The 144179-nt window shown below is 41.0% G+C and overlaps 4 protein-coding genes and 2 long non-coding RNA genes across 9 annotated transcripts; 5 read left to right on the top strand and 1 right to left on the bottom strand.

Annotated features, from left to right (window-relative positions):
• The first annotated feature begins 33176 nt into the window (after positions 1 to 33176).
• On the top strand, positions 33177 to 40410 carry LOC116038090. Its single transcript, XR_004102013.2, has 3 exons — positions 33177 to 33359; positions 37942 to 37947; positions 40399 to 40410. It is a non-coding gene; the product is annotated as an uncharacterized LOC116038090 (long non-coding RNA).
• Positions 40411 to 47641: 7231 nt separating this feature from the next.
• Positions 47642 to 74520, bottom strand: tut4 (terminal uridylyl transferase 4). Of its 4 annotated transcripts, XM_031282342.2 has the most exons (31): positions 74367 to 74520; positions 71947 to 72489; positions 71708 to 71850; positions 69705 to 69821; positions 69056 to 69233; positions 67030 to 67118; positions 66877 to 66928; positions 65639 to 65708; positions 64937 to 65063; positions 64459 to 64578; positions 62519 to 62701; positions 62197 to 62371; positions 61686 to 62101; positions 61530 to 61646; positions 60787 to 60937; positions 58443 to 58529; positions 57328 to 57431; positions 57097 to 57154; positions 56887 to 56990; positions 56695 to 56784; positions 54982 to 55095; positions 54779 to 54856; positions 54420 to 54597; positions 54272 to 54319; positions 53988 to 54070; positions 53755 to 53870; positions 52012 to 52166; positions 51741 to 51838; positions 49950 to 50499; positions 48281 to 48451; positions 47642 to 48175 (listed from the first exon to the last, which is right to left on the bottom strand). In XM_031282342.2, the coding sequence occupies exons 2-31, from the start codon at positions 72416 to 72418 to the stop codon at positions 48087 to 48089; spliced, it is 4533 nt and encodes a 1510-aa protein (XP_031138202.1). In that variant the 5' UTR covers positions 72419 to 72489; positions 74367 to 74520; the 3' UTR covers positions 47642 to 48086. The 4 variants fall into 4 exon arrangements, with proteins under 4 accessions (XP_031138202.1, XP_031138200.2, XP_035863191.1 ...); XM_031282340.2 differs by having other exon boundaries at positions 61530 to 62101; XM_036007298.1 differs by having other exon boundaries at positions 48281 to 48457; positions 50334 to 50499; positions 61530 to 62101.
• Positions 74521 to 75904: 1384 nt separating this feature from the next.
• gpx7 (glutathione peroxidase 7) lies at positions 75905 to 81445 on the top strand. Its single transcript, XM_031282482.2, has 3 exons — positions 75905 to 76119; positions 79009 to 79270; positions 80926 to 81445. Exons 1-3 carry the CDS (start codon positions 75988 to 75990, stop codon positions 81087 to 81089), a joined length of 558 nt encoding a protein of 185 aa, XP_031138342.1. The 5' UTR covers positions 75905 to 75987; the 3' UTR covers positions 81090 to 81445.
• An 8343-nt stretch (positions 81446 to 89788) lies between these two features.
• On the top strand, positions 89789 to 92568 carry LOC118496260. Its single transcript, XR_004898803.1, has 2 exons — positions 89789 to 89904; positions 92212 to 92568. It is a non-coding gene; the product is annotated as an uncharacterized LOC118496260 (long non-coding RNA).
• Positions 92569 to 106589: 14021 nt separating this feature from the next.
• LOC116038222 (mucin-2-like) lies at positions 106590 to 110886 on the top strand. The gene is made up of 7 exons (XM_036007414.1): positions 106590 to 106783; positions 107320 to 107421; positions 107525 to 107692; positions 108425 to 108541; positions 109049 to 109205; positions 109857 to 110395; positions 110438 to 110886. The coding sequence occupies exons 1-7, from the start codon at positions 106735 to 106737 to the stop codon at positions 110884 to 110886; spliced, it is 1581 nt and encodes a 526-aa protein (XP_035863307.1). The 5' UTR covers positions 106590 to 106734.
• A 19130-nt stretch (positions 110887 to 130016) lies between these two features.
• LOC116042239 (phospholipase A2 inhibitor and Ly6/PLAUR domain-containing protein-like) lies at positions 130017 to 133647 on the top strand. Its single transcript, XM_031288342.2, has 5 exons — positions 130017 to 130090; positions 132522 to 132620; positions 132742 to 132906; positions 133128 to 133250; positions 133374 to 133647. The coding sequence occupies exons 1-5, from the start codon at positions 130042 to 130044 to the stop codon at positions 133601 to 133603; spliced, it is 666 nt and encodes a 221-aa protein (XP_031144202.2). The 5' UTR covers positions 130017 to 130041; the 3' UTR covers positions 133604 to 133647.
• Positions 133648 to 144179: the final 10532 nt, after the last annotated feature.

The following is a 144179-nucleotide window of genomic DNA, read 5'->3' as shown; positions in this document are numbered from 1 at the left end:
CAGCACCCGATTGGAAAATGCGTCACGTGGGTCTGGCTACTCCCGGATTTCAAAACAGACCATAATGGCGGCTCGTTTGGAATACAATCTCTTATTTTACGAAAATAGTTAACTGGAACATGTTTCTGAAAACATTTGTAGCGATAAATAGGCTACGCAGTTGCTGAATATGTCTTTTACATTACATGTAATTTAGCTGACGCTTTTATCCAAAGCGACTTCCAATTAAGTGCTTTCAACCTTGAAGTTGCAGACAAAGTAGTAAGTGCAAGTACATTAGCTTTAAATAAGCAAAACTACAAAGAGCCATATGAAAGTGCACTCCGCGCATGACACATGCTGCATTTTGTAACTGCAGCCTAACTTTTGTACACATTTGTTACTTTTATATAGCCTATATATATATTTATAATATTTGTGATTATGGCATAGCTTTCTCCCCACCCAAATAGGATAATAAGGTAATGGATAAAAAAATGTGGGAGGATGTGGCGGAAAATAACGGCCCGAGCCCGACCCGAGGTCCGGTCGAGCTTGGGTCGGGCTCGGGCCGAGAATCTAAACTCTAAGGGCCACTGAGCAAGCGTCAGTATTGACAAGTTGGGTATGAGAACGGGTTGGATTGGTCGAGGCATGATAGACTTCTTCATGTTAAACCCTGACTAATCATAGCTAATGATCTTTCATGACCTAAAGTAATCAGGGAGGAGTGGGCAGAGACCAACCAACCATTCATAGATGTGGTAAAACTTTAGGCAAGAGAGTTGAAAATAATCTGATACGCTTGTCTTTCTTTTGTCTTTCACTATAAAACACTACTGCACATGCGTTAAAATGACAAAGTGCCATGTTGGTGCTGAAGCTTTGTAGTCTGACCCCTGTCTTAATAGCGTAGCAAAGTGGGAAGTATTTCATCTCAGTGACAGAATTAGAAGATCTCTGATAGGATGTTTCTTACTGCAGTGCTCTTGTACAAATATCAATGAAAAATACAAAAGGGTCCCAATCATATACGTTTTATGTTTCAGAGCTTCATTTGACACATTGTTCTGTCAACAACATAATAAGCAGAAGCAATTGCTCATAAGTTAACTCCTTTGTCCTTGAAACCATAAAATGGACTCTGCTTTCTTATCAGAGCATTTACTTACAAGATCTTTGCTGCGGAAGGTATTTTAGTGTGAAAATCCACTGGGAATATGACATGAATGTAAGTCCCCTGAAAAGTTTGTTAATTTGTCCCCGGGGCTTTGTGTATGTCTCAGGAAAGACACTACAGATATTTTTATAGAAGAAAGAGGAGCCTGTGTCTAACAGATCTGTATTAGGTATGTACAAAGGTGCACACGGTATATTTGAGGGACAATCCATGACAAGGTTGTAGTGGATTATCGCACTAATACCATCATTCACTCAAACCAGGGCTGTCGTCAGGACGCAGACTCCGTGACGAACCAAAGCCCAAGCAGGTTCAAGATGAAGTCAAGACAGTCTTTTTGGATTTAAAAGATGAAATATTCCTGCACAATCTTACAAGCTGACTATGAAAGAATACATTTCCACAAATCTGTGCATAAAACTACATTTCTGAAATACTGTGTCATAGGGGTGGGGGAAAAAATTGATACAGCATAGTATGCCGATATTTTCCGTGGCAATACTGTATCGATACACAGATGCCAAGTATCGATCTATTTTTATACATCTGTTGGTCAGTTTGTCTGCTTGACAATCCCATTTTGCAGCAATAAAATTGAAGTGAGATGAATAAACAGAGAAATGTTCTTTTTAGAAAAAACAAAACTTTTCGGGACATAATTTGAAATTGGGAAAAATTTAAAGTTGAAAAAAAGTTAATACATTGCAATATATCGCAGAATATTGCTATATGTTTAAAATCGCAATAATATCGTATCGTGACATAAGTATCGTGATGATAACGTATTGTGAGTCCTCTTGTGATTCCCAGCCCTCCTGTGTTATAACATAGCAGAGACACCTGCACACAGTAATGTCAGTTAAACAACAAGTAGATCCGACCAGACAATCTGATTGGTCAACTAGACATTTTGAACGTGCTCAAATCAGCATGACAGCACACCCAGAGCCATTTGAGCACACCTGGCGCATCACTTCAAATTAGGGTGACCAGACGTCCCCGGTTTCCGGGGACAGTCCCCGGTTTCGGTGACCTGTCCCCGGAAATGTCCCCGGTTTTCACTGTGACTGACAGACCCGAAATTGGAATGAAAGAAAGAAAACATTGACCAAACGTATAGTTGTGCACCCTACACACGCAGGCTCAGCCAGAGCAAGCACTGCTCAGAGCTCAGAGATGTTCTAGAATGCCAATATTTTACAATGCTAAAATTACTGTTTATTTACATGGTAGTACTGGTGGGTTTAGCAAACGCAATTTCGCTGACTTTTTATGTTTAAAAAAAGGATCTTACGCTTTAACAGAAAGGTCGACCTCCTTAGAAATCCTTTCCATAATGTTGTCAGACACTTAGAATATTAATCTGAGCCTGTCAGTGGCAAAATGAGCACTTTTATGAAGGTGAATACAAGCTGGACAATTGTCCTATTAAGTTACTGTACATTGTAGCTTGTTTCGCCATTGCCGACTGCTGCGATCTTGTTTAATACTGGACCAATGTCAAAGGAAAATATTTCCTCAATAGTTTTAATTGTATCCGATACTCAATGAGCTGTTGCAGAAACAAGCCCAGCCTGAAGCAATAAAGCAAAAGCTGTCAGATTAATGTTGTGCAGTAAACATTACAACATTTCCCTCTGAGGTGTAGTGGAGTACAAGTATGAAGTAGCAGCAGGGGCGATTCTAGGATCAGACCTTTAGGGGGGCTCAGCCCCTAATGAGAATGTGACACGGATATAGTGCATGCAAAAGTGTTAACCCCCTTGCTGTGACAAATGGTATGCGAGAAAATTAACATTGAACTTACAAGGAAATGTTATCATATTTGCATTCTGCATAAATCTCTGCACACCTATTACTCTCTGTGAAATATCTCACAAACTCTTCACTCAACACATGCATCGGTACAACAAGCGGTTTTGAAATTGCAACAAAATTTCTACATGGTCTCCAACTTTGGGCACAAATTATAATGTATTCTCATGTAAACTATTTATGTCAGCACAGACATTTTTGTAAATTGCTTAGCCAGTGTATCCCACCATAATGGTTATTATATTGCCAGATTCCAGACAATCCCACTTACTTATATATATCCCACTTACAAATATGAATATATATTTCTACTGGTATGCTTACCAGTGACATTAATGCAAAAATATGAAGAAAAAACTGTTCCACCTGTGTGTGCATGGTTAAAATTCTGAAGTGCAAAATAGTTCAGGCTACAGCACAAATATTTCCATCCATAGATAAGAATGATCAAGTCTAACCTCTGAATTTCTATCCCTAACCCAAGTGCACCAGATTGATGCATTTAAACGGTAAAATAGACAAAATATTCTTACAGGGGAGCATGCCCATGGACCCCCCTAGGGAGGCTTGTGCCCCAGTGCAGCTATAGGTCTAGTGAGGGGCAGTGTCCCCGTTTTAAGTTTTACAAAGATAAAAACATTACCTATTTACGCTTCTGAGCTGAAAATGTCCCCGGATTTTGTCTCAGAAATCTGGTCACCTTACTTCAAATATCACTCCGCCATTTCTCTGTCAACATTACAGAGTTGAATTAAAAAACTGTTTAAAAACATTTGTATTCATGTAAGTAATGCAGGAACCACAGTGGAACACACAAAAGCTCTCCAACTAGTATATAAAGTGATTCATCAGATAAAACGACTAATTTGTTATAACGCTCTGAAGTTAACTTTCACTGGATATGTTTAGATCAGTTGTGCCGGTGACGGCGCTATCTAGAAAATAGCTGTTAAATGTGATTTTTGCGGACATACACAGACAGACATTAAAAAAAAAAAACGTCTCGAAACCAGACTCAAACAGTCATTTGTGACCTTTCATTTACTTTTAAATTGTAGGAAAGAAGTAATTTGATAGTCTGATAATCAGGTTGAACTGCCATTCCATTATACTTCATTATTCAGTCTGACAGTGTGCTAGCTGTTATATACCTCTGATATATTTTAGTAGCCTAGAGGCTGACATAGCTGTCTGGCTGACGTCTTTTTCAACTGACCTAGAAGAAGCAGTTAACTTAACATTTCTGACGTCAATCAAATGAATACGTTGATTCAAAGTTACTCTGTGGAGTTTTGTTTAGATTCAGCTTTACTCACCGAAACGCATTGTGTGTATGCCTGAAGCTTAAATGTGTTATATGAATTTCCTTCCTCATAATTTTATGTTTTGCAAAGCTGATTTCTTGCTGATTATTTGCTAACTTCAATTGTTTACATTTATGTTTTTTTGTAGCTTGCAGTCTGCTTGCTGTTTTTGGCCGTGACCACCACTAATTGTCGATCAGTGGAATCAGCAGGGATGCCTTTCCTGTCGTCCAAGTACTTCTACGCATGAACATGTACAAAATACATACAACAGAGGAACCCACACAGAAAAACATCATATATAGCCTTAATAGTGGTCAAAAACTCCACAGAAAACTTTCTGTACAGTAGTTTTTATACAACAACCTGTGCATGTGTGTCCATCTTATCTATGCTTCTCCTTCATTTTAAATACAATTTTTCTATCACTATATTATTGGCTCTGGCAAAGCAATGCTTTCATTCTTATACCACCTACAAAGCAGGGATTGGTTAATTGTTTCTAAAACCAGCCAAGCAAAACATTGGACCTGCCTCACCCCAAAAAATGGTGAAAGGGATCCAGAGTTTTGGGACTTTCCTCACATACAGAATATTAATTTGAGATAGAGAATTGAGTAATTCAAGGCTACAAATAGTCTTAATCCACGACGTTCCACTTCCGGGATTGCTCTAGTGCCACCAGAAATTCCGCTGGATATCACTCTTTTTGGCCGGATGACCATTACCTTCCGCTTTCTTTGTGTTGGAATTTTAAACTCCGGTGGATTTGTGAGGACTATGGTTAACTGCTCCTCAGATCTCTGCAGGGTAAATCCAGACAGCTAGCTAGACTATCTGTTCAAATCTGTTTTGTTGCACGTCTAAAACAACTTTCGAACGTACATGTTCCACCAAAACAAGTTCCTTCCCAAGGCTATTTTGCAGAGGCACTGTGACTCTGTCCGGCGCTTAGCGTCGCCCGTGACGATTGTGATTGGTTTAAAGAAATGCCAATAAACCAGAGCACGTTTTTCTCCCATCCAGGAATGCTGTGTGGACCAGCCAGACCCTCCTCCGCAGCGCTGTGGAGGAAGGTCTGGCAAAGCGAGACTACAAATGACTAAATTGAGAGAAAAAATAGCTACATTGAGCATACAAATGAATTTAAGGGAATTCATCTTAGTTTGAGGGAACGATTTATAAAAAAAAAAAATGTCCCCCCCTGACTCCTACCAGACTCTGTGTAATAAAGAGAGACACAAGGGAGACTGAAAAGTATAGGGGGGGGTAGAAAAGAGGTAGAAAGAGAAACTGGAGCAGAGCATCCTCTCTATTCCTGTGTTAATCAGCAAGGATTGTAACGGCAGCGGAGGACACACGCCTGTGATCGAGTCCTGCTGAATAACAAAGAATCTGTGTCCGTGCCGCTCCGGCTTATCTGGCTGCCTGATGAAAATTACCCCTCATACTGGACTCATATACTTTAATCAGATATGACCCGAGCCAGACAAATGCTCAATTTCACCCCTTCGCTCATCCATTCTCTGTATCCTCTGAGCTTCTCCCTCCCTCCCTCCATCCTGCAGGCTGAATTAAGCTCTCTTGTGTCAGTCGGAGGCCCTCATCCTCGCAGCCAGCGTGGATGAAAAGTCATTTCCTCTCTCTAAAACGATCAAGGTGACACACTCCCTCTCTCATGTCAGATCCTGATCCTCAGACACCCTTTAGCGGAGTTTCAGGAAGTGGATTCACTTTTCAGTACACACCCTCCATGATCCCTATCCTCAACCCTGTGCCCTTTTCCACGACATTTGAAATGAAATTAATGTCTTAGATCCCAGTGGCTCTGCTGTTTTGTACATTTTTCTCACTAGTTGCACTGGTTTTATGGAAAACAGATAATGCATTTAATTTACACCTTGACATGGTATGAAAAAAAAAAAACCTGAGTAGGCCTTGATGTAGAATAGCTCATCCTTAAATAGTGGCTTTTTTTAAATGATGTGTCCATCTTGGAGATGTGTGACAGCGCATGTCGGATCTGAACAGTTACAGGTGACACAAAATCTGGATTTAGCTTCCATGATCTTAATCCTCTGACATAATGAGCAGCGACCGTTTCCATGGCATTACATCACATGGAAGAGATCCCCTTTTAAAAAGGAGAGATTAATCTAAAAAATGGACATCATTGTTTGTATTACGGTCTCAATATTTCAAATGGAAAAAGAAAGGTGAGCATGAATTTAGGAAGTGAGTTTTATTTTTTTTGGATGAAAACTCTCTTTAGTGCATTGTTTTCAATCTGTCGGAGCGACGTCACGCTGCCTTTCTGTGTTTTCATTTAGTTTGCAGCAGTATTATTGCAGCAGTATTATTTTAGTCGAGGTATTTCAGTGTCCTGCTTCTTTACTGCCAGGTGGTCTTTTTATGTGGAGAAGGTTAACTCCCTGTTCACCTTTTGTATCGCTGCGAACACCTTCGACCTCGTGCCAGCTGAGCGGCTGAACACTGAGGGAACAGATACAATGACCAAACTGAAAAAGCATAACTGAGCCTGACAAACATTTCATATTCCAGTTATTAAACGTTTGCTGTCTGTGATGTGGTATGTGATACATTAAACAATGATTAAATTCAATACACGTCTAAATAATCAAGATAATTCACTGAGCATGCTTAAATCTTCTGAGCCAGGACGTGGATAACCCTTGTGTTGTCTTTACCGTCAACCATGAAAAAAACACTAGCTTTTTTCAGTTTTCTTTTAATTACGTTTGTCTTTTGTTTTCAACGTTTTTCACTTTTTTAGTCACGTTTTTCCGGCGTGTCACTTTTACAATTTTTCGGGCGCTGTTTTTGACGTTTTTGGTGCCTTTTTCATAGTTTTTTATGTTTTCTTCCAGTGTTTTTGACATTAATTTTCATCGTTTTTCCCAACGTTTTGTCATTTATTTATTTATAACATTTTCGGCGCTTATTTCGACGTCCCATTTTGTCTGAGATAAAAAAAACTTTGAAAACGGGTCAAATTTGACATGAGGGTTAACGCAATATAAAATGTGAGAATTTATTTCAATTTACTTTTGGGCAAAAATCTTAACAGAAAAATTACTTTTTATGGACTGGCTTATTTGCATGTTCTCCTTTTTTACATTAACCTTTCATTACATTAAGCCTTTTCAGAGCTGTCCTAACTGCACTGAGACGGTTATTTTGAACAGCAGTGGTTAGCTCCTCTTTAAAAACAGGGAGAAAAATCAGCATGAAAATCTGTTCTTTCTGGTTTCTTGGATCTTTCACTGGAAATCTGTAACAACCAAAAAAAATAATAGCTTAAAGGCTAAGTGGCAAAGTAGATTTTTCATGTGTCTTTAAGAAATAGATGGTGCAGGTCAGTCACTAATGGGACTGTAAGTTAACACAGTTTGTAAAACGGGTAGCTTAAATCAAGCAATCTGATTGGTTCATAACTGTGAAATAATAACCACACTGTTTTTTTGTTTTTTTTTTAAGATAATTTTTTGGGCATTTTAGGCCTTTGTTTTTATAGGACAGCTGAAAACATTAAAGGGGAGAGAGAGTGGGAATGACATGCAGCAAAGGGCCGCTGCGTCAAGGAGTAAACCTCTGATATGGGTGCACGCTCTACCAGGTAAGCTACACAGGTTCCCATAAAAAAGGTTTTTGATTTTTTTATCAACAATACATGTTATTTCATGTTATGTTAACAAAAAACATTTTCAAATTATTGACGGGTAGAGTATCATTTTGTATGAACTTGTTTCAGTTTTCTGATCTATTAGAACCTAATTATGCTAGATAAATATACTGGATGGACAGCAGCTTAAGATTGGTACATGAACAATTTATTTAATTAACCTGATACCCAACCTATACCCAACTTGCGAATGTTTCACAATGCCAACCACGTGTTTAAAACTGTGACTGTGTTGGTGAGCAAAAACTTAGTAGTATTTGTTACTAGCCCCCCAAACATGTAAAAGTAACCTACATATGTATCTTAGTATCTTAGTATTAAATCCTTACATATTCAACTTTTTTTTGCCATTGACTGCAGACAGTTCAGGAACTGCTGTTGTATTGTATGCTGGTGCTGCCTTCAGCTCGTACGTGACACCAGGCAGAAACAGCTTTATACCTGAACATTAATGGGGATTCACCCTTTTTTTCTTAAATGAGCTCCCAGAGGGTTTTCCAGGATGGCAGAGCTAATTACTCTCAGTGATGTGCAATAAAGAGATGGTGTCAGCATGTGAGTTAATGTTGGGATGTGTCTGTCCCACAGCTGAACCAGAGGCCCAGCACATCTGGCACAGGGAGTCCCCGTCAGCACGCCTAATGATCCAAACCCCTTCTGTTTAATAACTGATCTGTAGCACCAACAGTTTGTGTTTCCTGCGGTGGATGAGTGATTGTAGTTTCACAAGGCTCAAAGAAGCGCACATGATGAGCCTTTATGTCTTCATGTCTATGACTCAGACTTACCTAAACCTAACCAAGTAGTTGTGTGGCCTAAAGATGTTCTGCACTGCCGGAGCTTGCACAGGCGCACAGGCGCACTGATCGCTCGTGTTACTTGACATTCGTAGTAGTTACATTTAGTCTCAAATAGCATGTCTGCTTATCAATCTGTCATCCCTAAACATACAATATGTTCTACATTAGCCCATCATGTATCCAACCTTCCAAGACCACATTCAGCATTAAGAGCTGGAAAGACCGCCCAAACTGGCAACTCCGCAGTGAGTCAGTGTTATGGATGAAGGGCTGAGCAAGTTTAAATGTCTTTTCTAGTGTATATTTCCATCTTGTAGTCCAGCCTTTACTTCCGTGACGAACATGCGTCACTTTGTAACACACGTTATAATGCTCGCCTAGCTGCTAGCATGGCACGCCCTCATACTCTGCTTCTGACTGGCTAGTAATCCTTACCTAGGTACTGTCAGGGCACGCTCTCATACTCTGCTTCTGACTGGCTAGTAGTCCTTACCTAGGTACTGCACATGTGCGAGTCCCAACAAAGATGGAACAGAAGTGTGATGCCTCACTCTGTAGCTAAAACAGAGAGCTCAACACACAGGGTGAAAAGAGGAGCTGCAGCAATGTGCAGTACAACAAAAATATGGTGTTTTTTGAAAATTAAACCATGTAAACCAATTCTGTTATAACCTCTAAATACAATTATGAACCTGAAAATGAGCATAATATGAGCGCTTTAAATATAAATAGTTGCATAAATTTGTAAAAGAGCAGACTTAGGATTCTGTTATAACCTTACTTGTTTGTAATGTTTTTTATGAAATCTGTATTGACTGAATAGATCATATATTATTTACTGCCATGTGAGCCATAAATAGTGCAGCAGATTAATGGCATATTTCAAGAGAATCATTCAAATTGATATACAAGCATGAAATTTGGCACAGATACTCTCTAAGGGTCACTTTTTGGGAAAAAGGCGTTGGCCACCCAAAAATTCAACATGGCGGCCATTTTTTCAAGATGGCCGCTATTTCTGTCAAATGCTCATTATGTCAATCGTTCAAACAGTGATGTAGGCATAACATTTTGTGAAAATACTCTCTTAAGAATGTTTTTTTTGGAAAACTGTCCCTCAAAAATTCAAGATGGCAACCATTTTTCAAGATGGCCACCATTTCGCTTGAATCCTTACATCAATTTTTCAAATGGTGATGCTATCATCAAATTTGGTACAAATATTCTTCAAGGAACATTCTGTTATTGGGCTGGTTAAAACCAAAGGCATTCTATTCTTTAAAGATTATTTTTTAGGCCTTTATTTTCACAGGACAGATGAAGACATGAAAGGGGGGAATGACATGCAGCAAAGGGCCGCAGGTCAGAGTCGAACCCGCGGCCACTGCGTCGAGGAGTAAACCTCTATATGTGTGCGCTTGCTCTACCAACTGAGCTAACTCGGCCACAGGCATTCTATTCTTTCACGCCTTTACAGGTTGTGATGCTGTATCAGCCTTTCGCAAAAACAAAGGCAAAAAGACTGCCTGGCAAACCTGGGACATTTTCCCTGAGGCCTCTCTCATCTTCAGCAAACTAAGTCAATACCCTCCTGTTCTGACTGATAGTGACCTGGAGATCTTTGAGAAGTTTGTGGTCCTGCTGCATGATCAATCAAGCACAGCTGTTAGTGGAGATGAGGCTAGACTTGACGTTTGCCCGAAAACAGAGGCCATATGAAGCCATTCCTCCAACAAAAGCAGCTCTGCTTCAACACACTAAACATGCTGCATATCAGGCAGGTTGCATATGGGGTCAAGCAACCCCAGCCAGAAGCAGAGAGTCCTGCTGACTGGGGATGGAAAAAGCTTGGTGAACAATGGGGGGTCTTCTGGACAGCAAATGCACCAGTTGCACACAAGTTGTGAACAACTAGCCAAGTGTGGCTGCAAATCAGAGTGCTGTGGAAGATGCAAATGTTTTAGATTGGGTTTCACACTGCAAATGTGAATAAAAAAGTAAGTAGCCTTGCGGTGGGTCGAGAGCCAATTTCCTGATTCTGGACCGTGATGTATATGTACACCTTCCTGGATATGTTGCCCCCAATACAACACTTGCTGACTGCCAAGCAGGGAGGCATTGGCTACCTTTTTTAACAATTCAACAAACAATCTTTATTATGACTCGGCAGGGCACAACCTCTCAGTCTCAGGTTGGACACTCTAACCACAAGGCCTTTGAGTTGGTAAAAATGTGAATAGAACTTAAGTTTTTTTTTTCAATCCTTCCTTTTAACTCAGTCCCAACAGAGTACACTATTAAAGCAACAGCCACCTTGAAAAATGAATCTTGAATTTTTGCAATTGCCTTTTTCTAAAAGTGTGGCCGTTAGAGTATTTTTTGCTAACATGCATGTGTACATACTACCGAAATGACGGCCATCTTGGAAAAGGTCTTGAATTTTTTAATGGCCATCCAATTTTTCCAAAAAGTGGCCTTAACAGAGTATTTGTGGCATATTCTCTGTATCACTAGTTGGAAACAGTGGCAATGAACATAGGAAAGGAATGGCAGCCATCTTGAAAAATGGTTTCCATCCTGAATTTTTACTGGCCACTTCCTTTTTCTAACAGTGGCCCTTTCTCTCTGTGGACTGCACCTTGCCGTGGTGGAGAGGCTTGTGTACTCCAATGAACCTGAGAGCTATGCCGGCGGGGCTTTTATATCCCTGGCAAGTTGAACTAAGCCGGACAGGTCAAAGGAGAGGAGGCAGACAAAGCAGACATTATGACTATTTGACAGAAATGGTGGCCATCTTGAAAATGGTCGCCATACTGAATTTTTGAGTGGCACATACCTTTTTCCAAAAGAGTGTTCCTTGAAGAGTATTTCTGCCTAATTGTATGCTTGCATCACCATTTGAACAATTGAAATAATTAATATTCAACAGGAACGGTGGCCATCTTTAAAAATGGCGGCCACTTTGAATATTTGAGGGACAAGCATCTTTTTCCATAAACATGTCCTTTAGAGAGTATTTGTATCAAATGTTATGCTTGGATCACTGTTTGAATAATTGATATAATAAGCATTGAATAGCAATGGCGGCCATCTTGAAAAATGGCCACCATATTGAATTTTTGAGTGGCCAACGACTTTTTCCAAAATAGTGGCCCTTAGAGAGTATCTGTGCCAAATTTCATGCTTGGATACCAAAGTGAACAATTTTTTTTACTAATCTGCTGCACTAAACTTAAAGCTTGGCGAGCCACAGGAGTCTCGCGAGCCCCTCAATGAGTAACACTGATTCTCGCCTGATCTCGTGATATCGCGAGAATCTGGCTGCCTATGTAAGGTAAACCAGGACTCCCTGGCAGAGGAGATATAGTATCTCAACAGGACCTTTTTGGTTAAATAAATGAATAATATAGAAAACAAAACGCACACCAGGGGTTGTAGTGAGGTGCTGATCATTGGAGGTAGACCTGAAAATATGAAAAAAGAGTTGCACACTCTGGCTCCATATGCATATACAATCAGGGATTGTTGATTTGAAGAAGGCCTGAGGGCCGACGCTTGGTCAGCATAAATAGACATTTGAACATGGAGCCAGACTGTGCAACACTTTTTTCTTAGTTTTAAATAAATGATAAACAATTCTTTTTTTTAAATTCTGCTCATAATTGAAATTGTTCGCAGAAATTGTTATGTGGATATTTTTACGCCCATTCTCACTCTCTCTCTCTCTCAATTTCCAATTTCAATTAGCTTTATTGGCATGACAACATCAATACATCTGTGTTGCCAAAGCATAAGAACAAACATACATACATACAAACAAACAACAACAAGGACACATCTGATATATTAATACGAGTAAACACAATAATTATGATATAATTCCATATAATAAACAAATTCAGTGCATGTCCCTCAAAAGGTATGTTGAAACAATAATATATATATATATATATATATATATATATATATATATATATATATATATATATAAACACAAAGAAAGACTAATAATGATAATATATTCTTCTTCTATATTCTTCCCCTAATAAAAAAGGAAGCTTTTTGTCCTCAGTGTAGGCAGTGAAGCCTGGTATGCGTTCTTCAAATATTTGGAAATATTTGGTTCTTAAGTTTTCACATTTGGGACATGTACATAAGAAATGTAATTCTGTTTGGATGTCTTGGTGGCAGAGTGTACAGACACGTTCCCCCCTCGGTCTCCACAATTTGAAATGGCGACCTCTTTCAATTTTCAACTCATGGTCACGCACTCTGTATTTTGTTAACATTTGTTTTTCTTTTGGATTTTGTGTTTTGAGATATCAGGCCAATTGGATATCTCTGTTCAGGGATTGATAACAGAGGAGTCTGTGTTGTATTTTCTTTTCATTTCGCCATTCACTCTCTCTCTCTCTCTCTGTTGGAAAGGTGGACACACAAGGTAAAGTTCGAGTGAGTGACTGCGACCTTTCTGTCTGTCTCACTGATAGGAATGTCATACTGATCAATACCGCCTTAATGCATTCCCCTTGTGGTCTCTCTCCTTCCAGTGGACTCCAAGGGTGCCCGTCTCAGCCCATTCAGCAAAGTCATTCTGGTTCTTTAGTCACCTCCGTCACGAATCATTAAACAGTCGATCTGTCATCTGCTGCTGCATCCGAAACATGTCGGGGGGGAGTTCCCTGTCATCATCAGAGACCGGGTCGATTCAGTCTAAAACTGATTATGTGTTAGAGATTTTCTTTTAAAATCAGTTTGACATGATAACTTCATTTCTCTAAAGTGTTGAATTGAGACTTTGCAGTTTCTGCTTAATGTCAACAGGTAACAAATCCAATTTAGACTTTAGAGGTTACGATCTGAGAATAAGAAAAATGTCAACGGAGAAAACATAGGCTACATAACAAAAGAAAAAAAAGCATATAAACTCTAATTAAAAACAGTAAATTTTATGAAACTAAACATTGGTGACCAAGGGAAAAGACTTTCCTATTAAAAGTCAACATTTTTTTGCAGAATATCTTTATTGCTTCGTGCAATTTTGCTTCAGAAGATTGCATTTATTTTGTTTTCGTCCCTCCCCTCCCAGTGTCCTCCACCACAGACTTGATAATGGAAACCTCTGGCAAATGGAATTGTTTTAAATAGCTTTTCCAGGCTGTCTTTTTCCTGATGAAACACATTTGTTTCTGCTGTTTCCCTCCTCAGACTACCTCACGGAGAAAATGGGTCTTTTCACAGCTTCCCCTCAATGTGTCAGAAAGATCAAATCTGCTCTGCGGAAAATTTAATTATCACAAATGGTGAGCCGGAGGAGCCGGGGCTTGCACAGACAGGGCCGCCCTGTTTACTTACAGAGGGAGATTCCACCATCATCGTATTGAACTCCCTTTAGTACTTTTAGACTAAGGTTTTCTAACCAGCAGAGCGAGTGAATCCCACAGACGAGCACGTCTATAGACTATATCCTATAGAACTCAGTGTTGTACGTTATCACATGCTTGGATTGGTGCAAATCATTTAATCTGGTATGAGGGTGAAATAAGAGCCCTCTTTTACTGACCCAGAATCTCACACTGAAAGAAAATTTGCATCTTAGCAAGTCAATTTATTTACCATTAAGTCCTAAAATCTTAAAAGTAAAAAAAAAAAAAAATCAAATAAAAGAAATCTGCCCACTTTTTAAAGATAAGTTCAAAGTAGGGATGCACCGAATCCAGATTTTTGGGGTTTGGCCGAATACCGAATCCACCGGTTAAGATTCTGCCGAATCCAAAATCGAATACCGAATCCTCCTCCCAGCAAAGCTGGTAATGGTCGTCTGGTTAACACAAGTTTTTAGCTGTGACTGTCATTCCTTTGCCGTACCTGAAGTTGTTGCATTTTGGCTGCTGTCTGTAGATTCCTTCATGCACAACTCATATTCTTTTGGATGTTTCATACCAAATGTTCTAACAGTGGCGATGTTGTGTAGTGTTTAGGGTCCTTGCCACCACGAGACAAATCAGCATTGCAAATTGAACATGTAGCTGGACTTGAATGGCCTTCTTTTGACTGAAAGTACTGCCAAACTACACTTTTTCTGCTCACCAGTTCCATTTTCACTTTCTCACAGCCTACTGCATTGAACGGTCCACCTACGTGAACACCTTCCCTTCCTGTAGTGCAAGCGTAGGGTTCGGTTCGGTGGAAAAAACAATTCTGCAAAAACCGAACCCCGTCAAAAAGCCCAATATTCAGCCGAAGCCGAATCCTGGATTCGGTGCATCCCTAGTTCAAAGTAGCTTTGTCATTATATTGAGGGGTCAGATAATATATCACTCAGATAATATATCACTATTTCCTGAGTCATAAAAACATAAAGAACACAAACAAAAAAGTGCAATATAATGTGCAAACACAACGAGCAGCAGCAGTACTGTCAAAAAAAACTCAGTTCACCTTTTTTTCTGAAAGAAATCCTGAAGGTTAAAGAAGCAAGCTTGTGACCGGGAGGTCGTCGGTTCAATCCCCAAAATAAATTAAAAAAAAACCTGGAACAGCACATCACAAACACTGACACAACCTATTTTGTTGTTCAGGTATGAGGACTTGTTGGCGTCCAACCAAACATCCCCACGTATGAAATAAACAACCCAGTCTCACGCCAGGTCGTGAAATAGTCACGTTATTTAGATTTATTGATACGTTTACAGGTCACGATTTTGACGTTTATTTCGTGTACACGTCACGAATTTTTAACGTGTACAGGTCGCGATTTTCGAACCTGCTCTGGGGGACGCAACAACGGGGAAATGAGGTGCCACACGACAGCCCCAACAACAGGACGGACTGCCACATGTGGGACGCGATCCCCGGGCGCATCCCCAGGCGCAGGAGCACACAACAACGGGGAAATGAAACACCACACGCCGGCCACAACAACAGGACGGGCCGCCACTCGTGGGACACGATCCCCGGGCGCAGTGGCAGGTTAGGAAAAGAAGAACAGGGAAAGGAACCGTCACACGTGGGACACGCCTACAACAGAGGACGGTTGTGGTTAGGAAGAGAATAACGAGGAAAGGAACTGCAACACGTGGGATGCGATCCCCTGTCTCCGGGGTGAAAGTCCTGTGTTGTTTGACCCATCCACCAACACGACCAACCTCCCTGCGCGGAATTTCGCCTTATCAATACTACTCGCTACCGTCATCGTTCTGTGATCACGAAATATGCTTCCCATTGAAATACATTGCTTTAAAATTCATAATCACCACACGAAAAAAACGACATTATCGTGTCCTGTCCACGAATCAATAGATCCAATAACGTTACCATATCAATAAACTGCCATGAGACTGGGCTGAAATAAACTGTAAAGTACACGTTTAGTCTTGAGGAGAGCAGCGAGCTGCAGGAGGGAGCAGGCAATACATTTTTTAATTAATCACAAGATAAGGAATTTGTTGTTGTTTGTAATGTGACACAAACTCGTCCTCCATAATGATGCCGTTGATCATCATCTGCAGGATGAGGCCTGTTTTTGTTGGCTGTGTAGCTGTTACGTAACCGTGGCAGTTTAATCTCAAAGTAGTTGAGATTTATTTGGATGTTCTAACCTTCCCACGGTCGTCATAGCCACCGCGTGTCATTCAGTGCGGGTTCCCTCGAGGTGAACTACCGAGCTCTTCTTCGTCTCCTGCCATTAACAGTCCAATCTCTGCAGAGTGGTGCAGGACAACGACGGGAGGGACTGAAACATCGAGTGCACACACGGAACAGGATGTCAGGACGGTTCAAAATTATGTTCGGTAATGTGGATTTACTCTCAGCAATCACATTGGTTTAATGTTATTACAGTGAAACTGATGGAAATAGCTGCCAGCCTGCATGAAAATGTCACTGACCTCGCAAACAGGAGTATAACTAAAATTGGATCTCTCGCTCTGTGTTGGAGCCAGAGCCATAAACGGCAATGGTCTACCCAACACTAATCAACATCTTAATTTGATGCACATGGTGTTGAGTCGCTACAGTGTGTGCGTCATTGTGTACATCAGTGTTGCTGTGAGCTATGCACCAAAATGAGCTAATTATCCCTGTTAGCTGAGTGAAATGATGCCATGCAATGAGATTTTGTAAAAATATAAAAAGCTGAGAGTGGCAGCAGTAGCTAATCATTTTTTTACACACGGTATTTTCTTATCTTGAGGTAATAAACTTTTTTTTCCATTACAACTGACTGTTGTTAAGCAGGGTGAAAGAAAATAGTGCTCGGCAAGTGCAGGAGGAAATGCCATTGTTGTTGTTTGTGCGTTATTCCCTACATCACAACTTAATGTTCAAACACAAATGGTGTTCATAACATTATGTGTAGATCTGCTTTTACTTTCTGTGAAGACAGAGAGGGATGATTTCATGATGAAGACTTGGACAGACCATGAAGAACAAAATAATTTTGTTTCAAATTTATTAGGATAAACCCCTTGAGATGTATCATCTCGTTTTCGAGGGGGTCCCAACATATAACACAATAATTACATAACAACAGAGAAGTGAAAAATCTAAACAAAACAAAAAACAAACAAAACAAAAACAAACAATAACAACAACAACACCTGCATATGCTCATCAATACATTACAACCACCAAAAGGCCAAGATGGCCAATGGTAAGTAAATAAGTAAACAGTAGAGTATGAGTGAATTTCTAACTACAGTCAAATATAAACATTAGGTATGGAAAGTAGATATAAAAATAGCATGCATCTTTAATAACAGAGGCAGTTTATCTTAAGGTGAGCAGACAGGGCATGTCTAAACAAACCAAGTAAAGAAATTGATCTTATTTCCACAGATAGATTATTCCAATCTGCTGGAGCTTTAAACTTAAAAGCTCTTTTGCCAATTGTTTTTTTAACTTGCGGGACAGAGAAGTAGAGTTGAATAGAGTGCCGAACGTCATAGGTTGATGTATAAGGTACAAGATACTGTTTTAAATAAGGAGGATAATTGAAATAAATACATTTAAATATAAGTTGAAGCCAGTGAGTGTGTCTTCTACTACTTAGAGATGGCCAATTAAGTGGATTATACAGTGATGATTGAGATAAGGACATCCAAGGACAAATCTGCAAAGTCTATTATATACTGTGTTAAGTGGAACAAGGTCTGAGTTAAATGCATTTTGATATACAACATCACAATAGTCAATAATTGGAAGTATAAGTTGAGAGGCAAGTTTTATACGAACACTGCGTGTAAAGCAATTCCGAGCTCGATATAAAACGTTGATTCCAAAGTTCACTTTACATAACACTTGCTCAATGTTTAATTTGAATGAGAGTTCAGTATCAAGCCATACACCCAGATATTTAATCTTGTCAACTTTATGCAGAGAAGAGCCATCATAACAGGTTATTACACAGGAACCAGGTTTTGATTTGAGTTTTTGTCTGGTAAGATAATATAATAGGACTTTGTTTTGTTAAGCAGTAATTTATTATGTAAAAGCCAATCTTGAAGAATAATGAAGTCAGACTGAAGAGAAGCTTGAATTAGTGGTAGATTATGTTTATATATATATGACAGTGCCATTGGCATAAAGTTGGCATAAAGTTGAACAGAACAGTTATTAAAAATTGATGGTAAATCATTTATATAAATAGAAAAAATAAGAAGTGGTCCCAATGTTGAGCCCTGAGGCACTCCTCTGTCTTGAATCAAACAATCTGATTTACTTCCCTGTAGGACTACACATTGTTTTCTATTATGCAAGTATGAATTAAACCACAAAACTGCATTTTCAGAGAGGCCGATATCATGGAGCTTATCTAAAAGGAGATAATGATCAACAAAATCAAAAGCTTTAGTTAAATCAATAAAGATGGCACCCGTGAGTTCACCATTATCTGAAGCACAAAACACATCATTGGTGAATTTAAGTAGGGCAGTAGTTGTGGAGTGATTAGACCTGAAGCCGGATTGAAATTGTGATAGGATATTATTGGTAGTGAGATTGACAGCGAAAGTTGATTATAAATTAATTTTTCAAAGACTTTAGCAATAGAACATATAATGGATATAGGTCTATAATTGTTTGGGTCAAGTACATCTCCAGTTTTATGGAGTGGTGTGATGCGTGCACATTTCCAGATAGCTGGTAACTCACATGTCGACAAAGACATGTTGAATAAATCAGCAAGTGGATTCATAAGAATATGGGAAGCTAGTTTAATAAACCTGTTTTCTATTCCATCAAGACCAGCACCACTGTTAACATTTAGATCATTAATGGCATTCTGAACTTCAGTTGGTAACATTTTTATAAAAGAAAAAGAACTGCAGCGGGGTGATGTATTACCAAAGGAACTTGTAGTCCAATGAGAGATAGGTAATAAGTTAGAACAGACCAAGGAGAAATGCTGATTGAATGCTTGGGCAATAGATAAAGAATCATGAAGTATTGTATCAGCCACTCTTATTCGATTAATACAGTGTTTATCTGATGTATTAATAATGGTTTTGATTTTTTCCCAAAATTGCTTAGGATTCTTAAAATCACTAATGAGACATTCTCTATAGTAGTTTGATTTAGCATTACGAGTTTTTTGATACCTTAAAGCTGTGGTCGCAAAACCATTTAAATTATATCGTCATCTGTGAACAAAAGGCCTAAAACATGAGTATCACTGCTTGTTATGAGATAATACACAAAGTTCAGATCGGGTTATGACCAAGATAATTGGCCTTAAAAACTGCAAATGTCTGCAGAATGTTACCCCCAATTTCCACCAACTGCGGAACGGCTACGGATCCGCTCCGGAAGGGCAGTGGAGTCAATAGGTTTCCATTAAAGTCAATGTGTGTATTTTCACTGTGGAACAGCTGCGGTCCGACTCCGTCCCAGCTCCGGCGTAGCCCTCCGGAGCAGATACGCAGAGCTTCTATTTTTGCCGGACGCCGGAGAGCTCCACAGCAATTCTGCACAGGGCAGATAGTGCAGGACAGGAAGTCAAGCACAGAAACAAAATAAAAATCTGGTTAATTTTTTAAAATAAAATAAACCATGCTCACGGCGGATTAGATTTCCCTGCACTACACCTTGAAAATGTAATAATGGGTGGAGATAGGCCTGAATTCCGAATGGAAACAAACTGTTGTTGGTTTTGTGGTTCTGTTTATAGAAACTACATCCTGATATATCGCGCGATCATACGTGAATTCGCGAGATCTCGTGGGTAATGGCCGCAGCCGTTCCGCAACAAATACGGACCTGGTGGATTTTGAAGGATGGCGGAGCAGGGAGCCGACACGCAGCGGAGCCTATCTGCAGCCATTCCGCAGTTGGTGGAAAATGGATGTTCAGACTGAATATCAAAGCTATTTTTTTGCCTCAACATATTTGCATGAATCTCCAGATTTTTGGATCAGTGCACATTTTTTCTCTCAAGTTGAAACATTTTCAAATTTTGCTTCATTACATGCCCTCCTGAGTGAACGCATTTCTACTTGAATCATTCCTGAACAATTTACTTTACGTTCAGTTGGAGAAAAAGGAGAGCAAAGTCCGTATATCTCTGACCAGAAGTTCCCCTGCAATCTGTTCCCCACATCTCCTTTTGTTTTAAAGGGGAGGCTGCGGGGAGTGAGGGGGAGGATATTGAGAGTGATGGAGTCAGCCGTCAGGGTTTGGCAGGGCCAGGGAGCCCTATCTCACTCTGACAAGGCCTTAAATGTCTGCTTGTCTAGAGGTTGTGGTTTCAATTTTCCTCCTCTCCAATCCTACAGGGGACAAAGTACAGCCGCCATAACCAACACCGCCACAGATTCCAATCTAAACGCTAATGAACTGAGGGACTCTTGCTCGTGTGTGTGTGTGTGTGTGTGTGTGTGTGTGTGTGTGTGTGTGTGTGTGTGTGTGTGGTATGGAACTGGAAAAGGCTATACTTTACCGCTGGAAAAAGCTCCGTTAAGTAAAGATTTACTGTAGAACTATTGCTCGTTTAGTTTATAAAATATATTTTTAAAAGAAGTCCATTATACCTCGTTCCTAGAGCCAAAAATGATGTCTTCAAGTGTAACCCCCCCAAAAAAATGTAATTTACAATTATGTAAAACAGCAAATTAACAGAATTTAAAAGCAAAGCACATAGAGGATTTAAATTAAGGATGCACTGATTTAACTTTTTTTCTCCTGATACCTCAACTCAGGTATATCTATTACCCCTTGTGCCTCAAATGGGACATGTTGGGCTTTTTCATTTTTCAATCATTTTGTTAAAGGGGTGATAGAATGCAAAACCGATTTTACCTTGTCATAGTTGAATAACGACAGTTCGGTGGGTAAATAGGACATACATAGAAGCTCAAAATCCCATTGATACTATCCTCTGCAAATCTCACATTTTGAAACTGCCGCTGAAAACGGGCGAATCTCAACAAAGCTGGAAGCTGACGTCAGGATCCCAAATCCATCAATCAAATAGTCTTTGTCACGCCCCAACATTTGCATAGGCTACACCACTGACCTGAGGTCAGCTTAGTCTTCTGAATCTAGCTAGGTCATGCAGATCTCCAGAGGTCCGCTATTTAATTACTAAATTCACTTCTGAGACTTTTTTATGTGAGAAATCAACTATGTAACGAAAATTGATGGCTAATTGCAAATTTTGTCCGACTGTGTGTCGCAGTTCAGCAGGAGCTCAGCAGGCTACGTGACAGCGGCCGGTGCTGCCTTGCCGCCCGGCGTGTCCTACTTCATAGACTCTGGCTCGCTGTGAGCTAGCTGGATCTCCGTCACGAAGGGAAGCCAGCGGCGCTCCATACCCGCACAAAGTCACCGGTTCTGGGTTACCGGACTACAAAATGCCGAGGCCCTGATGGAGCTCCAGGCCCTGCAGCTAGCCACGATTCATAGGATTAAATGGGACACATAGCCTAGCTTGCAGCTCCGGAGCTCCGCGGAGCCCCGAGCCCCGGTCGTCCAGTAACCGAGAACCGGTGACTTTAACTGGGTATGGAGGTTGCCGGGTTCTCATCAGACTGTGTGGAGCTCCTAAAGTCCTACTAAAGTCTTAAGTCTTAAAGTCGTAAGTCTTACTAAATTTGCAAATAGCCATCAATTTTCGTAAAACGGCCCATATTTGAGCTTTAGTTGATTTCTCGCTTAAAAAAGTCTCAGAAGTGAATTTAATAACAAAATAACAGACAAACAACGTATAACTTTGCAGTGTCTGAAATATGAGACCTGCTGTCTCGTCTCCAGTGTGTTTCTATGTGGTTCGCTCAAACCAATCAGCGCGCAGCTCATCTAAATATTCATGAGCATACCATATTTGGAAGAAAACCTCTTGTTCTAAATAGAGCCATATTCACAGGGTAGTTAAGGGCCTAATAAAATAGCATTCTGGCAATTTTCAGCCAACCAATGTTACATACCCTATTAGGAGACCTTAAGGAACAGTGTAAAATACCCTATATAATCATTCTATCACCCCTTTAAGGGTGTGTTTTTTTTCCAAATTCCTGAAGTTCAACATTAGCAGCTATAATATGTCTATAAACATTCAGACCCTTAAGGACAAAAGTGTCCCATTGAAACCACAATTTTCTTTACTCCACTGCCATTACAGCATAATATCATGCATTCTTTTATATCAGGCTTTCAATCTCGAGCCCTGGCTTTAAATGTTTAAGTTTTTACTATTTTCCACCAGATTGAGCCATTTTCTCATGTTCGCTATGTTGTATAATAAATGATATTTTACTAGTTTCCAGTCGGTGCATTGCTGCTGTATTGTGGAGCATTGCAGTGTTTGATGCAATGCATCAAAATCAATGTTGTTGCTAATCATTGACATATCCCCAACTGTGAACAAAAACAACCAAAAAAAACACCTTAGCATTTAGTATACAGAAAATATAATTTGTGGCATTATGTAAACAAATTGCCATTTTAAGTGTTAAAATTCTGAAAATGAATGAACATTTGGTAGTAACGATGACTGAAGTTAGTTAAAAGATTTAACTCAGTGACAGTGGAAAATAGAATTAATATGTAATTGTATTAAACGGCAGTTTTTGAGGCAGACTTTCAATCTTTTTTAAAGTGAGGCGCAGGAGTTAATGCAGTTTGGGCACATTGTGGCCTACAAAACCAAAAGGGCAGGACAGGCAGATAATAATCTCCAAAAGGTCAGGTCACAAAAAGGCAGAAAGCTGTGAATGCTTGCAGCCATGTAAGGCTGTATTTAAGCACAGCGGTGCTTTGAGCTAAATGCTAACATTGGCGTACTAACATGCTGATGATTGGTTGATTTAAAGTGTACCCTGGCTACAATCGAGCTAAAGAACCCGTTCGCACTCCCAACTCATCAAATACTGAAGCTTGTTCAGTGGCTGTCAGCGTCGGATACCGTCAGCAGCTTGACCGTGGCACTGTAAGATGACGTAGTATTAAGAGCGACAACGGTAGCGAGTAGTATGAAAGACCGAAAATCTGCGTAAGAAGGTTGGTTGGGGTGGTGGATGGGTCAAACAACACAGGACTTTCATCTAGGAGACGGGGGTTCATGTCCCGTTCTTGTCCCGGGTGGCACTGAAACGTACATTTTATAACGCCATCCACAATCTTTTCCTAGACCTAACTGTCCCGTTCTTGTGCCGCATGTCATTGAAGCGTACGTCCCGACCCAGAGCGTCAAAAAGTGACGCCAAGAGTCCCGACCAAGCGTGTCTAAATATGACACCAAAGGACAAAACGTGAGTCCCGAGAGCATCAAATAGTGATGCCAAGGGTCCTGACCCAGAGCGTCAAAAAGTGACACCAAGAGTCCCGACCAAGAGCATCTAAATATGACGCTAAAGGAGACTTTTTGCATCAATAACAAAATCCAAAGGCACCTGACCAAGTGTCACTTTATGACACGATGGGAGTGAGAATGTGTTGAGATGATGGCACAAGATGAAAAGTGAGGGAATTACTATGATTCATTTTGAGAACTCGAATTTCTGAACCAAAGTTCATGCCAATCCATCCAATTAATGTAGAAACATGCCACCCATAGAGCCTACACCAAACCCCAAAATGGATCCAGCAAGATATATGCACTTAAAAAAAAGTAGTGTCACAATCCAACACATTAAGGTTGGCCAAAAAAAACTTTTTCTTTTATTTGTGGAAATGTTGAGAGTGCAGATATCAGAGGGGAAGCACCAGATAAAAAGTGCTCCTGATGGTTATCAGTGTTGTGATACTGACAGTGTTGAAGGAGAAATGGAGGCTCACAGCTCTGGAGAGCAGTAAAAGAGAGTTATGATGTTATTGAGGACCTCCACTCATGTGCTTCACTGACTCTCACCTCCAACGCAGTCGTAAAAGTCACTTCCGCTGAGGTAAATCACTAAGTGCTGAGGTGCAGAAGTGAACAAAGGGCTGTAAATTAATGCCTCTTTGACGTGATTACACAGCCACAGAACATCAGTACGTCGACTTCAGGAAATTGGTTTGGAAACAGTCATTAAACAAGATGTCAAAGCACAAACAAGCATCTACACAAAGCATAAACAATAACCTGTAAACCAACATAAATATCAGTAAACAGGAACGGGAACACCCAAAGTCCCAAAAAGATTTGTTAACCCATTAGAATAAAATGTGAACTTATGAGAACATAATCGGTTTATATACAAGTTGAAAATACAGATCTTGTTCTATCAAGATAACTTGTTCCCACAATATATGATTCCTCTAGCCTAGAAATCTAGACGCACCCTAGCGGCAGAAAACGTAATTTGCAGCCAGGGTCAGTCTAGCAACTCTCCGTTGGCTTGTGAGCTGGAAAAAAACTAATTCTGGTAAGGTCAATCACATTGTGTATAGAGTCGGGCGGGCTTAACATAAGGACGGCAGAATTGCGACGGTTCTGCGTGAATTCCCTGGTACTTGAAAACAAAGAAGATGGCTGCTGCTGCTGCTACTGGCAAACAGCGGTCGTAACTCTGGAAGACTTAGAGTTAAAGCAGAATTCCGGTCAATTTCAACACATAGCTCTGTTGTTTGGAAATTTGGAGTGCTGGAAGTAGCAAAAAAAACGAAAACAATCGGTGCTGCCTACACTGTGTTATCCCCCTGCTAGCATTATCACCCAACAGGCTTAAACAGGGCAAGTTTTAAACGTGTTTTAAGCCTCTAAACATGCTTGAAATGTCATTACAAGTGCCTACCCATGTGCAGTGATTCCTTCCAAGGGAACACAGCGAATCTGACTGCAGTAGATGTGACAGAAAGGTATAAAAGTTGTGTTAATCCAGCCAGTGCACATACCTCTGTTAATTTCCTGTTTTCCGGTCAAGTCCACACTAGTCGATTGTCAAACTCATACAATCCAATATTCCAGTCAAATTTGCTGCGTTCCCGTCTCAGAGTTTTTGTGTCTAAGTGACAGATGGGAACAACATTTATTGAAATTAGTCCAGTATTGAGCAATGCCACTGCAGTTGGCAGCCGCAATACAGCTGCATTGTCAATTTCAGACCACTGAGGGCATTTTCACAGTTTGTTTGCTTTGGTCCAAATCAGTTGATGAGTTCGTAAACATGGAGCGATTACCCCTTGGTTTGGTTTGGTTTCACACCTGGAAAAATCCAAGCATTCCAAAATGCGTTATTACAAATCACGCAAGAATGCAAAAGTGCTCCTCTTATTGGTCAGATGTGTTTGGGGGCGGGAGCAAGAAAGAAAATACAGGAAGAAGGTCCTGCGTTCTGGTCTAGTGCCTATATCTTGCATCTCCATGGTAAAACCAGCTCATTTCATTTCAATAATCAGATATTGTTTTGCGAGCGACGTTACCACGCCTGCTCTGCTCACAGAGACTTTGCTCTGCTCTACCTGTGTCTGTCTCCAACTTTAGCGGCGGCTGATTTGATCACGGAGATGCGAGCTTGACTGCTGTCTATTTCTCTGAGAGAAATGCTGCAAGCTGCTCTGCCGCATCGCAGATTGCAAAGCACACCTGACTAGAGGAGACAATAGCTCAGACTTGCAGAGTATATATATATATATATATAGATGGTGCGGTTCGGTCGGATCACATTTTCACCGCAAACAAACAGCTCCAGAGTTCGATTGAAAGCGTACCGAGACCACCTCATGAATCAGGTCTCAATATGCTTGTTTGGTTCGCTTTGGTGCGCACCCGAGTGCGATTACCACATTCACACCTGCCCAAACAAACCGCACAAGCGGGGCAAACAAACTAGCGATTCAACCAAACTAAATGAGGCAGGTGTGAAAGCGCCCTGAAAGTGCTGTTTTTTGCCACTGACAGCCTGAGATTTTTATTGAAAGTGTCTGGCAACATTATGGAAAGGATCGCTACAGGGCTAGACCTTTTTGTTAAAGAGTAAGATCTAACCTAAGATCTAACCAGAAACAGCCCCAAATTCGCCATTGCCAAACTCCCCAGACTCCATATACTGTAAATAAATATTTATATTTACATTTTCACATGTAAATGGGTGAATTAAGGGTTTATTTCAACCAAACCAGAGTGGTGATTGTTGAAACAGTGGAAAGACGAACCAAGACAGCTTTATTTTGTTTCTTAGTAAAGCTCCCTTTACGATGATAGAATTACACACATTATGCACATGCCTGAATAATTGTGTTAAATCAAACCATGGAATGATTATCCATATTGCTGTGTTACAGAGACCGTCCCAGGTATAGTAAAGAATACATTTTCTGTGTATGCATTTTGATTACGAGTGTTTTCTTTAACTCTGGTTGCACCATTATCTTCTTCGTTTTCATTCATGGTTTCAGTCTTGTTTTAAATAAAAGGAGGGTGAAAATGTTCCCTGATAGGTTCTCTTTTTTTTCTTCCTTTAACAATTGTTATAAAAGATAGTCAGTACAAATTTTGACTAAGAAAAGGTTAGGGTAAGATTTGCGGTTAGGCGCGGAATAGACAATGTAAGGGTGTAGCCTCCAAATAATTAATATGGGTCAATAGTGTCCTCACAAGTATACTAATGATGTAGGGTACACACTGTCCTCACTCTACACATGATGCAGCCCCCAATTTGATAATGTAGATCAGACCTGTGTGTTATTAATCCATTTTCAAACTCACTGGTCCAATTAAAAAATACATGGCATCAGATCGCTGGAGTGATGAGCTGACTGACACCCGCTGCACTGATAACTGACAAAAGACAAGAGTATATGTGGGATAGATGAGGACACAGCATCTGGCCCTTTCACGCCTCATTGAGTTGATGGAATACTAATAAAAGCCATATGACAACAGCATACTAAGTGTGCAATTAATATTCTAAAATATTCCTGCACTGCATGTGGCAGAGACCCGTTCGAGGCTTCCTCGCAGGCAAAGTGACGGTGCTGTCTCTCCGGTACAAAGGCGCTGACCTTATTAACCTTTTTTCCTGAGCTGTGCCTTCGACAGACCAGGCAGGCTCGGCTGGACGCACCGAGTACACACTGACGGCCGTTTGTTGTCCCGTCGCCTGATAACCGTCCTGACAGCAGATAAATAATCTCTTCTGGAGCCTTTTTCTCCTCTGAGCTGAACGGCCAGAAGGAGCGAATCGATTTGATTTGAAGATGAATCAAAGAGTGGTGAAGTGTCGTTCCACAGCTAAACGAAAATTCCCTTTTTTTGTCACAGCCTGGGCAAAGAAGGTGAAGATGTGTTCTTTCAGATCAAGGTCAGACCATGCATAGATACAATGAAGAAGCCAAGTTTGATACACTTTTTTCGAGCGGCGTTCGTGAAGGTGGAGTGACAAGCTGGCCAAAAATGGAAGCAGCATGATCTTGTCTCCACACAGGAGTGTTGTTTCTTTTGTCTATGATGTTGATCCTTCCTGAAACACGTTTACTAGCCTGGGAAAACCCTGACGAACTTCCGGCAAATTTGAGATTTGCTCTGCAAGTCAGTCTGGCCAAGAGCCCATTCAAGCCCATTTCTAATTTTTCCAAATCGAGGCACCAATCACAACCGATGCAGGTTTTACACCAATCACAACCGCTGAGGTGGGCTTTACACGATGACGATAGCGCAGCGTTGGCAAGCAGCTTTTTGTTTACATTGAACATGACGGCCACCGAAGCGCAGCAACCCGTTGATGCCGCTGTCGCTGCTACGTCACCTGGATCGTTGGTCTGATTGGTTGAAGGTCTATCCAATTGCGCCAAGAGGCATCTGAGCGGCATCCGTTGGTGACGCCCCTTTGGAAATGAGCTGTGAATGAACCTTCCCCCGACCCACTCTCCGTTACAACTGAGAAGGGTTGGTGTCAACCAGGGTAGTTGTTTTAACAGTAGCTCCCTAAACTTAACTCAACATGGAATGTAATTTTCTGCCACTAAGAATCTCTAAATCAAAAATAACAAAAGACCCAATTTGGTGAGGTTGTGAATTAGAGTAGTATCATGGAAGTTGTCTATTCTGTCGAATTGTCCGCAGTTGTCCCCTCCTCTCCAAAACAAACGGACCCAGTGATTAACAGTTAAAAAATGCAATGGATAAAGCAGTTTCACTTCATGTTGCACCAACTTTACTGTCAAGATCAAGATGCAGAATGAACGGGACAATCGTGCAACCAGGTTCGCTCTTTAACATTTGGTTTCGAAACAAAGTATTTGGAAAGGGAATTAAAGGTGAACATTTTGGTCTTAAAAAACATTTTACAGAGAGAAACGCTAGCAAAGCATCAGGGACTGAATGATTAGCAATGCATGAGCAGAAGAGCACAATCAGGACTGTGGGCACGTTTTTGAATTTCACTGTATTCTGGTTTTCCTGTCATCATTCCTCTTTTACAACTCTTTTCTGCAACATCTGAGGATAGAATATAGAAATAGACTTGGGACGGACACACACACACACACACAAATATGTCTGTCTCCTGAAGACAGATAAAAGGCAGCAGAAAAAGCCCAGAAAGCCCTCTGCTGTAGATGATTGTCAGCTCCAGAAATTCAGAGCAGATTTATGTTAGACGGCAGCCTTCCTCTGGGCTCACCCTACTAACATGTTGTGTTAGTTTAATATTTCATTGTGCAAGCTACTCCGTATCCATCTAAAGAAGGTGGCTTTATAAGTGCAGCTACTGGTGGAGAAATCAGATCTACAGTCGGATCCTGTACTATATTACGTAATGCCTGGTAAGCTCTTAACAACGTGGAATCTGGAGCCGTTTTTGCAATTTTACTTTGTTAAAATGGGAACATAGCATCAATAATTATACCATAAGAAATGAATGTGCTTGTTGTGCATGTGCAAGTTTTAACAACTTAATTTAAGATTTATTTAAAGTGCCTGTAGCCCAGTCTTGCAAGTTAAGAGAGTCCAATCATTGCATTCATAATTTAAAGTAATAGTTAGACAGTTTGATTGTTAGATGAGGAGATTGATACCACTCTCAGTGCAATAAATATGAAGCTAAAGCCGGCAGCGGGTTAACTTAGCTTAGCATAAAGAGTGGAAACGGCGGGAACAGTTTACCTGGCTTTCTTTAAAGATTAATAAATCCACCTGTAATGAAGGTCCTCTTCATCGCTAATATTTTGCAGCATTAGTACACTGTAGCTCATTATGTTACGGGTAAATAAAATGAGGCACAAAAGTTTTTAATGTTTATTGGAAAATAATCTGTTTGGTGAAGGTTGCAGCTGGTGTTGATTGGAGGCCAGCCCTGTCAAGAGAAACATGTGCTCAGTTTACTAGTTTGGTTACCTAAACATGTGTAGTACGGTATAGTCTTTGCCTAAATAATTGAATGCAGGTTAACAGTTGCTGCTTGTGTAATAGTAAAGTTTGTGTTCAAGTAACTCACCTCTGTTGCGTCTCCTCTCCAGAGTGTTCAGGCTAAAAGAGTCCCCAGCCTATCGAGCCCCATTTTAAAGGTTCCGGGAGATACCACGTTTCATGGAGAGAAGGGGTGTTTGAGTACTTTAATTGACTGTACTTGCTAAACTAAAGATGTTTGATTGTATTGGGTAACATAATGCAAGTAAATTGAGATAACAGTAGAGAAGTAGAAATGTATTTGATGTGGTTGTTGTATTTTGTATAATTGTTAAATTGAGTACATTTCAGATTTATCCTCATATTATGGTAGGGTCGAGATAAGGTCAGTGGCAGGCTATAAAAGGCTGCCAGTTTCCATCTAGCGCGGCTGCTGTCTGGACCACATGCTGCCTGTGGTGCTCAGTTTGTTGGTTGCCATCATGGCGTCCATGTTTTGTTAATTGTTGGGGAAATAAACACCTGTTGATCTGCACCGTACCTCTGCCTCAAGTCTCCTGCTGTAATTATCCAGCTGCTATGCAGCCATCCTAACACCACCTATCAGCATCTCTAAAGCTCACAAATTAACATATCTTATTTGTTTAATCTGTACAAAAACCGTACGGCAAAAACGACAGTTTTTCGTTTTACGAACTATTTCTTGGCTCTGAACAGTTTTTAGGGGAAATAGTTTGGCACGTAACCTTCGTCCAAACTGCAACTTGGCGCTTGCAGTTTTTATATGGATTGAGTAAACGAGATATAATGTTTATCAATGAGCTTTAGCGGTGATGGTAGATGGATTTTGTTGCCTACGGGTTGTCCTCAACTTAGGTAATCGCTGTATCTTCATATTTACCGAGTTGTATCAATCTGAACATTTAACTATCAGCAAGTAAGCTAAAAAGTTTATTTCCCAAAATGTTGAACTTTCCCTTTAAGGAAGCCCTAGTGTTTTCTCTGCCATTGGTGGATTTGGATAACTAAGAAAAGCCGAGCGCCGCAGGGCCTCTCAGCAGGTCAACAAGACTCCAACTCCTCCATACAGGCATGGATTGGCCATCGGGCGCACCGGGAGATTTCCCGGTGGGCCGGTCTATTTGCGTGGGCTGAATGGGCTGCACTCTGGTCGAAAACTTTACATTTTTTTTGATGGCCCATAGAAAGAAGAGAGGTCACATGATTGGCCCACTTGTGTGTCTTTCATGTGAACACTGGTCATTCACATCCTTGGTCTTTGACTGACTGGCACACAGAGAGGAGAGAGATCACATGATTGGCCGATAACTGATTGGCCGATGACTGGTTTGTCTGTCATCTGAACTTTGGCCAATCACATCCTACTATGGCCCACTTCCATCCCACCATAGAGAGAGCGCATTTAGGCCCCGCCCACACCGGCGGCGAAAATAACTCCACAAAGTGCCGGTAGCTAGCTAAAAACACGAGATTTAACCACGTCAAACGATTATTTTAGCACCCTTGTCTACCAGAGAACAAGTTAGCTGTTAGTAAGCTAATATTAGTTATGTATTAGCAAGCTAAAGCACTTGCAAACATAGTACTATAGCTTTCTGATTTATCAACATTTCACAATAACACAAGTGTTACATACTGTGTACAAAATGCAGCTTTAGCTTAATTTACAGACTTATCACTTGTTAACTAATGTTGTACAAGACATCTTGATGACAGCTATGCTCCACCCTCAACCTTTAGCCATCTTGCCATCAAGAGCCAGGCACCCTTTTTGACTCAGTGAGTACATTATCATACTCTCTTACTTTAGCCTACCACTCAGCTAAGTAAGAGTATTAGGGGCTGGTATGCAGAGTTCAACATTAACTTTTTGTCCACCAGCTAAATGGTTAGTGAATGTTAGCATTTTATAGCCTGGATGCCAGCCAAACTTAGCCCTGCCCACAACATTTGAGGTTGAGAAGTTCGGTCTGGACTTGATCCGTTGTGGAGCAACTATGCTCGAACCAGAGCTGTTCGGACCAATCAAATTGTCAGGGCGGGCTTTATACGATGATAGACAGATGATCAACACTAACTGAAAATGCCACCTCTGCCTTTGCTCTGTCGAAGCCTGCCTTTGACTTGCAGCTTCTGTGACGTCTGGCTCCGTTGCTCTGATTGGTTGGAGGTCTATCTGTTGCTCTGATTGGTTGTAGGTCTATCCAATTGAGTGCAGAGGCATTTTCTTTCCAGGTTCGGTTGAAACACGCCACATAATCACAGCCCAATGGAGCAGCATCAGACTCAGATTCTGACTAGAATCTGAGTCTGATGACATCAGGCTAAATATATTACCTTTTTGTCAAGCTGGTGAGTCAAGCAAATCTACCAGCCACTTACATATTTTACCAGCATTTGTAGATGGTGCTAATTTTGAACCCTGCTCGTATCTTCATGTGTTGAAGGGGACTGCAAGGTTGGTGTCCGTCCAATTGTGGTGGGCTGGTCTGGGTCTCAAAAGTCCAGGGCTGATTTTTTACCCCAGTCCAGCCCTGCCTCCATATTAAAAGCTTTAAATACCTGCTTTTAATACCTGCTTCCCGTTCACATCTTGTTTCCAGGTCTTTGATTATAAAAATCTTTAAAAGAGGGAAAGAATGAGTAAAGATAAAAGATAATAATGAAAACAAAGTAACTTTTGAACATCCATCCATCCATTAACTATACACACTTATCTTTGAGGATCGAGGGGGGGCTGGAGCCAATCCCGTCTGACAGGTCGTCAGTCAATCACAGGGCTGACACACCAACCCAGTCTCACGGCAGTTCGTGAAATGGTCACGTTATTTAATCTATTGATTCGTGTTCACGGGGAGGTTTTTCTCGTTTTTTTCGTGGTGGCCAGCACGAAAATGTAAAGTAATGCATTTCAATGAGAAGCATATTTCGTGATCACAACATGACTACGGTAGGGAGTAGTATGAAAAGCCGAAGAATCTGCGTAGGGAGGTTGGCCAGGGTGGCGGATGGGTCAAACAATGCAGGACTTTCACCCGGGAGACCGAGGATCGCGTCCTGCATGTGGCGTTTTGTTTCCCCGTTGTTTTCCTAATCACAACCGTCCCGGTATTGTCGCGCGTCCCACGCGGCCGTCTCCCGGCGTGTGAGGCGTCCTTTCCCCGTTGTTTTTTTCCTAAACCCAACCTCCGCCGTCCCGTTGTTGTCGCGTGTGACGTTTGCTTTCCCCGTTAATCTTTTTGTGCTGGCCACCACGGAAAAAACGAGATAAACGTGTTGTTGTACACAAATTAATAGATTAAAAATAACGTGACAATTACACGAACTGCCGTGAGACCGTGTTGCACACACAGACAGCCATCCATGCTCTTCATAGCAGCTTAAATCTTAAAGACTAGTCTCACATTGCCAGACCTATCTCCACAGCGCTGTGGAGTAAGGATCTGGCTACACCACAGATAAATTCTGGGATGGAAAAAAAAAACACTGGGTTGTTTACATTTCTTTAAAGCAATCACAATCGTCTTGGGCGGTGCTAAGCTCCGGATGCAGCGATGGTGGCTCTGCAAAATAGTCTCGGGAAGGAACTTGTTTTAGTGCAACATTTGCACCCCGCAAAAGAAAACGCCACACACAATATTAAATGAAGTTAACTGTTGACACAATACAGTAACTTGAGCTATTTAAATTAGCTGGATACATGGTTAAACGTAATTTGCTCTTACCAGTGTATCGCCGTGTGTATTTCGTCTACAGCAAATCCCACCAGCCTGTCCCAAAACGTCCCAGTTAGAGAGTAATTGCCGTAAACAGATTCTTTGTAAATCTTTACAATCATTCCCTGAAAGAACCAAGCAAGCCTGCCTTGTTGCATGATCCAAATTTTCACTCCCAACTCGTAAAATACCAACCCTTGGTCAGTGGCTCTCAGAAAAGTCACCCTTTAGCGTCTGTGTGGAACGCACCGGGCAGAGCAGCAGCTCGACCTCGGCGCTCTAAGATGACGTAGTATTCAGAGCGACAACGATGGCGAGTAGTATGAAAGACCGAAAATCTGCGTTAGGAGGGTGGATGCGTTGGTGGATGGGTCAAACAACACAGGACCTTCACCCAGGAAACCGGGGTTTGTGTCCTGTCTTGTTCCGTGTGTCACTGAAACGTACATTTTGTAACCCCACCCACCAACTTTTCCTAAACCTAACTGTCCCGACCTACAGCGTCAAAAAGTGACGCCAAGAGTCCCGACCAAGCACGTCTAAATATGACGCCAAAGGGCTAGACGCGAGTCCCGAGAGCGTCAAATAGTAACGCCAAGGGTCCCGACCCAGAGCGTCAAAAATGACGCCGAAGGAGACTTTTTGCGTCAATAACCAAACGCCAAAGGCACCCGAACAAGGGTCGCTTTTTGCCGCGATGGGAGTGAGAATGTGTTGTTGTTTCCTGCAGCGAAGGGAGTTTGAGAACGGCAACACACAGAGAGCGGAAGGTGATGGGGCAAAGCCTGACACTCGCCAGATGTGTGAAATGTACTTCCGTTGATCCAGCCTACATGTAGAGTGACTGCTCATTTTAAATGTGAGCCACACCAGTGAAGCAGCAGGTAGAAGACCAGATCCCTGCAGCTGACACCTGAATGAAATACAGCCATGATTAATAAAATCAGTTACACCTGTGTGTGACAAGTCGGAACGTCCAGTGTGAGAAATAAGATATTAAAACCTCTGATCTCAAATGTAAGCACAGTAACATTTATAGCTTTAAGGATCAAATTCTATCCGTTAAAGGTACCGACTATTTTCTGTTTCCATCCCATTTATTACACCTTAAATTACAAACGTCACCGCAAAGGGTTAAAGATATGCTGCAGGGACTGTATTTTGGTGTTTTTGTCTGGTTTTCCAGCTGCTCTGTTGCCATGGACGATATTATCTGCAAAGCCGTCTCGCCCTGTCAGCGCTTGCTGCATCATATTGTGCGGCCTTTTGAAGCAAAAAAGCAGGTCACTTTGAAAGCTACAGGCCCCCCCTGTCCACTGCAGAGGGGTCAGGAAAAAGCAATTTGCATTTTAACACGGGGAACAGTGTGAGTGGAGTGTCGCTGCTGCTCGAGCTCCCTGAAGGGCGGAGCAGAGCCCTCCTATCACGTTTGACACCTCTTTAATAGAGAGGCATGGCCGCGCTGCAGCCTGCCAAGGAAACACTAGATTAATAATCCTGTACTGATACATGCATTTGATTTGTTACATTTCATTGTTTTTCTGTTTATTTGTCCGGACAAGTCCCGACATAATTTTATCTTTTACACTTTGAACCTAGTTTTGACCAAAACACATCACCGAATGAATACTTGAGGGATTTATTTCCACTTTGCGCTCCAGCGACCTCTGCAGCTTCCCTGAAGGCTCATTTCCTGCTGCATCAGATGATTTCTGTCCAGGTCAGGACCGAGATTGTAAATGGATGATAGCTGCCGCTTGTGAAGGATACACAAAATGTTCTTTGAATAAATTATGTTGATGCTCAACCATGAATGCCTCCATTCGTTTAGCATGTGATAGCAATGAAAGATTGTATTGTGTAGAGGGTATGAATAAACGATCGTATGGTTTGGAGGACTTATTTAATGACTTGTTGGCGTGTTAAAGCAGTTACACACCGGGCCGATAATCGGCCGTTGGACAGTCTGGCGAGGTCAGTGACTCGAGTCTGTTCGGTGTGTTCCGTGCCATTGTCCGTTGGAGGAGCTGTCTGCCTTCATTTTGGCCGACCTGACATGCTCAGTCGGAGACAGGGCAGTCAGGACTCACCTGGAAATGGCAAGCAGGATGACCGTGACTAAGCCTCTCAAAATCTGACGGAAATCTTTTAAACTGACCTTTGTCGATCTGACGTCCCTGCTGGAGCGTCAGCTACTTTAGCGATGTTTAACGTTAGCTACAGAATGTTACAGGTCGAGGGGTGTGGCAATGACATCATCGATACGCACGTATGCGGCTTCGCCGTCCAAACGAAGCCAAAAGGGAGCCGTTTTCGAATTTTTTCACCCTGGGACCAGGTTTCAAAAAAGTGCGTTTTCAGGCAGTGCGTTTACAGGATTCGTTTGGACGATCGCCTCAAACGATGCAAAACGTGCGTTTGCATCAAAAAGCCTCTCCGTGTGGATGGCCCCTAAAGCTCAGTATGCTAACATTCAGTAGTTAACTTGTATGCTAACACGCAGGGTGCGATTTGTGAAAAAACATGCACAACAAAACATGCAAGAATTAAATCCCCCTTCAACACCATGGATATAGAGCCACTCGGCTAGTCATGCCAAAACACTTTAATATTCAATGGAAAATCATCTTTAAATGAAATAGCACAGCATGGTGTCAACATAAAACACAGTGCTTTTAAGCCGGAGAGCAGAGCTCACTTGGTGGTGAAAAAAAAATACTTTCACACAGAAAGCGGTCATTCGTTCCTTGGGAATGTTTTAATCCAAACCACAATCTTTTTCTAGTGGTTTTGGTGCCTAAACTTAACTGTCATCCCCGCATGACGCTCACTTTTTCTGGCTAAACTCCACTACCACGGCCCCTGAAAGGAAGGTCATCTGGCGGTGCCTGTAGCTGGCTCACAGTCACCTATTGGCGGTTAAACAACTGCCGCTGGTAGCCGGCGTCCCGGAGCTCTGTAGCAGCTAAATACAACCACCAACTGCCGCTCTGATTTTATCGTTCTATGGCACTGTGTTCAGGTTACAGCACTTTAGTTTACTTCTATTTTAGGAATATAACGGTCTATTGGTAAAGTAGCATTGATCACTTTGAGGGGATACATTATGTGCCCCCCCCCCCCTTAAATCAGCATTCAGCTCAAAAGTTCATGTTCTACTGATGAAAGTTGAGCCTGACCAAGTCTGAGATGTCCGAAAAATATCCACTGTACAGAAGATAAATGCTTTGATTTAGGTAACAACATGACCTATACGCTGTCTCAGGACAAACTTTACATTTCCTCCTTCTAGTTGTAATGATTTAAAAACAACAAAGACGTCTATGCATTTTTCATCTATCCAACAAATGTGTTTTTTGAGGCGAAACGAGCAGCCTCACAAGTTTGCACGCGTGGCTACAGATGTTCAGTGTCCTTTGGCATCTCAAACGTGTCCACTGGACTGTTGAAGGACATTATAATGTCACATATTTCCTGGGCAGGTATGTCGAGCAGAGGGCATTTATAAAAATGTTAAACGACACTGCCATCTGAGCCAGAGGAGGGACCGGTGATGGATGGCTCGGAGCGCAGCAGGAGTGTTGGAGATCCTGGACGTGACGCTTTGATCAATGTGTCTCTCCACATGGCCAGTCAGGAGATGTAGTGCCTGCCATGTTCCGACCCCATTGTTTAATCCAACACATCATTTGCACGTAGGCGAAGGTTAACGAGACAGAGATAACCCATTAAATGATCAATTTATCATTCAGAATTCTGTCTCAAATGTGTTTTGCTAACATACGCTCCTACACAGACAAACCTGGATGGGACTTCGCTTATAAGCACGAACGCTCCAAAACCTCTGATCAAATGAGACTGTCCTCCCCCAAAAAACGCTCCCAGAAGTCGTTTGTACAATAGAGCGCGGATCGGGCCGCATTTTTCTGTCCGAGCACGGCCCGCGTCCGACAGAGCAGTAACCGAACTCGACAGGCATTAAGATATTTATGTCCGAGCCCGACCCGAGCCTGACACAGTAAAACTCTCATTTTTTTCTCATACTAATGACAAACTCTAATGTACAAACTCTATCCATGGCATGGACGCTGCATGGCAGAATTCCCAGTCCTCTTGCAGTCATATTTCATGAGAACTCCGCAACCCCTACATTGAACATAACCAACAGGTTCATCACTATCGGCCTTATAAACTATGTAGAAATACTTCCACACAGTAGACTTTCCTTCATTTTTGGTGGTTTTAAAATCTCCTGAGGCCAACTTCTTTTTAACGTCTTCCATCGTTGCACTGCCACATGTAGCCACATATGCACGTGTTTCGTTGTCACAGCTACATAAACAAATTCCCACACACAGGAAGACAGATGTTAGGGTAATATTTTTAATTTACACAAAAACGAACCTTTGCATCAAGTGAAACAGGCCCATTGGCTACCTACATAATAAGCAGTTTTAAATTTTAAATATTTAATGCCTTATCGCGCTGATGTGACCGAGCCCGACCTGAACATCATTCCTAAATATCTGTCCAAACCCGGCCCGGCCCGTCGGGTCCCGTCGGGTATCCATCCTCTATTGTACAAGCAATAATTACAACCAATATTTAGGTTTCTAGTGGCAGCGCCCTCTAGTGGCCGTAGTAATTATGACAGGAGCAAAGCAGGAAGTAAGGTGGATGGGTCAAACAAACACAGGACTTGCACCTGGGAGAGCGGGGTTCGAGTCCCATTTGTAATTTAAAAATATTTTTAAGTTAACGAACGTCATGTGTGTAACCTTTTAGAAGTCAAGTAACCTCTGATTTTAACCCAAACCACAATCTTTTTCTAAACATAACAAAGTTTTGGTACCTAAACATAACCAAACTGAGACAGTGGTGAGTTTATTTTTATTTTGTAACTTTCCGAACGTCACGTTCAGCGTCAAGTAACATCTAATTTGAACCTAAACCAAAATCTTCTTTAACATTATTTTTTGGCCATTTTAGGCCTTTATTTATACAGGGCAGCTGAAGACATCAAAGGGGAGTGAGAGAGAGGGGGGGGGACGACATGCAGCCAAGGGCAGCAGGGCTGCGTCAAGGAGTAAACCTCTGTACTGTATATGGGCGCCCGCTCTACCAAGTGTACTACCCAGTTCGCTGGTTTAGATATTAGGTTGTATTTCTGCCACCACTAGGGGCGCTATTTTATAAAATGCTCCTGTGGGTCGTATTAGAGCAGGGGTCGCCAACGTTTTTTAGGCCACGGACCCCTCAGCTAAAAAAAAAAGACAGAACAGGGACCCCCTACTACATACGGTATATTGTATAAAATTGAGTTACATATTAAACTGGGCCTACTGTAACGTGTATGGCGGCCTAAAGTCTTTACACATACCTTTTTATGATTCGTACAATGCTTTTCAAATAAAAATTGTTGGCATATTCATCATCATAACATTAAAACATCATGTTTTAATGTTAAAATGTGGCACAGTAAATCCTTAAGCTTAACTTACATTATGGCTACCTTAGCTGTAGGCCATGAAGCCTATCGTCAACGTTGTGTAGCCTACATTAAAAACAATACTATTAATATGTTGGATTCATGTTAATGTATATTTTCAGACATTTAATGACAATGGATGGATGGATGGATTTATTTTATTTTTTTAATCCATCCAACAATAATTTGCCGGCCCCCCTGCATTGACTCCGAGGACCCCCTAGGGGTCCCGGACCCCCTGCTGAGGATCTCTGTATTAGAGGGTATAGGAACAAACGACCCATATCGTCGTATGGTTTGGAGGACTTGGTAGATAAAACCCTTCAGGAGTTGCTCTGTTTTTTTTATTCCTTGTACTTTCCTCCTTGTGTCATTTGTCTGCTTTATCTCAGCTGAGGGATTGAGCTGGCTTTTGGGTGCATGTTTAGATAGCCGGGACATCCATTATCAGTCCGAGGCAAACCCGATTTAGAACCTTGGTAAAAGAATTACTCAGGGCGAGAGGGGAGCGCCGTGATTCTGTCACCTTCTCTTCCAGCCTCGGCCCCCATCGCTGCTCTTTAATTGGGCTGCTAATCAATTAAGGCCTGTGTGCGAAAAAATCGTCTCAGCCAAGTGCATTAATGAGGCTGACAGTCAGAGCTGTGACACACACGGAGGTGACTAAACAGAACACACTTTGCCTCAGTGTTTCATATTCTGCTGGTCATAACTTCACTAAACCAACATGCACAGAAATCACTCTTCTCTAAACGACTGCAGCTGTTTATCCAAACCCGTCTCCTAAGAAATTTGTACGCACCCATACAACTAAACGGCATTCTCAATTACATTTCATAATGTGGTCAATGTTGGGAACTGAAACTAAAATATTTGGTTACATTGAGGCTCCTGTAGTCCCACATTGACCATGAGAGCCATGAGAGTGAACCAAAACAGTATAGAGAGCCGAAGTCACGCCCTTCTACTTCCTGTCCATGGGACCTATCTTTCGAAAAAATATGAACGGGAGTGAATGGGGAAAGACAAATTATTTTTTGATCCCGTTTGAATTGAGCCATGAATTACACATATGATGTTCATCAGTTTAATAGATAATTCAGCAAGTCGAGAGAGTCTCAGTTTATTGTTAAACTGTTGAAGTATAAGACTGTGAAAATACGTAATTAGAAAGACTACACACTTCAAAGTTGCATGGATGATGTCTCGCTGAAGCTACGATGTCTGTGTGTATCGTACCGGGGATCTAACGTTACTCAAATGAGCAGAGGATCTTGCCTGTTAACACTTCACTGGATAAAACACATCAGGTAAGATAACGTTACATGTGTTGTGGAACAGAGCTAAGCTAGCTAGCTAGCAAGAGACGAGAGTTGTAGTTCACTGAGCGGTTTCACACAAAGTTAACTGAGACTTTCTTCGGTTGAAAAATTATCTTTTAAATTGACAAACATCATATTTGTAATCCATGGCTCAATTCAAACGGGATCAAAAAATAATTTGCCTCTCCCCGTTCACTACCGTTAATATTTTTTCCGAATTAAGGTCCCATGAGGTCCACCGGAAGGGGCGGGACTTCGCCTCTCTATTTGATACTGTTATTATAAAAACATCAATTAAAAGCTTATGAGACGCCATAAACAACACATAACAATGGTTTATAATACTTACAGACAGGTTTTTACGACTGGAGAATGATCACGGCGGCAACCATTTCTTTTGTCCTACCGATAGTGAAGTAACCAGTAGAAACGAGGTGTTCAGTTACAAACTAATCTATGAGAGGTAAAACTGCAAAAGATGAATCGATTAGTTGTCAACTATTAAATTCATCGCCAACTATTTTGATAATTGATTGGTTTGAGTCATTTTTTAAGGAAAAAAGTAAAACTTCTCTGATTGCAGCTTGTTAAATGTGAATATGTTCTCTGTGACAGTAAACTGAATATCTTTGAGTTTTGGACAAAACAAGACATTTGAGGATGTCGGGTCCGTTTCAGAAAGCAGGTTTAGTGAAAACTCTGAGTTTCTTAACCCTGAGATGAGGGAAACTCTGGGTTTTCTGTTTCAGAAAGAGAGGTTATTTAAACCTGAGAGAGAGGGGTTACTCCAGCCCGTTTCAGAAAGAGAGGTAACTTAACCTCAGAGTCAGTTACTATGGTAACTAAGCCTGTGAACCTAACCTGGTCTGGAGCAGGTTTTCTTCAATAAACCTTGAGTTTCTCTCAGTCTCCTCCCTCTGACACAGCGCTCTTTCATTTCCTCATTCATTCATTCAGTCTGTATTTTCTATATTTTAGCGCAGTTTGTCATCAGCATGAATAAAAAAACAGGGTTGGTTTATTAACTGCAGCAGCCTTGTTGCATTTTTTACGAAATGTTCAAACTCGCTCTATGTGCGCATAAGTATTTCCACTTCCAGAGGGGTAAAGTATGCCAGCCGATTTTTTTTGTGGTTGTTGCCGTGGTGAATCTTAGTATCATGACTCCATTCATGCTGCCTTTTTATAGTGGTGGTGCACGTGTTTACCTCTGAGTCAACCTACTCTGAGTTGATTGAACCAACTCAAATCAGCTGTTCTGGAAGCAAAAACTCAGAGTTTCCCATCTCAGGGTAAATTAACTCAGAGATCAGGGTTAGATTCAGAGTTTGTTGAACCTCCTTCCTAAAACGGGCCCCTGGGCTATGAATTCAAACATAGTCTCGCTATGCCAGACCTTCCTCCACAGCGCTGCAGAGGAGGGTCTGGCTAGTCCACAGAGCATTCCGGGATGGGAGAAAAACGTGCTCTGGTTTATTGGCATTTCTTTAAACCAATCACAATCGTCTTGGGCGGCGTCAAGCGCCGGATGGAGCAACGGTGCCTCTGCAAAATAGCCTCGGGAAGGAACTTGTTTTGGTGGAACGTGTACGTTCAAAAGTTGTTTTAGTCGTGCAACAGAAAACTCAGATTGGACAGATAGTCTAGCTAGCTGTCTGGATTTACCCTGCAGAGATCTGAGGAGCAGTTAACCATAGTCCTCAGAAATCAGCCAGAGTTTAGAACGGCAACACAAAGAAAGAGGAAGGTAACGGACATCCGGCCAAAGTGAGGGACATCCAGCTGAATTTCCAGCGGCACCTTAGCAATCCAAACGTCGTCGCTATAGACTAATTCAAACCTGTCCTTAATATCATAGCATTAATATATATATAATACCCACTCACAGTCACAGTAAAGTTTGTTTGCCAGTTGTACATTATGACAGATATTTTGAAATACCTGTTCATATTTACACCAACGTGCATCTTAAATATTGATGTGTATATTAAATAAAGACTGTTCATTGTAATTCTTGGTGCTCCTGCTTCCCTGGACTGCTGTTAATAAGACTAAGCAGCATATGAGCACGCACACACACACACACACACACACACACACACACACACACACACACACACACACACTTTTGAGGATGACTTTTGAGGATTCTTTTGTCCGTAAAGTGCCTCTCTCCTCACAGCAGCAAACCTCCCACAGCTGTCTCGTTGCTGCTCGTTTGATCATGAAGATCTAGACTTTGCGTTTGACTTTCACGCTTCAGCCGCAGCAGGACGTTGACGAGGGTCTGTGACGTGGACACTGAACAATCAGCGGCCATTTTCACAGTGATTAAGACCGTTTAATAACTTAATTCTTCCAAATCAAACGGAGAGACGCTGAGCTCCGGCGGCTGCGCTCTGGCAGTGTGCCAGACTCGGGATAAAGCCGTACAGCACTCCACCTTCCTGCTTTATTCTATGAAAAGATTAGAAGGCTGCAGAACTTATTGACTCAGATTTCTCCTCCAGGTATAGAGTAATTAATGTAATTAGGCCCTCTATCTCTGCTCAGGCCTCTTATCAAAGCTGTGTCCTTATCGCTCCTGGAAATTTAATTAGAAAAAATCTTTCCAATTAATGATTTTGCAAAATGAAAGTTAACTAAACCAGTTGATTCCCTTGTTAATTGTCGACCAGAGTCATAAAGAGGAGAGCCGGACACAGCTGGACAGAGCTGGAAAGGAATAACAGGATGTACATTACATTAAGTGCTGTACCTAAAGCACCAATAATCAATATTGTCTGCACTGTGTGCAGTTCCAAGTACAGGATTCAGGTTATGGTACTTTGGTTTTCCTTTTTTGGGAGACATTATACATTTCAGAGGGACACAATGTACGTTTTATGAAAGCGGTTTATGGGCCAGGTCCAAAAAGGACCTAAAGGAAAAAACCTAAACCTAAAGGGACCCAATACAAATCTGAGTCCACTCCGTTAGATTTACCAAGAACTGACCGGACCATACCTCTACGGTTTACTCCGCTACATTTCTTCGATGGCTGACGTTATGATTGACTTTTATATTCAACATGAGATCATAAAATATGGCTGTTGCCCAGCAAAAATCGTATATCTTTTAGCCGTGCTCTGCAGCATGACCCTGTGGATGGCAACGTTGATTTGTCCATCAGTCCATCACTTTGATGCTGCAATTTATCAACAACTACTGGATAGATTGTTATGAATTTTCCTTTAGGGACTCAAGGTCCGTACAGAATAAATTCTTACAACTTTGGCGATCCTCTGACTTTTCCTCTAGCCCAGGGGTCTTCAACGTTAAGGACCCCTTAACTGAAAGATAGACGGAGCAGGGAAACCCTACTAAATATGTTGTATAAAATTAAGTTGCGTATTAAACTGGGCCCTCAATAACGTGTAGGACGGCCTAAAGCTTTTTTAAATAACTTTTTAGTGCAAAAGCTATTAAAAAAAATCATGTTTTAACATTAAACATACATGTGGCACAGTGAATCCTTATTAACTATCTATGGATGGCCTTAGTGACTACCTTACATAGGCCAGTATCAATAATGTTTATTTTTTCCACAAATAAGCTGATTTATATTTGCTAATAATATGTTGGATTCATGTTAACAGATTTAAATTTTCAAAAAAACTATTAATTTGAACTTTTAACAATAATTTGGTGCTCAAACAGGTGCAAAACAAACACTCACTATCGGTGTGTGTGTGTGTGTGTGTGTGTGTGTGTGTGTGTGTGTGTGTTGAAGTAAGCCCCCAGTCCTCAGAGTGTCAGGGGTGGAAACAGAGAGGTAACCATGTTGCAGAAAGAGCAAACAGAAAGCCAGACACCTCAGGAAACTGTTAAAGCACAAGAAACAAGATCCACTCAGTCATGGAAAAGTAAACCGTAAAATGGAATAATTTTACATGTAAGTAAAGGATTAATGCAGCAAACTGAAGAGAGTATGTTTCATGCTGTATGTGCTTCACTGTAATGGCTTCATCACTTTAATAAAGGTTGGAGCTGTGTGATTGATGCGTCTGCTGCTCTCTGTCTCTGTGTCTCGGGCTCCAGGGAATCCCGATCGCATCACCTGCATCATGGCTCAGAAAAACACATCTGGAGCAAATTCAATCCCCAGACTTGTTGTCAAGATCATAGGCAGCAAACGAGTCAAGCAGTTTGAGGAGGGACAATAATGAGGATAAGAGGATAAGACCGAAAAGAGGGACATCTGGAGGAATTTCCGGCGGCACTGGCGCAATCCCGGAAGTAAAACGTCGTGGATATAGACTACTTATTCACTGACATATGGAGAAGTAGGTCATACACCACCACTTCAAAAGATCTGAACTGTCCCTTTAACAGATAAAATCCCACTGAGGTCTACTGTATATGGGAGTTGTTCCTTGTTAAAACAGAATTTTTTGTTGTGTATTTTTGTTCACTGTGTCCTTTTGAAGCCCTTTGATGCTTTAACTGTGATTACGGGACAAAAAGTGTAATTTGTGTTTTGTGAAATGTCGTTTTGTGAAATGTTGCGTTTTGTCCTTCAAGGCCACTGTATGTATAGAAGGGAGTGAAGGAGAGAAGACAAGAAAGAAAGGAAGAGTTTAACCCAATAAAAACTGAAGCAAAAAAGTGCAGTAGTTCCCTTAAATGTAGTGGAAAAACAAGTAGAAAGTGTCACAAACTGAAATACTTTACTAAAGTAGCAGAACCTCCAGAAGGGAAATTAATAAGATGGGCAGAAGAGAAAAAGAAAAAAATGATTATTTTGACCATACAAGCCATATTCACCTCATGTAAATGTAAATCTTTAGAGTAAGCAGATGAAGGTAGATACATGTAGTCGAGAAAGAAAGCACAATATTTGTCTCTGAAATGTAGAGAAAGAAAAGTAAAGTCTCTGAAAATGGAAATATTCAAGTAAAGCAACAGAACTATGGAAGTGCAATACATAAAATAAAAAAAAATTTCCCCAGTATTTGTCTGAATAATTTAGATAATTACCTCAGATATTCTAAAATACTTTCATGAACAAAAAAATAGTTTGCTCTGCTTTTTCTGACAGAAATGTACTTCATCTTACCTGTGTTGCCTTTAAGTCACTTCCAGGAGAGCGTTAACACAGCAGACTTACTTTACTGATGGCACATGTGTTTTCTCTTCAGGTTCCTGACAGGCTGTGTGTGACAGCGCCCTCTGGTGATCGCTCCAGGTCCTACATCCACCCAAAGACTCACCACAGCTCTGATCCTAGAGCAGCTGAAGGACTGCGGACAACACAACAGGTTCGTCTGTAAAATATAACCTTAAAAATACGGCTTTCAAATAACACTATTACAGTGAAATGGTCATGAGTGACTCATCGCTGAGAACACGTAGAAATAAGCTGATTAAACCTACCTCACATGCAGATTCTGACCTTCTGTAGGTCTCACACCAAGCAGAAGTAGAGATGTTATCTATGTATTTCTTTACTGGGACATCAGCAGTGGAGGAGGCACTGTGCAGGAAGGTCCAGCAATGCAAGACTCCCAAGTGTTGAGCAAATGGAATTGTTAATTTTGGTACAGACTCTAAATGTGCTCCTAATGTGATTCGTCCTGGTAGACGCTCTGATGGAACCCAGGAGAACTTATATAAAAAAGTTTAATTTAAATTTTAAAGCTTAAAAATAAATTCCAACCGATAGAACAGTCTTCTATGAAACACAAGCGCATGTATAATCAAAGATGGCGCGACAAAAACAAGTAAAAGGAAGATACAAAAACACCTGCCATTACTGCTTATCCCCATAGGAGGCTCCAAAGAGAACGCAACAGAGATCTTCGAGATTGAACCTTTAAGATAAGTGTTAACATCTTGTTAGCCTGACAAGCCAGACCCACATCAAGATGTTGGGTCTGGGAACTCACCATTGGCAGGGCTCAATCCGAGGGGCGGGATAAACGGTTGTCTTTCAAATTCCCTCTGCACGCAATAGGATAGCGCTACAACCAGGCAGAGCAACACTAGCTGATAGATTAAACTTTTGCACATCTTCCTTTTTTTAAGAATGACTTCAGTGCCGTTCTTTGTTCTTTTCTCAAAGAAAAGCTTAACTCCAAGTCTTCCAGAGTCGCGGCCAAAGCCGATTCCAAAGACCGCTGTTCGCCAGCAGCAGCAGCCATCTTCTTTGTTAGCAGGGAATTCACGCGGAACCGTCGCAACTCTGCCGTCATTATGTTAAGCCCGCCCACCGACTCTATACACGATGTGATTGGCCTGACTAGAGTTTGGTTTTTCCAGCTCGCAAGCCAACGGAGAGTTGCTAGACGACGCTGGCTGCAAATTACATTTGCTGCCGCTAGGGTGCGTCTAGATTTCTAGGCTAACATCTCATGTAAAAAGACTTGTGCAGTTGCTGTAGTGACTTGAGTGAATTTATTTTTAGAGCAACTGTTTCAGGAGTTTTAAATCTTCAAGAATCAACGAATGTACCGTGCAACAGAAAACTCAGATTGGACAGATAGTCTAGCTAGCTGTCTGGATTTACCCTGCAGAGATCTGAGGAGCAGTTAATCCACCGGAGTTTAGAACGCCAACACAAAGAAAGAGGAAGGTGACGGACATCCGGCTGAAAAGAGTGGCATCCGGCGGAGTAAGTGGAATGTCGTGGATGTAGACTATCGTACATCTGGCAACACTGCTCAGCGACTGACGATTGACCAATCAAAGCTCTGCAGGCTAAATATTGGAGACATCATGTCCCTACATAGCTAGCTACCTCGCTACATCCACGCAAAGGGGCAACAGAAAAAATGCCAGCAAGCGTGGATGAGTTTGTCACAGATGCACAGGTTGTGATGAGCAGACTAACAGAAATAACTAAAATTCTCACATCTCTTCTTCGTGACAAGGTTAACAGCAGTGGATATATTATGATTTCAAGATGGCTCCCATTTATCTGACTAAAAACATTTCCTTTGAGTCTATAGACTTCACATTGGGACGAGATCACACACCAAGAAAGGTTTTACAAATATAACCTTCCTGAAGGTTTTTGTGTGTTGTACTTTAAAGGTCCAATGTGTAGGAATTTCTCCCATCTAGCGTTGAGATCATATATCGCAATCAACTCTCTCGCGCCACGCAGTTCAAAGAGCGTATTACAGCTACGGTAGCCTTCACGCTTCAAAAAGCCGGTCTCTTGCTCTTCTCAATATCCTTTTTCTTTTTCTGGGCGAAGAAGAAGACTCCTGTTCCTGAAATTTGGATTTTGAATATGTGTGGTCCTCCATGTTTCCTTCTTCAAACTTGCCGGGGCCGGAAAGCTACGATACCCATTAGCAGCATTAGCAGCACCTGTGAGTTTATCATGTGACAGCGAAAACGTGAAAGGCAGAGCAGTATTTCCTGTATGTCCCTTACCGGCTAATGTATTTCAAGATGGGGCATGAATATGGAGCGTCAGTTATTGTGTATAAAAACCACACAGGATCATTCAGTAGTGCACACAAACATGAAATTGGAACACATGAAAACACACGACAAATTAAAGTTGTTTGCTTTTTTTCTTTATTTTTTTGTAGCCTTTTTTTATATTTAAGATTTTTTCCCTTTTTTCTTGCTAACCCTGCTTTTGGCACTACATACTTAGGGTGACATGTTAGATTGTTTTTTAAAACGTCTATTCAAAGCCTTCATCTTGTGGCAAGCAAAGTATGAATACAGCTAATAAAAATAAAGGTTTATATTTTTCCTTACTTTACACATGAAATAAAAACACTTTTTTGGACCCCCTCAAAAATGGGGGTATTAAAATATTTGACATTTGTATCACAAATCAATGTAATGAGACAGGAAATAAAAACATAAAAACTGTACAAAAATGAGAAAAAAATGTTTTTTTTTTTAAAAAATCCTTGTGATCAAATGATGCAAAGAGTACATAATTTTGCTTTGTTATGTTACTGACCATAGATCTAATTAAAAGAGATGCAGGTTCACTTCTTCTGTTGGATGAAATTTAGATTGACTTGATGTCGGACGTGGGGGACCAGTGGGAAGTTTGGATTCGGATGCACCACAGACCCTAATGAAAGAAGCAAAAAAATACAGTTCAAATTAACTTGTGAATATCACTTTTTCTACGCAGCAATTTAAAAAAAAAGAAGAAGAAATGTTTATCATGTCTGACCTGGGCCCACGAAGGGTTTGCCAGGCTGGTAGCGACCGTTGCCCTGCTGGATGAAGTTCTGGGGCATCCGGTAGGGCCAGGATGGAGACAGGGCGTACTGTGGGGTTTTATTGTGCTCCCATAACCGCGAGCCTTGGCTCATGCCTACAAACTGGGCCGGGTGGCCTGACTCTGTAGAGACGAGATCAAAGCACACTCAATAACTCGCAAAAGAAGGAGAGGCAAAGTTCAATAAAATCTAATAATAAAAGGCTATATATCCCAGTTTGTGTAGGATGGGGCATCGAGAACCGGTTCCAACTTGGAATCATTTCAAAAATTACCATTCCAATGGAACCGTTTGGTTTCGAATCCGATCATCGTTCCAAATTTGACACGCGCAACTTTATGGTTTCCGTAGCGGCCGCCGTACTTCCAGGCGCTTGTTGTGTTGCAGGATCACAGTAAGCGGCGCTGTAAAGTGTAAAAATAACCACTGAATCAAAATAAAAGTTTCCTCTTATCTGTGAAATAAGCATGTGACCCGTTTCAACTCCACCCCTCAAGTAATTGGAATCGAGAATCGATAAGAACCGGAATCGAAAGGAAGAATCTGAATTGCTTAAATCAAAACGATGCCCAACCCTACGTTTGTGTAAACCAACCAGTGTCCCTTCACCAGTGATGTGATGAACCGTGACCCAACATCACAATGCATCTTACTTTATTTAACCCTTTACTGTCTAAAATGATCATGTTTTATTCATTTTAAAGAGCAACCCCTGTTTTAAGTTGATCATTTGCCCTTCACATTCTCCAAAAATGCATCAGGGCTGTCATGCTCAAGCTGTTTTACAATTGTAAACGAGATCAACGTATGTAACTACCGTTGACAAAACAACTATCGCTACGAGGTCAATTTAGTTGGTGTTCTGAAGCTTTCGCTCCGATTAACACCATCTTTCTCAGATGTAGTTTGCCCAGTTGGCACGCCGTTGCAGATGTCCAAATATCATTATTTGGAGCGCCTTTAAATCTTGAGATTGACTATGACATCGGGATGACTGCAGATGATGGTACAGTATGTAATACAAGGTACCCCCAGGATTCTCCAGCTTAAATGTAAGACTTTTTAAGACATTTTTAATACCACTCAGGATTAAATTTAATGCCAACTTTATGGCTTTGCAATAGAAAAATCAGTGTGGATTTTAAGCCAGAGAAAATAAATATTTACCAAGTAAATGAACTTGAATATATATATATAAAAAAAAAACAACATTTTTGTTCTTTGTGTTTGTACTAGGTAAAATAAATAAAAAATGTGTTGCATTTAGAGCTCTTATGCTTTGAAACGAAAAATACATTTATGATGTTACGGCATTTATTTATCCTACGAAAGGACAAGTAAAAAAGAAAATGTAACACTTTTAAGGCCTTATTTTTAGAATATTCAATTTAAGACTTCTTTAATTTGTTTAAGAACCTGTGGGAACCCTTGAATACTTCTTCATTTCTAAGGAAAAATTAAACAAAACTATCTCAACTGTGTGTATGACTTGATCGGGGGCTTGACCTAGATCACAGTGAATGTGATAGAGTCTGAGACCAAAATCATTTCATAGTCTAATTAAACGACAGGAAGACAGAAATACAGAATCACACACCGACGGTGCCACCCAGTGAATACCTGACTTGACCACGGTGCCATTGCCCATGAGTGACCCAGGTTGTGCCAAGTGGTTGTGCCAGTGTCCTTCCCGACCCGGCCCGATGCCCAGCTGTCTCCCTGCCGGCTGGGCGAAGATGATGCTGGGGTCGTTCAGGTTCATGGGGCTGGGGTTGCCCCCTGAGCCTGTGGGACTCCCGTTCCCCGACGCCGAACGCAGGGCAAATTTCAGGCCGGGCGGGGAGGGGGCGTTGGGAGAGGACGTAGTGAGGACTGGTCCGTGTATGGGCCAGGAGGTGGAAGGGATGTGGACCGGGTGGTGAGGCTGCCCCTGGGACTGGTGAGAGGGAAGAAGCCCCAGTGCGGTGAGCGCCCCTGGGTGGTACTGGCCTGGATGGGACGTAGGGAAGCCGAAGAGAGACAGGGGGACCTGGGGGTGAACCGGCTGCTTCGGGGGTCCCGCAGAGTTGGTCTTAATATGGGAAGGCTGAGGGGAACTGGAGGACTGGGAGGAACTCTGAGGGATAGCTGTAGGCTGCGGGGAGTAGGGCGGAGTCTGCCGACTGTCGGACTATTGAGAGGAAGAAAGAAAAGTGGTAGAATTCAGATCAAAGTCACACTTTTATTTATATATTCAAATAATTCATTCAACTGGGAAAATTGTATTTCATGAAAAGTTTTGCAGCATTAACAGGAGTTTAACAAGGGCCAGTTCAACCACATTAGTTTTGATTTTAGCTGCCCATATTTCAAGCTAACAGTAATGAAGAGTCTAATTAAGGGAGTCTCAATTGGGCTCCTACATTCAAAATGCAAAAATATTAAAACAAAATACTTATGAGTTGCTGCTAGAAAAACAATGACAATGAAATGGCTTAAGCCAGACACCCGATCTAGAGGGCTGGTGTGATATAATCTATGAAATCTTTGTAATGGAAAAATCACCTTTCATCCAGGAGGCTTCAGGAAATGAAATGTGAGGACATTTGCAAGAAGTGGAAAATTTATATTTCCTCAAACGCCCTTCCTTTGTTTTGTTGTGTTCTATAATTACATTGTTAAAAAGCTGAAAAGATGGAACATTTCTTAAAAGTATCTACCTAAAGATGACTTGTTGTTGTTAAGTGATTCCAAATGAGTGTGGACTGAAGAAACCAAACATTCTTAACACTGTCAATCACTTGTAAGTAAAGTTTATTTATATAGCACTTTTCACAAATAAAAATCACAAAGTGCTTCACAATAAAGTGAAATACAATTCAACTAACTCTGTCCTGCATTTTTCAATGTAACCTTTCATTTTTAGGGGCCCAACAAATAAATTCTATTCACTTCCCTTGTATTTGGGTGAACTGACCCCAGTGTCGTCTCACATTGCCAGACCCTCCTCCACAGCGCTGCGGAGGAGGGTCTGGCTAGTCCACACAGCATTCCGGGATGGGAGAGAAACGTGCTCTGGTTTATTGCCATTTCTTGCAATCGTCTTGGGCGGCACTAAGCGCCAGACAGAGCCACGGTGCCTCTGGGGAAGGAACTTGTTTTGGTGGAACGTGTACGTTCAAAGGTTGTTTTAGTCGTGCAACAGAAAACTCAGATTGGACAGATAGTCTAGCTAGCTGTCTGGATTTACCCTGCAGAGATCTGAGGAGCAGTTAACCATAGTCCTCAGAAATCCACCGGAGGTTAGAACGCCAACACAAAGAAAGCGGAAGGTGACGGACATCCGGCGGAATTTTCCAGCGGCACCTGAACAATCCCGGAAATTAAACGTCGTGGATATAGACTAACCCCGGTGTAGTCTTTTGTACTCACACATTCAGAGGGCTGCCTGGTCCGTCCAGGACAGTCTGCAGCTGTGTGGGGAATGGGGATGGACTGGGAGCTCACCATAGTTCGTACCATGTGAGGAGCTGGGGAAGAATAAGAAGACACGTAAGCAGTTTTATTTTCACAGCCTGATGGTCTGACTCTTAGCTGTGTCAAGAAAGTCAATCTAACTTTACAAAGCCCCTCTAAATTCTTTCACCATGTGTAAATATGGTGTGTGGTTGTCGACACTCTGTGAGACAGACTTTGTGGATACCTGGTGCTCCGGCAGTCCTCTGTTTGAGGTGGCGGTACTCGGGACAGTCCCTCCGTACGTGACCCATGTCCCCACACTGGAAACAACGTCTGTCCTTCGGCTCCCGATCCTCCTCTTTAACGTCCTCGTCTTTGTCGTTTTCCTTCTTCTTCATCCTGGCAGAGGAAATAGGAAAAAAGTTCAGGACACGACAAGAAGGGATGTATAAACACACATTCAGTACAAATGCATTAACCCTCATGTTGTCCTCGGGTCAAATTTGACCAGTTTAAAAACAATTTTTTTATATCCGACAATATGGGACGTCGAAATAAGCGCCGAAAATGTTAAAAATAAATAAATGACAAAATGTTGGGAAAAGTGACAAAAACGATGAAAAGGCTAGCCTTGAAATCTAGACACACCCTAGCGGCAGCAAATGTAATTTGCAGCCAGCGTCGTCTAGCAACTTCAAAACCGTTGGCTTGCGAGCTGGAAAAACCAAACTCTGGTCAGGCCAATCACGTCGTGTATAGAGTCGGTGGACGGGCTTATAGCTGCTGCTGCTGGCGAACGGCGGTCTTTCGAATCGGCTTTGGCCGCGACTCTGGAAGACTTGGAGTTAAGCTTCTTTGAGAAAAGAACGAAGAACGGCACTGAAGTCATTCTTAAAAAAGGAAGATGTGTTCGGAGTTTTGCCGACCGGATACGGCAAAAGTTTAATCTATCAACTAGCGTTGCTCTGCTTGGTTGTAGCGCTATCCTATTGCGTACAGAGGGAATTTGAAAGACAACCGTTTATCCTGCCCCTCAGATTGAGCCCTGCCAATGGTGAGTTCCCAGACCCAACATCTTGATGTGGGTCTGGCTTGTCAGGCTATGAAAAAGCACCAAAAACGTCAAAAAGAGCGCCCGAAACATTGTAAAAGTGACACGTCGGTAAAAACGTGACTAAACGTCAGAAAAAGCAATAAAAATGTTGAAAAAAAGTGAAAAACGTTGAAAAAACACACAAACGTAATTTGTAAACGTAAAACGTTAAAAAAAAAGCTAGTGTTCGTTCGTGGTTGACAGGAAGACAACACAAGGGTTAATGAGAAAAATAAGAATGGTTCTCACTCTCCTATACATATAGTAACCCTTCTTTTTTATGATAAAGATGTTAACAATATTCTTATACAACCAAGGACTTTTTTTACGGTTATGTAATAATGGCTTCAGTAAAAATCTGTCAGTATTAATCTTGCAATAAAGATTTAGCCAACAGTTGAAAAACAAAGTGTACCTTTACAAACAGCTTAACCCTACTACAGTATGTTAGCCTAACTTAACCTACATTAGTCAGTTGGAGCTTCAGGAAAAAGCAACTCTCTCCTGCTGTTGCTGCTCTACTCCTTTCTGAAGTCTTTTCTTCTTCTCAAATCACACTTTTGTCTCAGATTAACACCAGGAACACACCGCAGGCGTTAAGTGTCATTGCGTAGCGTAGATACAAGCCTGATCGTGCGCCTGGCCTTTCATACCAGACGTGTATTTCTACGTCACAAAGCGATCCTTCTCCTCTCGGCGCTCTCTCGCCTCTCTCTGCCTCTCTCCGATAGAAAGAGACAGGATGAGTGGGGAAAACTGGCAATTGTGGCGTGTGCGTGTGTGTGTAGAAAGTAGAAATGATGATAACATATTACTTCTCAGTAGTTTCTTTAATTTTTTCTCGCTATTCTACCGACGCAAGAGAAACATTTCCATGAACAAACGGGGGACAACCTGCGTCTCTTAGGACAGTCCTTCATGTAATGTCCGATCTTCCCGCAGATCCTGCAGCACCTGTCGTTGGGCGCCAACTCGCCGTCTGTCAACACCTTCGAGTCAAAGAAGTAGTCCTGCAGCAGAACACAAACGGAAACAGCAGACAGTTTAGAAAGGTTCCTCCAAGACACAGAGCAGGCAGCATTCACATTCTTAACCTTTTCAATTCACGAGAGTCAAAAGTGACGTACCACTTCAGTGCCTGGGATGGGGTAGAACGGAGTCCCAAACAACTTTCTCCCATTTATAAAGGCCTTCATGATGAAGTTTGTCACTAGAGGAAGCACAGAAGGAACATTTGCACCTGCTTCTTCAAACATTCATATATCAAACAGTCATGAACAAAAAGGCGGAACTGACAGAAAACGCCTTTGACTAGAGAACAACCATCCCACACATTTAAGTTCTTTTATATACATATAAAAACGTTTTTGTTGAAGAATTTGTTACCAGAAACATCTGAATCATCACTTACTTTTGCGAGAAACTCCAGCACCAAGATTATGATTCAGATCAAAGGGATCTGAGGAGAAAGAACAGATGAGTGAGTAGAAAGGAAGATCCCGGCTGTAACGTTAAGGAGCAGTTCAAGACGGAAGGGATACGCAGATCCGTGTGAGCACCTTCAATAGCGATGCATTTACTGGTCCACTGTTTCTCAAAGGTGGTGAGGCGTTTCCTTTGACGGATGCTGATGACGTGTTCCTTGAAGTCAAATTCTTCCGTGTAAAAGCGCAGGAGTCCCAACCACAGCTCTCCCACCGACTCGGTGTTCGGCTGCAGCTCTGAGAGAAGCCGACGCTGTGCAGAAGAAACACACTTACATATAACATCTATTGGATGCTGAAATAGCAGAAGATGTGTGACAGGAGCAACAGCAGATTTGGACTCCATTCAGATAATGTCAAATGATGCAATGCCATCCCTAGTTTAGGAGACCCTGAGGAGTGTAAGTTAAGTCCCTTTTTTTTATTAAACTCACCAGATCATCGAGATCATCACAAAAGAAAGCATTCCAGCCATCTACCATCCGCTGGGGGACAGTGTTCCCGTCAAAGATCTAAAAAGACATCATACAGACATAGCTCATTTCATTCAAAGCTAAGCAGCTAAGCACTTCAACTTTCAGGTGTATTTCATTTCTTTTGAGTTTAAAGGCTGTGGCCATTAATGAGAGAGTGGTACCTCCTGCAGGACGGGAATGACTGGTGGCTGCCTCTGCTGCAGGAAGTAAAGCACCATGAGGATGTACGCATACGATGAGAGGCTTCCTCTGGACGCATCCCCAATGTCGCAGCGCTGAGAGCACAGAGGGACGTTACATGAAACATGAAATCAAGGAAAGGAAAGGGTTAACTTTTCCTGCTACAGAGTTCCGACCGTCGTCAGAAAGAACAGGGGAGACACTTTGTTTCCTCTCACTATGACTCTAGAGTCGCTACTCGCTCCGAAGCTAATCGCCGTCACCCTCTCACTCACTCTACAACACGCACACACATGCCGGCCCTGCTATTCTCTTAAGGCGCTGACACACCAACCCGATTATCGGCCGACAGTCTGGCGAGGTCAGGGACTTAGTCTGTTTGGTGTGTTCCGTGCCGTCGTCAGTCGGAGGAGTCGGCGGCCTTCATTTGGGCCGATTTGACTTGTTGAATCGGAAGGCGGGCAGTCGGACTCAATGACCAATCTGATTGGTGGAGTGCTAACCCGGAAATAACGAGCAGAATGAGTGTGACTAACGCCTCTCAAAATGTGACGGAAATCTTTTAAACTGACCTTTGTCTATATGAAGACAGATTCAGCAACTGCATGGCCTATTTCTCGCTTAAAATGTTTTCAGAAACACATTTCGGTGAACTATTTTCGTAAAATATGAGATCGTATTCCGAACGAGGCGCCATTATGGTCTGGCTTTGAAATTCGGGAGCAGACAGACCCACGTAACGCGTTCCTCCAATCAGCTGCCGGTTTTCATTTTTTGGGCGACAATACAGATTAGCGCCGGCTGCTGTTATGGAGACGTATTACGTCTCGCGCACGCGCAGAACGTACGCTCAAATCGACGTCGCTTCGGTGTGCTCTGAGAAACTTTTTTGACCAACTCGGGGAGGCAGTTTTCCGCCGAAGGTCGGCCGTCAGGTTGGTGTGTCAGAGCCTTTAAAGAGATCGCCACACACACACACAACTGTAAACTTCAGGCCACTCACGTAGGCTATGGCAAAAGCTCTGCATGAAGCCTCTGCACAAGCATAAGTCAGGCTTAAGAGTGAGCAAAAGACATAATATGGAATATAGATGACATGTTTGACACAAATGAAAAAGCTGTTTTAATAAAAGGTTTAAATTAGACCCAATAAGGTCCGTCAGGTTGCATGATTAGATCGTTCCCTCCTACTTTAACCTGCATGCATTCTACTTATTCTTGACATATTTTTCTCTCTGTTTGCATATATGAATATAACTTTCTTTACAGAGGATTGGCAGTTTTAAGTTTGGTACATCACCACTTAAAAAAAGTTATTTTTGGAAGTTATGTTACACCTTGTGATGCTGCAGCTGCATGTTATACATTTACTTGTTTTGTAATTTGCTGGTGCCAAAATGCCCACGCAACTGATTTATAATTGACATTTATGAGGGCTGACTTACTTACTTACTGTAGCCAGTAAAGCTACTGGCTAAACAATTGAGTTTTAATGGTGCACCCGCATTTAGTAAATCACTCGTTTAGTTAATAAGAACTTCACACGTGCATTTAGCAACAAGTTTAAAATTATTATTGTTATTGGATATTTCCAGGCAGCGCTCTTGAAAGTCAATTCATTTCGGACTGCAAACTGAACCGTCCAAAAGCAATCAGTAAAGGGTTACTGTATCAGTTTGTCAACGTTCCCATACCTTAGCAAAGACCTTCATCGTGTATCCCAGAAATTGCACGCGTGGATCCAGGGCTGCATACGTAGCCAGCATTCTGGTGTTGTGTTGAGCCTACAGGGATGACCCGTCCAAATTAATTCATACAGCACTTTTAATAAAAAGGCATGTCTAAGCACTTTGTATAACAGCGAAGGAAGGTCTTGGTTCACTCACCAGCGTGTTATAAAGGCTAATATCTCCCTCTAAACCACTCTGTCTGTGTTCAAACTTCACAATAGGCACTTTAGCTGTTGTGATAGGCAAGATGTTCCTCAAACCTGTGATGTTCGGAAAATGGGAGATCCCAACCAGTCAGATTCAGTCCTTGACACACTGAAATATCACTGAGTTATAAAAGAGATCATTAGTAAAACGTTAACTCACCTGTATGCTTCTTTAGCACTTTTGCAAGGCCTTCAATGATCTCTTTGCAGTTCAGCCTCTGTTCAGACAGACCAAAAATTACATGTAACAGTGGAAGAATATGAGGGTCACATCTCTAACCCTGCTCAAGGAGCGTGAGTTGCATTAAATGAATGACAGTGTGTGTGTGTGTGTGTGTGTGTGTGTGTGTGTGTGTGTGTGTGTGTGTGTGTGTGTTTTTAGTCTGCCTACCTCTGCAGTCTCATGGCCCTCCAGAGTCATGCAGATGTCGAGGTCACTGTCTCGGAAGCCGAAGCCGTTCTTGGACGAGCCAAACAAGCAGAGCTGAGCTTTTTCTGTGGATCCACACACAGAAGAGATTCTAATTTCCATCCAAATGGAAAACACACATTCTGTGTCATCAGACAGACATTCTCATATAAAAAAAGAGTTTCTCAAATAGTAGCCAGTCTGTTTAAAATCTATGTTCTTTGTGTAGCTCTCCCTCTCCTCTCTCTGTTGCATGTGATGAATAGCCAATAGGAACACTCTCTCTCTTTCTGAAGTGATTGACCAAAGTCTCCCGTCACAGGCTAGATTTACCAAAGCCTCAAAATAGAGCCCAGAGGAAGTGCAGAAGTCTAGTTTTCTGTCAGACCACTTGAATTACAATATGCTAAGAGAATATTATCAATTATTTGTCCAACGATGCCACAAAAAAAAGCTGAAATTGTTCTATCATTGACATTAGATCTCATGAACTGCTGGGTGGCTTTTAACATGAAACGTCAAAGTAGAGCTGGGCAATATATCGATATGATATCGATATTGTGATATGAGACTAGATATCGTCTTAGGTTTTGGATATCGTAATATCGTAATATGGCATAAGTGTAGTCTTTTCCTGGTTTTAAAGGCTGCATTACAGTAAAGTGATGTCATTTTCTGAACTTACCAGACTAATGTAACTGTTATATAATTTGCCTTTACCCACTTAGTCATTATATCCAAATTACTGATGATTATTTATCAAAAATCTCATTGTGTAAATATTTTGTGAAAGCACCAACAGTCAACACTAAATATTGTTGCGGTATTGATATCGAGGTATTTGGTCAAAAATATCGTGATATTTGATTTTCTCCATATCGCCCAGCCCTACGTAAAAGCATTTTGTGTCAACAGCAACAACTTAACAGAACAGAAAGAGAGTAAACGGAAGGCTTGCCAATTAAAAAAGTAAATAAATAAATAAATTGCAGGCATTAGAAAAAAAGACCTGGTTCTCTCTTCAGTGGAAGAACATACATAAAGGCTCCGGTCAATACTTGAGAACTTGTCGTCCGTAGTAGATGCTTAATGCTCACCGTTGTACTCCTTCCTTATGAACCTCTCCAGGCTGCAGAGGATCTGCTCCCTCTTCTGCTGCTCAGCATGTGTAGGTGACAATTCAACTACAAACAGCAGAACAGAAATTCAATCACACACAGTTGCAGTAATTAATCGAACCAGGCCAATCGAAAAATATAATTAATCTGTAATCATTTACTGCTTCCAGAGAATGTGCTGCTTTTATTGTTCTTAAAATTATATTATATTAAACTGAAGATTTGTTTGTTTTTAACATTGGTCAGACAAAACAAGACATTTTTAATGTGGATAATAAAAACTATGACTAGTTGCAGCCTAGTCTGGCATTACGGATGTACATTGCTGCGATCGATTTTGCAAGGGAACTGTTGCCGCATCCGCGCCGCCCAGGACGGTTGTAATTGGTTTAAAGAAATATAACCAAGCCATAACTCCCCCCCGTCCCAAAATAGATAAGAGGTGTAGCCAGACCCTTCTCCAGCACGGATAAGGTGCTGTGCTAGACTAGTTGCAGCCCTGCAATCATAGAACATTGATTTTGATACATTGACATTACATGATTGATAGATACTGGTTCACTAATATGAAGCAGGTTTACTAGGAGTAGATAAGTGTAAACCTACTAAATGATTTCCTATTCATATTATAGTTGGGAGTAAATGTAATGCAGTTTTTTATGAATATTTAATGATAGGACAGCTCAGACATGAAAGGGGAGAGAGAGGGGAAGACATGCAGGAAACCATCACAGGTCGGACTTGAACCCTGGACCTTCTGCATCGAGGAATAAACCTCTATATATGTGTGCCTGCTCTACCAACTGAGCTAACCGGGCACCAGTTTACTTTTTAATGTTATCACCGTAACACACAAAATCTGTTTTTTTGTTTTTCAAGCAAACGATTCACCTCAATGCAATTATCCAAAACTATCCACTATACCTTCAAATTTATATATATATATATATATATATATATATATATATATATTTTTTTTTTTTTTTATTGTTTGTATACTCACCTAAAGGATTATTAGGAACACCTGTAAGATTTCTCATTAATGCAATTATCTAAATCAACCAATCACATGGCAGCTGCTTCAATGCATTTAGGGGTGTGGTCCAGGTCTAGACAATCTCCTGAACTCCAAACTGAATGTCAGAATGGGAACGAAAGGTGATCTAAGCAACTCTGAGCGTGGCATGGTTGTTGGTGCCAGATGGGCTGGTCTGATTATTTCACAATCTGCTCAGTTACTGGGATTTTCACGCACAACCTTTTCTAGGGTTTACAAAGAATGGTCTGAAAAAGGAAAAATATCCAGTATGCTGCAGTCCTGGGGGGCGAAAATGCCTTGTTGATGCTAGAGGTCAGAGGAGAATGGGCCGACTGATTCCAGCTGATAGAAGATCAACTTTGACTCAAATAACCACTCCTTACAACCGAGGTATGCAGCGAAGCATTTGTGAAGCCACAACACACACAACCTTGAGGCGGATGGGCTACACCAGCAGAAGACCCCACCGGGTACCACTCATCTCCACTAAAAATAGGAACATGAGGCTGCAATTTGCACGAGCTCACCAAAATTGGACAGTTGAAGACTGTAAAAATGTTGCCTGGTCTGATGAGTCTCGATTTCTGTTGAGACATTCAGATGGTAGAGTCAGAATTTGGCGTAAACAGAGTGAGAACATGGATCCGTCATACCTTGTTACCACTGGGCAGGCTGGTGGTGTGGGGGATGTTTTCTTGGCACACTTTAGGCCCCTTAGTACCAACTGGGCATCATTTAAATGCTACAGCCTACCTGAGCATTGTTTCTGACCATGTCCATCCCTTTATGACCACCATGTACCCATCCTCTGATGGCTACTTCCAGCAGGATAATGCACCATGTCACAAAGCTCGAATCATTTCAAATTGGTTTCTTGAACATGACAATGAGTTCACCGTACTAAAATGGCCCCCAGTCACCAGATCTCAACCCAATAGAACATCTTTGGGATGTGGTGGAACGGGAGCTTCGTGCCCTGGATGTGCATCTCATGAATCTCCATCAACTGCAAGATGCTATCCTATCAATATGGGCCAACATTTCTAAAGAATGCTTCCAGCACTTTGTTGAATCAATGCCACAAAGAATTAAGGCAGTTCTGAAGGCGAAAGGGGGTCAAACACGTTATTAGTAGGGTGTTCCTAATAATCCTTTAGGTGAGTGTATATGCTGTATATACTGTTAAATCCACCTGCCTCACGTATATAGTCTATTTTGTATGTACATTAAGGGCAACCAATCCCAAAAAGATTTGTGAAAGAAATTGCACTATTGACTACGTACAGTAGCACAATCTGCAGAGTCCATCGAGGATATCTCTGAAGCGGTCGTTCATCGGAGGCAGAGGCTTCAGCTCAATCTTCTTGAAGTCTTCAGGACACTCGTCCTTCAGGTGACCATCTCGCTTGCAGATGCTGCACACAACCGTCGGAGGCTGGAAGACCATGAATGAAACGGCCGATTACACATGACAGCCTTCAATAACACAGAGTAAGTGCAAGATGAAATAGCGTGAATTCCAAATTGTTGCAGCCATCCTGCATTAGTTACAGAACATCCTGTGATAAAGCACTTGTGTGGGGCAATGTCCCATGTTGCACAGCTTAAAAATAAAAATGTCTTAAGGGTTGCATTATGCTCTCCAACAACCACTGAAGCCAATGCATGGACTCAGTCCCCGTGTGTCAATCAACCAATAAAGACCCTCCATAAATTTAAACATCTCCCCTAAGTGACCTGATCCCATCAATGCTAACAGGTGAGATTATGCTTCTTCTACACTGCAGCGATAAAAGTAGGAAAGCTCGAGGAAAAGTATTCTTTTTTTCAAATTAGCTCTATTAAACCTCTAAAAAAACAGTTCAGGAGCTACATTATATTAAATAGTATTGCAGAATTTTATATTTTTGTTAAAACTACAATTATTAATCAATTCAAATATCTCGATTAAATTAATTCTTGATTTGATGCTACTGACTTTATAAAAACAACGTGTACAAAGGGTGAATGGCGTTTATCATAATTACCTTCCCACCAGTGAAAATCATCTTGTCAAACACATAATGCAGATCCTCTGATGCTACTGGTCCATCCTTATCTGAAACACTGCTTTCCTCTTCTTCCTCTTCTTCCTCTTCTTCTTCATCATCATCATCATCATCATCATCTTCCTCCTCCTCCTCTTCTTCCCCCTCCTTGTCACTGTCCAGCAGGCCATTGGGGGAAAAGGAAGGTTTGTTGCCCTCATTGAGAACCATGTCCATGAGACTGGCGTCTAAAGTCTTCTCATCCTTTTTTCTGAACGAATCGGATACATCTTCATCGTCGCTGTCAGGCTCCTCGTCCTCCGTAAACCCCCGGTGCCCCCTCTGATCGGACGGACTTCCTTCACCTTTCCCGTCGTCTTCTTCCTTCTTGTCAACCTTTTTCAATTTTGCACGTTGCTTTTGTGCCTTCTTGCCTCTCTGGCGCCCCCCAGTGCCCCTTCTCTGAGGGCAAGCAAAGTATTTGTAAGCTGTACGGAAGCGCTCCTGGATGTACTCAAACACCATTTGGCTGTTCAAGCTGCGTGCAACATTTCGCTTCAGGGCAAAGGGATCTAAAAGAAGAAGAAAAAACAAGACGTACAGAGTGAATTTTGGAAATTTCGTTAGACCTGTAAGATGAGTTTTCCAACATTGTTGGCTCGCACACCTTCAATAGCAAGCCTGCGACGAGGCCAGTTCTTCCCTTCCCTAGAGAGGAGCTCCTTTAGGCGGATGCTGATGATGTGGTCTTCAAGAGCAAACTCCAGTGTGTAGAAACGTAAAAGCTCCAACCACAACTGGCCCAGCGACACATCTTTACCCAGGTTCAAGGTTAGGCGGGTCTTTAAGGGACAGCGACAGAGGGATAGTTAAAAGCAGGTAGACAAAGCAAGAATATCAATACTGCCCTCCATAAACATATTCCTTGAAATCAGAATCACAGTCAATTGTTCTCTTATGATATGACTGTGTGCTGTAGTGAGACTCACCAAGCCTTCTGAGTAATGAGTATCATCAGGTTTTTTCTGCTCTGGTTTGGGTCTGCCTTCTCCTCTGGCCTCGTTTCGGTTCTCCGTGGAGGTCGGAGGTCTGCGCTCCCACCGGACAAACATGTCCAAACTGATTCCAGTTAGATGATACTCGTCCACGCGTTTCACATCAAAGCCTTCGATCTGAAAGAGGAAAATTAAGTCAAACATAGTCTCGCATTGCCAGACCTTCCTCCACAGCGTTGTCTGGCTAGTCCACACAACATTCAGCGATGGGAGAAAAACTCGGGTTTATTGGCATTTCCTTAAACCAATCGCAATCGTCTTGGGTGGCACTAAGTGCCCAGCAGAGAAACAGTGCCTCTGCAAAATAGCCTTGGGAAGGAACTTGTTTTGGTGAAACGTGTACGTTCAAAGGTTGTTTTAGTCGTACAACAGAAAACTCAGATTGGACAGATAGTCTAGCTAGCTGTCTGGATTTACCCTGCAGAGATCTGAGGAGCAGTTAACCGTAGTCCTCAGAAATCCGGCATAAATGAGTGACATCCGGTGGAATTTCTGGCGGCACCTGAACAATGCCGGAAATGAAACGTCGTCCATACAGACAAATTAAAACATAACCAAGAGGAAAACAAGCGTTAAGCAAAGGTATTTCTACGTGGACCTGTTGATGTCACTTTTGGGTATGGTTACAGGTTCAAGAGCAGGTTCAAGAGCACATACCAACGACACAAAGCAGTGATTCCGGCTGTGGAATGCTTGGAATGAAGGCTTAAAACTTTTAAACAGAAAGAGCAGCAAAACAGTTTTTCACCTTGGTATTGATACTCTTTAACATGCAACTTCAGGAAACCTTTGTTAAGTGAAATTACATCTTTCCACACAGCATCATATATTTGTGATCATCCCTCTGTGAGCACCTCATGGCACAAATAGACTGAAGGACCTCTGTTGCTAAACAAATTAATGGGTTGTAGCACCTTCAAAATCGGTTTTCCTCAGTATTATGCAAATGTCAGCAGCACAGTGGAAGAAGGATTTTTCAGCCATGCATTTTTCTTGAGAAAAACGTGCCTGCTCACAATAACACCCACACTTTTATTACATCAACATCTTGCGTTCAACCCGTGTTTCGCAACACAGAGCTGAGCCGACAACATGGCACAAGACGCAGACGAAGAATGTGACTCATTCCTCTACAATTCCCATTAAAAGGGCAGACACTGTCTGATTTACACCAGGATGTTTTCTGTGACCACTTTTCTGTGACATGTTTTAAATTTCAGCCTTTTTTCCTGCTTTATATCCAAAGAGACCTACTATAGAGACCTCTATATTTTAAGTTTATTTTTCATTTTAAAAAAAGTCTGGATAGTGCACCACAAATAATGGGAAGTGCACAGGATAGCACTGACAAATAACACGCAGAGGGGATTTTTAAACTTCCATAGAGTTAATTGAGAATTAACAATTTTTAATTTATAAAAGTATAAACAAATTAAGTATACTACCACAACCAACATATGATAAATGGGCAAATCATTAGTTATAGGAGATGAAAATAAGCAGTTTTTGGGTATGATGTTTAGAAGAATATTTTAGAAAGAAGATTTAGAGTCTGTGTACTGTTCAGGTTCAGGTGTGTATTTGTCGGAAACAGGATTTTACAGGTTCAAGTGTACAGGCTATATGTATGATAATGATTGAGATCATCATAAAACAAGTTAGATCAAAACAGGTCTGTTCTTCATGGCCAACCATTGACAGCAACGCCTTCGGCTTCGTGTCATCTCGCTACGGTCAGCTTACAAAAGGCATAAAATGCCCATTAAGTGATTTAAAAGAAGGAAAAAGGTTGAAAGATTTTTTTCTATTTTGTTTAAGACTGGATTTTTCCAGTGAAAGTGGACAAGACTAAGACCTGGAAAACCTTCACCTACCCAGCGGCCCAGGTAGACGGGGAGGATGGGCTCTTTCCTCTGCTGCAGGAAGAAGATGACCATGAGGGCGAAGGAGTACGAGGGGATGCCACCTTCAGCCTGGCAGTCAATGTGACACAGCTGCAGAGATAAACAAAACGCTTTCTGTTAATGTGCACTTTGGCCTTAATCCAAATTTAGTTTTTTCATTTTGGACCTAGAAGTAATATAGCTGGTTTGTGCAGAGATAGACACACGCATTGCGATCCGTCTGCTTTAAAATCCAATGTGTCTGATATCAGGATATACTTTTTAGACAGTGGGACTGGTATATTGTGTGTGTCATTTAATAAACGTACTAATTAGCAAAAGTAAAAACTATTTTTGAAAATTCAAACCTGCTGACAGACACCTGCTTTTGTACTACAAAAGGGAGAAAAAACAAGCTATTTATTGTTTCTTCTTTCAGCTGAGGATTTAGTGTCAGTGTCAGCCTTACCCTTGCCCAGTAGCGAAAGGCCAGCACCAGCGGGACCAATCTGGGCTCCAGTTTAGAGAGGGCTGCCAGGTGATTGGTGGTGAGACAAGCAACGTCATTACCTGCACTCACTTTACACACCAGGCCGCTGCACAGGAACAGAGGTTAGGGAAGACGACAATGAAAAGTTGGATTAAATTCTTCTTACATTGATATTGAACAGAACCTCCTGCTGCAAGGGCTCATTGAGGGATACCATATGGAATATGTTGTGTTTAACATGGAAAACATTGGAGGTAGTGAGGAACTGCTGTTTCTTTTTAGAGGGATGTTTTTTTGGAGGCACTAAAATTGGTGACAGGCTGTAAATTAGTGTTGGAACTGCATGCCTCAGATGTCAGGAGATGGGGAGAGGATTTGAACTGTAACAATGTGCAGTTACATAAGTACACTGAAATAAGATCCTCTGAAGCAGCGGACTCTTAAGGTGCCAGGTTGCACTCGTATAAAGATTTCCTTGTTCTAGTCATACGTGTAAAGTCACAAACAAATGTTTAAAAAGAATATGAAAACTACATACTATACTATCACTACTGTTATCTGAAACTCTCTTTCTAGACCTGTATGACAAATAATTTGAACATCAATAAGAGTAAACAGACATAATATACATATAAAAATCGGCAAAACAAACTGCATCGATGCATTTAAGGCAGCACTCACTTGCTAACGTCCCGACAGAACACGGCAGGAACTTTGGCATGAAAATCGGACTCAACCTCAGAATATTCGGCTAGAGAGGAAAGACAGAACAAAAAAACAAACAGCGAATGGCCTTCAAGAGGGCTGCGCACAAACAAATTCATTGCAGGACTTTTAGTGGAACCACACACAAAGAAGCATTAAAGGTGCTCTAAGCGATGTCACGAGTTTTTTAGGCTACAACATTTTTTGTCATATACAGCAAACATCTCCTCACTATCCGCTAGCTGCCTGGCCCCTGAACACACTGTAAAAAAAAAACGCGGTCTCTGTAGACAGCCCAGGCTCCACAAACAAACTGCGCCAACCTGCACCACGAAACATAACAAACAAACAGTCTTCCAGCGTTCCAGACAATAACCGACAAGAAGGATTTGGGGGTGGGGGTTGGGAAGGTTAGTGCGCGGAAGCACGGAAGGGACGGGATGAGGAGGAGGGAGGGGCGAGCTTGCCTCGTTTTGTTTGAAAATACTTCAAAACGTCAACAAGAAGTGCCGTCACCCAACATCGCTTAGAGCACCTTTAACAATCCAAACCACGTGGATGAGGTCCTTAAGGAGAAACATTTCATTCAAATTCAAAACCAAAGCAGATCAGGAATTTCCGAACAATGTGCTTCTTGAAAAATGTTCTGCTAAGCAAACGCGATCAGACATGAACCAACAAGATACACCTGATAATTCCAGACAAAACCAGAACAGTAGGTCTATGCACCTTAGTAACAATTGATCATGTCTCAATTCGTGGAAAATTCAACATGCACCGAGCACTTTAATGTATACAGGGTTCATACGCATTTTAACCAATACTTTTCGGCAAATTTCCATGACTATGTATTCCTGAAAATGTCAGTCGACATTATACAATAAGAATAAAAATCTGTGTTAAAGTTTACCCTCAGAGGTTTAACAATAAAATGAATGACAATTTATGTGGCTCATAGTGGGAGTCGTAATATCGCTCCCCGAATAGAACGGTGAGGTTAGGACGACGCAAAACACATTTATTAATCACATATTATTATACTGTGTTAAAAAACAATTTCCATGACTTTTCCAAAACCTTCTGGGTCTTTTTATGTTTCCAAAACCTTTCCAGGCCTGGAATTTGCATTTTTTAAATTCCATAACTTTTCCAGGATTTTTCAAAACGTATGAACCCTGTGTATATGACAATAAACTAAACTTGACTAAACTTACGGCTCTTCTTAAGGATTTCCAGGACTTGAATCAAGACCTCAGGTTGTGTCATCTGAACAGACAAAAGTAATGAGAGACAGTCAACGATAAGGAATATTGTGTGTAGTTAGTATTTTGTAAAAAATAAAAAATAAATAGCAGAAGCAGACTTACTGAGGAGGGGTGGGTGACATCAATGTTGATATCACTCTTCTTGAAGGCAAATCGGGTTAGACATGAACCATAGAGACGGAGAGCACAAGCTGAAAAAAAACAAAGACAAGACATTGGACAATATATACAGAATATTTCACACTCAGAAATACTTAACAAAAACCAGTGGTGGAATGTAACTAAGTACATTTACTCAAGTACTGTACCTAAGTACAAATTTGAGGTACATTCCACGTTCTACTTCTACTCCGCTACATTTCAGAGAGAAATCTTGTATTTTTTACTCCACTGCATTAATCTAACAGCTTTAGTTACTTCACAAATTAAGATTTTTGCACACGAAACACATGTAGTTTATAAAATACGGTGTTTTATTATAACTTAAACTACCCAACAATATAACGGCCTACAAGTCCAGCTGAAACAATTAGACCATTAAACATTTAGTTGATTATCAGAACTGTTTTGATTGTTTTTAGTTTGTAAAATGTGAGGATTGTTCTGCATTGAGTACTTTAAATACTTTAAGTACATTTTACTGATGATACTTATAAACTTCAGTATAATTTTGAATGCAGGACTTTTACTTGTAACAGACTATTTTTACAGTGTAGTATTAGTACATGTACTTAAAGCAACACTAGAGAACTTTTTGTACCTTAAAATAATGTTTCCAAAATCATTTCAGTGGTTCATCAACTCGTAACAGGGTGAACAGCACTTCTGCATTTGCTTTGCGGCCCTCTATCGGCTATAACCACACTATGCAAGTTTGCCAGATGGGGGAAGCGGATCTGTAGTTCGAAAGAGATGTAATAGGACAATTCCGCTTCCAACCTGTAGGGGGACCGAAGCGGGAAAAGTTCTCTAGTGTTGCTTTAAGTAAAGGATCTGAATACTTCTTTCAGACAGACAAAAATTAAAGCTGCTCCGCAGCAATGGTCGGGGTCGAGCATTTTAGACTCACAGGGAAGGGGTCCAAAGCACAATGGCTGATTTTGTATGAGACGTGGCATTGTGACTAATGGGCTTTGAACTCGCAATGTTCCGGTCCAAAGGCAAATGCTGATCTCATTGAGCTATTGTCCAGGTGATGACGCCTCTAGCTACTGGCTCTGGATTGATTGTTAATCAGAATCAGGTGTGTTAATGCAGACACACATTTAAAATATGCAGGGTGGTTGTCCACAGCACAACGCCTGATTAGATACATGTATGATCATCTTGCAACACCATGGGCTCGAACTTGGAACCATTGAGGCCGTGGGCAGGTTCTGATCTCAGGGAGCTATTATCTGGATGATGTCACGGGTGGCATCGCAAAACCTCGTAGACGAGGAGCAGGCTTGCGTGCAAATGCAGAATTTAAAGCTGCTGTAAAAAAAATTATTTCTTATTCGAAAATTCTGAGAATTTGTGTACTTGGTTAAGACAACATAGTGATGCCTGTAATTTATTTTCAAAAAGATCAATAAATGCCAAACTGATGTTTAAAGATACTCTATTTTGCATTGACTGCAATGTGTAGATGGGGACACAATTCAAACATGTTTTTAAAATTCACTTTTTGAGATAAAATTCAGAAATTTTGCACACCAAATCTACAGTGATCTTCCAATGTTGTGATTTTTTTTCCATGAACACCAAAGATTTAGTTTGGAAGAAATTGCAGTATTTGTTTACACTACTGGATGCAGTAAATCGATTTTATGTACTGTGGGCTCAATTTTTGATAAATCAAAAATTTGAATGGTAAATTTGTGGAGGACAGTCTGAAGATGAAGTTGCCCACATGTGGTGTCAATTGAAACAAACATGTGGGAGGAGATAGGTTTAAGAAGTTTTGCAGTTTTTGCAAAAAGTAGAGTGGTGGACTTCAAAATTGCTACAAGGTAACAGCAGAGCTGCTCGGCCCCTAACTAGGCACTGAGGACCAGCTAGCAGAAGGTCTAGTTTTTCAGGACATTTCCTGTTTACACTTACACTACAAAAAAAAAAAAGGCTGAGTGGCATCACAGCATATAACCTGAGAGGTGCTTCTTTATGATCTCTTCCATCCTGATGACCACGGCCTTCCGAACCTCAAAGTCCTCCTCCGAGATGCCGTGCTGCCTGGCTGTTTCTAGGACCGCCGCGTCCACGGCCCTCAGCTGGGCAGCGGAGGCGCGCGGCAGGGCACGCAGCTCATTCTCCTCCTGTTTCTCCTGATACACCAGACAGACAACAGAGTATGTAAAATACTTTTGTTTAGAACATAATGAAAAACCAAGGCACCTTTTGTTGAAGAAAATATTGAAAAGCCTTTATTGATGCAGCTAATGCATAGCAAAAGCTAAAAAATACACACATGGTTGGGGAACACAGGCCTTATTCAGGGTGAAGTATTTCTTACCTTTACCTATGCATTAGCCGCATCAATAAAAGGCTTATTAATATTTTCTTCAACAAGAGTGCCTTGGTTTTTCATGCTGTTCTGATACTATTGGATTACGCCTGCACCAAAGAGCACCTAGTTAGACTTTTTTCAACCACCCCCAAAAAGACGCGCTCCTTTTCTCTGTCTTCCCACATGTAAAATACTTTATTCTAAAGTCATACTTTATGCCCATTCAGAAGAGCATCAAAAAAGCACAAGTGCTGGGATGAGTGACAACACAGACTTAAAGTTCCCCTACCATTATGTTCTTCTTGTGTCTCTTCTCCTTGATGTGTTTGTGGGCTCCTTGAATGTTCTCGATGTGCACAGAACACAGCTTGCATAAGTATTGATAGTTTGGGTACTCGGGGGACTGCTGTGGAAACAGGAAGAGAGGCAAAAGCAATCGGTTTATGCAGGTTCTCTCGCAGTTCTTTGGTTGAAAATCTGGGGATTTGTCATTTTCACATGATCATAATCAAATTCTTTAGTCCCACCTGCTCATGATAGGCGGCGATACAAACAAGCAAAATCGTTAGTATAGGAAAAACACAGGCTGACGATGATTCCATGAGCCAAAGTAAAAGGGTAAAAATGGGAGGAATGTGTTTGCATTATTATTTTTTATTTATCAAAATAAGCCCAACGTCTCCTTCAGTGCATCAGCCTTTCATTTTGTCTCGACACAAAACAGCTATACAACAACTTTAGCTCTAAATATTCTCATTTGGGTCGTTACCAAAGTATTAGCATTCAACCCATCATACAGAACGGACCTGTCAGTATTTTAGACATAACTCGTTTATCTCAACTAAACACCAAGAACTTGATCAGTCATCCGCTCTTGTGTGCAGTTATTGTTCCGCCAAAACATATAACATCTCAGTTGGTGTTTTTTTGTGTGCAGTTGATAATAATTAACTAAGCACCGTTTTACAGCCAGTTTTGGGCTAAGCTTTCTAGTAAACTCCATACATCCCTGTGGAAAACAAGAACATATTGTTCATTCTCAATTAACTCTACGGAAGTTTAAAAAAATCCCCTCCAGGCATGTTTTATGAAATATAAAAATACTCTGCTGGGAATAACAATGCGTGTCTGATTTAGTTTTTCCACAAGTTAAATGACCTCGTTCAAAATTCTTAAAAAATTACATCTACTCCTTTTCCCTCATTAAAAAGCACAGAAATGTGGCCGTTCAGCTCAGTTGGTGGAGTGGGCGCACACATGCAGAGGTTTGTTCCTCGACGCAGAAGGTCCAGGGTTCGAATCCGACTAGGGATGCACCGATCTGACTTTTTCAGTCCCGATACTGATACCGATGCCTGGGCTTTGTGTATCTGTCAATACCCGATACCGATCCGATACCGTTGTTGAATTAATAATACGCTGTATACCTTCCACCTTATACCTTCCTTCCACCATGTGGAAGAGACTTTCCTAACTAAGACAAAAAAACAGAGATGTAATGTATCGTATTCTTATTTATTTGTACACTCAACTCTTCCAGCATGCGACACACGTGCGACAGAGGCAAAAAAAAAACACAGTGGCTCAGTGGTTAGCACTTCTGCCTCACAGCAAGAAGGTTCTGGGTTCGAACCCAGGCCGTCCCAGGCCTTTCTGTGTGGAGTTTGCATGGTCTCCCCATGCTTGCATGGGTTTCTTCCCACCATAAAGACATGCATGCAACTAGGACTACAGTTGAAAATTAGCCGACTGGCTAACACTGGCGCATTTACAGAAATGTTGATTAATGTGCATTGTCCTAATCAATAAAATAAATAAGCTATTTTGTCAATATCGGGACCGATAACCGATCTTAATATTGGATCGGTGCACCCCTAAATCCGACCTGTTTTCCTGCATGTCTTCCCCCCTCTCTCACCCCTTTCATATCTCTCTGCTTTCCTGTCCAATAAAGGCAGAAATGCCCAAAAATAACAAAATTAAAATTTAAAAAAAAAGCACAGAAACTATGAATTTACAATAAGAGGGTCCGTGGTTTTAGTATACATAGAGTAGGTAGACTTCCATCAATTGTTGAATTCTGATCATATTTAAAACTATCTTGTCTATGGACAAAAACAATAGATGATGTTTGATCAGAGATTGATAGATAAATAAATGTGTTTATGCATGGCTCTATTTATCAATCTATCAACCTATCTATTACAGATGTAGCAGACCCATAATGCAGCATATGGATGAGTGGGGCCCTACATTTATTGTATGTCAGGCGAGACTGGATTGTTTCCTTACTTTCAACAGTCGGTGGATGTAGTCTCTGTAGAGGCGCTCCTCTGCCTGTCGGAGGCCCAGCTGTTGCTCTGTCAGGGGCCCTTCCTCCACAGTGGGCCTCACCTCTTTGACCGACTGATGCATCAATGCAGCAGCTTTCACCCCTACAAAACAACAAAGACAAAGCACCGTTTACCAGAGATACATTTGGTGAAGACGACAGAATCATCTCAGGAAAAAAAAACATTGTGCAAACCCACCATGAGACTTTTCCTTTGCCGGAGCTACAGTGGAGCTCTTGGCCGGCTCTGTGGGGCCTTTCGCAGGTGTGCCGGGCCCTACAGGAGAGCTGGTCCCTCGGTTTGCTGAGGGGCTGTTGTCTGGAGAAATAGACACCCTTGAGTCAGGAGCCTGTGCCACCGGCTTCTGTTGTGAGCTTGTTGCTTTTCCTTTCCCTCGCTCCCCAGAACTTGTTCTTCCAGTCAGTCTAGTCAGCCTGAAGGACCGTCCTCTCCTCTTGTCCTGGGGGACGTCTGTGAAAGTCTTGCCTGGCCCGCGGCTTCCCTGACTGCCTATATGATGTTCATCCTTTGCGGCAGCGAGGTTTTCTTTGCTGCGGGCTGCAGACTTGGTGCCCTCTCCTCCTTTACTTGACTTCTCACTGGACAGAGGTTTGGCTCCTCTGGGTTGGGACTGTTTGACTGATTTTACTGGACTTTTGGACTCCTCCATCCCTCTCGCTCTTGTCCCTGGTGGAGTCAAACCCACGCTGAGGATGACCAGGGAGGCAGGCCACCTAAAGTCTAGGTAAAAAAAAAAAAAACTAAAGCTACCTGACCAAATATGTGTAGACACACTTTGAATGTAACTTGCATATTTTTTTCTACAGAACTTTAGCATGTGACAAATGTATATGGCGTCAGGATTATGTCCTATCTCACGTGTGTAATAAAACATGCTCACGAGCAAGTTATATAATTTCACACACGCAGATATTACATTTTGAGACTTGTAGAGGCAGCTGCGAGCGTGAAACAAAACATAGGGAGAGGGGAAAGAATGGCACCTGTGTGTATAAAACTAAGCATCACACGCCTGTGAAAGTCTAGATTGTGAGCACTGGAGGGCATACACGCTCTCGCTGGTAAACCTGCCCTCCAGCGCTCGCAAAGCAGACACTGGCGGGCGCGTCGTGGATGCTCTGTGCTCATGCTGCTTAGTTTCGTACGCGCAGGTGCCTTTCTTTTGCTCTCCCTATTTTTTCTTTCATGCTCGCAGCTGCCTGTACAGGGGAGGTCAGCACCAGCTGCTGTCCGTCAGCGTGCACAGAGAAATTTATATTTTTAGATAAAACAGAAGTTGACAAAGTTTTCCTTTGGGGACATAATTTGAAGCTGAAAATTTGTAATAAATTGCTGTATAACGCAATAATATCGTATCGTGACATAGGCGTTGTGATATTATCGTATCATGGGGCCTAATAATGAGTACTTTAACATTGGTAGTTTAAGTATATTTTGATTCTAATACTTTTGTAATTTTAAAAAGATTCTGAATGCAGGACTTTTACTTGTAACGGAGTATTTTTACACTCTGGTATTGCTACTTTTAACTTAAAGGTCCCGTATTATAAAAACTGAGATTTCCATGTCTATTTTGATTATAAAGCAGGTCAAGGTGCTGTCTAATTACTGTGAAAGTATCAAAGTGCTCAGTCCACAGAGAAACGCACACTGCCCGTATTCAGAAACGGTGCCTTTAAACGAGCCGTCAGGACTTCAGCACGGCTGTGATGTCAAAAACTATACTTTATAGGGAGAAAGTGCCGCTGTAGTGGCATTACAGTCATCCCCGGGTGCAATGACCCACAGATGTTGAAAGACCAGGAAACACTGAACAGATCGGGCTTTTCTTTTAGGCAGGGAGACAGGCGCTAAAACAGAGCGTTTCAGACAGAAGGTGAATACAGGTGTATTCAGACAGACAGTATGAGAAAAAGAAAAAAAGAAAAAAATTAAAAAAGCATGTAAACAACAAAACATGAATAGGCTAGGAACCTGAAAACTGGCATACCGTTAATTAGATTATAGGACTTTTATGTAAAAGATCTGAGTACTAAATACTTCTTCCACCACTGTTCACATGTACAGAGCCAGAGCAGACCGAGCAGTGATGCCGATGTTGTGTCAAAGTCTGTTTCCCCTTCGTATTCCGTACCGCCCCCCTTCGTGGTCGGTGTTATGGTGAAATACCGTTAGTTAGCTAGAGTTAGGTTTTGGTTTGACTAATTGAGAATGAACTAACGTTTGTTTCAGGTAGTTCAGGGGAAACGAAAGTGATGGGAAAACAAGACTTCGACACAACACTGGGACTTCACGTTAGCTCAACTTTCAATACAGAACTGAACAGAGAGGGCAATCATCACAGATATTATCGACTAAAATAAATGCTCACCATTAAAATCAAAATGTGTTTCCTGTTTTATAGGAAGGATTCACGTTGACTTCCTGCCGACTTCGTTAAGCTAGCTAACTAATGTTAGCGGCTGTGCCCCCCGGTCGTCCGGCTGAGCTAGCTAACGGGAAATAAATAATACTGGCACCCAGTTGCCACACAACAGCAAGTCATTAAAAACAACGACTTCAACCATTACAATACAGAAGAGCGCGTATTAACTTACATTCGAGCTCTAAAGTTGATTCCGAATTATTGTTTAGCTGTCTCCATGGTAGTGTACTAAATGTTTTTCAAATCCCACGGCCCTGGTCAAAACAGCAACCATTGACGCCATGTTAATACGTTACCCCGCTGCATTGTGGGAGCGCCAGTAATGATGAGATGAAGAGGGGCGTGAAAGGTGCTGCGTTCAAATACCGTTTGAGAACTCCCTACTGTATTTACAGTATTTTATTTTATTCAAAATATATATATATATATATATATTGAATAAAATATATTTTATATATAAAATATATGTATAATATATATATATATATAAAAATATATATAAAATATATATATATATATATATATATATATATATATATATATATATATATATATATATATATATATATATATATATATATATCACGACAGTAGGTCGGTGACACATAATCTAAATGATAATAATAATTGCAGATATATTTAAAAAAAAAAAAGGGGGATACAAAATAAACGAAATTAAATAATTTGATGTGTTTACAAAAACACATTTTAAGAAAAGGGTAGGCCTATATAATGTTAAAATTAGGGATATTTTGCATGGGTTTCTACTCAAATAGGCCTACATTCTCTATATAAGTTGCCTTGGCCAGACAAGGCATTTTTGCTCGTTTTTCTTTAAGTAAAATGTTTTCAACAAATATGCTCCCTCATAATTAGGCTATAGTGTTAAAGTTACTCCGGGGTTATGCAAAGCAAGGCAATTCAAAATATATTATAATCCCAGAGCTGTCATCTCTTTTCTCTTCATAATCCTGTTGTATAATTGCCAAAGATCTGATGTAAACTTGAACGATTGGAAATGTAGCAGATTTACTTAAAGAGTTGAAACAACATTGTATCCACAGATATAAAAACAAAAGAAATATTGTTTTATTTCTATGATTGTATCTTGCACCCAGAAGCATCTGTCCTTTTACTCAAAGATAAACACAGCCAGTTGTTGAAAAAGGTTTTGTTCTCTATTTTTGGCATGTGTTCATTTGTTTTCCTCCAGAAAAAAAAGTAGGCCATGGTATGCATGCCTTAATTTGCTTAATGAGCTGAGTGATAGATGGACAAGTTTTTGTTCATGTTCCAGCTCTACTGTATTCAATACGCCTTCAATATAAAAGCCTGAGACTCCTCGTGTCCAATGTCCTGCACTAGTGATGAAAAGGACTTTTACGACTTTTTTACAGGGTTTTTGTTTAGGTAACAACAACCGAAATGAAAAAAAAAAAAAAAAAAAAAAAAAAACTAAATAACGTTAGTCAAAATTAGAATATTTACTATTTCATGATTTCCCACTTAATAAGCCTTTGTCAATTCTTTTGAAATTTAAAAAATTTAAAGGAAACATTTTTCTTTCATAATTTTGATTTACTCAAGTTTTCATTTTTTTTAATTTCATTTTATAACGAAATTTATAACAACAGAAAGACAAACTCGTCAACAAGACTTTTATTTTGTAAGTGACGGGCGGACCAGGAAGTGTCCTCCTTCTCTCTGTTGTAACTTGACGGACGGACCGGAGAGGAGATCCCCAGGAGTTTGAGAAGTTTCCCCGCTGTTGCGTTGGCAGTTTGACTGTAAAGATGCTTCCCAGAGCGCTCGCCGTGTTAATTACTTTATTCAGCCTCACGGAGAGCAAACAGAAAGACTTATATACTTTTAAAGTAGTGAACAGCAGGGGCAAGTTAGTGTCCCTGGAAAAATACCGGGGTTCGGTAAGTCTGGATCTGAACAGATGAATATTACAGTGGCATAACGTTATATATAGAGTCTTTACTGTAACCGGAGTCTCTTTGCATGTCACCCGGTTGCATGAATAAATGTTGCATGGGAATGTTTATTTGTGTTTACTAAGTTCTCCCACTTAGCATTTTGTTAGTAGCCTGTAACTAACACAGTAGCCTATTACTGCAGCGGATCACTTTGACTGTAGCCTGCTCGATGTCCCATCATGTAGCCCCGCTAGCCTACGTGGCAAGAGGCCTGCAGAGCCCCTGCAGCTGCAGGAGCGTAGGGTTTTCATTCAGACCAGGTACGGATCAGTAGACCGGATACATCTGCTGCAGTATTTGTATTTTCAAACATTTGATATAAAGTTCACTGTTGTTTTAAGAAAAGTTACCATTGTGTTTGTGAAGGATTCGGTTTGTGTATAGGATATATTATGCACTAGGGCTGCACGATATGAGGAAAATATCTAATTGCGATTATTTTGACTGATATTGCGATTGCGATATGATTCACGATATTGGAGGGAATGATCGTTTTTCATTTCATTCAATATCATTATTCTCATTTTCGTTGAAAAAAAAAAAAAGAAAAAAAGATTGAAGTGTGATTTTTTTTTCCGAGGATCTGTACCACACAAAGATTTTTTTTCTTTAGTTTGTAGGATACGATTTGTAGGCTGGGACGTCTCTGCAGCACCACAGTATTTTTTATATAAATTTATTTTTTATTTTAGAATGGTTTGACACATATTTTGCCTTTAACAAATATGCACTATGCACTAGTCCATATTGCGATTTTGATAAAATTGCAATTAATTGTGCAGCCCTATTATGCACATAACTCCATGATTTTTTTATTTTTTTTTAGATGCATCACAATTGAATTTCTTCATGGTGACACTAGATGTCAGCACTAGATGATGGGATCATCAAACTGTCAGTCTGTCGTCTAAATCTAAGAACGCATGTGCTTACCTTTCCAATGATGAGCTGCTCTCCCGTCCTTTGCAGAAACTCTTCCTGATTGACTGTGGGATGAAGCACCAAGCTGTAATAACCTGCACTAACAACTGTTTCTGTGCTGTATATCTGTACAGGTGCATGCATGTGACCACTTCACTAACACTTAACATGAAAAGGTAATCAACAAAAGCATTGATCTCAGCAGACATGCAACATCTCATTTGGTAAAGAAGTATTTAGAATCAGAAAAGGATTTATTGCCAAGTAAGTAACACATACAAGGAATTTGCCTTGGTTGTTGGTGCATACATAAATATATTAAACATTAATATGAAATAAACAAACAATAATTACAGAAACAAATATGTACATATAACTGTTGCACATACAGGAAATATAGGCTGAATCATCCATACAGCCTATTTTTCCTGTGCAGGATGTGCAAAAAGGTTGAGGGATGTGCAAAAGTTTAGGATATATAGAATGTGCATGATAAAACTTTTCGTCTGGACTCGTGTTAAGTCACTCTTAAAGACTAGTCTCACATTGCCAGACCTATCTGCACAGCGCTGTGGAGTAAAGTCTGGCTACACCACAGATGCATTCTGGGATAGGAAAAAAAAAACTCTGGACGCAGCGACGGCGGCTCTGCAAAATAGTCTTGGGGAAGGAACTTGTTTTGGTGGAACATTTGCACCTCGCAAAAGAAAACGCCACATGCAATATTAAATGAAGTTAACTGCTGACACAATACAGTAACGTGAGCTATTTAAGTTAGCTGATACATGGTTAAACCTCATTAGCTCTTACCAGTGTATCGCTGTGTGTACTTCGTCTACAGCAATCCCACCAATCGGTCCCAAAACGTCCCAGTTAGAGAGGAAATGCCGTAAACATATTCTTTGTAAATCTTTACAACGATTCCTCAACAGAACCGAGCAGACCTGCCTTATTGCATGATCCAAATTGCTTCTTAAGTTGGCATTTTCAGTCTGTAACTTGCTAGGGAAGGAATTTTAAGATTGGCAACACACAGAGAGTTTTATCATGAAAATATACTTCCTTTGATCCAGGCTACTCTTACATAGATAAAACATGTAGGAGTATATACATCATAGTATCTCATGTGGTAAAGAATCATCATATTGAACATGTTAAAAAACATCTTTTTAAGCTCCATCTGTCGTGTACGTGTTGTTAAATTAAGATCGACCCTGGTATGAAAATAGAAAATATATGCTGTCCTTCCTTTCATGGCAGTATCTGAGGCTACATTTACATTGCTACTTTTTCGTTTTTAAGCAGAGTTTTGAGCCAAAAGCGATATCCGTGCACAAGTCTTTTTAGCTCCAGTAGAAGAACTAATCTACGTTTAAACTAACACGGCCAAACCTCAGATCTCATCAAAATGCTTGTATACAGGGCATGCGCGTTCCAGGGTAAACAGGAGGCAGCATGTATACTCTGCCCATTGCTGGAAGTTGCCATGGTAACGTTAGTAGCTTCGTCTCAGAGAACGAGACGTCATAAACCAATAAGGCGGTGAAACACTGGCGTCAGTGTCGATGTTGCCAATGGTCTCCGTTTGCGGAGAGTCCAAACCAAAACGAGTCAGAAGTGTTTTCAAATTTCTCCGGTTTAGGGGCTCTGAAACGCCAGAGCAGTGTGAATGTGAGGTGTAAATGTAGAAAATGATATTAGTTTTTAAACCAAAATGTAGCAATGTAAATGTAGCCTGAGATAAACACAAGCTAACAAAACAGATGATGAGCATGTTCTGTACATCTGCTCTCATTCAGCTACAGTATGTGAACAGCTGTCTACAGTCTCCCATTTGCTGCTGATTACTGTTTTGTGACTGCCAGGAGCTGCTACTGCGGTGTTGTCACAGTGTGATCATGTGGTTTTTAGGTGTCCCTGGTGGTGAATGTAGCCAGTGAATGTGGCTTCACCGAGGAGCACTACAAAGACCTGCAGCAGCTCCAGCGGGACTTTGGGCCGTATCACTTCAATGTGCTGGCCTTCCCCTGCAACCAGTTTGGGCAGCAGGAGCCCGGCAGCGACAAGGAGATCGACAGCTTTGTGCGCAGAGTCTACGGGGTCTCCTTCCCTCTGTTCAGTAAAATCGCTGTCGTCGGAACCGGAGCCAACAACGTCTACAAGTACCTTGTTGGTGAGTGAGATGCGATGGTGTTGGTGTGAGTTTGTTCTTGCAATCACATGAAGTTGTTTTCTTTATTAAGCAAAAGAGTCCGAAATTATAATTTATTAATTCAATTACAAATTGACACATTGGATCACATCATTAGGGGAAAATGTTAAAGGAACACTCCGACTTATTGGGACTTTAGCTTATTCACTGTATCCCCCAGAGTTAGATAAGTCCATACATACCCTTCTCATCTCCGTGTGTGTTGTAACTCTGTCTGATGCACCCAGCGCTAGCCTAGCTTAGCACAGATCCTGGAGGTAACCGGCTCCAACTAGCCTACTGCTCCCAATAAGTGACTAAATAACGCCAACATGTTCCTATTTACATGTTGTGATTTGTATAGTCACAGCGTGTACAAATAACAAGGTCACATGAGACACAGCCATCTTCTAACCGTGTACATACTGGGAACTATATTCTCAGAAGGCGAAGCACTGCTACTTGGGCGGAGTGATTAGCGCTAACTCCAGGCGAACTCTCTGCTCCTCAACACGGGGCTTCTCAGGTGCTGCGAGCAAATCACTCCACCCAAGTAGCAGAAGTAGCAGTGCTTTGCATTCTGAGAATATAGTTCCCGTTAGGTCCCGCGTTATTTTGTCACTTATTGGGAGCAGAAGGCTAGATGGAGCCGGTTACCTCCAGGATCTGTGCTAAGCTAGGCTAGTGGTGGGGGCGTCAGACAGAGTTACGACACACACGGAGATGAGAAGGGTATGTATGGACTTATCTAACTCTGGGGGATATGGTGAATAAGCTAAAGTCCCAATAAGTCGGCGTGTTCCTTTAAATATTCAGAAATGCCTTTGGTAACAGAAATCTGATGGTGGCAAGGCAGAACACTCAATGCATTTCCACGTGATTCAATAACTAATAGATTGAAAAGCTGTGTTATTGCAAAGCCAGCTGTACAACCTGTAAAATTAGCAGCGGCAAGAGGAATCGTAGCAGTAGGAGTGTTAAAAGTACTATAAGAGGAAAAAGAAACAAAGGGAAGAAAGAACAATAGAAGGGAAGAATAGCAGGGAGGAAAGCGGAGAAGAAAAACTGATTTCAAAAAGGAGAGACACAACAAAGGCGGAAGTGAAAAGAAATGAAAGAAGGAAAGGATACAATGAGAATAATAAGAATGAAGGTAAAAATGTAAGGGAGAATAAATAAAAGTGGGTAGAAATTAAATAAAGGAATAAAGGAAGAGGCCAATTAATGAAGTGAAAAAGTAGGAAAGAAGGGAAGCAACAAGGTAAGCATGAAGACCCACTGACACAAAGAAGATCTCCCTGTGGGACACGACTCGATCGTTTCTCAAGGCATTGTGGGACAGCAAGGGGGGTGGGACTGACCAGTGATGCAGAAAAAAAGGATGGATCAAAGTTTTAAGTTCTAAAATTGTAATTGTTGGCAATTAAGGGCAACATTTGCCTGGAAGCTCTGTGGAGATTTGTAAAAGAAAAAAATGATTTCATTAAAACAAAAACAATGAAAAGAAGTCAGGAAGAAGAGAATTCAGAAGTGTTTCTGGGTGGGATCTTAAATGGAAAACACTGTAACGTACCCCTGAAATAATGTTTTTAAATCGTGAAGGCTTTCACTTCTTTTTCTTCTTTCATACTTCACAGAGTCTGCTGGAAAGGAGCCTGACTGGAATTTCTGGAAGTATCTCATTGATGTAAACGGCAAAGTGGTGGATGCATGGGGGCCAAAAGTTTCTGTCAAAGAAATCCGACCCAAAATAGCTGAAATGGTGCGGCAGATCATCCTAAAGAAGAAGGAAGAGCTTTAACCTCACCTTAAAAAGACCCCTTAGTGTTAGGGTTAGATTTACATTCCCTGGTACATAACCCAATAAAGAGATAAACTGAACACATTTATTTTGATTGGACTATCAGATTTTGTTAGAATAAACCATTAAATTCACGTCACATAGCGAAAGCAAGTTTCACTTGCTCTCTGAAAGCACTGATGAAACCCCACTAGGTTTTTAAATTCAATGTCAAGTTTTATATCAGGTGTATGGTGTATGTATTGATGCTGCGGCTTTAAGCCAAAGAGCTCCGGTTTTCCGTCATGCGGGTTATGTGTTTGGTTTTTTATTCATTGTGATTTGTGGAATAAACTTTTACTGTGATGAGAGTGATATATTGCTATACTGTGTTTATGTTACACTGTTTTATTTAGTAGACATGTTCAGAACACAATTTTTTTGTGTACTTAAACTTAAGGCACACAGACCTTTGTGATTTCACTACATCTATTTACTATATAAAAAGGGTTTTTAACACTAAAATGTAGTTATAAGCAGATGTAAGGTCTTTTTAAGTTTATAGGTCGGTGTAGTTGTCAACAACCTGTGAAACATCCAAAACTTGATGCTGTTATATAAACAGAGAATGAATATATATTATAACAATAAAACAGTAATACTAATAATGTACACAATGTCTTCATAGAAGTTTTATCATTTAATCATTTTATACTATATACATCAATAAATACTTGAAATATCCTTATATCCACTTTTAACTACATTTCATTAATATAGTAATATAATAATTATTAAAGTCAATGACACTTAAACAGTAAATTTGTAAGTCATTTTTATAAAAAAAACAAAATCACCTTGTGCCCTAACTACCTATGTTTTAAATATCTTGACTCACAGCTCTCAAATTGCCTGGAAAGTTGAAACCTTAAAAATCATTACTGATACAATAGCCTTCATATTAGTTTGTGCTCCAGTAAATCTGTGTTTACCCTTTAGATTTGCTCCTGGACTGTTAGAACATTGCCACAACTGCTTTTGCATTCTATTATTAACACAATAATGGTCCTCTGAAAAACAAAAACACATGATTCAACAAGTAAATCCAGTATGCCGGGTATAACCATAGACTGTAAAAAATAATGAGATAAGGCCTTCCAGTCTGAAAAGCAGAAGTGGAAATGCTGGAGTACCTTAAAGCTGCATTTTATTTAATTTCCAGCAGGGGGTGACTCCACTGGCTCCAGAGAGAAGTCTGTTTCTATAGAAGTCTATGAGAAAATGAGACTACTTCTCACTTGCTTTATTACCTCAGTAAACATTTTCATAATAACTTTATGGTCTCAATAGTTTCTAGTCTTTTTCAATACAGCATGGGAGAATAATGTCTGATCTATCTTTATTCTCCATGCCAAGTATTAGCTCTTACACTCTGACAGAAAATAAAAAAGAGTACCCCAATGTAAAGTCAACATTTTTTTAAACTAGGGCTAATTTGGACCTACCTCGCTTAAATCTTAAATAATGTTGATTGAGGCTCCTGGGGTTGTGCAATAGCTTCATGATATGATGCAAATGGCTACTTTGCTCTTATCACTGTTTGTGAAAGATGTGCAATATATGTAAATTATGGCTGTGATGTAGGTCATAGGTCAGTATGACTACATATTTCTTTGTTTATGTTATTTTTTATTGTAAGTATATGTCAGCTGTATGATAAGACAATATATCAAGTGTTATGTGTGAAGCATTTGAGCTCAAGGCAAATATCCCTATGCGGACAATAAAGGCTACGCCTGCAAAGTGGTCTCCATGAAATGTAAAAATGAAAACGTTCGTTCGTCGTAGGATAAAAGCAATAAAACTAAAAATGCAGTGTGATGTTAAATTAAACAAAGTTCCACACATAATTATGCCCATGTTTCTCACCCCTTTTGTCTCTATGAACATGTATCAATCTCAAAACTCGAACATTGTGTTTTTAAATAATGATGTATGGAAAAAAATTAAACATGTTCCTTTTTATAAATAGTTCATTTTGTAGCAGTACAAGTCAAAATGCACCAAATGCAAATCTGTCAAAGGGCCATTAGGCTTCTAAACACTGGGCTGTGAGGTTTTTATATTGCACAATTCTGCAACAAGGTAATTCAAAGTGCTTTACATGAAACAGTATTTTTTCATTGTTTTTGTATTGTATAAATCCTCACAACGTGTGACAAATACATCAATATAGCCCTATGATGTATTTTTCTTTTGGACTTAGCCTACTGGGTGGTAACTGCTACGTCACTTCCTGAATCCCGCCGCGTTCGGTACGCGTTAAGATGGTGCGCATAACTTACTGCAGAAACTGAACAACTTGTCCCACGGTTGCTGGTGACAAAATCATTTATTTAATATGTACATTGAAGCGATACTGTCATTACTGAGCTGCCCGATCGCTGTCCTGATGCTCTGCTACCGTTTTAAAAATGTCAATAAACAACAAAGCAATCCAGCTTCCCTGGTAATAAGACCGAAATAATAACATAAAAATAAATAAATATAAACCTTGATAAGATCTCGTGAATAAATGTTTATTAAAACAGCGGTTATAGTGCAAAAAAATACCCAAAATAGCAAAGCCATACAGCATCTCTGCTGCAGCCCGACTGGCAGAAAGAATCGTGCTGTGCACACGAAAGATGTTTCCAATTGAAATGTGTATTTTTAAGAAAGTGCTGAGTGTCATGAAAAAACTGGAAAATCATGTCCATGTACACAAATCAATAGATTAAATAACGCGACTATAAAGGGACTGCCATGAGGTAGAGTTGCAACACAATATCCTAGTAGTACACTAATGTTAATCACAGAATCACCTTTACACTTAAACACAAAATCTCGAGATTGAAAAACAGAATTTTCGACACTATTTTCGGTAAAAGTGGGCCTCAACCTTATTAGCTAAGCCATTAATACACAATAACGTCAGATGCAATGTTCATAGGTGTGACTGGCAAAGGACAAAAAAGCAGGAAAATATACGCCGCACCCATGACGCTGCGACAGCACCCCATTTTTTTTCAAATGCTATAAAATTGAATGAAACACCCCAAATTCAATGAAAGTAATCATTAATATTACTTGCACAGAATGTTATATGCAAATTGGGATTTGTTATGTGGGGGGGGCTCCCCCCAAGGGGGGTTCGGGGGGTATGCCCCCCCGGGACATTTTTTTGAAAAATAAACCATTAAATGGCACTTTCTGGAGAGTTTTGTGCAAAGAAATGGAGAAATTGAGTCTTACATGATATGTGCAAAACTGCAAGGTTAAGAGCCTATACTTTGCATTATTGTAGTATCAACTGGTATTAGGGAATTTAGCATTTACATTACTGTTAATCAGTCATCACTTGATTACACATTGCATTATCTTGTTATAACATAAATAATGTGCCACATGAAGAGACAGTACAGCATATGACAGTAGCAACAGCTGAGAAGATTTGGGTCTGTGGTGACCAGGTCCACCTCACACAAACTTCCTTCTCCCATTCTCTCTTTTTACTACCACACACACACCCACACACGCACCCACACCCACACCCACACCCACACCCACACACACACACCCACACACACACACACACCCACACACACACACCCACACCCACACCCACACACCCACACACATACCCCCCCCCCCTCCACACACACACACACACACACACACACACCCATGGACAAAAATTCAGCCCTGCACTGTAGCCACACTAGCCCACATTACCACGCCCATGCAGCCCCACCCACGGACATGTGTATTCACTAATTACATTTGTGTACAGATGGTGAAATAATATAAGCAGTACCTTATGTAACAGATTTTTAAACATTTAATGTAACTGGCAAACAATGCTTTCTACTTTTTAAAGAGCACACGTTTATAACAATTTTTTATTTATGCCGTTTGTATGCTGTTACTGTCATTCTCTACAGTATGTTGTTCTTTGTTGTCACTGTCTGTCTGTTCGATTGTCCGTGTTTCTCTCTGTTGACACTGTACATATTGTCTGTCTGGTTCTCCATCTTTTCATCCGTTTTAACTCTAACTCTGCAATTTACATGTTTTTATGGCTGTCTGTGATTATACTTCAGGGTTTTTCCTTGCTCAGAATTTGTCTTTGTAGGAACACACAAAGCAGGGGGGGAGGGGGTCTGGGGTTTTGAGGGTAAAAGACTTCAATTCCTGCATTCTGATACATTTATGGTAAAAACGTCAATATTTATTGCAAGGAAATCACAAAATTCTTGTGGCAGATAACAATTCAAAATACAAAATATAATGGAATATTATTATATTTAGTAGTCCAGTAACGGGGCTTTCACATCTGGGACATGGGCCGGATACGACAACACTTGACCCTAAAGTCCAGTTGTTTAATTAGCATGAACAGGGCTTTATGGTCACTTTTTTCCCCAAGGATCATGTTTTGCTCCCAAGTTGAAAAATGTAGGATTGACTTAGGCTACTTAATCAGTGATGATGAATATAGCCTACAGTGTAATGGACCACCACAGTTCATTTATACATGTGAACCACGGATTCATTGCAGAGTTTAACCTACATAGTGTAAAACTACTACGTGAATGGGGCACAGCAGAAAGACGGAGCAGAGCGACGCTGCTTGTTCAGGGTTGTCATGTGTACTCCTATAGGCCTACACTTCGCATCAGGCGTTAAAACCAACTGTACCGAATTAGACTACTATTCAGCCGGTCCCCCAGAGCAGCATGATCACTCAAGGAGGGTACAGCCTGAACCCTGCAAACAGAGATCCCGTTTGAAGGTGACGTGCTTGATTTTGACTGAACGTCCCAATTTAAGTAACCTCTGATTGAGTTGTAGTAAATTAAGTACCATAAGTTTAAGATTAAGTGTTGGTCATTCTCAACACCTTTCTACCCCCCCCACCCACCCACCCACCCACACACACACACACACACACACACACACACACTTATCAACTCTGGACTCTGTGCTGCTGCCAGCCTGTGTAACGTACGTTACTCACCATCGATCGACTGTTAGCTTCAGCTGACTAACGTTAGCTGTCAACCTCCCGACTAATGGTTACCGCTAGCTAGTGATCTAGCGAGGATTAGCCCTTCAGACCACAGTGGACTTCAGTGGACTCTCCATCCAAACTCCCGACTGGACCTTCGTCTACCACAACTGCCGGACTCTTTCAAATACATGTACTCCCTGTCTCCGCCGATCACTTGGTAGCGTTGGTCAGCTGTCAGCTTACGCCAGCTAGCTTCTGTTAGCTTCCACCGACTGACGGCTCGCCCAGCACATCTGTTCGCTGTAGAGCTCTTTTAGCCATGTTTCCCGGCTCAACACTAAGTTAGTGTGGGCCACTACCTTTCTGCACTGCCGAAAATGGTGCTGCTAAAATATTCCTCACTGCAACTTCTCAACGTCATCTGCTACGTCGCTTCAGCTTGCATTGCCAACATAAAATAAAAATATTGTCCCGTTGTCGGCTTCAGCTAAGAAGATACTAGTTCGCCCCCACACGTCCAAAATTCTTATTCAAATAACCTTCTGCAACGATTGCAGGCTCTTTGGTGAAGCTCTGCTTTAAATGAAGTTACATCGTGACAAATTAATGGACCACTTGTGGAGTGATATGAAGACATGAATCAGAGGCACAAAAAACGTTGACAGCAGTGACCGGTCATTATGTTTACCAATACCCCCGACCCGTGCCTTGCGACCCCCCCCCCCCAAAAAAAAAGCGGATTTGCATGATTTACGAGAGCTTCATTTTCAGGTCGGAAAAGCCGGATTTCTGGATTTATCCGGAAGAATCACACCCCTGAATGTAATCCGACGGCTAACATTACAGCTGATTAGTGTAACAAAACAAAAAAAAACGGGAAAATCCTTTTTGTGTACACGAATCAATAGATTAAATTACGTGACTATTTCACGAACATCTGTGAGTGTAGGGGTACATGTGTTTACGTACAATAACTTTGTGGTCCGCTGGATTTACAGAGGGCAATACTGTTCAGCGTTTTAGATGTTGACAGTCTAATGGAAGCATTTCAATTACTTAATTTAACTTTCCCTTTTAGACATCACAGCACGATGGTAACCAACAGCCCAGATTCACGGAGAAGGAATGCCAAAACAGACCCTCCACAAACCAAACTGTGGCTTCTCAAAAGATGGTTTGTCAGTAGGACAAATATCAATCAAGGAAGCAACCTGTGTTTCACTACAGAACTGCAATGACAGGAGTTACCTGAAGGAACATGAGGATAACAAGCAAAGTTGAAATAGAAAGGCCCTGCACGGACCGGGAATCAAACTATTCTCAAAATCTGTTGTAAAATGATTGATTTAATTCATGAATAAAAACCCATTTAGTTTTTCACAGGGAATATCTTAGTAGCTACATTTATAATCAGGATAACTTAGGTATTATTTTCTTTGGACCATTGCATATAATGTTAATGTTGCTTTTCTTTTTTAGACATCTGCATTGGGGATAACAGCTGCCATCATTTTACTACATGATACATTAACAACCTTCAATAGAGTCAATTATAAGTCTTGTTTGGAGCTTACTACTCCTGTTTAGAACTAAAATAAAATGTGGCTGTGGAGAATAACTTGTCAAAAGACACTTTATACATCACATATGGCCATCATCAAATCCACAACCAACATATTGTAGTTCCACATTACAGAGGATTTCTAAAGCAAGGATGATCTCTCTCCCAATTCAGTGATTTAATAAATGCAAAACATTATGGGGATCCACACATCTGGCAGAAAACACAGGGTCAGGTTCAACATGTTTATACAAATTGTACACTAATCATTAGAGAAAAACATTTCTAAAGTAGACCCAAAAGTCCTAGATAGATTTTGTTCCACAGATCAACAGATTATTTCATGTGACTGCAGTATGAAAATCAACAGCATCAGTGGGAGGCCTGATAACCACACTGCCTTGTTTTTGCAGTCAACACTGGCTCTATTGTATCAACGGCAATAGTCTGAATAAATGCAAAACTATGAGGAACTTGGAATGAGCCAATGTGTTGACCAGGAACTCACTTGATATTAAGAGCTCACGCGAGCGTTTTGTCAAGAGATTTTTCATAAATTTAATAAAATTTCTTGACAGCACATTTGATTGCTTCACCAAAATGTTACAATCACGGGGATGATAAATGTCTGGATGCTTTAAATGTATAAATTTAGCCACTGAAACACTCCTCCTAATGCACACATTTATTTTGTATTATTCTATGTATTTTTTGTTTTTAGTTTCCTAGCATCATGCCTTTCAGTTTTATAGTCTGTTGTCACCGGTTTTGCCTTTAGGAACATGTTTTGTTCAGTGTTGGTTCAATGTAATACAGATGTTTCCTTATTTTTCTAAATAGTAATCCAAAGTTGCCATTAGGCCAAAAACTCTCAGTCCCCAGCAAGAGGATTTTGACTTTGACACTAGAACTTTTTTTTCTGCTGTACCAATCTGGGTTTGACCGAACTCTAACCGAACCGTGACTCCTAAACCAGGGAATTAATCGAACTGTGACTTTTGTGCACCGTTGTTTTGAAGAGAGGTTGTGTGAGGAGGTCCGCCGTTACCGACATTTATATAATTCACCTTTAAAGAAATAAAAAGACAGCCAAATGCCGCTGAGCAGTACCAAGTCTCCAGCTGTCTGCAGACGCAGAACGTGGAAAGTAGATAGATAGATAGATAGATAGATAGATAGATAGATAGATAGATAGATACTTTATTCATCCCGAAGGAAATTTTAGTAGCCTATGTCTGAGCCTTTAGACCAATGACTGCCAGTCACACATTAGAGGAGAGGCCATGAGAGCGTGTTACCGTTTTTCTGTGTAACCACAGAGGCCAAACTGTTTTAACTCTGAGGACGAAAGATGCACCGATGCGTCCTAACAGTGTTTGACAAAACTCCTACTCAAAAAGGGATATTATAAAATTTAATTTCAGACATTTATTTACTATTTTAATCATATGTAACCTAAGACTTTGGTAAACTCATTTCAAGCACCAAAACAATTGGTACAACACATCATATGTTAATGTTTTAGTTTGTAACTTTTTGATATTAATGACCATCTGTCACATTAAAGCCATTGCCAAATGAGTTGCTACAAAGCTAATTAAGACTATCAGCTCCACACAACTCTCTCTGTGTTTCTCAGTATGACTATATATGTTCACAAGATTGTGTCGTCCAGTGGCTTTGGGTGTCACTATACGGAAAGCTGAGTTTGTCCTGAACATTTTGATGTAAACACATGGGCATCAAGTTATATGCAATACCCTCAAAAAGGTAAATTTAAGAAGATTTGTGAAAATGCCCTTAGACATTATAAACCCAGAGACCAAACCAGGAAATAAATATAACATGTAAGTAAAGAAACAACATATGAGAAATTTGCATCAATAATGACATTTATAACCTGTTAGCAAAACAACATATATCATTTGCACCAATTTTGAGTTTACTGTACTTATAAAGCTTTATAAAAAATAATTATGAGTGGAGCATGTTTAACTGATCAATGCTAATTATGTGATGCTGTACCTCCCTATACTTTGAAAGTCAAAGTACTGTATGTGCAGTAAGCAGTTCCTATTTGCATACAGTATTTCTTCTCCTTTTTAAACACATGTCCACATATGTAAGGTGTGGTTCCACAGTAAACCAGTGATCTGCACATTTACTCCTCACGATGAAGCTGATCCTGTCTCTCACTCTCATCTGGATGCTGTCTGGCACAGGTAACTCTACTCACTCTTAAATCAGGGCTTATGCAGGTGTTAGGGTCTAATATATCACGTTTAAAATATGAAATGCTACCTGGAATGTGATTTCAAATTGAATTTAAGTGGTTTAGTGTAAGACTTTTATTTGAAATAAACATGAACATTAGCCTCACTTTACTGCTCACAGAAATGCCTCTAATCCAGATAACATGTAATTTCACAAAGGGACTAAGGATGTTTACTCTGTGTGAAGAGTAAACATTTTCCCACAGGTGAAGGGAGACGGTGCAGGTGTCACTGTAGACTTACAGTAAATGCTGCAGCCATTTAAATAGATGAGTTGCCTTTAAAATACAAGTAAATAAGTTCACTTAGTAATTCATTATCTGTTGTTTTATGGTCAAATTAGTTATGCTCATACAGCTCATCATCACCATTTAACATTAATATTATCCTTGGTGCAGATGAAGCTCTTCAGTGTTTCAATACTTCAACAAGCTCCAGCTGTTTATCCAATGAACATTGCAGCAGTGCAGCAGTTGTTGTATTCTGGTGTCATGTACAACTTCAGTTTGTTTTTTAACCTTAACGTTCTCCTCAGGTCAAATTTGACTTGTTTCTATTTCAGAAATATGGGTTTTCTTACAACCAAATAACACAAAAATAACAAGGATGGTTCCATACAACGTTCTTCTCAAGTAAAATGAAGGATCAGATCACTACTTACATTGAATTCTGGGTGTTTTATTCAATTTTATACCATTTGCAAAAACAATTGAAATGGTATCCTGACTTAACTTTGTCAAAACTCCTCCTCTGATCTTAACTATTTGACCAAATAATTCATCATTTACCTTTTATTAACTCAAACATTAGGTATAAAAATGAAGTGTAAAACTAGTGGCAATAAGTTGGTGTTAGTTGAGTATATACTCGTGGTATTGGGAAAAAAGTGTCAAAAGCGTCAAATAATGCGGCAAAAAAGTCAAAAATGTCCCAAAAATAACGTCAAAATGTTAAACACGCCCTGATACCTAAATCCAGACAGCTAGCTAGACTATCTGTCCATTCCATTTCTGTGAGTGAGGACGGTCTGAAATGTTCACTGTTTATAATATAAATAAATCGGATAACAGCCAACTGTGTTTCTTGTAAGACTTATTACCACTCAAAGCTCCTATTACTTTAGAGAATAAGTACATATTGTATATTATTGGATTATGGTGATAATTTGAAATATAGTATATTATTGTATTATTATGAATACGGATGCATTAAGACGTGAAAGGCATTTCAAAGTTATAGCTGGTCAAGGTGAAACTACAGTCATTTCAATGACTTTGTACACTGTACAGGGAGTACAAGGCAAGACAAGGCTAATGTATTTACACCAAGGTGATTCAAAGTATTTTTAATAAGACAAAGTCATTGAGACAACATATAAAAGAAATACACACTAATATAAAAAGACAAAAAAGACACAAATATGATTTACAAATTAAAAAGATGATTGAAATGAGATCAAATAGAACAACCCACATTAAACTGTTGAATACAAATTAAGGTGCAAGTTTAATGAATAGTTCCAAATTTAACTTGCATTGGGAAACAATACAGTCTACACAATGAATGGCATCATTGAAAGGAGTGTACGAAGGGTTGCCAGTTTCAACATTTATAGTATGATGAAAAACAAGAAGCACATACGAAGTCAGTGATGAGAGTTAGGACATTCCTTTACTCTGTGTGTCAGACTTGTCCCTCCCTGTCAGAACGATCACAATGACACCGTCAATAATTTATGCATCAAGAAAATTGTTTTTCGTTCTTGGGCTCACTGATGCATGACTCAAAACAACAAACCTGTCTGACACACTGCATTAGTAAAGGAGAACTAGAGAAGTAGAAAACAATTAAAACAAATAGTTTTCAGAAAGCATTCCCCATCAGAAACAATAAAGTCTAAATTAAGGATGAAGTATGTACTCTTTATTATTGAAGTAAACATTGCCAACATTGAAAAAGGGTGTGGGAAGGTGTGTTTACATGATGTTTTTTTTAAATGACAAAAATTAGTGTCTGAATGGTCTTCTTGTATGAAAATATGGTAGGATCAGTAAAATCAGTCAACACAATCTAAAGACATTGGCAAAGCTACAGCGCAAAGCTGTTGTTGAATGGCGTGGGCCTGGTGTTTGTTTAAAGTGCTCATATTATGCTTTTTGGCTTTTTTAATAATAACTACAACCGTTGTCCCAACAGCAACTACAACCACTGATCCAACAGCAAATACAACCACTGACCCCACAGCAACTACAACAGCTGCCCCAACAACAACTACAACAGCTGACCCAACAACTGCAACAGCTGTCCCAACAACAACTACAACCGTTGCCCCAACAACTACAACAGCTGTTTCAACAACAACTACAACTGCTGCCACTGCATCCCAATCAGCCACGACTACAAAACCTTCCAGTGGAGCCTCCTGTATCCAGCTGGATATGATCCATCTGCTGCTTGGACTCCTTATGTTTACCCTCTGTTAAAATACAGAAACAGCTGAGACTACCCACCTATGAAGCCGCCAGAACCACCCGTTGAAGCCTGGACTTAAGTTTACTGCTCACTGCAATCTTTAGTTGGCTTTTACAAGGAGAAGGGGAAATCCAAATGTAGGAAATAAACGTCTGTGTGAAGCTGAGGTGGGACGAGTAGGCAGCAATGTAATAGACACAAAAACATGTAAACATGGGAACACTACTTTTAATCTATATAATAATCTGGAATACAATGTGAAGTAACATGTCACAATGCACACCACACAAGGAATAATCCAAAACAAGACATCTGGTAATTGAACAATGAGGATGCTTTGTCAGAGCTGTGCAGTTACCTGAAAATAAAGCACACTTTTGCAATAGATCATACAAAGATAAATGTTACTTGATGACATAACTATCTAATTTAACAATTTATCTAGTCACAAATTGCTCATTTACATTAATTGAAATAATTGAAATAATTATAATTTTTCTTTGCAATCTCTTCTTTGTTTCATCACATAAAAATAATAACATGTTGCAGTAGTTTAATGTAAAGTGATGACATCTACTAATGTATAATAAAGCTTTGTCATGAGTGTGTATTATCTGTGGTGTTTTTATCCAAAAGGCCAAGAACGATGAACCAATCAGTGGAGCACAAACAGACGTCTGTGCCCTGCACATATTTGGCTTCACTTCAAATAATGTTTAACCTTCCTGTTGTCCGCTGTCAAATTTGACCTATTTTCAAAACATTTCTATATCAGAAATATGGATTTCTTTCAACCAAATAGTCAAAAAAAGGTAACGTGGATGGTTCCATACAACGCTCTTCACAAGTAGTTCACTACATTCATTGACTTTGGGTGTGTAAGGGGCACTTATAAAGTAAAGTGCTGCCTTTCTAAGGAACTTTTCAAAAGAGATGATACCAAAATAGTTTACTCAGAACATGTAGCCGGCATTTATTAAACATCAATTATCCAACAGTATGACCTTGTTTCTCTTTTGTAATATCCTTTTAGTTGTGAAAATCAGTATTTCTTAGTTTTCAACCCTTTTCCACATCAGTTTAGGAAAAAAAACAAAAATAAATAAAATGTCCTCAGAGCTCTGATGAAATAACCCCAAAATAATAATCAAAAGTCCATCTCAAGCTTATCTGTACGATGCAAAGAAGAACCGATGAGTCTCTCTCTCCACCTCTCTCCACCTCTCTCCACCTCTCTCCACACACACATGAAACTCAAGCCAGTTTATAGACTAAATTATTTATTTAATGAGCGCGTTGTATGCTGTGACATCTACTGTCATTCTCAGTATCACGTATGTGTTCTATGTTAGTCTAGACGAGATCTGTCTGTTCAGATTGTACCGTGTGTCTCTCTAACGATTAGACACTAACGTACACCTATTGTCTGGTACGTGCTCGATCTGGTCATCCGTTTTAACGCAGCAAAGCTGCAATAACATGATCTATTTATGAACGAGTCTGTGATTATACTATAATCAGGGTTTTTGTGCATTCCCTATGCTCAGAATGTGTCTTGTAGGACACACCAAAGTCAGAGCGTGGTCGTCTGGGGTTTGAAGGTAAAAGTACTATCACATCCTAAGTCATGTCTGTATACATTTATGGTAAAAAGTGCGTTCAATATTATTGGTCATAGGAAATCACAAAGTCTTGTGGCAGATAACAATTCCAAATACACTATAATGGAATATATATTATATATCTAGTGAGTCCAGTAACGGGGCTTCTCACACATCATGTGCCATGAGGACCGGATACGACAACACTTGACAGTGCACCTAAAGTCCAGTTGTTAATAGCATGACAGCGATCAGGCTTTATGGTTCACTTTGGTATCTCGCAAAAAACAAGGAGTCATGTTTTGCGCTCCAGTATGCAACAATGCTAGGATTGACTGAGCTACTTAATCAGTGATGATAGACTAGTAGACCATACAGTGTAGAATGGATCACCCAGACAGTTCACGATTAACGTTACATGATGAGAAGGCCTACCGGATTCATTGCAGAGTTTAACATACATACGATGTAAAACTAGCTCACTACCTTACGTGAATGGGGCACAGCAGAAGACGGGCAGAAGCGACGCTGCTCTGTTCTAAGTGGTTGTCATGTGTAACTCTATAGGCCTACACTATATCGCATCAGGCGTTAAAACCACTGTAGCTCGAATTAGACTACTAGTGCAGGACGGTCCCACCAGAGCAGCAGATCACGTCAGAGGTACAGCGCTGAACTCCTGCAACGATAGATCGCCGTTTGAGGTGACGTGCTTGAGTTTGACTAGAGACGTCCCTTTAGTGAACCTCTGATTGAGTTTGTAGTAAATAGGCCTACGATTAAGATACGTGTGTGGTCAGTCTCAACACCTTCCTACACCACACACCACCCACACCACACCACACGACACCACACACACACACACACACGACACACCACACACAACTTATCAACAATCACTGACTCGTGGCTGCTGCCAGCCTGTGTACGTACGTACTCACCTCGCTCGACTGTAAGCTTCAGCTGACTACGTTAGACTGTCACCTCCCGACGAATGTTACCGCTAGCTAAGTGATCAGAGCGAGGATTAGCCCTTCAGACCCCACGTGAAACTTCCGTGGACTCTCATCCACACTCACGACTGGACCCTTCGTCTACCCCACTGCCGGAGCTTGCTTTCAATACTGTACTCTCCTCACCTGTCGTGCCGCCGATCACTGGTAGCGTTGGTCAGCTGTCAGCATCTACGCAGCTATCTACCCGAGCTTCTGTTAGTCTTGCCACCGACTGACGGCTCGCCCAGACACATCTGTTTCGCTGTAGAGCTCTTTTAGCCATGTTTGCTTCCCGGCTCAACCGAAGTTAGTGTGTCCACTACCTTTCTAGCACCTGCCCGATAATGTGCTGCTAAAATATTCTCAGCTGCCTAGCCACTGCTCACGTCCTCTTCTACGTCAGCTAATTCAGCTTGCATTGAGCCAACCTAAATAATAATATTGTCCCGTTGGTCGGCTTCAGCTAAGAGATCTAGTCGCACACGTCCAAAATTCTTATTCAAATAACGCTTCTAACCTGCGCAACGATCTGCAGGCTCTTTGTGGAGCGCTGCTTTAGAATGAAGTTACATCGTTAGACAAATTATGGACCACTTGTGGAGTGATATGAAGACACTGATCGAGGCACACAAAACGTGACGAGCAGTGACCTCGGTCATTATGTTTACCATACCACCCGGACCGTGCCTTGCGACACCGCCCCCAAAAAAAGCGGATTTGCATGATTACGAGAGCTTCATTTCAGTCGGAAAGCCGGATTTCTGGATTTATCCGGAGAATCACACCCCGAATGTATACCGACGGCTAACATTACAGCTGAGTAGTGTACACAAAACACGGGAAATCCTTCTTGTGTACAACGAATCAATAGATTAATTACGTGACTATGTTCACAAACATCTGTGAGTGTAGGGGTGGTACATGTGTTTACGTACAATAACTTTGTGGTCCGCGGATTTACAGGGGGCAATACTGTGTCAGGTTTTTAGATGTTACAGTCTAATGGAAGCATTTCAATACTAATAACTTTCCCTTTTAGACATCACGCACGATGATAACAACAGCCCAGATCACGGAGAGAGAATGCCAAACAGACCCTCCACAACCAAAACTGTGGCTTCTCAAAGATGTTTGTCCAGTAGGACAAATATCATCAAGGAAGCAACCTGTGTTTCACTACAGAACTGCAATGACAGGAGTTACCTAGCATGCATGCCTTGGGAAGAAACCCGAGCACCTGAAGGAACACGGGGATAACAAGCAAACAACACAGAAAGGCCCTGCAAGGACCGGGAATCAAACTAATCTCAAAATCTGTTGTAAGATGATTGATTTAATTCATGAATAAAAACCCATTTAGTTTTTCACAGGGAATATCTTAGTAGCTACATTTATAATCAGGATAACTTAGGTATTATTTTCTTTGGACCATTGCATATAATGTTAATGTTGCTTTTCTTTTTTAGACATCTGCATTGGGGATAACAGCTGCCATCATTTTACTACATGATACATTAACAACCTTCAATAGAGTCAATTATAAGTCTTGTTTGGAGCTTACTACTCCTGTTTAGAACTAAAATAAAATGTGGCTGTGGAGAATAACTTGTCAAAAGACACTTTATACATCACATATGGTCATCATCAAATCCACTACCAACATATTGTAGTTCCACATTACAGAGGATTTCTAAAGCAAGGATGATCTCTCTCCCAATTCAGTGATTTGATAAATGCAAAACATTATGGGGATCCACACATCTGGCAGAAAACACAGGGTCAGGTTCAACATGTTTTATATACAATTGTACACTAATCATTAGAGGAAACCATTTCTAAAGTAGACCCAAAAGTCCTAGATAGATTTTGTTCCACAGATCAACAGATAGTTGTATTATTCCATGTGACTGCAGTATGAAAATCAACAGCATCAATGGGAGGCCTGATAACCACACTGCCTTGCTTTTGCAGTCAACACTGGCTCTATTATGTCAACGGCAATAGTCGGAATAAATGCAAAACTATGACGAACTTGGAAAGAGACAATGTGTTGACCAGGAACTCACTTGATATTAAGAGCTCACACCAGCGTTTTGTCAAGAGATTTTTCATGAATTTAATAAAATTTCTTGACAACACATTCGATTGCTTCACCAAAATGTTACAATCACGGGGATGATAAATGTCTGGATGCTTTAAATATATAAATTTAGCCACTGAAACACTCCTCCTAATGCACACATTTATTTTGTATTATTCTATGTATTTTTAGTTTTTAGTTTCCTAGCATCATGCCTTTCAGTTTTATAGTCTGTTGTCACCGGTTTTGCCTTTAGGAACATGTTTTGTTCAGTGTTGGTTCAATGTAATACAGATGTTTCCTTATTTTTCTAAATAGTAATCCAAAGTTGCCATTAGGCCAAAAACTCTCAGTCCCCAGCAAGAGGATTTTGACTTTGACACTAGAAAATGAAAAGAAAAATATTCTTTTTTTTCTGCTGTACCAATCTGGGTTCGACCGAACTCTAACCGAACCGTGACTCCTAAACCAGGGAATTAATCGAACTGTGACTTTTGTGCACCGTTGTTTTGAAGAGAGGTTGTGTGAGGAGGTCCGCCGTTACCGACATTTATATAATTCACCTTCAAAGAAATAAAAAGACAGCCAAATGGCGCAGAGCAGTACCAAGTCTATGCTGTCCGCAGATAGTAGATAGATAGATAGATAGATAGATAGATAGATAGATAGATAGATAGATAGATAGATACCTTATTCATCCCGAGGGAAATTTTAGTAGCCTATGTCTGAGCCTTTAGACCAATGACTGCCAGTCACACATTAGAGGAGAGGCCATGAGAGCGTGTTACCGTTTTTCTGTGTAACCACAGAGGCCAAACTGTTTTAACTCTGAGGACGAAAGATGCACCGATTCGTCCTAACAGTGTTTGACAAAACTCCTACTCAAAAAGGGATATTATAAAATTTAATTTCAGACATGTATTTACTATTTTAATCATATATAACCTAAGACTTTGGTAAACTCATTTCAAGCACCAAAACAATTGGTACAACACATCATATGTTAATGTTTTAGTTTGTAACTTTTTGATATTAATGAACGTCTGTCACATTAAAGCCATTGCCAAATGAGTTGCTACAAAGCTAATTAAGACTATCAGCTCCACACAACTCTCTCTGTGTTTCTCAGTATGACTATATATGTTCACAAGATTGTGTCGTCCAGTGGCTTTGGGTGTCACTATACGGAAAGCTGAGTTTGTCCTGAACATTTTGATGTAAACACATGGGCATCAAGTTATATGCAATACCCTCAAAAAGGTAAATTTAAGAAGATTTGTGAAAATGCCCTTAGACATTATAAACCCAGAGACCAAACCAGGAAATAAATATAACATGTAAGTAAAGAAACAACATATGAGAAATTTGCATCAATAATGACATTTATAAGCTGTTAGCAAAACAACATATATAATTTGCACCAATTTTGAGTTTACTGTACCTATAAAGCTTTATAAAAAATAATTATGAGGAGTGGAGCATGTTTAACTGATCAATGCTAATTATGTGATGCTGTACCTCCCTATACTTTGAAAGTCAAAGTACTGTATGTGCAGTTAGCAGTTCCTATTTGCATACAGTATTTCTTCTCCTTTTTAAACACATGTCCACACATGTAAGGTGTGGTTCCACAGTAAACCAGTGATCTGCACATTTACTCCTCACGATGAAGCTGATCCTGTCTCTCACTCTCATCTGGATGCTGTCTGGCACAGGTAACTCTACTCACTCTTAAATCAGGGCTTATGCAGGTGTTAGGGTCTAATATATCACGTTTAAGATATGAAGTGCTACCTGGAATGTGATTTCAAATTGAATTTAAGTGGTTTAGTGTAAGACTTTTATTTGAAATAAACATGAACATTAGCCTCACTTTACTGCTCACAGAAATGCCTCTAATCCAGATAACATGTAATTTCACAAAGGGACTAAGGATGTTTACTCTGTGTGAAGAGTAAACATTTTCCCACAGGTGAAGGGAGACGGTGCAGGTGTCACTGTAGACTTACAGTAAATGCTGCAGCCATTTAAATAGATGAGTTGCCTTTAAAATACAAGTAAATAAGTTCACTTAGTAATTCATTATCTGTTGTTTTATGGTCAAATTAGTTATGCTCATACAGCTCATCATCACCATTTAACATTAATATTATCCTTGGTGCAGATGAAGCTCTTCAGTGTTTCAATACTTCAACAAGCTCCAGCTGTTTATCCAATGAACATTGCAGCAGTGCAGTAGTTGTTGTATTCTGGTGTCATGTACAACTTCAGTTTGTTTTTTAACCTTAACGTTCTCCTCAGGTCAAATTTGACTTGTTTCTATTTCAGAAATATGGGTTTTCTTACAACCAAATAACACAAAAATAACAAGGATGGTTCCATACAACGTTCTTCTCAAGTAAAATGATGGATCAGATCACTACTTACATTGAATTCTGGGTGTTTTATTCAATTTTATACCATTTGCAAAAACAATTGAAATGGTATCCTGACTTAACTTTGTCAAAACTCCTCCTCTGATCTTAACTATTTGACCAAATAATTCATCATTTACCTTTTATTAACTCAAACATTAGGTATAAAAATGAAGTGTAAAACTAGTGGCAATAAGTTGGTGTTAGTTGAGTATATACTCGTGGTATTGGGAAAAAAGTGTCAAAAGCGTCAAATAATGCGGCAAAAAGGTCAAAAATGTCCCAAAAATAATGTCAAAATGTTAAACACGCCCTGATACCTAAATCCAGACAGCTAGCTAGACTATCTGTCCATTCCATTTCTGTGAGTGTGGACGGTCTGAAATGTTCACTGTTTATAATATAAATAAATCGGATAACAGCCAACTGTGTTTCTTGTAAGACTTATTACCACTCGAAGCTCCTATTTCTTTAGAGAATAAGTACATATTGTATATTATTGGATTATGGTGATAATTTGAAATATAGTATATTATTGGATTATTATGAATACGGATGCATTAAAACGTGAAAGGCATTTCAAAGTTATAGCTGGTCAAGGTGAAACTACAGTCATTTCAATGACTTTGTACACTGTACAGGTAGTACAAGGCAAGACAAGGCTAATGTATTTACACCAAGGTGATTCAAAGTATTTTTAATAAGACAAAGTCATTGAGACAACATATAAAAGAAATACACACTAATATAAAAAGACAAAAAAGACACAAATATGATTTACAAATTAAAAAGATGATTGAAATGAGATCAAATAGAACAACCCACATTAAACTGTTGAATACAAATTAAGGTGCAAGTTTAATGAATAGTTCCAAATTTAACTTGCATTGGGAAACAATACAGTCTACACAATGAATGGCATCATTGAAAGGAGTGTACGAAGGGTTGCCAGTTTCAACATTTATAGTATGATGAAAAACAAGAAGCACATACGAAGTCAGTGATGAGAGTTAGGACATTCCTTTACTCTGTGTGTCAGACTTGTCCCTCCCTGTCAGAACGATCACAATGACACCGTCAATAATTTATGCATCAAGAAAATTGTTTTTCGTTCTTGGGCTCACTGATGAATGACTCAAAACAACAAACCTGTCTGACACACTGCATTAGTAAAGGAGAACTAGAGAAGTAGAAAACAATCAAAACAAAGAGTTTTCAGAAAGCATTCCCCATCGGACACAATAAAGTCTAAATTAAGGATGAAGTATGTACTCTTTATTATTGAAGTAAATATTGCCAACATTGAAAAAGGGTGTGGGAAGGTGTGTTTACATGATGTTTTTTTAAATGACAAAAATTAGTGTCTGAATGGTCTTCTTGTATGAAAATATGGTAGGATCAGTAAAATCAGTCAACACAATCTAAAGACATTGGCAAAGCTACAGCGCAAAGCTGTTGTTGAATGGCGTGGGCCTGGTGTTTGTTTAAAGTGTTCAAATTATGCTTTTTGTCTTTTTTAATAATAACTACAACCGTTGCCCCAACAGCAACTACAACCACTGATCCAACAGCAAATACAACCACTGACCCAACAACTGCAACAGCTGTCCCAACAACAACTACAACTGTTGCCCCAACAACTGCAACAGCTGTTTCAACAACAACTACAACAGCTGACCCAACAACTGCAACAGCTGTCCCAACAACAACTACAAATGTTGCCCCAACAACTACAACAGCTGTTTCAACAACAACTACAACAGCTGCCCCAACAACAACTACACCAGCTGTTCCAACAACAACTACAACTGTTGCCCCAACAACTGCAACAGCTGTTTCAACAACAACTGCAACAGCTGCCCAGACAACAACTACACCAGCTGTTCCAACAACAACTACAACTGTTGCCCCAACAACTGTAACAGCTGTTTCAACAACAACTACAACAGCTGCCCCAACAACTGCAACAGCTGTTTCAACAACAACTACAACAGCTGCCCCAACAACTGCAACAGCTGTTTCAACAACAGCTGCAACAGCTGTCCCAACAACAACTACAACAGCTGCCCCAACAACTGCAACAGCTGTTTCAACAACAACAACTACAACAGCTGCCCCAACAACTGCAACAGCTGTTTCAACAACAACTGCAACAGCTGCCCCAACAACTACACCAGCTGTTTCAACAACAACTACAACAGCTGCCCCAACAACTGCAACAGCTGTTTCAACAACTGCAACAGCTGTTTCAACAACTACAACAGCTGCCCCAACAACTGCAACAGCTGTTTCAACAACAACTACAACAGCTGCCCCAACAACTGCAACAGCTGTTTCAACAACAACTGCAACAGCTGCCCCAACAACTGCAACAGCTGTTTCAACAACAACTGCAACAGCTGTTTCAACAACTACAACAGCTGCCCCAACAACTGCAACAGCTGTTTCAACAACAACTACAACAGCTGCCCCAACAACTGCAACAGCTGCCCCAACAACTACAACAGCTGCCCCAACAACAACTACACCAGCTGTTTCAACAACAACTACAACAGCTGCCCCAACAACTGCAACAGCTGTTTCAACAACAACTACAACAGCTGCCCCAACAACTGCAACAGCTGTTTCAACAACTGCAACGGCTGTTTCAACAACTACAACAGCTGCCCCAACAACTGCAACAGCTGTTTCAACAACTACAACAGCTGCCCCAACAACTGCAACAGCTGCCCCAACAACTACAACAGCTGCCCCAACAACAACTACACCAGCTGTTTCAACAACAACTACAACAGCTGCCCCAACAACTGCAACAGCTGTTTCAACAACAACTACAACAGCTGCCCCAACAACTGCAACAGCTGTTTCAACAACTGCAACGGCTGTTTCAACAACTACAACAGCTGCCCCAACAACTGCAACAGCTGTTTCAACAACTACAACAGCTGCCCCAACAACTGCAACAGCTGTTTCAACAACAACTACAACAGCTGCCCCAACAACTGCAACAGCTGTTTCAACAACTGCAACGGCTGTTTCAACAACTACAACAGCTGCCCCAACAACTGCAACAGCTGTTTCAACAACAACTACAACAGCTGCCCCAACAACTGCAACAGCTGTTTCAACAACAACTATAACAGCTGCCCCAACAACTGCAACAGCTGTTTCAACAACAACTGCAACAGCTGTTTCAACAACTACAACAGCTGCCCCAACAACTGCAACAGCTGTTTCAACAACAACTGCAACAGCTGTCCCAACAACAACTACAACAGCTGCCCCAACAACTGCAACAGCTGTCCCAACAACTACAACAGCTGTTTCAACAACAACTACAACAGCTGCCCCAACAACTGCAACAGCTGTTTCAACAACAACTACAACAGCTGCCCCAACAACTGTAACAGCTGTCCCAACAACAACTACAACCGTTGCCCCAACAACTACAACAGCTGCCCCAACAACTGCAACAGCTGTTTCAACAACAACTACAACTGCTGCCGCTGTATCCCAATCAGCCACGACTACAAAACCTTCCAGTGGAGCCTCCTGTATCCAGCTGGATATGATCCATCTGCTGCTTGGACTCCTTATGTTTACCCTCTGTTAAAATACAGAAACAGCTGAGACTACCCACCTATGAAGCCGCCAGAACCACCCGTTGAAGCCTGGACTTAAGTTTACTGCTCACTGCAATCTTTTAGTTGGCTTTTACAAGGAGAAGGGGAAATCCAAATGTAGGAAATAAACGTCTGTGTGAAGCTGAGGTGGGACGAGTAGGCAGCAATGTAATAGACACAAAAACATGTAAACATGGGAACACTACTTTTAATCTATATAATAATCTGGAATACAATGTGAAGTAACATGTCACAATGCACACCACGCAAGGAATAATCCAAAACAAGACATCTGGTAATTGAACAATGAGGATGCTTTGTCAGAGCTGTGCAGTTACCTGAAAATAAAGCACACTTTTGCAATAGATCATACAAAGATAAATGTTACTTGATGATATAACTATCTAATTTAACAATTTATCTAGTCACAAATTGCTCATTTACATTAATTGAAATAATTGAAATAATTATAATTTTTCTTTGCAATCTCTTCTTTGTTTCATCACATAAAAATAATAACATGTTGCAGTAGTTTAATGTAAAGTGATGACATCTACTAATGTATAATAAAGCTTTGTCATGAGTGTGTATTATCTGTGGTGTTTTTATCCAAAAGGCCAAGAACGATGAACCAATCAGTGGAGCACAAACAGACGTCTGTGCCCTGCACATATTTGGCTTCACTTCAAATAATGTTTAACCTTCCTGTTGTCCGCTGTCAAATTTGACCTATTTTCAAAACATTTCTATATCAGAAATATGGATTTCTTTCAACCAAATAGTCAAAAAAAGGTAACGTGGATGGTTCCATACAACGCTCTTCACAAGTAGTTCACTACATTCATTGACTTTGGTTGTGTAAGGGGCACTTATAAAGTAAAGTGCTGCCTTTCTAAGGAACTTTTCAAAAGAGATGATACCAAAATAGTTTACTCAGAACATGTAGCCGGCATTTATTAAACATCAATTATCCAACAGTATGACCTTGTTTCTCTTTTGTAATATCCTTTTAGTTGTGAAAATCAGTATTTCTTAGTTTTCAACCCTTTTCCACATCAGTTTAGGAAAAAAAACAAAAATAAATAAAATGTCCTCAGAGCTCTGATGAAATAACCCCAAAATAATAATCAAAAGTCCATCTCAAGCTTATCTGTACGATGCAAAGAAGAACCGATGAGTCTCTCTCTCCACCTCTCTCCACCTCTCTCCACCTCTCTCCACACACACATGAAACTCAAGCACTAGTATACCAAGCAGTAACATAGCTTCAACATAGCATGGAATAACACTTCAAATCATTAAACTCATGTTCAACTCCAATTGGTTTTTTAACTTACGCAGTACACATATCAATACATTTTCACACAATGCATTAAACAACTGAATTAACAGCAAAAAAATAGAAAAATAGAGAGAACTTTGCGTGCTTGACTCAGTAAACACATCTATCACGCTATGTCTGCTAGTAACACAACTGAAAAAGAAAAGAAGTAAATAAACTTGTCATAAGTTCGACCCTTTTTCTCTGCTTTTCCTTCCTTATGTGGCAGTACGCGAGTGGCCTATGACACTCGAGAAGCAAAAAAAAAAAAAAGTCCGACAACGCTACTCGGGATAGGCCCAAGACCTTTAAAAGCACACAGGTTTGTTCTCAAAATCAGGGGGTCAGAGACAAAGTAATTATAAAAAATATACAATTTTATTTAGTTAAATATGTTTGAAATAGCAATATATTTTCTGTTAAAAGGGTAAGTGATGATATTAGAAAAATAAAACAAAACAATTCAAACCAATAAACCACCATGCATAATGAAAAAGAAAGAAAAACCAAACAAAATGAACCAAAATCACACCATGCAAGAGATACAGTTAATATACAACATTGATCTAAAACAATCCTTTTCAGTTATCTGAATTTTCCAACCCTTAGCCTATACTCCAGAAGAGCTACATCCGCTCCAACACCAATCAGTCCAGAACGCTCTGGCCAGGCTATGTCCAGAATATTTTTACCGGAATCCAGAACAGCATCAGCGGGGGAACAACGCGCCGGGGAGTACTGGCCCTTTAATTAGTTGTGGCACCACGATAGCCCCGCAGCAGCATGTGTAAGGCTGCAGCCCGGTCCAGCTGTGTTGTGAAACACACCATTAAAACAGGACCGCAATGAATTTAAAACAAGCAGACAGGCAGACAGACAGGGCAACTTACCGATTAACAGGACACGCCGCCCACAGACCCCGGCGGAGGCACCCACTCCGCACACGCACACAGCGGCCCACACTATAAACAAATAAGACTGTCAGATCTTGGTAACGCCAAATGGGTCGAGACAGGGAGGCATGCAGCTTACCGAGACACCCAACGCCAGCAGCCCAGGTATACGTCTACCCACGTGGGGAAATCCACAGCCAAGACAGGGTCGGCTCTATAAAAGAACGGCGACACAAAACAATAAAAGGCACGAAAGACGAAAAAGTGCCCTTACCACACCGCAGTGAACTGACGACCTAGGGCAGCGGCAAAACGTACAGCCCACCAACCCGGACACGTCTCCACACACCCAGCAGGAGAAGACAAACAGAACGAGTCCACACACAGGCTTAAATAATAAGAACTAAGAACACACTCTCTCTCTCACACACACACACACACACACACACACACACACACACACACGTTTGTCTCAGTCGTTTTCAGCTCCAGTGGCTAACGTCTAAAGCTAACGTTAAAATGAGACACATTAACCACAGCCTCATGAATTGGCATTAGCTTTCTAAAATAGAAAGTAATGTTACGTTCATGTCTTGACTTACCTCAATTTCATTATGGAATGGTTTGAGATGTCTAGTGGTGTTTTTTTTCCTGTGATTTTGTGGCCGCATTTCTCCCCATCTTTTTCTACAACACATTCTGTTTTCTTTTCCACTTCTATGTAATGTAAGAAAGCTTTTTTGCACACCTCTTTTGTCAGGCGGGTGTTAATTCACAACATTTTTTATGATGAAAAACAAGAAGCACATACGAAGTCAGTGATGGGATAATAAAGTGTGAGTTAGGATATTCCTTTACTCTGTGTGTCAGACTTGTCCCTCCCTGTCAGAACAATCACAATGACACCGTCAATAATTTATGCATCAAAGAAATTCTTGTTTTTCGTTCTTGGGCTCACTGATGAATGACTCAAAACAACAAACCTGTCTGACACACTGCATTAGTAAAGGAGAACTAGAGAAGTAGAAAACAATCAAAACAAATAGTTTTCAGAAAGCATTCCCCATCAGAAACAATAAAGTCTAAATTAAGGATGAAGTATGTACTCTTTATTATTGAAGTAAACATTGCCAACATTGAAAAAGGGTGTGGGAAGGTGTGTTTACATGATGTTTTTCAAATGACAAAATGGATTAGTGTCTGAATGGTCTTCTTGTATGAAAAAATGGGATCACATCCAATCCCTGAGGTCTTTACGCGTGCATGTGTGATGTGTCGTACATTTATTCACCTGAACAGTATATAAAGTGTAGCCGTGCTGTTAAGGTGTAGTATCATCATCCAGGAAAACTAATCTTCAGTACTTACCTGTTGGTCACGATGAAGCTGATCCTTTCTTTAACTCTCATCTGGGCACTCTCCAGCACTGGTAACTCTACTTATTCTTACAATATTGTTTCTGCAGGTACAATAGAGCCTGATTTAGAACTTTTAAGACGTTTATTAATTTTACCTGAACAACTGTTTAGAAAGGATTTTAAATCTTACTGTTTATATCACCAAATGATTTAGTTAATTGATCAAGACAAATTCCACATCCCTTAATAATTATAGATATGATAAAGCTTAATACCCAAGTGGGTAAATTTACATGTTACTGTACAGAAGTAAAAAAAGCAGTCTGAAGAGGTAGGAAACAGATAAAGACAGTTTAGAATAAGAAATACAACGAAATATGAAAATGATGTCAATTACATTCAATATACTGTATACATTGTATACATTATATTTGCAATATACATGACAAGACTTGGCTGTGCAAGTGTGCAAAAGTAAAGAGCCTTTGGGTGCATATTAGACATTTAAACCATTTCTAACCATTACAACCTTATGTCATTTAAAATCAGAAATTTGATTTGACATTTGAGATGTGATCCTCATTGACTGTTTTTCTCCCCATTGCAGCTGGAGCACTTCAGTGTCAAACTTGCACAGATCAGCAGTGTTTAACCACAATATCACAAACATGTTCCTCAGAGACTTTCTGTGTAACAGCTTCCATTCAAGGTAGTCATTTCTTTTTCATCTAGTACTTCCCATTGAAAGATATGTACTGTGATCTATGTGTGCTCTCTGTCAACATTAACAAACGGCACTTTTGATTCTGTAGCCATTTCATCCGGAACTCCAGCACAGAAAATCTTCAAGGCGTGTGCATCGTCCTCCCTTTGTCCAGCCACAGGCTCTCAGACATTTTCAGTCAACTTGGGTGCTACGAGTGCAGTTACCTCTGCTCAGTGCTGCAACACAGATGACTGCAATGCAGAAACTCTACCTTGTAAGTACAGAGGGATAAGTTGCTTGTTTAAAGTGCTCATATTATGCTTTTTGGATTTTTCCCTTTCCTTTATTGTGTTATATATCTTTTTTGTGCATGTTATAGGTTTACAAAGTGAAAAAGCCCAAAGTCCACCCCAAAGGGACTTACCATCTCCAACAGAAAACACTGTTCACAAACTGCTCCAAACAGCTCTATTGTAGTCCAGCCTTTACTTCAGAGACAAACGTGGTCACTTTGTAACACATGTTATAATGCTCGCCTAGCTGCTAGCGTGGCACTCCCTCATGCTCTGTTTCTGACTGGCTAATAGTCCTTAACCAGGAACTGCGTATGTGCAACTCCCAACAAAGTGTGACGCCTCACTCAGTAGCTAAAACAGAGTGCTCAACATTTTTGTTTTTTATTTCACCTTTATTTATTATTTATACAAAAATTCTTATTTGCAACGACGACCTGATCACATTCACACAGTTCCACATTCATACCTGGAAGCTGCCCAGTACAACCACAGTCTGATCTGCTGGCCACTGAGCAGCTCCACTGGAGCGGTTGGGGTTAAGGGCCTTGCTCAAGGGCACCCCAGTGGTGGTAATAAGGGATGCTCCTTTCACTTTCCCCACCCAGATTTTATCCTGTCGGTCTGGGGATTGAACCGGCGACCTCCTGGTCACAAGCTCACTTCTTTAACCCTTAGGCCACCACTGACCATACTGTTCTTTTCTGTTTCAGTCCCTGCTGCTCAGACAGATAACAGCCTACAGTGCTTCACTTGTAACCCTCTCACCTCTCAATGCACTTCTTCATTACAATGTCAAGGAGTGGAGAACACCTGCTTTAAAGCGAGTGGTGAGTCTTTAGCATACATAATTTACTAAATGTGTTTTAATTATTTCAAACAAATTATAAATCAACCAGTGGAGGAAGGTAAAGAAATGCGTTAACTGAACTACAATTTTGAGCATGTCTATTATATGTTACGTTATACTTCTAATCCAACACATTACAGAGGAAGATATTGTACTTTTTACAGCACTACATTTATATGATAGTTATAGTGACTTGTTAGTTTACAGATTAGGATTTTATGATATGATAATCACAGCCAACAGTGAGTAAAGATGTTAAAATCAGCTCCACCTCAATCAGTTAATACGTCCTAATCCAATTGATATAAATTATATGTATCAATTGAACACTATAAAAGTATATGTATAAAGTACTTTCACTTCTGACCTTATTACATTGGTGGTATTGCTTATTTGAATCAAGTAAAGGATCTGAATATTTCTTCCTGAAATAAGCTTATTGACAACAATAGAAGCTGCAAAGTAAAACTGTGATTTTCTTCTACAGTGACGAGTGGGTCCACCACTTCTCCAGCCTTTGGCTGTGCATCTGCAAACCTGTGTGCAGCTGCTGCCAGCCTGGGAAGCTTACCTTTCTTGCAAAGTGTTGATACCGTCAGCGGCCTGTCCTGTTGTGGGACCAATTTGTGTAATACTGTCATAACATCAACAACCGTTGCCCTAACAACAACTGTCGCTCCGACAACAACTGACACCCCAACTATACCAACTGTTGCCCCAACGACAACTGTCGCCCTAACGACACAAACCACTGCCCCAACGACAACAACTATTGCTCCAACGACAACAACTACCGCCCCAACGACAATAACTCTTGCCCCAACGACAACAACTGTCGCCCCAACTACAACAACTATTGCCCCAACGACAACAACTGTCGCCCCAACAACACCAACTGCTGCACCAACGACAACAACTGTCGCCCCAACAACAACTGTCTCCCCAACGACAACTACTGCCCCAACGACAACAACTGACGCCCCAACTATACCAACTGTTGCCCCAACGACAACTGTCGCCCTAACGACACAAACTACTGCCCCAACGACAACAACTATTGCCCTAACGACAACAACTACCGCCCCAACGACAACAACTGTCGCCCCAACTACAACAACTATTGCCCCAACGGCACCAACTGCTGCACCAACGACAACAACTGTCGCCCCAACAACAACTGTCTCCCCAACGACAACAACTACTGCCCCAACGACAACAACTGTCGCCCCAACGACAACAACCGTCGCCCCAACGACAACAACTGTCGCCCCAACGACAACAACTGTCGCCCTAACAACACCAACTACTGCCCCAACGACAATAACTACTGCCCCAACGACAACAACTATTGTCCCAACGGCACCAACTGCTGCACCAACGACAACAACCGTCGCCCCAACAACAACTGTCTCCCCAACGACAACAACTACTGCCCCAATGACAACTGACGCACCAACTATACCAACTGTTGCCCCAACGACAACTGTTGCCCTAACGACACAAACTACTGCCCCAATGACAACAACTACTGCCCCAACAACAACTACCGCCCCAACGACAACAACTGTCGCCCCAACGATACCAACTACTGCCCCAACGACAATTGTTGACCCTACGACAACAACCACTGCCCCAACGACAACAACTGTCGCCCCAATGACACCAACTACTGCCCCAACGACAACAATTGTTGACCCTACGACAACAACCACTGCCCCAACGACAACAACTGTCGCCCCAACGACACCAACTACTGCCCCAACGACAACAACTGTCGCCCCAACGACACCAACTGCTGCACCCAACGACAACAACTGTCGCCCCAACAACAACTGTCTCCCCAACGACAACAACTACTGCCCCAATGACAACTGACGCACCAACTATACCAACTGTTGCCCCAACGACAACTGTCGCCCTAATGACACAAACTACTGCCCCAACGACAACAACTATTGCCCCAACGACAACAACTGTCGCCCCAACTACAACAACTATTGCCCCAACGGCACCAACTGCTGCACCAACGACAACAACTGTCGCCCCAACAACAACTGTCTCCCCAACGACAACAACTACTGCCCCAACGACAACAACCGTCGCCGCAACGACAACAACCGTCGCCCCAACGACAACAACTGTCGCCCCAACGACAACAACTGTCGCCCTAACAACACCAACTACTGCCCCAACGACAATAACTACTGCCCCAACGACAACAACTATTGTCCCAACGGCACCAACTGCTGCACCAACGACAACAACCGTCGCCCCAACAACAACTGTCTCCCCAACGACAACAACTACTGCCCCAATGACAACTGACGCACCAACTATACCAACTGTTGCCCCAACGACAACTGTTTCCCTAACGACACAAACTACTGCCCCAATGACAACAACTACTGCCCCAACAACAACTACCGCCCCAACGACAACAACTGTCGCCCCAACGATACCAACTACTGCACCAACGACAACAACTGTCGCCCCAACAACAACTGTCTCCCCAACGACAACTACCGCCCCAACGACAACAACTGTCGCCCCAACAACACCAACTGCTGCACCAACGACAACAACTGTCGCCCCAACAACAACTGTCTCCCCAACGACAACTACTGCCCCAACGACAACAACTGACGCCCCAACTATACCAACTGTTGCCCCAACGACAACTGTCGCCCTAACGACACAAACTACTGCCCCAACGACAACAACTATTGCCCTAACGACAACAACTACCGCCCCAACGACAACAACTGTCGCCCCAACTACAACAACTATTGCCCCAACGGCACCAACTGCTGCACCAACGACAACAACTGTCGCCCCAACAACAACTGTCTCCCCAACGACAACTACTGCCCCAACGACAACAACTGTCGCCCCAACGACAACAACCGTCGCCCCAACGACAACAACTGTCGCCCCAACGACAACAACTGTCGCCCTAACAACACCAACTACTGCCCCAACGACAATAACTACTGCCCCAACGACAACAACTGTCGCCCCAACGACAACAACTATTGTCCCAACGGCACCAACTGCTGCACCAACGACAACAACCGTCGCCCCAACAACAACTGTCTCCCCAACGACAACAACTACTGCCCCAATGACAACTGACGCACCAACTATACCAACTGTTGCCCCAACGACAACTGTTGCCCTAACGACACAAACTACTGCCCCAATGACAACAACTACTGCCCCAACAACAACTACCGCCCCAACGACAACAACTGTCGCCCCAACGATACCAACTACTGCACCAACGACAACAACTGTCGCCCCAACAACAACTGTCTCCCCAACGACAACTACCGCCCCAACGACAACAACTGTCGCCCCAACAACACCAACTGCTGCACCAACGACAACAACTGTCGCCCCAACAACAACTGTCTCCCCAACGACAACTACTGCCCCAACGACAACAACTGACGCCCCAACTATACCAACTGTTGCCCCAACGACAACTGTCGCCCTAACGACACAAACTACTGCCCCAACGACAACAACTATTGCCCTAACGACAACAACTACCGCCCCAACGACAACAACTGTCGCCCCAACTACAACAACTATTGCCCCAACGGCACCAACTGCTGCACCAACGACAACAACTGTCGCCCCAACAACAACTGTCTCCCCAACGACAACTACTGCCCCAACGACAACAACTGTCGCCCCAACGACAACAACCGTCGCCCCAACGACAACAACTGTCGCCCCAACGACAACAACTGTCGCCCTAACAACACCAACTACTGCCCCAACGACAATAACTACTGCCCCAACGACAACAACTGTCGCCCCAACGACAACAACTATTGTCCCAACGGCACCAACTGCTGCACCAACGACAACAACCGTCGCCCCAACAACAACTGTCTCCCCAACGACAACAACTACTGCCCCAATGACAACTGACGCACCAACTATACCAACTGTTGCCCCAACGACAACTGTTGCCCTAACGACACAAACTACTGCCCCAATGACAACAACTACTGCCCCAACAACAACTACCGCCCCAACGACAACAACTGTCGCCCCAACGATACCAACTACTGCCCCAACGACAATTGTTGACCCTACGACAACAACCACTGCCCCAACGACAACAACTGTCGCCCCAATGACACCAACTACTGCCCCAACGACAACAATTGTTGACCCTACGACAACAACCACTGCCCCAACGACAACTGTCGCCCCAATGACACCAACTACTGCCCCAACGACAACAACTATTGTCCCAACGGCACCAACTGCTGCACCAACGACAACAACCGTCGCCCCAACAACAACTGTCTCCCCAACGACAACAACTACTGCCCCAATGACAACTGACGCACCAACTATACCAACTGTTGCCCCAACGACAACTGTTGCCCTAACGACACAAACTACTGCCCCAATGACAACAACTACTGCCCCAACAACAACTACCGCCCCAACGACAACAACTGTCGCCCCAACGATACCAACTACTGCACCAACGACAACAACTGTCGCCCCAACAACAACTGTCTCCCCAACGACAACTACCGCCCCAACGACAACAACTGTCGCCCCAACAACACCAACTGCTGCACCAACGACAACAACTGTCGCCCCAACAACAACTGTCTCCCCAACGACAACTACTGCCCCAACGACAACAACTGACGCCCCAACTATACCAACTGTTGCCCCAACGACAACTGTCGCCCTAACGACACAAACTACTGCCCCAACGACAACAACTATTGCCCTAACGACAACAACTACCGCCCCAACGACAACAACTGTCGCCCCAACTACAACAACTATTGCCCCAACGGCACCAACTGCTGCACCAACGACAACAAATGTCTCCCCAACGACAACTACTGCCCCAACGACAACAACTGTCGCCCCAACGACAACAACCGTCGCCCCAACGACAACAACTGTCGCCCCAACGACAACAACTGTCGCCCTAACAACACCAACTACTGCCCCAACGACAATAACTACTGCCCCAACGACAACAACTATTGTCCCAACGGCACCAACTGCTGCACCAACGACAACAACCGTCGCCCCAACAACAACTGTCTCCCCAACGACAACAACTACTGCCCCAATGACAACTGACGCACCAACTATACCAACTGTTGCCCCAACGACAACTGTTGCCCTAACGACACAAACTACTGCCCCAATGACAACAACTACTGCCCCAACAACAACTACCGCCCCAACGACAACAACTGTCGCCCCAACGATACCAACTACTGCCCCAACGACAATTGTTGACCCTACGACAACAACCACTGCCCCAACGACAACAACTGTCGCCCCAATGACACCAACTACTGCCCCAACGACAACAATTGTTGACCCTACGACAACAACCACTGCCCCAACGACAACAACTGTCGCCCCAATGACACCAACTACTGCCCCAACGACAACAACTATTGTCCCAACGGCACCAACTGCTGCACCAACGACAACAACCGTCGCCCCAACAACAACTGTCTCCCCAACGACAACAACTACTGCCCCAATGACAACTGACGCACCAACTATACCAACTGTTGCCCCAACGACAACTGTTGCCCTAACGACACAAACTACTGCCCCAATGACAACAACTACTGCCCCAACAACAACTACCGCCCCAACGACAACAACTGTCGCCCCAACGATACCAACTACTGCACCAACGACAACAACTGTCGCCCCAACAACAACTGTCTCCCCAACGACAACTACCGCCCCAACGACAACAACTGTCGCCCCAACAACACCAACTGCTGCACCAACGACAACAACTGTCGCCCCAACAACAACTGTCTCCCCAACGACAACTACTGCCCCAACGACAACAACTGACGCCCCAACTATACCAACTGTTGCCCCAACGACAACTGTCGCCCTAACGACACAAACTACTGCCCCAACGACAACAACTATTGCCCTAACGACAACAACTACCGCCCCAACGACAACAACTGTCGCCCCAACTACAACAACTATTGCCCCAACGGCACCAACTGCTGCACCAACGACAACAACTGTCGCCCCAACAACAACTGTCTCCCCAACGACAACAACTACTGCCCCAACGACAACAACTGTCGCCCCAACGACAACAACCGTCGCCCCAACGACAACAACTGTCGCCCCAACGACAACAACTGTCGCCCTAACAACACCAACTACTGCCCCAACGACAATAACTACTGCCCCAACGACAACAACTATTGTCCCAACGGCACCAACTGTCTCCCCAACGACAACAACTACTGCCCCAATGACAACTGACGCACCAACTATACCAACTGTTGCCCCAACGACAACTGTTGCCCTAACGACACAAACTACTGCCCCAATGACAACAACTACTGCCCCAACAACAACTACCGCCCCAACGACAACAACTGTCGCCCCAACGATACCAACTACTGCCCCAACGACAATTGTTGACCCTACGACAACAACCACTGCCCCAACGACAACAACTGTCGCCCCAATGACACCAACTACTGCCCCAACGACAACAATTGTTGACCCTACGACAACAACCACTGCCCCAACGACAACAACTGTCGCCCTAACGACACCAACTACTGCCCCAGCGACAACTGTCGCCCCAACGACAACAACTGTCGCCCCAACGACAACAACCGTCGCCCCAACAACAACAACTGTCGCCCCAACGACAACAACTGTCGCCCTAACAACACCAACTACTGCCCCAACAACAACTACCGCCCCAACTATACCAACTGCTGCCCCAACGACAACTGTCGCCCTAACGACACCAACTACTTCCCCAATAACAACAATTGTCGCCCCAACTACAACAACTATTGCCCCAACGACAACAACTGTCGCCCCAACAACACCAACTGCTGCACCAACGACAACAACTGTCGCCCCAACAACAAAAACTACCGCCCCAACAACAACTATTGTTGCCACTGTATCTCAATCAGCCACGACTACAAAACCTGCCAGTGGAGTCGCTCGTATCCAACTAGGTATGATCCATCTGCTGCTCGGACTCCTTATGTTTACCATCTGTTAGAATACATCAACCAGAATCCAGAACTAGAATCAACTTTTGAAGCGTTAGGTTTACTGCTCACTGCCATCTTTTGTTGGAATGTAAAGTGGTTATTAAATCCAAAATGTAGGATAAAGGGGGATGGAGTCTGTGTGAAGCTGAGGTGGGATGAGTAGGCAGCAATGTAATAGACACACATACCTGTTCACAGGGGAACACTACTTCTGCCCACTATAATCTGGAATACAATGTGATGTCACAAAAATGAGACATCTGGTTTGTGAACAATGAGGATGCTTTGTCAGAGCTGTGCAGTGACATGAAAATTAAGCACATTATTGCGATAAATCATATACACATACAAAGGTTATTACAGTTTTGCATTTTTCATTAGTTTTTATTTTTATTTCGTTTTGACTTTTTGTTTTCAAATTCAGTTTAGTTTTAATTAGTTTTTAAAGCAGGTTTGCTAGTTTAGTTTTTATTAGTTTTAGTCTTGTCCACGGACATGTTGTGTTCAATTTGACGTGGAATGTCGGAATTTCTGGATTCCCAGTCAGAAACTATACATGTCTACGGGAAATGTCATGGTCGGAGAGATATAACGTTATTTGCTCTATGAAAGATCGACAAAGATGAAAACTAAGGACATTTACTCGATAATTTTATTTTATTTTAGTTAGTTTTGCAAACAGACATTACAGTTTTAGTTTAGCTATCGTTTTTTTGTAATGCCTCGTTTTTATTTTTATTTCAGTTAACGACAATGTTTTTTCCCACCTAGTTTTCGTTATTTCGTTCACGATTATAACCTTGACACATACACAGTAAATGTTCTATATCCAACTATTTATTTAAGTTAATGATTTAAGATGTCACGTATTGCTGATTTACATTAATTTATTCTGTAATTATATTTTAAATACTTATATTTTTCTTTGCTATCAATCTCTTCTTTGTTTTATCACATAAATACAGTTGCAGTAGTTTAATGTAAAGTGATGACATTTACTGTACTGTACAATAACCTGTCTAATAAAGCTTTTCTGATTTATTAGACAACAAGAGTTTGTGGCTTATCCGTGGTGTTTTTATCCAAAAGGCCAAGAACGATGAACCAATGACTTTAATAAAAAGATTAACAGTTTTACAGTTGTTGTTTCTTCACAATTGATTACACTCAGTGGAGCACAAACGTCTGGGCCTTATACATATTTGGCTTCAGTTCAAATAGTTTTACTTGTTCCCTCACTAACCTCTGTGGTTACACACATTTCCCCATACTTCACTGAGTTTACTGTTTTCAAACTCTTCACACAGTTGTTTTTATCAACATGCTCAAGCAAAACGCCACAAAACCGATAGCAGTATTATCTGTTTTTGCATAAACCATTTGTTTTTCATTACAATAAAATGAATAGCACCTCTCTACTACTCTACTACTGGATCGTGCTACCCAAGGGTGTAACTTTGGTTTTACAGTATAAGTGGATGGGACACGAAACAGGGGGTCTGGGGGTCCTCCGCCAGAAAAACGTTTTCGATTTGAATCCCATTTCCTGCATTTCTACATACATTTAGGGACTATGATGATACAAAATCCAGAAAATAATTAAGTTGATTATAATGATAAATTCTGCCACAAAGAATAGTAAATAAACATGTAGCCTACAAGAAACATATGTCTTACTTTCTTCATTGTTTAAGATAGGGATGATCGCCAGAACTTGAGAGAATCATTTCATAAAGTGAAACATTTTCAAAATTTGAAAGTGGGGGGGACACAAATGGGATTTTGAAAAGTGGGGGTAGGTGCTACCTTACAGGATATGCTTCCAGAAATGATTTAGAAATCATGTGGCTGGTGGTTATAAACTTCCCACCTCCATGAGGAAATGAGGAAACACAAGGGAACTGCAAGAGAAAATTGACATCATGATGGGAATCATCTGCAGTTGGTCTTTTTTTTAATATTTTTTATTTCAGTTGCTTACTTAGATGCAGCAGAATGTACAAATTTTAATATTTATTTTTGTGTGTTATGAATGTAATTTTATCCTTTTGTAAATCAATATGTGCAAAATAGACTGTAAATACAGTTTTTGTTGATTTGTAGTCATTAAATGCATTTTGTGTGAAAGCAATGAAAAGTTATCAACAGTTTAGTCCACATTAGGGTTAGGGTTATGATATATCGACTCAATATCGTTATCGCGATATCACGTTGTGCAATATTATATTGAAAGTGTCGCGATAAGTATGCAGTATTTTTTTATATTTATTTTTATTGTTTCTAATATGTCCTGTTCTGTAGAAAAGGTCATTATTTATTTATTCATGTTGTACCAGTCCAATATTGAAATAACCCTTGTGTTGTAAGCAAACTTGTTTTATTTGTTATGTATCTATTTTGATGTGTTTTCCCATAAGTTTAGGAATTTTACATATATTAATATATATAAAATATCGAAATTAATACCAATATTCATAATCAATATCACAATATCATGTAATCAATATCGTGCAACCCTAGTCCACATGTACTGCTGTTGTGCTTACTGCTTGTGACCATTTGTGGGAAAAAAATCTTTAATGTAGGAAAACTTTAAACAACTTTAAAAATACAGCACACAAAGATTCCTCCACAGCGCAAAAAGGGCTCTGGTTTATTGGCGTTTCTTTAAACCAATCAAAAACGTCATGTGCACAGAAAACTCAGACTAGACAGATAGTCTAGCTACCTGCCTGGATTTACCCTGCAGAGATCTGAGGAGCAGTTCACCATAGTCCTCATTAAATCCACCGGAGTTAAGAACACCAACACAAAGAAAGAGGAAGGTAAAGGACATCCGACCGAAGCGAGTGAAATCCGGCGGTATTTCCGTCGGTAACGGAGCAATCTCGGAAGTGGAACGTCGTTGATATAGACTATATAACCCATAAAACAACCTAGTAAGGCCTAAACAACTTGCTGCCCGGTTCCCCCCCCGTACCTCTCCGACCTCCATCACCTCTATACCCCCATCTGACGCCTCATGTCTGCAGACACCAACCTGCTGCAAACCATCCAGACAAGTACCGAACGTGGGGCTACAGGGCCTTTGGAGCTGCTGCCCCCTCCCTCTGAACCACGATTCCCAACCACATCCTCGAGGCAAACACCCTGCCCTTCTTTAAAAAGGCCCTGAAAACTCACCTATTTACTTTTCTCAGCCCAGGCTCTGTAAAGCGACATGGAGTAACTAGAAAAGTGCTATATAAATTTGATGTATTATTCCTATTACCATATTAATATCATGACCAAAAGCAAAACATGTCTAGTGTCTGAGAGGAGTTTTTAGACAGAGATCAACTTTTTGATAAACTTTGTTGTTGTTTATCTTTTTTGGGAAAATGACTGGCTTTGAATTACAGCCTCTATTGTTTTCACTATGATTAATAACCATGATAATAGGATGATTAAGTTGCCCCACAGCCGTAAGATAATGGAGCTGATGCCGTATTCTCAAGCTTCGTCCCAATTAAGAGACATATGTTTCTGTTGTGTTGTGCTCGGAGTGACTCTGAACGGTCAAACAAGGAGGAATTGATCTTCCCAAACATGTGAGAAGGTTGACAGGAAACAGAAAGCACATTGTTGGTTGAAGTGGAGTGAAAAACTGAAGGTAAGTTGATGTTTATTAGGGTTTATCTTTTTGAGTGACAGCCGATTTTTATTTTAGTTCTGACTCGAGAAGAGTCAGAACTTTTCTTTCTTCTTCGTTTCTTCTGGAAAAGAGGGCAAAATAATAGCAATGCTAACATTGAATACAAACAACATGAACAGACTAATCATACACCACAAAAAAATATGAACAAAATCCATTTAAAATGCATGAACAGGTGTGAATTCCCCACATTATGTAAAATACAGGGTGATCCACCCTTTCAGATTGTCAGGAGGTGATGAAATATGGTCCATCTATTTATTTTTGATAAATGTTGATCATGAAATCATGAAAAAAATAAATAATTATATATATATATATATATTAATTTTTTTTCATTCCATGATTTCATTGTTCATAGTTATAAGTGTTTTTATTCTTCTTTAGGCATGAAAAAAATGTTTTCACTTAATTTTTTTTAAACACACATTTTCAAGGAGTTCCTCACATGTCCTCTCAGGTAGACTGCATGCGTTTGGAGTTATTGAAATGAAGAAATGTGTACTTAACAAACCAATGAATATAATGATATAGTGTATGAAAACTATAAAATCATGTTTTTAATGGTGTTGAACTAATGGGTTCCCATAGAACATGTTCTAATATTGTTCAATGCAAAAAGGTTGAACAATGATAGATTAGATTAGATTGCTAATTTTAGACTGTATTTTTGCTTATAGGAAAGTCAATTTCAACACAAGGTCAGTTTTTAGATATTACAGCACTGTATATGGATACCCTTTTTGTCTATCTACTTTTTTGCTCACATCCGTGGACTAAACCATTTTTTTCACTTTCTACGAGCCACGTTTTTTGGATAGCCTTGATTGTTGATGTTGGACATGGTGTCAGTGGTGAGGAAGGTTTTTAACAAGTTGCCACACAGTTATATCATTTATTTTATATTCAGATTCAAATTTATTACGCTCAACTCAGAAACGGACTACGGGCGGAAAATAGCACCTGTGCTACAACCTGGCACAATGCATCTCTCCTTGTTCTTATACAAGGTTAATGTTAACTTGTGCATTGTCCCTGTTTAAATAAAATGAATCAAAAAGATTGAGTCGCTGCAGTTTGTCCGAGATCAGCTGTGCTTCTCTGGCCTCAGCTCTGAAGTCCAACCCCTCCCATCTGAGAGAGCTGAAGCTGAGTCGCAACGTGCTGAAGGATTCAGGAGTGAAGCATCTGTGTGGTTTCCTGCAGAGTCCAAACTGTAGACTGGAGACTCTGAGGTCAGTTCACCATTAAAACCCATGCATATGGAGGAACAAGGCTTTTGAATAGCTGTCAACTGAAGTGACCACTATGCACGATAGGGTCAACTCAATTTACACACTCTGGGATTATGTTATAGATATTTAAATAATGTTTTTGCTGCAAATGTGAGGCGTTATGTGATACTTAGAAGGTTGTTTATGTTCATTATTTTGGCATTTCCCACTGTTACTAGCTTTATTTCAGCTAACAGGTCAATTTTCAATTGCGTCCTTATTTCCTTTATATGCAAGCAATGACTATATTCCAAATGTACTGGTGTAATGTGTTTTATAGGTTGCATGTGCTGCATGGCTTCCGCCACCAGGTGATGCCGTTCACTAAGTCTAGGGGGAAGGGCGGTGCTCAACATGGGTGGAATCAAAAGTTTGAGCACTGCCCTGAAGTACACACTGCACTGAGGGGCTTCTGGGTAGGTTTTCTTCCTCTTGTGCAAAAGGAAATGCCACTTCCATTTTCTCAGTTTCTCTGTTGTCTGTTTTCTCTCTTTCTCTCTTTATGTGTTTCTCTTTTCCCTCTGTTCTCAGTTTCTGATTTCTCTTTCCTCTCTGTTCGCAGTTATCTCTGTTTTCCTTTTTCTCTGTTTTCCTTTTTCTCTGTTTTCCTGTTTTCTGTTACTATTTTAGCTTATCTGATGTTTCTGGATTAATAATACTGCTGCATGAATGTGCATGTTCCATTTTACTGCTGTCCATGTCTAATGTTTTGCTAATTTTAACTCCTTTATACACTGTTAAGTGGTTTAATCTACAGCAATGCATAAGATCATCAGATTTTTGTAGATGGTTGTCCTGTGAGAGCAATGGATCTCTGTCGCAGACACCAACCTGCTGCAAACCATCCAGACAAGTACCGAACGTGGGGCTACAGAGCCTTTGCAACTGCTGCCCCCTCCCTCTGAACCACGCTTCCCAACCACATCCTCGAAGCAAACACCCTGCCCTTCTTTAAAAAGGCCCTGAAAACTCACCTATTTAAACTGTCTTTTCTCAGCCCAGGCTCTGTAAAGCGACATGGAGTACCTAGAAAAGTGCTATATAAATTTGATGTATTATTCCTATTACCATATTAGCATCATGACGAAAAGCAAATCATGTCTAGTGTCTGAGAGGAGGTTTTAGACAGAGCTCGACTTTTTGATAAACTTTGTTGTTTTTTGGGGAAAATGACTGGCTTTAAAATACAGCCTCTATTGTTTTTACTATGATTAATAACCATGATAATAGGATGATTAAGTTGCCCCACAGCCGTAAGATAATGGAGCTGATGCCGTATTCTCAAGCTTCGTCCCAATTAAGAGACATCTGTTTCTGTATGTTGTGCTCAGAATGACTCTGAACGGTCAAACAAGGAGGAATTGATCTTCCCAAAGATAGTTAGATTAGGAGCCGAATGAGCTTTTTGACTGAGTGAGTCAAATATTTCTAAAATTCTTTGTCCTACTCTGTCGATGTGTCTTGACAAGGGCGCGGGAAGGGGGGTGCTGAGGGTGCTGCATCACCCCCTGCTGGCAGGAGATGGATTTTATATTTTTTAAATAATTACTAATTCGCTGTCTGACATTATTTATATTTTTGTATATCAAATAATGAGGCAAATAGCAAAAAAGGATTATGGATAGGTTCAAATTTAGCCTACTAAAAATTAACTGTTATAGCTGCTATAGAGGTCAAAGTGAAAGTGAGTCAAGTGACGTGACTCGCTGAGAAGTGAGCAGGCTGAGGCCAGTTGACTGGAACGTTAGTTGAAAGGATACAAGATTTTTTCTTCCTGCATAGTAATGCGGCTAAAATTAGCAAGATTTCATCTGTAGATGTTACAGTTGATGTTTCCTCGTCCACTGCAGAGGCAAACTCTGTTGGGGCAGCTGAAGAGCCTGAGTCTGAAATAACATTAGCAAGCAACTCGGCTAACGTTAGCAGCACCATCATAGCATCTAACGATAACTTTACAGAAGGATTCAAAAAGCCCTGTCAGCCAAGCAACTTCAGTTATCCTGGAAGGAGGTTCGGGACAGAAACTTTTCAACGGTCTTTTCAGCGAGGAGCATCTCGCTGCAGCCTGCGGGAAGGCGGGGCTTGATGTCACATCCACGTCAATCTTTTTTTTTTTTTTTTTTGGCAACATCACTCCCCATACGCTCTAACGGACCAAGACGGTAGTGAAGCTGATATAGCCTCTTGTTTCACATTAGATGACAGAAACTGATGAGGCTAAACACAAATGACATTTCATGCAACAACAATGAACTGTAATTGGGCCTGTGTACTTTTTTGTTCATTTGAGTTCCGATTTTGAAATGAAAAGAGTGGTTCGGAAATAACGTAAGACTGCTCCGGTGAAAGCCTTGTTTTCATGAGCTTCTGGGGCCAGCTGCTAACTAGCTCGGAAGCTAACATCTAAGTACTAGTTTCCCCTGCTTTCTATCAATATTCCTCGGTATTTGTCTCTTGGTGTAGTTTGCAAACATGCATGTAGACATGCAAATTAGCTAACTGTTTGCGTGCTAGCCAAGTCAACGGTCAACACCTTTTTTAATGTAACGTGAAAGCTCAGGCTGCATTAGCTTTAGCTAAACCACAGCAGCAACTTGCGCTGCCCCGTTGAAATGCAACTTCAACCCTTGGATATAACAGTAATCACGTAGCGATTTTACTGTAAAGACATCTATATATGTGTTCGACCTTTTGAAATACTTAGGTTAGATCAGGTGTGTTACTGTGCAGGTAATATCCGAGGAGCATCTCGCATGATTGTGAGTTCTACTGAACCAGACTGAGAGACCATTTAAAGACTCAGGAACCCTTTGCAGGTGTTTGGATCAATTAGCTGATTAGAGTGTGACAATTTGAGCCTAAAATATTGAACCTTTTCACAATATTCTAATTTTGTGAGGGTTTTCATAAACTGTAAGCCATAATCACCATAAACAAATACAGGCTTGAAATATCTCGCTTTGCATGTAATAAGTCTATATAATTAGTTTTACCTTTTTAAGTTGAATTACTGAAATAAATGAACTTTTGCATGATATTCTAATTTTTTGAGTTTCACCTGTATGCTTCTGGTTCACCTGTTAATTGTTAAAACAAAATAGCCCCTTTGTACATTTGGTTGTGACAGAATTCTTGCTGTTAATATGAAAGTCCATAACGAAACACACCATTCTACTTTTGAGGGCTAAATTAAATGAAATATGGCTCGTTGGCCGTTTGAACACACTGTCATCAATATTAACAAGGTTTAAAATTACCCATTTTTCAAATTTGGATATCATTTCAAAATCGGAAATCAAATGAACGAAAAAGTACACCGGCCCAATTAGAGTAACTACATAAAAACTTCACTGTTGCATGAAATGTTGTTTGTGTTTAGCCTACATCATCAGTTTCTATCATCTAATGTGAATCAAGAAGCTATATCGGCTTTGCAACCAGGCTGTCATTTTTTATTTATTTTTTTGTCTTCAAAAAACTTTATTATTCAAGTACAGATACATAAACACATTGAAAACATTAAATGCATACATACATACACAAAAAAGGGGCGCATGAAATTTACATTAAAGAGGTTGTAAGGCATTGTAAATGTTCAGAGTCTGGATGGCTTTCTTATTTGTCAGTCGTTTTAAAGTTTCAAAATATAATTTCATGTCATTTTTAAATTGGTGAATATTCGATTTTTTTTTTCAGATCATTTACATTTATAGATATAAAATTTTCAAATAAAATTAAAAGATTCAAAATGAAAACATGGCATGTATCCAACCAAGATGGCGGCGGCGGGGTTGCGTGCTGCTGGTGCTGCATGTTCTCGTGCAAAGCCTGAGGTTTATGAAACCTCTAACGGGAAAGTGATAGTGGAAGATGAGTTTTTAAACTTTATTTCTATTAAAATGAAAACACTATCACAGGATGAAATTGTTTTGTTAGCCTCAAACAATTTCTCCTCTGATTGGATTGAACATTCCAAGAGACTTCTGTTTGATCTATGCCCGACAACGCAACGCAATGTCAAGCATAAAGGCGCTCAGAAGGACGTTAACAACATCAAGGATTGCTTGAAATTGCTCAATGAGTGCGGTGAAAACATTCCCAGGTTTGTCTCACAATTCCTGGATGAACTTCCACCTGTTGGTTTTGGCAACATGGATACCTCGGCGCTACTCGGCAGGATGGAACGATTGAGCCGGGAAGTCTCTACTCTAAGGGGAGCTCTGGAAACGCAGGCACGCGTGAGCGAAAACCTGGGGGCGGCTACTGCGGCTCTGGATCGCCGGATGATGGATATTGAGGAGACCCGTGGATCCCCACGCCAGGCTGGTGCTGCCACAGGATCTCAGGTGAGAGAAACGCAGGGGTCGGCGGGTCTTGCCCGCCAGTCACCGGGAGAGGCGATGCACTCCCAACCTCTATCCCCAGCATGGAATATTGTCCTGAAGGAAGGAAAGCGTAAGCCTCAGAAGCCCCTAAAAGTGGCCGAACAAGCGAAACATGGCGGTACGCAGACCCGTGTAAAGCGAGAGCATAGGAAAATGGGAATAGTTGGTACCGGCACAGTGAGTAACATTCCAGTGATTAAAACTAAGTTGGTGAGTGTTTTTGTCACTAGATTTTCCCCTGATCTTGATGTGGGCACTTTGTGTGATTACCTGATTGAGAAACTGGGCAGATCTGTGACGTGTCGGAAGATGGACTCTACCCGCAACAGATTCAGTTCGTTTCATGTTACTGCTGAATGTAACGAAGTTGATGAAATGTACGATCCACAACTTTGGCCGGCGGGGATCTATGTACGTCGCTATTTTGAGGCTCGCAGATCCAGAGGTAACGAGGAGGCTGGCCCACAGCAACGCTCTGTGGCTGCTCTTACACCTGTAGCTCCACAGGGGAGCAGCAGCCAGGTTGCGGCCCGGGATGAATAAACATGAATGAATATCAATATCGTGTCATATAATGCGCGAGGACTGCGCGTTGGGCACAGTGAAGCAGACAAATCGCGCCGCCTTGTAGTGGATACACTTTTGGAGGCCTGTGATGTACTATGTGTTCAAGAAACTTTTTTACCAAAGCAGGATTTAGAGGGTCTAAATTCCCTGCATAAAGACTTTTATGGGGCGGGTGAATCTACTACTGACCTGAGCACCAGGATAGTTCATGGTAGAATACCTGGCGGTGTTGCCCTGCTATGGCATACAAAATATGATCAGCTGGTTAATGTGGTTAGACTGGATGTTGGTTGGGCCATAGGAATTAAGTTTAACTGTGGTGATAAAAACTTCATTATACTACTACAGTGTTCTCAAAATGAAGATGAATACCTTAATAGATTGGCTTATGTTATCTTTCATTCAAGATAATGCTTCCACGTGCTTCTTTATTGTGGGTGATATGAATGCAGATGTTTCCGATGGCAGCTCTTTATTTGCCAAACACTTGATGCAGTTCTGTTCTGATAATGGTCTAATTCTCTCTAGCAAAGTGCTCTTGCCTGATAGTAGCTACACTTACATCAGTGAGGCATGGCACACAACTTCATGGCTAGATCACTGCATTTGCACGGCTGATGCTCATGATTCTTTAGAAGCCATGAGTATTAATTATGAATTTGCTACTACTGATCATGTGCCTTTTTCTTTATCTGTAAATCTAGGCAATATACCAACTCTTGTGTCTGTAAATAACATGTGTGTGGGGAAAATAGATTGGTCTAACCTGACTGAGGAGGATCTTAAAGAATATTATATTCAGTCTGACATCTTGTTGAGTAACATTGAATTACCAAAAGACTCCACTGCATGCTGTGATATCAATTGTAAGAACCTCAACATGGTATTGAGCTGTGCTCCCTGTATGAGAATATTGTGAAGTCCCTCCTTGTTTCAAGCAGGCCCCTGTATAAGACACACAGATTGTACAAAGTCAAGCCAGGCTGGAATGACTATGTGGAAGAGATACATGCTGAGGCAAGAAGGGCCTTCAAAGCATGGGTTGAGTCAGGCAGGCATAACATGGTCCATTATATGATTATAAGAAACATGCAAATGTGTCATGGTTAAGTGAGGAATAGCAGGGAGAGGCAGGCAGGCAGGAGATGGCTTGAGTTCAGGAATTTATTTCGACAACGAAAAAAACGGCAGCACCGAGGCTGGAAACACTATGAAGAGCTCAGAGGAAAAACTTACAAAATAAAGCAGGGAGGAATCCAAAACAATGGTACAGGCTACGACGTGCTGACAGGAACACAACCAGACACAAACCAATGATCTGACCAAAGGCAAGGGGAAGACAAAGACTAAATACACAGGGTAACGAGGAAACAAGAGGCAGGTGACACAAGGGCTGGGAAACGGGTGGAAAACATCAGGTAATCACAAGAGCGGGAAAACATATAGTAAAACAAGACAAGACAAGACAGAGAACAGATTATCAAAATAAAACAGGAAACTAAGCAAAATACAGAACAGAAACAGACTACCAAAATAAGATACAACACCAACCCATGACAAAATGCTAAATTTAAATATGCTCTACGTTCCATTAAGAGGAATGAAAATACAATGAGATCTGACTCTCTTGCAAGGAAGCTGCAATACAATAGTCCTATTGATTTCTGGAAAGAAATCAAAAGAATGAATAACTGTAAAACATCGTTACCAACGAACATTGAGGGTGTCTGCGGCTCAGAGAAAATTACCCAGTTGTGGCAGAAACATTATTATGAGCTGTTTAATTGTGTTAAAAGTGACTCATTTATAGTGGGTAACATTGATAATAATGAAGATGTGACTGTTTTCCCTCGAGAAATAAATGATGCAATTATGATGCTAAAAGATAATAAGGCATGTGGTATGGATAAGATATCTGCGGAGCACTTCAAATTTGCGAGTAGAAAACTCTGTCCCCTAATTGCTATTTGTTTTACTGGGTTGTTAGCCCATGGTATTTTACCTGATTCTATTTTATCTGTCACATTAGTGCCTATCATCAAAGATAAAGCTGGCAAAATTAACAGCTTGGATAATTACCGGCCTATAGCTCTGGCCAGTATTTTATCCAAGGTCTTGGAGAGGATTATACTGAATAGGCTGGAACAGTTTGTCCTGACCTCTGACAACCAGTTTGGCTTTAAATCTAAACATGGCACAGATATGTGTATTTTTGCCTTAAAGGAGGTCCTAAATTTGTATAACAGGCATAACTCCACAATTTTTATGTGTTTTATTGATGCCTCTAAAGCCTTTGATCGTGTAAATCATGAGAAGCTATTCTACAAATTGCACAACAGAGGGGCTCCCAAATATCTAGTGAGAATCTTGGCTTTTTGGTATGCTCATCAGTCAATGTATGTGAAATGGGGTAACTCAACGTCTGCCCCATTCAATGTAAGCAATGGAGTTAGGCAGGGAAGCATTTTATCTCCCTTTCTTTTTAATATTTATATGGATGATCTATCAAAGCTGCTAAATCACTGTGGAACAGGTTGTATGGTTGGGAACACAATTATCAACCACCTGATGTACGCAGATGATCTGGTGATTCTTTGTCCATATAGTGCTGGCCTTCAACAGTTACTAAGGGTCTGCTCCCAATATGGCTCAGACTTTGATATCAAGTACAATTCTAAGAAGAGTAATATTGTAATTGCTAGAAGCAGGGAGGACAAAAAACTGTCATTTCCTGGTTTCTCTCTGTCTGGCACTGTCCTTAAAGTGTGTGATGAGGTCAAATACTTAGGGCACTATATAACTGATGACCTGTCTGATGATAGGGACATTCATAGACAGTACTGTATGTTGTATGCACAAGCTAATATGCTGAATCGCAAATTTAGTATGTGTTCATTGTCTGTGAAGACCACACTTTTTAAAGCTTTTTGCACCCCAATGTATACTGCCCATCTGTGGCGTCGCTATAAAAAAAGCAGTATGCAGAAACTCAATGTGGCATATAATGATGGCATGAGGCTGCTGCTTAAAATGCCACGATGGAGCAGTGCAAGCCAAATGTTTGTAAGTGTTGAGGTATCCACCTGTCCTGCTGTACTCAGGAATCTCATGTACAGATGTATGTGTAGATTAACGGAGTCATTGAATAGCATCATTGCAACACTAGTGAACCCTGCAATGAGTGAGGTCAGGTTTACTTCGAGATTGTGGAACCATTGGCGTTTTAGTCTATATGCTGATTTCTGATCACTCTTTTTGTGTATTGTGGAACTGACTGTTGTCATTTCTTATTGTTTGTGTTTTATCTTGTATTTGTCTGTCTTTTGCTATGTTTCGTATTGTGCTATGGACCGTTTTTTTTTGTGTCCTGAATAAAGACTATGATGATATCCAAATAATTTCCTTCATATTAAAAAATGCTACCAGGCTGTCTTGGTCCATTCGAGCGTATGGGGAGTGACGTAAGTAAAGAAAAATGGCTGACTTGGATGTGGCTTGACATCAAGCCCCGCCTTCCCGCAGGCTGCAGCGAGATACACTTGTTTTCAGCTGAGATGAGCATGAATGATAAGCCATTTCTTGTGTCATTTGTTGTGTTAGAGTGCCATCTACTGGGCACAATTGGTAATTATCCTGAAATACGGGAATACGTTCAGTTTACTTCCTGTTCATGTGTGGAAAAGAACTATGGTTTACACGCTGGTTCAGTGTCTCCTGAAACTTTGGTTATTCTGCAAAAAGAATAAGTTGCTTTAAAGATAATTCCGTTCCCTGTGAGGGCAATGCCTGTAAGTAGGCTATGATTGTTTTCATTGCATATGTTCATATATGTACATATGTGTAACAGAAACCGCTGTGACGTGGTTAGGACACATTTGCTGTGGAGAAGCCACAAGTTAGGAAATTGTTGGCAAGGTCATTGCAGCCTGATTATTAGCATATATTTTCAAGCCAAACATCTCTGATGTGGTTTTGATGACCAGAAAAGTATACTGTAGCTATATACTGAATCAGGCTAATGATGTCAAGTGCGCTTCTGTGATGTTAGGGTGCGCGCAGTGGAGTCGGAGTGGTGAGTGCTGTCGCATAATTGTGGAACAGTGGAATTTGTGGCTGCCCAGGCCTTTTCTAAAACTTCACACTATTTAGCTGTCAAAATCCGAAACATTTCCTGGGGGGAGAAATCGTCAGACATCCATTATTTTGTTATTCAGCACCCCTGGTCAAAAATAGGTTCCCGTGCGCTTGTGTCTTGATACAGTAATAGATTATAGTTATAGAAATATAATGAAGGTTATAGAGTGATGAAGACAATGAACAGGCCCCCCTTTCCAGGAACATGGAAAATATGTGGCAGGATGTGTTTTTCTAAGACAGCTTCATCAGCTGATTACAAGAGTTCCTGTTTGTGTACAGTTTCTTCCTCTTTTTGAACACAGTTTCACTAAAAAGTGCCATCCCAAAGGAATAACAGTAATCTCCACTAACTCCTCACGATGAAGCTGATTCTGTCTTTTACTCTCATCTGGATGCTCTCCAGCACAGGTAACTCTACTCACTCTTAAAGGGATATTTCACAGCTGGAAACATGAATATTCTCATATTTCAGACACTGCAAAGTTATACATTGTTTGTTGGGCTATTTCGTTATTAAATTCACTTCTGAGACTTTTTTAAGCGAGAAATCAACTATATAAAGCTCAAATATGGGCTGTTTTACGAAAATTGATGGCTAATTGCAAATTTGGTAAGACGTGTCGGACTTTAGCTAGGAGCTCCACACAGTCTGACGAGAAAGCGGCAACCTCCATACCCAATGAAAGTCACCGTTTCTCGGTTACTGGACTACCGGGGCTCGGGGCTCCGCGGAGCTGGCTGGCTGCCAGCTGCCTGCCTAACTAGAGTATATTTACAGTTTGAATTTCGTCATGCCACTTATATAACATAAACCCCAAGGTCTTATAAAGCTAACAATGTTGTCCGATTTCAATATAATGCATTTTTGTGAACATTAGGGATTTCGTTAGCTGCTACTGTCCCTTCAATCCTATGGGTAAAGATCGCGGCTAGCTGCAGGCCCTGGAGCTCCATCAGGGCCTCTGCATTTTGTAGTCCAGTAACCCAGAAACGGTGACTTTGTGCGGGTATGGAGCGCCGCGGGCTTCCCTTCGTGACGGAGATCCAGCTAGCTCACAGCGAGCCGGAGTCTATGAAGTAGGACACGCCGGGCGGCAAGGCAGCACCGGCCGCTGTCACGTAGCCTGCTGAGCTCCTGCTGAACTATGACACACAGTTTGCAATTTGCAATTAGTCATCAATTTTCATAAAACGGCCCATATTTGACCTCTACATAGTTGATTACTCGCATAAAAAGTCTCAGATGTGAATTTAGTGGTAAAATAGCAGATTAACAATGTATACAATTTCTGAGATCTATGCGACCTATTCAGAAGACTAAGCTGACCTCAGATCAGTGGTGTAGCCTATGTAAATGTTTGGGCGTGACAAAGATAGAGACTAGAGCCAAATGAGGAGGAGCCGCCGAGTTGACGTCAACTCGGCGGCTCGTTGAGATTAGCCCGTTTTCAGAGGCAGTTTCAAATTGTGAGATTTGCAGAGGAAAGAGGTGTCAATGGGATTTTGAGGTTCTATGTATGTCCTAATTACCCACCAAACTGTCATTATTCAACTATGACAAGGTAAAATCAGTTTTGCATTCAATCACTCCTTTAACCCATATTACATGAGAGGGTTTAATTTCGAGGTCCAACAGGTGCATCACTGAAGTGTAGGCCTCCACAAGTGTAATATTGTGATAATACAACAATGGTTACCAACAAAATAAGTGATAATCAATCTGTATTCATATTGTGGAGCAAAGCAAGAAGAAGTGCTAGATAGTTTAATAAGAGTTTATGTTTTGGAATAAAAAATGAAATTGAATATTCCAAATTAGTTTTGGTGTATTTTGATTTTCAGAATTTCATTTTACTCTATATGCCTAAAGGGGTGGGCCGGGGATGGCAGGGGTTGGTGGCAATGTAAGTATCTGGATATTTGCCGCAGGGCGGGGGCTTTGATTACCTCTCTCTTTTTTGACCATACATGTGTTTGCATCCCTGTGTCTAATGAGCGGACATTTGCAAGCAGGATGGATGGGACAGGTGGCCGGCTAGCGTTAGCTTTCCACCTAGCTCGAACTCCTGCCCTCGTTCCGCGTTTCCGCTTTCTCGCACACCGCTTTCGATGTCCCGGTGGTACATGTGCAGTAGTTTGAATGTACATATAATTGCAAAGTTGCTGCTGAAAAGAGTGAGACTGTTAGCTTAGCTTCAAGATGGCTGACACTCGACTCGCATCGGGTAGTGACAGTCCCACCCCCTATGGGCGGGTTGAAAACATGCGGAACTAGCTGGCTGTAGTCCATAGCCTCTGGGCAAAAATGCCTCCGATGGCGCTAAATGACGTTTTTTGCGTCATCAGAGTTTTTTTTTCAAGACCCACAATACAGAGATCTGTCATCTCATGGGGACATGAGGGAAGGAAGCACGGTCATTCAAAAATACTACCGGGTTTCTACTAATACAAAGCTTAATGCTAAATTGGTGAAGTATCCCTTTAAATCAGGATTTATGCAGCTGTTAGACATTTGATGCTGCCTAAAATGGAATCAAAGTGGTTTGGGGGAATATCAGATTAAGTAGCTTTAGTACAGTGGCAGAGAGAGAGTAATAAATCATTTGCCTCCCACGACGGAATGACTCAAAGATACAGAACTCCACACTTTTCATGTGTTGTTTTAATTTCATGTGAAACATGAGAATCACTTTTACCTCAAGACTTAAATGTTCAAACTGTTTAATTTGATGATTTACTGACAGCAGAGTGATTTCAGACATTAAGACAATTTTTCAGAAGCATTTCTTGTTCTTTTTATTTATATATGTATTTGTATTTAATGTTTTCCTCATTGCAGCTGCAGCTCTTCAGTGTCTGCAGGACAGGCACAGCCACATTCCAGTTCTAGAGCAGTGTGACTCTGATGATGAGTTGTGTGCAACAACTGCCCTTCATGGTACAAAGATGAATATGATTCCTTGAGTCATTTACTGACTTTACTCAGTTTTGATTGATCTAATGTTGTATTGAGTTATGTGTGTTTTTAACAATAAAGGAATTGTGTTTATGTTTCACAGGTGATACGGAAGGAGAGGTTTCACAGCACACTCTCAGGTCCTGTGCCCCGTCCTCTCTCTGCACTGTACAGGGTCAAATATTGTCAAACAGTGTTGCTTTTTTAAAGAGAGCTGCATCTGTTCATTGCTGCAACACAGATGGCTGCAACAGTCAAAATTTCACTTGTAAGTATTTTTTTTATTTGATTTATTTGTGCATCTACAGTAACTGTAATTGTTGTGCAGTAACAATAAATTACTTGAAACGTACTTGAATCTAAAACTGATTTAATTTAAAAAAAAAAACGTATAGTGTTCACAAATACTGGTGTGCCATCTTTCTAACAGACAGTTCTCAGATTCTCAGTGAACTTTGTGTCTCATACATGTGTCCTGTACTGTTTCAGACCCTGATCTACAGACAAAACTAAATGGCCTGCAGTGTCTCAGCTGCACTCATCGTCCCGATCCTGTCTGTAACGGGACAGTACAGTGTGCTGGCGTGGAGGACCGCTGCTTTGATGGAAATTGTAAGCCCTCATGCTGCATATTGATCAAAGACTGTTTCACAAAATGTGTTACTGCTGCCTTCAAGTGTTAACATTTTTTTTCAAAACTGTCTTCTAGTAAAATAGTGATTTTGTCATCCCCAGGGACAGCTGGGGGCGACACTTTTCCATGGTGTGGCTGTGCCTCTGCAAACATGTGTGAAGTTCTTTCTCACCTGAAAGTCCGAACTGCTTTTGCTGCCTATCCTCCCTTTGATTTAAACCTCACCAGGGCACCAAGATGTTGTGGAAGCAGCTTCTGTAATTCAGCCGGGACTGTCAAACTGAGTGTTGGTCCTGTGCTGCTTGGTCTCATTGTCCTTGTCCTCTATTAGAACCAAGAGGGAAATAGAGCTGAGAGGTAAACTGAAACACAAACAAACTAAAAAATGTCATTCAGAGCAGGAATACTAAATGTTCCTAATGAGTGTGGTTTAGCAAAAGTAGCGCCTAGTTGAGAGCTTTAGTTCCCACCCATCAGTTTGTCCTTCAAAGCCTCCTTTGCCGAGATAATCCATCCACCTCACAGGTGTGGCATATCAAGATGCTGATTAGACAGCATGATTATTGCACAGGTGTGCCTTAGGCTGGCCACAATAAAAGGCCACTCTAAAATGTGCAGTTTTACTGTATTTGGGAGGTCCGGGAGGGGTCAGAAAACCAGTCAGTATCTGGTGTTATGGTTAGGTTTAGCGATAAAATTATGATTAGCAATGTTAAATTACGTGACTATTTCAGGAACTGCCGTGAGACTGGGTTGCCACACAATATCCTAGTAGTACACTAATGTTAATCACAGACTCACCTTTACACTTAAACACAAAATCTTGAGATTGAAAAACTGAATTTTCGACACTATTTTCGGTAAAAGTGGGTCTCAACCTTATTAGCTAAACCATTAATATACAATAACGTCAGATGCAATTACAGCTGATTAGTGTCACAACACACCCCCCCCCCCCCGGGAAAATCCTGTCTGTATACACGAATCAATAGATTAAATTACGTGACTATTTCATGAACATCTGTGAGTGTAGGGGTACATGTGTTTACATACATAACTTTGTGGTCCGCTGGTTTTTACAATACTGTTCAGCGTTTTAGATGTTGACAGTCTGATGGAATTACTTAATTACTTAACTTAATTTAACTTTCTCTTTTAGACATCACGGCACGATCGTACCCAACAGCCCAGATTCAAGGAGAAGGAATGCCAAAACAGACCCTCATACCTGTCAAGTATCCCGTTTTGGCCAGGAAAGTCCCATATTTTACCATTCTTTCCCGCCGTCCTCCCGTATTAGTATTTTCCCGTAAATCTCCCGTATTTTAATCTGCGTTATTAAAAAATAATAATACCCTGGGCCCGGGCGGAGTAAAAAAAACCAAAACATTCCCAATCTGAGCTCTGTCACTAGCCTCGCGATAACTGCCACCTGCAGTAGCCTACTACAGGTACTGTAGGTGGCAGTTGTCGCAAGGTTAGTGTGTGAGGTCAGATGATGATGAACGCGGGAAAAAAAAGAAAAAAAAACAGAGACGGATGATGGACGCTACGACAGAGACGGAAGGCACTCCTGCCAAAAAACCAAAACCCTCAAAATGTAAGGGATACTGGAGCTTGGTTGGGGTGGTGGGACTGCTCGCGGTGGGTGCCGGAAAATTTCCCTTATTTTCAAATCCAAAACTTGACAGGTATGCAGACCCTCCACAAACCAAACTGTGGCTTCTCAAAAGATGGTGTGTCAGTAGGACAAATATCAATCAAGGAAGCAACCTGTGTTTCACTACAGAACTGCAATGACAGGAGTTACCTAGCATGCATGCCTTGGGAAGAAACCCGAGCACCTGAAGGAACACGGGGATAACAAGCAAACAACACAGAAAGGCCCTGCAAGGACCGGGAATCAAACTATTCTCAAAATCTGTTGTAAGATGATTGATTTAATTCATGAATAAAAACCCATTTAGTTTTTCACAGGGAATATCTTAGTAGCTACATTTATAATCAGGATAACTTAGGTATTATTTTCTTTGGACCATTGCATATAATGTTAATGTTGCTTTTCTTTTTTAGACATCTGCATTGGGGATAACAGCTGCCATCATTTTACTACATGATACATTAACAACCTTCAATAGAGTCAATTATAAGTCTTGTTTGGAGCTTACTACTCCTGTTTAGAACTAAAATAAAATGTGGCTGTGGAGAATAACTTGTCAAAAGACACTTTATACATCACATATGGTCATCATCAAATCCACTACCAACATATTGTAGTTCCACATTACAGAGGATTTCTAAAGCAAGGATGATCTCTCTCCCAATTCAGTGATTTGATAAATGCAAAACATTATGGGGATCCACACATCTGGCAGAAAACACAGGGTCAGGTTCAACATGTTTTATATACAATTGTACACTAATCATTTGAGGAAACCATTTCTAAAGTAGACCCAAAAGTCCTAGATAGATTTTGTTCCACAGATCAACAGATAGTTGTATTATTCCATGTGACTGCAGTATGAAAATCAACAGCATCAATGGGAGGCCTGATAACCACACTGCCTTGCTTTTGCAGTCAACACTGGCTCTATTATGTCAACGGCAATAGTCGGAATAAATGCAAAACTATGACGAACTTGGAAAGAGACAATGTGTTGACCAGGAACTCACTTGATATTAAGAGCTCACACCAGCGTTTTGTCAAGAGATTTTTCATGAATTTAATAAAATTTCTTGACAACACATTCGATTGCTTCACCAAAATGTTACAATCACGGGGATGATAAATGTCTGGATGCTTTAAATGTATAAATTTAGCCACTGAAACACTCCTCCTAATGCACACATTTATTTTGTATTATTCTATGTATTTTTTGTTTTTAGTTTCCTAGCATCATGCCTTTCAGTTTTATAGTCTGTTGTCACCGGTTTTGCCTTTAGGAACATGTTTTGTTCAGTGTTGGTTCAATGTAATACAGATGTTTCCTTATTTTTCTAAATAGTAATCCAAAGTTGCCATTAGGCCAAAAACTCTCAGTCCCCAGCAAGAGGATTTTGACTTTGACACTAGAACTTTTTTTTCTGCTGTACCAATCTGGGTTCGACCGAACTCTAACCGAACCGTGACTCCTAAACCAGGGAATTAATCGAACTGTGACTTTTGTGCACCGTTGTTTTGAAGAGAGGTTGTGTGAGGAGGGCCGCCGTTACCGACATTTATATAATTCACCTTTAAAGAAATAAAAAGACAGCCAAATGCCGCTGAGCAGTACCAAGTCTCTGCTGTCTGCAGACGCAGAACGTGGAAAGTAGATAGATAGATAGATAGATAGATAGATAGATAGATAGATAGATAGATACTTTATTCATCCCGAGGGAAATTTTAGTAGCCTATGTCTGAGCCTTTAGACCAATGACTGCCAGTCACACATTAGAGGAGAGGCCATGAGAGCGTGTTACCGTTTTTCTGTGTAACCACAGAGGCCAAACTGTTTTAACTCTGAGGACGAAAGATGCACCGGCGCGTAACAGTGTTTGACAAAACTCCTTCTCAAAAAGGGATATTATAAAATTTAATTTCAGACATTTATTTACTATTTTAATCATATGTAACCTAAGACTTTGGTAAACTCATTTCAAGCACCAAAACAATTGGTACAACACATCATATGTTAATGTTTTAGTTTGTAACTTTTTGATATTAATGACCATCTGTCACATTAAAGCCATTGCCAAATGAGTTGCTACAAAGCTAATTAAGACTATCAGCTCCACACAACTCTCTCTGTGTTTCTCAGTATGACTATATATGTTCACAAGATTGTGTCGTCCAGTGGCTTTGGGTGTCACTATACGGAAAGCTGAGTTTGTCCTGAACATTTTGATGTAAACACATGGGCATCAAGTTATATGCAATACCCTCAAAAAGGTAAATTTAAGAAGATTTGTGAAAATGCCCTTAGACATTATAAACCCAGAGACCAAACCAGGAAATAAATATAACATGTAAGTAAAGAAACAACATATGAGAAATTTGCATCAATAATGACATTTATAAGCTGTTAGCAAAACAACATATATAATTTGCACCAATTTTGAGTTTACTGTACTTATAAAGCTTTATAAAAAATAATTATGAGTGGAGCATGTTTAACTGATCAATGCTAATTATGTGATGCTGTACCTCCCTATACTTTGAAAGTCAAAGTACTGTATGTGCAGTTAGCAGTTCCTATTTGCATACAGTATTTCTTCTCCTTTTTAAACACATGTCCACATATGTAAGGTGTGTTTCCACAGTAAACCAGTAATCTGCACATTTACTCCTCAAGATGAAGCTGATCCTGTCTCTCACTCTCATCTGGATGCTCTCTGGCACAGGTAACTCTACTCACTCTTAACACTAGAAGTGCCGGAATTCCATCTACTAGAACTGCCGTAATCGGTCATTTTGACCGCCAGATTCCAAACTCTATAATCATTCTCTCATGATAAATACCTATTGCGATATTGTATTATGTATTGTGTTAGGATATCTTTAGAAAAACATAATAACACCGAAATGTACATTTTAACGAGTTTAATTATACATTTGAGTAGTAATACGTGTTTCAATAATTCATATAATGGCATAGTAAACCGTAATTATTTCATACATTCATATCCCGAAAAATATGGTGTGGAAATTCATTCAACTTAACTCATAACAGCCAAATAACAATTAAAAGTATCTTATTTGAACATTTAGCTATAACCTAACCTGGCACTGCCTCCGTTTTGGCGTCTGCTGCGGTGCGCCGCTGCCCTTTTTTTTGGCGAGTGGATAGCGCCACGGATAACCCACCGAACGAGACTGTCGTGTGACTCTAACGTGTGGATTGACTACACCGTCGCCACTGTACATCGTAGTTGATAAGTACGCGGCCACACCTAGGCGTTGTCGCCAGACGTGCCCACCCCCCAAAAATGTATTGAGTCAAGTCACTCAATATACAGTAGGCCTATGTTATAGCCTATAGGTTATGTATTTCAATTCATTCAACATATACATGTTCCAGGCCCTTTATCCATTATAAAAGTTGCTCTAAAAGTACTGACAGTATACAAATAATATGATAAATTAAATTGTAGTACATCATCAGCAGGGGCGGATCTAGAAAAATATTATGGGGTGGCGAGAGGGGGGCAGGAATTTTTGAGGGGTGGCAACATATGGCAGACTTATATATACTGTATTTTATCACAGTTTGATGAGAAATAGTCTGTACACACTACAAAAGGGCACAGGCTGCCATTTACATACTCAGACAGACAAACTTAATCTCATGCAATCAATATCTGGCATTTGAGGTTTCATTTGAAACAGTTCATATTAGGAATAAGTGACCATACGATGAGATCTCACTTAATAGGAGACAGAAGTATGATAGAAGTAAGGAGCATCATCACAGGAAAGGCATTAAGGTAAGACACAGGTGATGAGAGGGGAAGCAAACAGTTCTGGACTGTGTGAGAGAGGCAGCGCTGCAGGTAGCATTTGTACAAGATTAGGAACTGTCATTGATTAGTTCTAACCATCAGACTGTGTTAACACACACTAACATTGTAGCCTGGGAGAGTATTTTTTTTTTTTTTATTTAATCTGAGCAATAGATCTAAAATACATTCTACACAAAATATAAAAACTCATCTCCCCATCTCATCACACTGACAACTTTCCCTAATTATTCATATTTAAGCAAACATGAATTTTTATATTTATTTGATGTTGTTCTTATTCATATGTAACTTAATATATATGCAGCAACAGTTTCCATACCATGTGGAGCAGCTTGACTGGAGCTCGTTGGTGATGGCCCAAGCACTCTGCTTTCCCTTTCACTGTCTGAGCCCTGCATGGTATCTTGTCTCTCACTTTCTCCCTCCACATCTTGGTGATGCTCTCCCTCCATATCTTCACCGCTGTGGTGTTCTCCCACCTCCTCCTGTCCCCGGTCGCCTTGGCCTTGTATTCTATCTCTGTCACCTTTCTGTTGCCCTTTTCTCTCCACCTCGTCTTCATCTTCTCTCTCTCCTTTCACCTCTTCTCTCTCTCCTTTCACCTCTTCTCTCTCTCCTTCCACCTCATCTTCTCCGTCTACCTTGCTCAGTTGTTCATTTTCTATTTCTCTCGCCTTTCTCTTTGGTGAGAAAAAACTACATATGCTACCTTTCCTCTTCATTTCTATAAGATTAAAAGTAATTTTACAATGTTTTCCTTGACAGACGTTGAATCAGTATTAGCTTTTGTAGCCGACTTTACACAGAACAAATGTCAGACCTAACTAACATTATATGTATAGTTAGCAAAATAATGTTCTTCAACCTGATTTTTATCATCTCAAAATCAGCATCGCAACTATGCTAGCACTGTTCTTTCGTTATAATTTCATTTATTGATAGATAGTTAATCTGTTTTGACCTCTTTCCTCCTGTGTCTCCTTTCCTCATGACTCCTGGCTCCCTCACTTTGCGCCACTCAGTTTTCCAAACAAATCAGGCTCTTGCCGCTCTGGCATCATCTCGTGCTGCATTCACTGCAGTCGGACATTGGAGATTTGCGCTCATAAATTGTCAAATTGGCCATAACTTTTAATTCATTGCTGCCAACTGGGGTGGCAGCAGGGGTGGCAAGGCTTTCTTTTAGGGTGGCACTTGCCACCTATGCCACCCCGGTAGATCTGCCCCTGATCATCAGTTTATGTGACCTCACTGTTGGAAGAATGCATTGTAACTCTAGCTAACATTGATTTAACATTGGCGCCATCTACTGGATCATTTGCACTAATTGCCTTACTGTTTATAAGCTTCATAGATCTGTTTACATTTAACTTTATGTACGTACTGTATGTGTATATGCAATATGCATACACTTTATTATATACAACTTGTAGCCTACATAGTAGTCAAACGTTCATGTTTAACTTTACCTTGTTCATCTTTGTTTTTAGCCGTAATGTTATGTCTGTTTCTGTGTTGAAAGCAACACAAAGCCAGACTCAAATTCCCTTGTGTTTACACTTACTTGGCCAATAAAGCAGTTTCTGATAAAAATCCTGTAAAAATCCTGTAAGTTCTTTATTTATTAAGTATCTTTTTAGGGTGACCAGACGTCCCGAAAAATTCGGGACAGTCCCGAAAAATTCGGGACAGTCCCGAAATCCAAGCAGTTGTCCCGAATCCTGCCCTACTTGTCCCAAAAATTTGAGCAAAGTCTCAAGAGCAGACTCTTGCTCGCCCCATCCCCGTCGGGAGACAAGCTGAGGGACACCACAGTCTGGGGTTGAAATACTTAACCAAAGGCAAAACATACTACCTTTTTGTCCCCTTGTTATGTTATAGAGTAGATGAAGAGAGCGCAAGTTGCAGCCATGAGGCTGGATGTTGCTGATGTTAAAGCGCAGTCATTGTTTATTTGTTTCATAATGACACTTGAGTTCATGATTTTAATGATTTCTTATTTGTATTTTCGGGTTTACATGACAGACAGATGAATTCCTGAATAAAAATAATAAATCATTTTGGTGCGGAATTTTGCAATTCATGTCCCCGTCTCGTCCCGAATTTTACCCATTCTCATCTGGTCACCCTATTGCAGATACCCCCAATTAAAAAAAATCCAATTTGAGTCAAAGGCACCACGATCTCATTGTGTGGGCTGGTGCTCTGTTCTTTAGCTAGCTAGTTGGAAATAACCCCAGCAAAGCTATGAAAACCAGCCAAATCACTGACTTATTTATTCTGTAATGGGTAAATGTCACTCAAGCACCTTCATATTTGTTTTAACGTTAATATGCCAAATTGCTATTTTATTTATGATTGTTGTTCGGATGGCTAAGATAAGGTAGCTAATGCTAGCGGCATCTGTCTCTTGTTGCCATAGAGACATTCCGAACAAACATTCCGAGTGTTCATTCAGCATGTCACTGCCCGATGTGAGTCGAGTGCAGATGTGAGTCGCGCATGCGTCACTTTGCGACAAGTAGCCTGCAAGATGCTAACGACTTTTTGAGCTAACGCACAGTCTATGAGCTAACGTTAGCAATCAAACAATCATAGATAGCTAAAACGCTTTTGAATGACTGCTGCTGCTGGCTACAAGTTAGCAGTCAAACACAATAAAGGCTGTCGCTTAATGGCGTTTTGAGCTAACGTTAGCAATCAAACAGTCATAGATAGCTACAACGTTTTTGAAATGACTGCTAGCTAAAAGTTAGCAATCAAACACAACAAAGGCTGTCACTTGAATGGCGTTTTGAGCTAACGTTAGCAACCAAACAGTCATAGATAGCTACAACGTTTTTGAAATGATTACCATCTTATGTTATTGTATGTAAAGAGAAACGTTGATTATTTTATAGATTTCACAAATTTCAGTATGACACGGTATGCCGTAAACAGTTTAAATCTGAGCATGCGCGACTCACATCTGCACTCGACTCACATCGGGCAGTGACACAGCATTCTAATACTTTTTTATAAACATGATAGAGCTCAACAGTCCCGCCCCTCCTCTGTGAGACCTTGGGTTCCGGAAGTAAATATCCCATTCATTTCTCCCATTGACGTCTGGAAAAATCCGTATATAAAGAGTTTTAGACCATGCCTTAGGCTAACCAGATGGTACGTGACTCATAAGCATACAACTTATCATTTAGAGTAAAAAAACGAACAGAAAGTCCCAAAAAAGTAAAAGATACAAGACTGTGTACATATCGTCATCTCAGAGTGAAGGAACTACTCATCCCATAAACCACCACGCACCACTGAAGAAAGGAAGCTAACGTTAGTTTAGCTAACAGCTACTTTGGCTAACCGCTAGCTGAGACAGCATGTAATAACTTTAAAAGAGCTTCAAAATAAAACCTGAAAATAACCGTTAACATATATAACGGCTGTTACGTCAGCTGTAGACGGCTTTACCCAGTGTTAAGTTTGAGTTAACGTATTTTAGACTGAATCAAGCTGTCAGCTAGCGGTTAGCCGAATTAGCTATTAGCTAAACTAACATTAGCTTCCCAGCAGAGGCTAACGTCAGAAGCGTGGAAGAGATCGTGATTCGTGCAGTGTCGTAAAGCTAATGGGATGCTAACGGGAGGTGATGGCTTGTTAGCATCAAAATGGCGCCGTAGGAGGTTCGCGGTTCGAGGAGAAGCTTACCCCCTTGGTACTGACACCGGGTGAGTCCCGACTGCCCTGTCTCCGACTGAACATGTCAGGTCGGCCCAAGCCCCCAGGAAGAGCGCCGAGTCTAAAAGCCACCATGGGCTTAGCGGATAGGGGTGATACTGCACCCCATGGCCCAGAAAGACTTTTCACATAGACTTTGCATGGCGAAAGAAACATCTATATTTCAGCGGATAATTTGTTTCTGGGTATATCATCTTACCAGCCCGAACAATTAAAGGGTCCTTGTTTAAAACGTCACGTTTTTAACATTTTTAACATTCACTAGTAGCGAATCCAGAATTATTAAATTAGGCATGATGAACGCGCATAATGGACGCGAGCAGAGCCGCGGGACTGCACCTGCCCGCTCACATGACTGTTCTCCCGAGGTCATGTAGCTAGCTGTAATAATGGATATAGCTAATGGTTGTAATTCACCATGTGTTCTATTAATACGTTCATGGTATTATATTATGAAGTTATGATACATCCGAGGGATGTATGTATGCTGTAAAGCCTGTTAGCTACGTGGATGTAACGTCATTAGCATTTCCCAAACTGGCGGGCTATTGGCTAGCTAGCTAGTTGCTAACATCAGGGGTAGCTAGCATGGCTGTATTAAGATCTATAGCTACATAGCTAGCTATATGCCTACATAACGTTACTACAGACATAGTGATTACATCGCCGTGTTTCTCTCTTATGGTACATCCGAGGGCTGTATGCTGTAAAGCTTGTAACGTGGATGAGAGCTGAAGCCATGGATGAGCTTTGTTCACGAAACTGCAGGCTAACTGCTAGCGCTAGTTAGTAGCTGGCTAGCTAGTGTTGATTATAAAAAAGTTCAAACCATGCTTAATGTTATGAAAACAATGTCCTTTTGGTTTAAATGTACATAATGGACTCTGCAGCCAGATATAATCAAATAACTACACTAATCAACATTTGACATGCCTCACCCCAAACCAACCTTCTAATAATTGATTAGGTCATGACTATCAATTTGCATACTGGAGAAAGACTCATTGTCCTCACAGGAAAGGTAACGGTTGTCTTGGCATTTTGGGGAGCCACTCCCTGCTGGGACAGACTGATTAGTGGAGTAACTTGACAATTCAGAGGTAACACCTTTTGTCTTGAGAGACATCTGGCCAATAACGAAGGTTTTCATTTGAGGTACCACCCTCATCTCCTCGGGAATAAATTTGTGTGACTGAGGTGATTTCAGGACTGCAGACTGTGACCTCACAAGGAAGCGTCTGTATGTCCGCTGCTAGTAGTGTATTGTTTTATCATTGTTACATGACTGATTGATGTGACTCCAGAACGGAGATGCATGTTTTCAGTCCACTGTCAGCTGCAGTGTAACATTTGCTTTTGTCATGTCAGTTTTCACCATGTTGTTTATTAAACCTTTTGCTTAACTTTCAATTGGACCCAAGCCTTTCTCCTTCCTCCTCAGAAATCAAACGATCAAGTTGTGTATTTTTATATTTTCTAACAAATGGTGACCCCTTGACGTGGATTGTTGGAGGACAAAAGGAAAAAGGCAAATTGAAAGACTGGATCATGGTGACTTGCTGAATTTTCACAGGGCCCATACAACTGAGAGGTGAGCAGGAAACCTGTTTTTATCAAAACACTGCAGAGTTTATATAGGAAACGTTTTAGATGTGAAAATTCAGCAGTCATCAACT

This window comes from Sander lucioperca, chromosome 11 (genome assembly GCF_008315115.2).
Source record: "Sander lucioperca isolate FBNREF2018 chromosome 11, SLUC_FBN_1.2, whole genome shotgun sequence".
Lineage (NCBI taxonomy): Eukaryota > Metazoa > Chordata > Actinopteri > Perciformes > Percidae > Sander > Sander lucioperca.
The sequence above is the reverse complement of the archived record's forward strand: the minus strand, read 5'-3'. Positions and strand labels throughout refer to the sequence as shown.

Excerpts from the sequence above, each read along its gene's own strand:
- tut4 (XM_031282340.2), bottom strand. The coding sequence starts at position 72,418 with ATGGAGGAGTCCAAAAGTCCAGTAAAATCAGTCAAACAGTCCCAACCC. Across the intron at positions 69,822-71,707 it reads ACATCCACCGACTGTTGAAA|CAGTCCCCCGAGTACCCAAA; the intron begins GTAAGGAAACAA and ends CTGTTTCCACAG. Across the intron at positions 55,096-56,694 it reads CGATGAAGGTCTTTGCTAAG|CGCTGCGACATTGGGGATGC; the intron begins GTATGGGAACGT and ends CTGTGCTCTCAG.
- LOC116038222 (XM_036007414.1), top strand. The coding sequence starts at position 106,735 with ATGAAGCTGATCCTTTCTTTAACTCTCATCTGGGCACTCTCCAGCACT. Across the intron at positions 106,784-107,319 it reads CTGGGCACTCTCCAGCACTG|CTGGAGCACTTCAGTGTCAA; the intron begins GTAACTCTACTT and ends TCCCCATTGCAG. Across the intron at positions 108,542-109,048 it reads CACCTGCTTTAAAGCGAGTG|TGACGAGTGGGTCCACCACT; the intron begins GTGAGTCTTTAG and ends TTTCTTCTACAG.
- gpx7 (XM_031282482.2), top strand. The coding sequence starts at position 75,988 with ATGCTTCCCAGAGCGCTCGCCGTGTTAATTACTTTATTCAGCCTCACG. Across the intron at positions 76,120-79,008 it reads TGGAAAAATACCGGGGTTCG|GTGTCCCTGGTGGTGAATGT; the intron begins GTAAGTCTGGAT and ends TGTGGTTTTTAG. Across the intron at positions 79,271-80,925 it reads CGTCTACAAGTACCTTGTTG|AGTCTGCTGGAAAGGAGCCT; the intron begins GTGAGTGAGATG and ends CATACTTCACAG.
- LOC116042239 (XM_031288342.2), top strand. The coding sequence starts at position 130,042 with ATGAAGCTGATTCTGTCTTTTACTCTCATCTGGATGCTCTCCAGCACA. Across the intron at positions 130,091-132,521 it reads CTGGATGCTCTCCAGCACAG|CTGCAGCTCTTCAGTGTCTG; the intron begins GTAACTCTACTC and ends TCCTCATTGCAG. Across the intron at positions 132,907-133,127 it reads CAACAGTCAAAATTTCACTT|ACCCTGATCTACAGACAAAA; the intron begins GTAAGTATTTTT and ends GTACTGTTTCAG.